A 144,179-nucleotide genomic window follows, 5' to 3' on the forward strand; every position below is an offset into this window, starting at 1 on the left:
GAAGTTTCTTTTGTTTCTGATATATTCTCTTACTTTTTTGTATCTTTTATTTTTTTAAGTCCCTAAGTTATCCAAAGAGTGACAAACTGGGTTTCCTTTATATACCTGCAGGCAGTATTTAAAATTATCCTTAAATTTCTACTCCATCTGCTAGTCAGCTGTGCCTGCTTCCTTCTTCTTTGGGCTTCAGAGTGTTCTCCCAGCTCCTCCTCAAAAGCTGCTCCCTGTTCCCACCCCCGTCTCCATTACCTCTTCAGTTCTTCCTATACACAACTTAAACCCCATGCAGGAGCAGTGATTGTGACTGAGGGCTCTCCATTTTCTTTCTTTCTTTCTTTTTACGTATTTTATTTTGCATTGGAGTATAACTGATTAACAGTGTTGTGATAGTTTCAGATGGACGGTAAAAGGATTCAGCCATACATTTATGTGTATCCATTCTCCCTCAAACTCTCCTCCCATCCAGGCTGCCACATAACATTGAACAGAATTCCCTGTGCTATACAGTAGGGCCTTGTTGGTTATCTATTTTAAATAGAGAAGTATGTACCTTTTCATTCCAAATTCCCCCCATTCTTTCCCCGTAGTAGCCATAAGTTCATTCTCTAAGTCCGAGTCTGTTTCTGTTTTGTAGATACAGAAGTTTAGTGTGCATCAATTCTTTTTAGATTCTACATATATCTCCTTCTCTGTCTTATTTCATTCAGCATGATAGTCTCTAGGTCCATCTATGTTGCTGCAGACGGCATTCTTTTTTTTTTTTTAACGGAGTAATATTCTATTACATTTTCATACATCCCTCTGTGTTTGGGAATGCATTATTTGTATCACTAATAGCCCCTGCATGCATGGAAAAGCATCTATGATAGTTATTCAAAACTTGTTAACTCAAAGATTTCAGATGTAAATTTCTCATTGTCAGTGATTCTAACAAGACTCAACATATTGCTTGCTAATCCTTTATCTTTTTCAATATCAAAATCATTGTAGAAACTCAAGTGGTACAAAAGTTGAGCATCCTTCAGCACAAGTTGACTGGTGACCAGAAGGAAACGCTATGATTATATTCATTCTCTCATATTGAGATGTGCATAGAATGTCCACCTGCTGAAATAAGATGAGCTAAAACACACACAGAGGAAATGACTCTCTTAGCACAGTGTAAAGTAAAGAAGTAAATAATACAGAATTTTTAAATAAAATATATGCTTGTTGAAATCAAAATAGATAAGACTATGGGAACAGTATTATGGCATAGGAAGAAATTCTGCTTCTGGTCAGACCCAAGCTGAGTCACGTTTATGGGACTTACCTGCTAAACAAAGAAATCTCATAGCATGTTCTCCTGCTGCTGGCACTCTCTTTCTCTCTCTCTCCACACATACATAATTTCTTTTTTTTTTTTCATTAAAAAATAGATGGCATGTCTTTTTACTTTCTTGCTAAAAAAGGGGAAGATCTTGATCCTTCAAATATGTAAGCTCACTCAGCTATTAATGAAATGATTTATCATAGCTTAATAGTAGCATTTTAAAAATGAGCCAGCCAAAAAATTTGGAGGAAATGTAATTAGTTTTATCCATTTTATTTTTAAAGCACATTTTAGAAAATTGCATAACTGACCTAAGTGTTAATTATTTCTCTGGTAAGAAAGCAAATGCAATGTTCTTATCTTTGAGTAAGAACACTGCCTCTTCATTCTGAGCAGATACAATTGAAATTAGTTGGGGTCAGGATTTAGTACAGAGTCCTATCTACCTGTCAGTCTTCCTGTGACCAAGGTCCTCACTGGCCGTGGGAGGATGTAAGCTGTGTTTCTCAGCTGCTAACGTTCAGGTGACATTCCTGACAGCCTCTGCTTAACGATGCCCCCACTGGTCAGATGCTAATGAGGTCTGTTGAAATTGAGAACGTGGAAAGCATGGTTCAGAGCTGAGCAGGTAGGCACAGGTTGCTCTAGGTTAAAGGTGAAGAGTAGACATTTAAGAAGCAGAAGAGAAACTCTGGTCAGAATCGGCTTTCCCAGAAGCCAGCAGCCCACAGTGATCCTTTATAAACTCCCTCTGGACCATCAGGGCATGGTGTTGGCCCGTTGCTCCAACTTCTTTACACAGCCCTTGATTCTTCTCCTTTGAAAAACAAACTGGTTACCAGAGTATACTCACTGTGATCTGAGCAGTGAATTACTTGCACACAGCAGGAGCTCAGAAAGCCCATCTAAAGGCAAAGGGCTGCCCTAGAGGGCTTTCACACTGGGCTCAATCTGCCCCATTATAATCACGACATGTTGATAAAAGTAATCTCAGTGTCAGGATCCTCTATGTCTGATGTCAGGAAGCAGGTGGGAGGCATCAGGGAATGGAAGGCACCCTGCTCTAAGCCCACAGGATGAAGCAGGGCCAGATCAGAAAAGCAGCATACCATCTGGACCTGACAAAACCTCACTCCCGGGAGGGCCCTGGCTGCCTGCCCCTTCAGCTTCACCACAGGTCCCTGCTATTTTTATGACGCTGTCATGAAAACATCAGAGTCATCTCAAAAAATCAAATGATAGTACCATACGTAACACAGGCATGCCCTGTGGAGTCACACTAATTCAGAGGTGGTTTCCACAGATGGTTCCAGAACACTCGATGCAAAACTCCTGAACCCAGATACAACAATCGGATATTACTTTGTCTAATCCACTGCCACATTTAAAGCTGGACAAGGAACGCATTAACATTTGAATCAATCTCAATGAGAGCAGAATAGAATAACCATGAAAACCCCTGCTTAATCTTTTTGTTTGTTTTTTTCATCAATAAATGACAGCTTTCATTATCTTGGAAAGTGGCAATGGAATTTATCACTGATCCACTATTTCCATGCATTGCAAGTATAAACTTGTACATAAAGACCTGAGAAAAATGCAAACCCATAAATAAATTTAGGAATAGATAGTGCAAAGCATTTACAGGCTGTTTAAAATGTGCTTCTATGAGATTTTTACTAAAGAACAGCTGCTGTTGTAAGTTGACTTGCTTTATGCTTTCTGTGTAATTTAAAAATTTCCTTTATAATTAAAAAAAAAAATTCCCATTTAATCTTAAAGAAATCTCCAGATGAAAAATCTAAGGCCCAGAAGGTGAAAAGAAAGTTATTGGCCAAATTTCCTCCATCAAAATTCAACCAGCAGCTTTTATATTTTGCCTGGTGGTGGTGGTTTAGTGGCTAAGTCATGTCTGACTCTTGCAACCCCATAGACTGTAGCCTGCCAAGAGGCTACAGAATCCTAAAGGAGGATTCTTTACCGACTGAGCTACTAGGGAAGCTATATTTGGCCTAGGACCTGGTATAAGGTCTCCCAGATGGCACTAGTGGTGAAGAATCTGCCTATCAATGCAAGAGACAGGGGTTCGATCCCTGGGTCAGGGAGATCCCCTGGAGGAGGGCGTGGTCAAAGCAGGTACAGAGATTGCCTAGATTTATGGAGACAAAATTTAAACCTTGCCTTTTCAAGGGAGAAACAGCAAAAAAAAATTTGCAGATATCTTTGATGAAGGAAGTGGAAGTAAGGGGAAGTGAAAGTCAGTCAGTCGTGTCCAACTCTTCGTGACCCCACAAACTATACAGTCCATGGAATTCTCTAGGACAGAATACTGGAGTGGGTAGCCGTTTCCCTTCTCCAGGGGATCTTCCTAACCCAGGGATTGAAACCAGGTCTCCCGCATTGCAGGCAGATTCTTTACTAGCTCAGCCACAAGGGAAGCCCAAGAGTACTGGAGTGGGTAGCCTATCCCTTCTCCAGCGGATCTTCCTGACCCAGGGAACCAACCAGGGTCTCCTGCATTGCAGCAGATTCTTTACCAACTGAGCTATCAGGGAAGCCTTTGTCTTTGATGTATGTACTGTAATGTTACTGGCAAAGTTTCAGATTCCAGTTCAGACAAAGCCCCAGCGACATGATATCTTTAGAAGTAAATCCTTTCATACCCATATTTCATTTAAATGTGTTTGAGTCTCACATTAATCCAGGGAAGCAAACATTACTTGTTGCTTCTAGTTAACAAAGGACAAAACAGGCTCAGAATGATTAAGCAATATATATATATTCACTTACTGGATTTCATCTACTTTGCCTTCTCACATCGACAGTGGTTAGTTCTCTCAAGTAGGCAGTCTATTTAAAGCATTTCTTATGCTTTGGGAAGTAAACAATGAAAAGAGTTGTCCGTCTCATAAAGTTAGCAACACACAAAAGGGAAATAAAAACTGGCTGTTGTTCACTAGCTAAGTCGTGTCTGACTCTTTGCGACCCCATAGACTGCAGCACACCAGGCTTCCCTGTCCTTCACTATCAATTTGTTCAAATTCATGTCCAATGAGTTGGTGATGCTATCCAACTATCTCATCCTCTGTCACCCCCTTCTCCTGTCCTCAACCTTTCCCGCCATCAAGGTCTTTTCCAGTAGGTCAGCTGTTCGCATCAGGTGGCCAAATTATTGGAGCTTCAGTTTCAGCATCAGTCCTTCCGATGAATATTCAGAGTTTATTTCCTTTAGGATTGACTGGTTTGATCTCCTTGCACTCTGAGGGACTCTCCAGAGTCTTCTCCAGCACCACAGTTTGAAAGCATCAATTCTCTGGCATTCAGCCTGCTTTATGATCCAACTCTCACATCTGTACATGACTACTGGAAAAACTATAACTTTGATTATATGGACATTTGTTGGCAAAGTGATATCTCTGCTTTTTAATATGCTGTATAGGTTTGTCACAGCTTTCCTTCCATAGACCAAACATCTTTTAATTTCATGGCTGCATTAAAAATGGCTGAGGTCCCAAGAACACCTGATCCAGAAGTACTTCTCTGTGGGTGGTGGATGGATCTGTGTCAGGAAGCCTGAGCTCTCTGTTCATAGCCACTAAAAGCTACAGTAACCCCGCTTTCAGAGCTGGGAAAGAAGATATGTGAATCAAACTGTTTCTTAGAAAGACTTTCACCTTATCCTCTTTGTTTTTAGCCTCATCTAAGTCCGTATCACAAATACATCATTCCAGGGCACTGATATGTTAATGGGGCTGCCTACAGAATTTCTGTGGGGTGTTTGTTATTTCCTATCCATCTGCTTACAGCTACCCAAATTAGTTCAGTGTTATCTTTTGTCCTATTTTTTGTTTTACTTATTTACAATTGAAAATCACAGAACAACTCTTTACTGTTTTAGTGAGGTTTCTTGAGAGACTGAAAGTTAATGCATGCATTAATCTTGCCATTTCTAACTAGACATCTATTCTCTGTGTTAATACCTATAGTGTTCTACATAGTTTAGAATTAATTTGCTTCTTGATCCTGAAGTGCTGGAAATACTCCTGAGAGTCCTTCTCCTAGAACAGGATCATACAGGGCAGTTTATGATGGCAGAGAATGACAGGTTACTTCTCAACCTAGCATTAGACTAGAGGGTTATTAACTGCAGCGGGATGAAGCTAACGACTTTGAACTGAGATCCATCAGGTACATGAGAGCAGGGAACCGTATCAATTCAGTGAAAGATCACGTACTATATGGTGATGTATCCAGCCCTTTTCTTCCAAATCAAATCACTAGGCCATGAGTATTATACAAAGTGAATAGGACCCTGGAAGATCCTTCTCTGTAGTACTGACCAGCCTGAGGGAAGAGACTCTAAAAATAAGGGCCCCGCCAAACTTATCCATACTCAAGACTCTAAAAAGAAAGTCACAATTTGATGGCTAGCTGCTCATCACTGGACAATCACAGAAGTCTCTCATTTGCAAGTCAGGCTAAAACAAACCAACAAAGGTAAAATCAACTTGAAGGAAACAGACTATTTACAAAACAAAAAAGAAGCTTCAAAAATCTACAGTTAATATTCTTTAAAAAGAAAGATATTGCAAACAAAAAGCAAAGCACGAACTGCATACTATGAAAATACAAAGTCTCAGGCAATATAACGTCATTGAACAGCTAAACAAAATTACTGGAAACTAGAATATAACAGAGAAATATTTTCATATTATAAGGAAATAAGTCCATGCCCATTTGATATATTAATTAAGTGTAAAGGTAGAACTACAAAATGTTCGCTATCATCTGAATGTTCATATCCTCTCAAAATTAATATTTTAAACACTATCGTCCTATGCCATGGGAGGTATGGCCTTTAGGAGGTTATTAGGTCATGAAGGTGGGGTCTCCCTGAAATGGATTTCTGCTCTTATAAAAGAGACCCCAGAGGGTTACCTTACCTCTTCATGTGAGGACATGGTGAGAAAATGGCCATCTATAAACCAGAAAGTGGGTTCTCACTAGACACTGAATATGCTGGCACCTTTATCTTGGACTTTGCAACCTCCAGAACAGTTAGAGATAAATTTCTGTTATTGACAACTGGCCCAATCTATGATATTCTGTTTATAGCATCCCAAACAGATTTGGTCAATGCTTAAATTATTTACACTCCCATGCACTCTCTTTTCTTACAAATTATTGAAATGGATTTCTCTAAAACAATAGTGCTCCGGGCTGGTGCACTGGGGTGACCTAGAGGGATGGGCTGGGGAAGGAGGTGGGGGGTGGTTCAGGATGGGGAACACATGTACACCCGTGGCAGATTCATGTCATTGTATGGCAAAACCAATACAATATTGTAAATTAATTAGCTTCCAATTAAAATAAATAAATCTATATTAAAAAGTAAATAAAAAACAAAAGTTCACCACAAAAAAATAGAGCAAATCGACATTAATATTTATTGAGTACTTACTATGCATTTTCCTAACCAATCTACATCTATTACACGTCTTTTATATAATTAATCTTTCTATAACAATCCAGCTTATGTGCACAATGATCAATCTCTAATTACATCTGAAGATAGCAAGGCCCAAAGAAGGACCTTGTAAGTAAAAGATAGTACAGTCAAGGTATCTCCCTTCTCTTTCCTTTCTTGAAATTATGTAGAATAAAAGAATGACAGGAATTAAAAACCAAATCAGCTGTATGTTCAAAGAAACAAGAAAGTCACAAACAACTTACCGTGAACCATACTTACCAAGACCCGTGACATCTAGACTGAGACAAGAGAATCCTAAGAATGCATGCACCCTCGGAGCTCAAGCAAGACACACAGATTTCCCTCAGTGTGTTTCAGAGTACCTAAAACAATAGTCATAATTATTATTGCTTCAGGTTTACTATTTCCAAACTAAAATCTTGAGTTTCCCTCAAAAGCAATTTCTCTGCTTCTGAAACTGTAGGCTGGAAATCTGGGAGTCATTTTGCCTGTTGGTTATGGAGATCTGAAAGTATCTAAGGTTTGTCAGCATCTCGTCTCAGCACAATATCATAGCTGAATGCTCTAAAAATTTGATTTACATTTTTACCTGTCACTCACGCCAGCAGTAGACATTCTATAGAGAAAGGAATGTATAGTACTTAATTCTTGAACCAGTTATTCCACAGCAGCCATTTCATTTAATTACTGTCATAAATGTTCCATAGCATTTCTCCATGATCTTGCTTACTTTTTAAGCAAATTTATCAAGACATTATTTATGTACCATGAAACTTACTCAATTTAAATGTATAATTCAATAATTATTCATAAATTTTCAGAATTGTGGTACCATAATCCAATTTTAGAATATTTACACTATTCCACAAAAAAATTTATATACATTAACAATTACTTTACATTCTTACCTCTAGGCCCAGATATTTATTATGCTAAATTCTGTATCTGTTGATTTTTCTCTTTCATAAATTTTTAAAAAATGGAATCATACAATTTGTGATGTTTTATGCTTGGCTTTTTTATCTTAGCATAATGATTTTGAAAGTCTTTCATGGTTTAACTTATATAAGTATTTTATTTTCTTTTATTGCCAAATATTAGTATTCCAGCATATAGATATACTACATTTGTTAATCCATTTAACAGTTTCTTTTTCCAGTTAATGACAATTATAAATACTGCCTCCATGATCAGACCTCCATATGCAGGTCATTCTGTAAGCTTATCCTTTCATTCCTCTTGTGAAGAGTCCTAGACATGGACTTAGTTTGTATGGTTAATTCATACTTAATCTTTTAAGAAACTGCCAAAGTATTTTCCATTTTACCTTCACACTAGCAATGTGCATAAAATTCCATTTTTATTATTTTACATTTGTCAACACTTGGTCTAATTTGTCTTCTGACTACAATCAGGCTAGAGGTTGTGAGTTATGCTTCATAGCGGTTTAATGCACTTTCCCGTAATGACTAATGAATATCCTTTCTTGTATTTTGCATTTTGAACATATTATTTACATAAATGTCTTTTCTGTTAATTGTTCCTTTTATTACTGTTATTGTGTTATAAGATTTCTTTATATATTCTGGATGCATGCACGCATGCTAAGGCGCTTCAGTCGAGTCCAACTCTGTGCGACCCCATGGACAGCAGCTCACCAGGCTCCTCTGTCCATGGGATTCTCTAGGCAAGACTGCTGCAGTTGGTTGCCATTTCCTTCTCCAAATATATTCTAGATACAGTTCTTTAACAGATATATGACTCATAAATGTTCCAGTCTGTGCATTGTCTTTTCATTTTGTTAGTGATGTCTTTGAAGCAGAAAATACTAATTTTGAAGAAATTTAATTAATATATTTTTAAATAAATTGTGCTTTTGGTGGTCTCATTTTGTGATAAAAAAATATTTCTTTTGTTTAAATAAGGAATATTTCTTAGCCCAAAATCACTAAGACTTACAGTTGAATTTTCTTCTAATAATTTCATAGTTTTAGCTCTTACATTTAGATTTTGATCCATTTTTAGTTAGTTTTTATACATGGTATGAGGAGGAGTCTAATTTTACTCTTTCTTATGTGAATTTATAGTTGTCCAAATACCGTTTGTTGAAAGTCCTCATTAAACTGTCTTGGCAACTTTGGAAAAACTCATTTGGTTATAGAGGTATGGGCCTATTTCTGAACTTTTATTTTTACTCCCATTGTTCTCTATGCCCATCCTTATGCCAATACCAGACTTCCCAGGTGGTGATGGTAAAGAACCCACCTGCCAATGTAGGAGATGCAGGCTTGTTCCCTGGGTTGGGAAGATCCCCTGGAGGAGTGCACGGCGACCTTTTCCAATATTCTTACCTGGAGAATCCCATGGACAGAAGAGTCTGGAAGGCTACAGTCCATAGGGTCCCAAAGAGTTGGACATGACTGAAGAGACTTAGCATGCACGCAGGCATGTCAATACCATACTTTTTTGATTACTGTAACTTTTGTAGTAACTTATGAAATTGAGAAGTGTGAGCTTCTTTGCTCTTTTGCAAGATTGTTTTAGCTAGGCTTGATCATTTGTATTTCCATTAATTAATATTTGCTGATTACGTACCAACAACTGTACATGATTTTGTTATTTTTGTCTTGAGACATATGATTTCCAGTCAAAATATTTTTTTGAAATTTCCTTCTATTCACTCACTTTTAAATTAAATTGTTCCATATATTTGTGATACAGCTGGATTCATTTGTCACAGTCTGATTTCAAGATCTTGGTATACCAAGATATACTGCTTGATTTTTAAATTAGCATGTATTAAAATTCCCTTTCTTAGTAAGTATAACCCTTTGTAGTCATCAATCTCTTTTCCTCCAAGCAGTGTCAATATATAATATTTTCATACCATAATTTTTCCTTTTCCCAAATATTATACGAATAGAACTGTACAATATATAGCCTTTTGTGGCAGGTTTGTTTAACTTAGCAAAATGCAGTTAAGGTTCATCCACATTGTTGTGTGAATCAATACCTGAATCTGTTTATTTATTTTAAATCACAGAAACCCCAGTTTGTTTTTTCATCAACTGTTGAAAAACATTTTTTTCCCCTCAATTTTTTTTAGCAATTACAAATAAAGCTGCTACAAAAATTCAAGTACAGAATTTTGTTCTAATTAAAGTTTTATTTTGCTTAAGTAAACATGTAGGATTTCATTTGCTGAATTATATGGTAAATATATATTTGATTTTCAAAAACAAAAAACCTTCCAAATTGTCTTCCAAAGTGGCTGTATCATATTATGCTTCCAAAAGCAATGAATGAGAGGTAATATTCGTCTGCATTCATGCCAGCATTTAGCATCATAGGTTTCTATTTTATTTTATCCTTTCTAATAAGTGTGTAGTAATATGTAAACTCCATTGGAGCAGCATCTTTTGTTGATAATTACTATCATCTCCCCATGATATTGGTGACTGTATCTTGGGCTTCCCTAATAAAAATTGATAGGTTAAAACAGATTTCTATGTATTTTAATTGATGTTTTTATTTTATCTGGTTTCTATTCCATCTCACATTTTTCAAATTCTCAAAATGTTGCTGCTAATTTTGAAAATATTTTTTCACATTGTTATTATGAGTCTATTCCTTGTCTTATATAATTCCTGCTTTTTCTGAGATTCAATCAAAAAGAAGGTAACTCATTTGCTCAATCTACCATCTTGTTGCTTTTCAATTAGTTTTTTTTTTTTTTTATTCTATTGCCAATGTCAATTATGTTTTATTTGGTAGCTTCATCTTCTTACCACTCTTTCCTAACTGAATGAAATCCACTAAATTAAAAGCATTAACACAATGATTAACTTATGTGTATATTCTCATCAAGATAGGGCTTCCCTCGTGGCTCAGGATGGTAGAGTCCTTCTGCAATGCAGGAGACTGGGATCCATGCCTGGGTCAGGAAGATCCCCTGGAGAAGGCAATGGCAACCCACTCCAGGATTCTTCAGTATTCTTGTCTAGATGATTCCATGGATAGAGGAGCCTGGTGGGCTACAGTCCATGGGGTTGCAGAGAGTTGGACATGATTGAGCAACTAACACACACACTACATCAAAATATTCCTTCAAAACTTTAAATTAGAAAATGTGAAGTGTTTTTAGGGTGAAACCAGCTTATCTGTGTTTTTTTAATTCCAGCTAAAGAAAAGGTTTTGGTTCCTGGGGGAACATGCAGATTCCATTGTGGCACTCCTCAATCCATTTTTTTTTTTTTTTTTTTTTGGCTAAAATCTGTGGAAATTATCTCCAGATTGTGGCATACAACTTTTAGTTTTCTTCCTGTGAGTATAACTGTGAAAGTCTTTTTAAATGTGCTTATATAGATCTATAGTGTGCTTTTATAGTATCCTGGGATGGATTCCTTTGACAAAGTTGACATGCCAACATCTTAATCCATAAATCCTCATACTTAGAAAGAAAAGCCAGAAAAGCACAGTGACACAGCACATTTAACATAAAATCAGTGTTTTTATTTCATAGTCTCTCTGATAGAACTGACAGTAGAAGATGGTACTCACAAAGGGCCTGGGGAATTCATGTTTTAAGCAGCCACAAGGCAAAACACCTCATGGCAAATGTAACTATACATCCTCCATGACAATGGCTAAAGCTTACAAGAATGGGAAACGACAAATATAAGTCAACTTAATCTTCTATTACTGAAATTTTTATGACATCAGTTAAAAGCCAAATTGATTTATTTGATTTCATGGTCTGCTGCCCATCCTCTGGCGTAATTCTTTGTTATACAACTGAGACATTGCAGGCAGAGAAACAAAAGGTTTTTTAAAAAGTTCCAGAGTGTATAAACCACGGAATAATTAAGAATTGACTATATCCTTTAGAAATGCCCAATTTGACTTAAAGGCTAAAGTGTGTGTGTGTGTGTGTGTGTGTATGTGAGCACTCACGCTCAGTTGTGTCTGCCGATTTGCAAACTCATGGACTGTATCCCATTAGACTACTCTGTCCATGGAATTTTCCAGACAAGAATATTGGAGTGGGTTGGCATCTCCTTCTCCAGGGGATCTTCCTGACCCAGGGATCAAACTCAAGTCTCTTGCTGTCTCCTGGATTGAAAGATGGATTCTTTACCACTTTGCAACCTGGGAAGCATTCCCTGTCACCGCCACCCCCACTCCCAGCAAAAATAGAGTGAACAGAAGATAGATGATTTTTTAAATAGTCTAAATTTTTTCTTGTTTCCCAGGAAGACAAAGCTGTACATATCTGACTCAGTTGTTTAGTAACACTCTTTTATTTCTCTTAACTCCAGTAGCCATTTGATTAGAACAAAAGAAACCTATTTCTTTTATTAAGATATAATTCATATGATATAAATTTTACCCATTTAATGTATATATTTCAGTGGTGTTAGTATATACACTATGTATCTATCACCACTAATTTCAGAACATTTCATAGCCTCCAGAAGACCCTCACACTTTCCACTATCTGGCAGCTAATCTGCTTTCTATTTCTGTGGATATGACTATTCTGGACCTTTCATATACATGGAATTATACAATATGTAATTTTTTTTGTCTTGGTTCTTTTACATAACATAATTTTTTGCAGATTCACTTATGTTATACCTAAGGTTCTGCATATAACAATACTTAACTCACTTTAACGGAAGAATAGTATTTCTTTATACAAATGTTTTTTTTATCCACTCATCAGTTGATGGATATTTGGATGGTCTCTACTTTTGGACTATTTTAATAATATTGCTATAATCATTCACATACAAAATTTTTGGTGAATGTATGTTTTCAATTTTCTCAGGCATATAATTAGTAGGATTTTTGGATCATATTGTAATTCTATGTTTAATTTTTTGAGGAACTGCCAAGCTGATTTCAACAGTGACTGCACCATTTTATAATTCAATCTTCAATGTATAAGGATCTCATTTGTATCAACATCTTCACCAATACTTATTAGTTTCTCTTTTTACATTATTATAACTATCCTAGTGGATGTGAAGTGATACCTCATTGTGGTTTTGACTTACATTTCCCTAATGGCTAATGATTTTGAGCATCTTTTCATGTGATTATTTTTACTTATTTACATATCTTCTTGGGAGAAAAATCTATTCAAATCCTTGTTCATATTTTAGGTGAGTCATTTGTTCTGTTGAGCTGTAATAGTTCTTTATATATTCTGAACCTTCATCAGAAATAAGATTCACCAATATTTCTGCCATTCTCTAGGTTGTGTTTTCAAATATATTTTTTAAATTGGCTATATTTTCCAAGAATTGTGATTTAAATGCAAATGTTTTTCTTCTTTTATGATTTTGGTTGCTTTTTGGCTTTCCATAAAATAATCAAGTTCTGATAAGAATTTTTAAAATTTTTGTTTTATAGCATGAAAGGAACATTTTTATTAAAATGTGGCATTTATTTTCTCTTTCTGAGTATAACAACTGCCTTCTTAAATGGCTTCTTTTTATCTACTATGACCACGCTCTATGAGGCTCTTCCAAAGTCACCAGTTCCCATGGGCTTAGTTCATCTCTAAAAATGTCACCTTGTGAGACATAGTCACCCTTCTTATCAACACCTCTATCTCCAGATTCTTCTCATTATTCATTTTTAGTGCTTTTCCCTGGGAATGCCCTGGACCTTGGATACCACTTTTAGTGGACTTTTACCATGGATTCCCATACTAGCTCTACCAATATCACTTCTTGTCATCTTCATTCTGGAAGTTCTCTCAAGTCCAGGAATAATGTATACAGTATGATATACAGCAGCCTTTTTATACTGTTCATGAAGTTCTCAAGGCAAGAATACTGACTGAACTGAACTGATGAGAGCAATGAATACATGATTTGGTTACCTTATGTAAGTATTTTTAACTGTTCAGTTCAGTTCAGTCACTCAGTCGTGTCCGACTCTGCAATCCCATGGACTGCAGCACAGCAGGGTTCCCTGTCCATCACCAACTCCCGCAGCTTACTCAAACTCATGTCCATAGAGTCGGTGACGCCATCCAACCATCTCATCCTCTGTCATCCCCTTCTCCTCCCGCCTTCAGTCTTTCCCAGCATCAGGGTCTTTTCCAATGAGTCAGCATTCGCATCAGCTGACCAAGGTATTGAAGTTTCAACTTCAACATCAGTCCTTCCAATGAATATTCAGGACTGATTTCCTTTAGGATGGACTGGTTGGATCTCCTTGCTGGTCAAGGGACACTCAAGGGTCTTCTCCAACACCACAGTTGAAAAGCATCAATTCTTCGGTGCTCAGCTTTCTTTATAGTTCAACTCTCACATCCATACATGACCACTGGAAAAACCATAGTTTTGACTAGATGGACGTGTTTTGGCTAAGTAATGTCTCTGCTTTTCAATATGCTGTCTAGGTTGGCCATAGCTTTTCTTCCAAGGAACAAGTGTCTTTTAATTTCATGGCTGCAGTCACCATCTGCAGAGATTTTGGAGCCCTCAAAATAAAGTTTTACTTGTTAACTTTTTATAAAGACAGACTAATGGAAATATTGTGTTATATTTTCTGCAAAGAGGAAGCTCAGTGTCCTCTGTAACATAGCAAATGATTTCAGTGTTCACATAATGACAGATTGCTGCAAAAATACACAGTCGAATAGTCCCTGTGTGATTTGCCCAGATTTCCCCAATGATAACAATCTTACATAACACTAGTATAATATCAGATTAGAAAAGTGACATTGGTACAGTCCACAGACCTCATGCAGACTTCACCAATGTGTGTGTTTGTGTGTGTGTATATTTATGTAACTACTACCATAATCAAGATACAGAACTACTTTATAATCACACACAAAAAATTACCATGTGTTTTCCCTAACTGGCATCATTAAACTGTTATCCACCTCTAAACTTTTATAATTAAGAAAATATTATGTAAATAGAATCTTACATATGTAATCTTTATAATCTTACTATTGGCTTGTCTTTTAGCACAATCCCCTTGAGATTCATCTGATTTGTTGAATGTATCAGTATTTGTTCATTTTTACTGACAAGTATTATTCTATGATATTATGTACCAGAATTTTTCATTCACCATCTAAAGGACATTATTTTCTTTTTTGTTTATTGTGCATAAAGTTGCTGTGAACATTTGTATAAAGTTTCCTTTGTGGACCCAAATTTTCCTTTTTATTTTTTTCAGAAAAATGCCCAGAAGTTTGATTCCTGTATCATATGGTAATTCTATGTTTAGTTTTCTCTTTTTTTTTTTTTCAAAAGAAACTATCAAAATGTTTTCAAGAATGGTATATTATGAATGGCCCAGTTGACATCTTGCCAACATTTAGCAGTGTCACTATTTTTTTATTTTACCCATTCTCATAGACATATATTGATTTGGGATATATTGTTTTTCATTTTCTAGGAATTAATATCATTAACTCTCTTTGCACATGTTTATTTGACATCCATTTATTCTCTTTGGCTAAAATCTGATCATGTCTTTTGTCAATTTTATATATTTTTTCTGTTGTGTTTTGAGGATTTTTTTGGTATATTCTACATATAAGTACTTTTTCAGATGTGTTTTAAAATTATAGACATTAAACTGCTTCAGTAGTATTGTCATTTACCTAGATAAGTATACTTTGCCACACATGAGTGTTAATTCTATAGCTATTTCTGTAAGAATGTAGCTGATGAAGTCTCTCATCTTCTATAATTTCGAATACTGCTCTAACAGAATATCAATATGGAATTAGTTATTTTACAAGAAGAACTCTTACAACATGCTCACAGCCTTTTTCCCCCTTCCTTTCACAATTTAGTATCTTGGGCCATTAATTATTTTTTTAATCCAGAAATATATCTATTAAAATTCCTTAGTTTACTTTCCAGATATTTGTTGCATAGGCAGACACTGCTGTATTTAGAATTTTCTATTTCAGTTTACTAAAAACTATAAAACCAAACTGTATCATGTACCAAACTGATTTCTTTTCATTTGCTTACTTTGGATTTTTATTTTTCTCCTCTTCTCCTATTTTCTTAAATTTAAATCTTAGATTCTTGGTTTTAGACAAGTTCTTTTCAATGTAAGAATTTATGTATATTTTCCTTTGATCATTGTTGTAGCTTTTAAAATAAAAAAAATTCTGTATTCATTTTGCTTTCTCAAACTGTTCCATCTTTAGCCATAGGGAGTTCTTTCAATTGACTCTTATGTCATGCTAGCATTCTTCCATTAATATGGATTTCTCTTTTTTAAGTACTTCCTTACTTTCTGACACAAGATTCTCTAAGCACATCTTGCATATTTTTTGCTCTAATTCTAGAACCTGCCACTTTCCCAAAGATCCCTGGTTTCTATTACTGGAAAACAGTATTATTAATAGAAACCAAGATCTGGACTCTAAATGTGTTCATTCACTGGGGTATTATTGTCTTCAGGCTACCTCAGCTGACAAAGCAAGTATGTATATGTGTGTATATTAGCCTGTGTATTTATACATATCTATGAATATTTCTGGAGAAGGAAATGGCAACCCATCCAGTATTCTTGCCTAGAGAATCTCATGGACAGAGGAGCTTGGTGGGCTGCTGTCCATAGGGTCGCACAGAGCCGAACATGACTGAAGTGACTTAGCATGCATGCATGCATGCATGGATGAATATTTCTATATCTGAACCTTTATATTAACTAAACACAAGATCTACAAATTTCCAACTCTGCTACCACATGGATTATTCTAGCTTCTTCTCCTTGCTTCTCTATGAGCTCCAGTTCAGCAGAGGCTCTTACCATCACTCAGGCACTTACATAATTGTCCCATTCCAGTATAATTGCATAGCATCAGCAAAATTGGGAACACATACCTGTGTAGAAAATAATTATATCAGCAGAGCTCAGTGCTTATATACAGTTACCTTGGCTTTAGTTTCACAGACTCTTTATTTCCAAAGCTGCTTAATTCAAAATCTTCCACTCCCTTCAATGAGGTTGATTCATATGTTTGTAATACATTTTTATTTTTTGATCACAGTCTGAATTCTCTACTGAGATTCCCAAATTCTCTAATGAAATCTAAATTTCCACAGAGTAAGGTTCATTCTTTGTTCCATAAAGTTCTATGGGTTTTTGACAATTGCATGATGCCAGGTAGCCACCATTAGTGTATCACACAAAATAGTTTCACCACCCTAAAAATTCCCTTATATTTCACCTATTCAATCCTCCCTCCACTCTTATGAACCCATGGCAACTAATGATTTTTCCCCTGTCTTTTTCAAAACATACATACTTGGAATTACATAGTATGTAGCCTTTTCACACTGGCTTCTTTCATTTGATATTTTAACATTTTAAATTGTGATAATTGTAAAAATAAGAATAGAAAACCATATGTTTTAGTGTAAGACAGGCCTTTCCTTGCATAAATAATAATTGTATTCCCAAATGCATTCATATCTCTGCTCTTTAAAATTGGGATTTGATTTCAGTTTCAGTTGTTGGCTGCTGAACATAAGCAGTACCTATTAATTTAACAGACTAGGACATGCTTCAAATGCTAATATTTAAATGTAAATAGTTTTTAAAAGTTTACTGGGAATATTGGATTGTCTGTTCTTTTCTTCAACTCTCTTTCTTAGTAACCTCAGGATACTCAAACTAGCATTCATGTGTCTTTGCCTTTTGCCAAATAATCTCAGTAAGTCAAAGGTAAAATTATTGAGAATATGCAAAGGTTTATTAAGGTACAGAGTTTAGGAAACATGGAACAAAAAGCAGATTTTGCCCTTGCTACTAGGTCAACATATTGGTCAAAGTTTCTGGGGAGACCCTCCCCACTTCGCTCTCTCAACAAACACACAGCCATCTGAATATTGGCATGGCCTCTTGAATGAAATCTTATACTAGTCTCACTGCTTCTACATTTCCTCATTTACAATCTCCTCTGAACATCACAGCCAGTACAAGTCTACTAAAATGTAACTTGACTCCCCTTGTTCCAAGACTTCTGTTGACCTCCTCAATCTTCTCATCATTGCTGGCAAAGTTTTACCTGGAATAGACACTACTTGTCTAACTCAGTGTCCCAATACTGAGTCCCTCTTTTGCCACAATGGAGCGATCTTGATCTTGCTATTGGTGGTTCATGCCAAGCTCTTTTCTGACTCCAGGCAGTTGCCAGTACTGCATCCTCTGTGCCAAGGTTCTTCCTGAGATCTCCTTGACTTCTGTCCATGCTTCAGGGCTCAGTCAGATGTGATGCCTCAGAGAGACTTTCCCAAATCTTCAAATACAGAAGTAATTGTTTTTTAACATTTTCTGTATATTGCATTATTTTTCCAAGTCGATTCTATTACCCTCTTCCATATCAGAATGTATGCTCCATGAGGGAAATGAGCTTTTCTATTTTGTTTTGGCTATGTCCCAACCCATTTAGAAGATAATGTTTTCAACAGATATTTGCTGAATACATGAATAAGTGAATGACTAATGTCATACAGCTAGTATTAGAATGGTTTCTTGGCAGCAGCCACTGTTTGTGCCCCCAACTGGGTGTTTTCCCATGACATTCGGGAAAGCAAAGTGCTTATTCCATATAATCCTCAAACCAGTCATATTTTTGGCCCTAGAATTAATCACTTTCCTGTAAAACTGCAGTGAGAATGTCCATTCTATTGCCTAGGAGCCTAAACTTTCCATAATAAAACAAAACCTTTGTTTGCTATACAGATCCTATTTTCACTGTGAAATTTAGGAAGCCAAGACATCTGTAGAGAGAAACTGGTCACTTGAAAATTTGCATTTTAGCATTTACTATCGACACCCAGGAAATATTTAATGGCCAAGTTGATGATGGTATCAACAAGAGAAAAACTCATAAACGTTCAAAATGACTTTGTTTTTAGCATGTATCGAACAGAACCACAGTATCTGCTTTACATTAAGTCCAAAAATATTATTTAAGAGTATATTTGAGTTGAGATTCTGTTTTTTAAGGGAAAACATTGTCTTCAATGTTTTTTTTTTTTTGCAATGGGATGGGGGAAAGGAAAACTGTTTAAATTGCACAGACATATTATAGAGCTCTGAAGAAAATAAATGATAAAATACCAAAGGTACAAAAGTTTATTAAACTTTTTTCCATAAACCATATACTATTAGAAGCCAGTTGGCATACTAATAGAGATAAGGACACAGGTGCTCTGACAAGATAGGTATTTGCCCCACAATTCTGCACACAATATTATCAAGGGATTTTCATAAAAAGAAAGAGAATTGCCTGGGCAATTAAAGACTCTGACTCATTTTATTAACAATATGTCCATAAGAGTGAAACATCCCTTCCCTGCAGCCAATGAAATCACAAATGTTATTTTTGAAGACTGGAAGTCCTGTGGGAAGAAGGCATTGTTGAGGATAAAATTTATGCCTGCCTCAAGCAATCACTATGCTTTCTAGTCATTCATAATTCAACTGGAAAACCATGGTAATGTTGGAAAGTCCACAGTTCTATTTTAATATGCAAGTGTAAACATAGGAAATATATTTTTGCTTTTATTAATAAGTGTAAAATTCTAAGTTTATCCAATATAAAAAACATATCTTCCATTTGCTGAGCTTCTACTACAAGCATCTGGCAAGTGCTTCCATTTTTTCCTATCAATCACTTAACCCTCACAGCCGTGCCAAGATGTTTAGTCGCTGTGTCTGACTCTTTTGAGACCCCATGGATTGAAGCCTGCCCAGCTCCTCTGTCCATGGAATTTGCCAAGCAAGAGTACTGGAATGGGTTGTTAATTCCTTATCCAGGGTACCTTCCTGACCCAGAGATCAATCCAGTGTCTTCTGTCTTGGCAGGCAGATTCTTTACCACTGAGCCACCAGGGAAATCTTACCATGCCATGATACAGGTATTATTATATCCATTTTACCAAAGACACTTAAAGAAACAACCAAATAACTGCTCCCACAGTCACATGGCTCAATCTTGCCTGATATCCCACAACTGATCAATACATAATATGGATTCAAGTTTAGACCAGTTGGACTCCAACACATTCGACCCAAACTCACTATAGCCAACACTTTGATTCTCCTTTATAGAGCTAAGGATACACTAAGATTGGATAAGAATTAGATTGCTTAAAAATTTAATGCATTTTACTATTATTTACTTTATTTTATTATTTTTATTTATTTATTTATTTTATTTATTTTACTTTACAATATTGTATTGGTTTTGCCATACATTGATTTGAATCCGCCATGGGTGTACATGTGTTCCTCATCCTGAACCCCCCTCCCATCTCCCTCCCCATCCCATCCCTCTGGGTCATCCCAGTGCACCAGCCCTGTGCACCATGTCTCATGCGTTGAACCTGGACTGGCGATCCATTTCACTTATGATAATTTACATGTTTCAATGCCATTCTCCCATATCATCCCACCCTTGCCCTCTCCCTCAGAGTCCAAAAGACTGTTCAATACATCTGTGTCTCTTTTGCTGTCTCGTATACAGGGTTATCATTACCCTCTTTCTAAATTCCATATATATCTGTTAGTATACTGTATTGGTGTTTTTCTTTCTGGTTTACTTCACTCTGTATAATAGGCTCCAGTTTCATCCACCTCATTAGAACTGATTCAAATGTATTCTTTTTAATGGCTGAGTAATATTCCACATTATTTACTTTGAATTATTTGCTCTATTTAAACTCATGCACACACACATGCATGTATGATTGGCATTACATATTCCACAGTCTGGGAAGTTCAGACTAGTCCATCATTAATTTGTTACATAATGGTGGTGAAATACTGTGTTTTGCATTAAAGATAAAAGACAAAAACAAAACACAGTTAATCAAACTGTAAGAAACATAATGAAAATAATTATTTTTCTATATTCTTTCTTAAAGAAATGTACATACAAATTACAAGAGCAGGATTTCCCTTGTGGTCCAGTGGTTGAGAATCCATCTGCCAGTGAGGAGGACATGGGTTTGATCTTTGGTCTGGGAGGATTCTACATGCTGCAGGGCAACTGAGCCAGCCTATGCAGTGACAACTATTGTAGTTTGCATGCTCTTAGAGCTCATGAGTCACAACTACTGAGCCTACATGCTCTAGAGCCTATACTCTGCAATAAGAGAAGCTTGTGAGGAGTTTGTGCACCACAACTAGAAAATGCCTCCAAGCAGCAAGGAAGACCCAGGACAGCTATAAATAATAAGAGTAGAAAAATATTGGTAGATAAAATATGATATGTATAGATTTCTTTTAATTTACATCTATTAATCACTTGACCATAATTTTACCCCTAAAGTATGGTAATGGGTGTTAAATTTTAATGGCATTTTTCTCTTATTAACTATTGTATTAGAAGCTGATCACTCTGTATTATGAAGGAGTCAGAAACTTCATTAAGTATTGGAATTTCACTCCTCTCCTCCTCTTATCCTGAGAATTTCAGTGACCCATGAGAACATCAGGTAATCTTTTCCCAGAAGGTATGGATAAGGTTAGGGTTAAAGTGAGGGGCATGTGTGCTGCCCCCCATCTGTCAGTTCTCCAGGACCGTGTGTTCAGGTTCCTGAGATAGTTACAATAGACTCACATTGATGAACACAGTCTGCTTCATTGGGAAAGGCCACTAGTCCATTCTCTGGCCTTTGGGCAAAGTAGGGGTTTGGGAAGGTTGGTGGAAAGCATTTACCTTACGACTTGGAATCAGGCAATCTGGGCAAAATTCCTGGTCCAGTTATGGAGTACCTGTGTGATCTTAGAAAGTTCCTCCGCTTCTCCTGGACTTAATGTGATAAAAAACATTCACTTTACAGAGTTCTCACAAAGAGAAATAACAATAAATTCAAGTAATTTCATGACTAGTACATTCATTTTTATAATCCAGTATGAACTCCAAGTATACAATTTCTAAATCTAACTTAAAATTCCTAATCCTATGATCAAAGTTCATTTCTTCTCCTCAGAGGCTCTGTAACATTTCTCATCATTGACCTCTGTTTGCATGCTGTCTGGAGACTTCTACTTTCTTATCTAATCCCAGTTGCTTGAGCCTTTTCTCAAGGGCTTTATTTTGATTAACTGCACATAATTAAAAAGTAAATTTGATGAACTGGAACCAAAGCATTTAGTTGGTTTCTTTTTAGCACTTCTGCACACTTAACTTAGTAAAATTCAAAAAGTAAAATGTATAATTTCTTATAATTAAAGGGAAGCTGAAAAATAGAGTAATTTTCTGGAAAAAGAGACATGCTCTTAATTCTTAAATTTCTTTGTGTGGGATATCTGAACTTACAGTGAAAGGAAAATCTTTTTGATGTGTAAATTATCTCAGGTTGTCAGGAGATTTACTGAGACAGTTGCAAAAAAAGATATTTTAGAATATATTTGTAATATAAAATCTTATATTTGTTTTACCAGTGGAGGGATTAGTATTTATTTTTAAAATATGCACTTAATTCTTAAACCTACATTTTAATGGAAACAAATATGTGTGTCTCCCTTTCCTTCCACCAATCAACCTCTTACAACCAATATTCTACTTTTTCGTCTATAAGAATTTGAATGATTTAGATATTTCATATAAGTAGAATCATACTGTCTTTATCATGTTGTGACTTACTTATTTCATTTAGCATAATGTCCTTCAAAATTCACCCATTTTGTAGCATTGACAAATTTTACCTATTTTCATGACTGAATAATATTCCTTTGTATGTATATATGATATTTGTTTATTCATCTGTTGAAGGACATTTGGTTGTTTCTGCTGCTGCTGCTAAGTTGTGTAAGTCGTGCCCGACTCTGTGCGACCCCATAGACGCAGCCCACCAGGCTCCTCCATCCCTGGGATTCTCCAGGCAAGAATACTGGAGTTGGTTGTTTCTACCTCTTGGTTATTGTGAATAATGCTACTATAAATATTTATGTGAAAATATCTCTTTGAGTTGCTTCTTTCAAATTTGTTGGAGTTTCTGGATCATATGTAATTTTATTTGCAGTCTTTTTTAGGAAACTCCATACTGTTTATCTTATTGCCTGCACCATTATACAATATTACCAACAGTGTACAAGGGTTCCAATTTCTCAACATTCTAATCAATAGTTGTTATGGTCTGTTATCTTTATAGTGGTCATTTTAACAGATATGCAATGATATTCCATTGTGGTTTTGATCTACATTTCCCTGATGAATAGTGATATTGACCATTTTTTCATATGCTTGTTGACCATTTGTGTATCTTTGAAGAAATGTCTGTTCATGTCCTTTGCCCATTTTAAAATTGCGCTATTTGTTGTTGCTGTAGCTCTTCTTTATGTCCTCTGAAAATGAACTCCTTATTAGATACATGATTTTCAAGTATTTCCCCTATTCCATAGGTTCTCCCCCACACCTTTTTTAACTCTGTTGGTTCTTCTATTATGATAAAGCCTTAAAGTTTGGTATCTCTCATTCGTCTATTTTTGGTATCGTTGCCTGTGTTTTTGGTATCTTATGAAATAAATAATCGCCAAATCCACTGTCATGAAGTTTTTCCCCTATGTTTTCTCCTAGCAGTTTTATAGTTTCAGATCCTCTGTTTAGGTCTTTAATCCATTTAAGTCAATTTTTGTGTGAGTCCAACTTCATTCCTTTGCAAGTGGATATCCAGTTTTTCCAAAAGTTTATTTTTAACTAGTCAAAAAGTCTTAAAAATATGTATGAAAGAAACTAAGGCTATGATGCATAGGAGGTAGAATACATCATAGCCTTAGTTCCTGTCAGTCAAAAGGTTGAGAACCGGAAGGAAACATGGAAATTTATGAGCTCAGAGAAGAGTGAGGATGACTTGGGATCCTAGAATTGGGATGAAGAAATTATAAAGAAATCAAGTACTCTGAGCAAGAGGAGAATTCCACCAAAGAATGCAGAGCCTGTTAAGAAAAGGCAGCAGATGGGTACTTCAATAAACACTCATTTTTTCCCTTTTTGCTTCATATATACCACAACCATAGAAATGTAATTCCTTTTGCAATAATCATCTTATCCACAAAACTGTCAATTTTGGAAAATCAAGGTCTATGTCTAAATTAATTATTAGCTTATTCCTATGACAATGCAAGAACTGGCACATAATTTATGCTCAAAATGTACTTGTTGAATAATGAATTGAGTGACTCCAATTCCAGCACAATTATGGACTAGATAATCTGAAGACCTCTTTCTGTAGGATACCTCACAATGCTGTATAAAATATAGAATAAAAATCCCCAAACATGGTGAAGAACAAAGAAAGGTTCTCTCTACACTCTGGAAGGGGGAGAGAAGAGTAATCATGTGAAATATGCCTAGGGTTTTTTCCATAACAATACACCTAGAGTTTTTTGCCTAATAAAAACCTACTCTCTATGACAAAAGACAACCAGAGGATTGCCCCCATCTAAGGGAAAGCCATGTGCCTGGCTCCAAACTCAACCAACTACCCTGTTTCACCTGGGAAATAGATTAAGAAATATTTATGATGATCACAGATCAGAGAAACAGGTCCACTAAAATGATAAAACTTAATCAGAAGATTATAGGGAAGAGAAAAGATAACAAGAGAGATATTGGCAAGGACAGTGAAGGAATTAGAAGGGCCAAACACCTACAGCTACAAGTGCCAATTACAGTTGAACTCCAAGTTAGAGTAACAAAACTTCACACTATAGGGCTATTTACCTCAGTTCATATTATCTAATATATGATGTCCAGGTATCAATTGAAAAAGATAAGGCATAGTAGGAGGCAAGTGAAAAAAAAAGTCTAAAGAGAAAAAGCAAGTAACAGAGAGATTCATATACAATAAAGGTGTTAAATTATTAGACAAGGAATTTGACATTGCTATGGCTAATAAGCTAATGACTAATGAAAAAACTAGACAACATGCAGGAAAAGATGGATAACACAAGCAGAGGGAAGAAGATATTTTAAAAATTAAAAGGAAATGCTACAAATAAAAATCACTGTAATAGAAATAAAGAATTCTTTTGATGGACTCATCAGCTTACTGGATGCAAAAAAAAAAAAAAAAAAAAAAATCAGTGGTCTTGAAGATAGCTCAATAGGGAATCCCCAAACTGAAATGAAGAAAGGGGAAAAAAGCATTTTTTAAAAAGAAAATTTCAAAGTTCCAAGAATTTTGGACAATTTAAAAAGACATAAAAAATATACATAAATTCAATGTCAGAATGAGAAGAAAGGGATAACAGAGCAGGAAAAACACTTGAAATAATAACTGCAGTGAGTTTTTTAAAAAGTAATGACAAACATCAAAATATTGCTCAAGAAAACAAACAAAAATGTAGCTCAAGATAAAAACACACTCAGAAAAAAATCAGAATAAATATCAAAAAAATATACACCTGTACATGTCATACTCAATCTCCAGAAAACAAAAGACAAAGAAAATCTTAAAAGAAACCTAGCACATAACCGAGAGAGGGACATGATATATGTTTCAGCAGACTTCCCATCAGAAGCCACACAAGCAAGGAGAGAATGAGTGTCAGAAAAAAATCCAACAATTTAGGCTGCTGTATCTAGAGAAATCATCTTTCAAAAATGAGGGAAAAATAAATACTTTTTCAGATAAAAAAGAGCTCAGGAATTCATTGTCAATAGACAATGGAGAAGGCAATGGCAGGCAACCCACTCCAGTATGCTTGCCTGGAGAATCCCATGGACAGAGGGAGCCTGGCAGGCTACAGTCCATGGGGTCGTAAGAGTCTGACATGACTCAGCAACTAAACCACCACCACCACCAAGGAATTATAGGCATGGGCCCAGAGAATCTGATACAGTCATTGCTATTGCTTTTTTATAAACTAACAAAATCCACAAACACATAAAGTTAGTAAGTGGAGGAACCAATATTTGAAGCCAGGCAGTCTGGCTCCAGAGCCTGTGTTCTATTTTGAAATAAGGATGTAGTCAAAACTTCATCAGGGCCTCTAACACAATTGACATGCCTCATTTTGAAACAGTTATAAGAAATTAAGAACATACTAATGACATCATTTTGAAATATTAGATGTCATTCTAAAATGATGAACTTTAATCTTTAAAGTTTAATTCACTCTTAAATATTGTCTGCAGGATTTTGATAGGTGAAAGCTTATATATTCTTGTTTTTCAACTCAAACATATCCTTTTTGCCCAACGAGGCAGTCCAGATGTTTACTCAACATTCATTCACTCCTCTATCTTATTTATTTATTTTTTAATGTTCAGAAACTTCTTCTGTTCACTTAACCTCATATGATCGTCTTTCTACTCCGGTAAATACATATCCATAGTGTTTCCAGTGGCTACACTTCCCGGTGGCACTAGTGGCAAAGAACCCACCTGCCAATGTAAGAGCCTCAGGTTTGATTTCTGGTTCGGGAAGAACCCCTGGAGGAGGGCATGGCCACCCACTCCAGTATTCTTGCTTGGGAGACCCCAAGCAAGGGAGCCTGGTGGTCTATAGTCCATAGGGTCGCTAAGAGTCGGACATGACCGAAGTGACTTAGCACATGCAGGCACAGAATCCACTGAGATAGTTTTCAAGTTTCTAGTTACATGATTCCTCTACGTGTTTGAAACAAACAATACAGGAAAGAATTTCTATGAAAAGTCATAAAAACGGATGTGACATTTACTTCACTTCTTATTATGCTCTTCTGCAGGCATTCTTACAAGCTGTTTCTGCAGCTTGAATGAGAGCTTCACAAAATGTTGATCCACAATCTCAAGTGTCTGGAGGCTCTGTCATCTGTTCTTCTCCCTGTATACCCTACAAGAAAGTTGCATAAATGAAAAAGTGTCTGTCTACTGAAGAGTTACGAAATCCAACTTTATTATATGGCAGACATAACTTGAAATTCCAGATTTAAAGGCAATGTTTTAAAGCTTAAATTAATAAAAACAATCCCCTTAGTGGGGTTCCCTTACCAAGCATAGAAAAATGAGTCCCTTTTTCTAAAATATATCATGGTCTGATTCATTACTTTTTGGATGGGATGAAAAAAGGGATAAGTAAAGGGAATATATAACTTCAGTGCAAGAAAAATTATCTCATACTGACTGAGGGGCTGGTATTGCACTCAGAAAGAACTGGAAGGCTCGGCAATGTTTAGGAGATAATATCCTTAGGTATCCCTTATGATTTCCATTGACATTGTGGTGCAGCACAAGACATACATATATTGAGGGCATGCATCAAAATAATGTGGAGACTAAAATATGATGAGCTATGGTCTCACTGGGAACCCTGGAATGTCCTGAGTCCTGCTCCCAATCAAGGACACTACTGGACCCTGTCCTTTTTCCACCCCATTTCCCATACTAAAGAACACTGTACAAAGGATAATAACAGTAAAGGGAAGTCAAATTAGGATCCACTATCTAGAATGTGAGCCCAACTCTAGTTTGGAGCTCTAGTAACCTGGTCTGAGGAGCAGATATTTTCTCTAAGTCTGTGCAACCTAAATAGTTTCATCAACCATGAGTCTCAGACCTCTCAATCATTAAAGAAGAAATGGCTGACTTCAATGGCCTTCTGTCATCAACATGGACATTTAACTTAGAGAAAAAAAGAACTTCTTGGCCCTCCAGCCTTGGCCTTAGTTGACAAGCCACTGCAAGGGAATCAGGCCCTGTCTAGTCTCCTGAGAGTCATGCTCCAAGGATGTTGACCCATGTCAGTGTTCCACTTGAAGTGAGTAGAAGAAGGGAGCAACAATGACTGAAATGCTCAATTATTTTTAATCCCTTGGCAAAAGTGGGGAAGAGATTAGGGGAAATGTAGAGAGAATTCCAACTGTCCCTGGAGGCAATGCCTAGAAAGGCATGCATCTTATTTTACAGTATTGTTTTTCTTTCTTTTTTAATGATTTGCTTTCCTGAATTCAGATTGGCATTGTGAGATAGGAACATTTCTATAGCTATATAAAGAAAATGACCGGCACTCTTGAGGCTTAACAATCACATTTAAAGATGACAACTTAAGAATTCAAAGGACACTCTATACCCAACAGACTTAACAGACATACACAAAACACTCCATACAATAGCAGAATACACATTCTTCTCAAGGGCACATAGAATATTTTCTAAGATAGATTGTTCATTAGGCCACAAAAAAGTCTTAGCAAATTTAAGGTGATTGAATTCATACCAAGTATTTTTTTTCTGATCAAATGGTGTAAACTAGAAATGAATAGTAAAAGGAAAACTGGAAAATTCATAAATACTTGGATATTAAATAATATCCTCTTGAATAATTAGTGAACCAAAAAGGAACTTAAAGGAAAAAAATTAAAAGTATCTTAAGAAAAAAAGGAAACATTTGCACAGCAGAGGAAATCATCAACAAAGCGAAAAGGCAGCTGACTGAATGGGAGAAACTATTTCCAAATTATATATGCAGTATAAGAGGTCAATATCCAACATATATTAACAGCTCATACAACTCAGCACAAAAAAATGAATAAAAAATGAGCAGAAGAACTTTAATAAAGGGGAAAGGCAGTTGGACAACAGGCAGATGAAAAGATGTTCAACATCACTAATCATCAAAGAAAGGCAAATAAAAATCACAATGACATCTCACACCTGTCAGAATGGCTAAAATCAAAAAGAGTACAAATAACAAATGATGGTGAGGATGTAGAGAAAATGGAAGCCTTGTACACCGTGGGTGGGAATGTAAATTGGTGCAGTCACTGAGGAAAACAGCAGAGTTTCCACGAAAAATTAAAAATAGCACTACCATATGACCCAGAAATTCTAGTCCTGGATATATATTCAATAAAAAGAAAACACTAATTTGAAAATATACATGCACCCCAATGTTCATAGCAGCATTATTTACAATTACCAAGATATGAAAACCACCTGAGTGTCCATCAAACAAAAAATGGATAAAAATGATGTGATACACACACACACATGCACAATGGAATACTGCTCAGACATAAAAAATAAAATCAGCAGATGGTATTATGCTAATTACCCTAATTCAAATCCCTTATGACTATACAGTGGAAGTGAGAAACAGACTTAAGGGACTAGATCTGATAGACAGAGTGCCGGATGAACTATGGATGGAAGTTTGTGACACTGTACAGGAGACAGGAATTAAAACCATCCCCAAGAAAAAGAACTGCAGAAAGGAAAAATGGTTGTCTGAGGAGGCTTTACAAATAACTACGAAAAAAAAGAAAAGGAAAGATATGCCCATTTGAATGCAGAGTTCCAAAGAATAGCAAGGACAGATAAGAAAGACTTCCTCAGTGATCAGTGCAAAGAAATAGAGGAAAACAATAAAATGGAAAGACTAGATTTCACTTCAAGAAAATTAGAGCTACCAAGGGAATATTTCATGCAAAGATGGGCTTGATAAAGGACAGAAATGATCTGGACCTAAAAGAAGCAGAAGATATTAAGAAGAGGTGGTAAGAATACACAGAAGAACTGTATAAAAAAGATGTTCACTACCCAGATAATCATGATGGTGAGATCACTCACACTCACCTAGAGCCAGACATCCTGAAATGTGAAGTCAAGTGGGCCTTAGGAAGCATCACTACGAACAAAGTTAGTGGAGATGATGGAATTCCAGTTCAGCTATTTCAAATCCTAAAAGATGATGCTGTGAAAGTGCTGAACTCAATATGTCAGCAAATTTGGAAAACTCAGCAGTAGCCACAGGACTGGAAAATGTCAGTTTTCAGTCCAATCTCAAAGAAAGGCAATACCAAAGAATGCTCAAACTGTTGTACAATTGCACTCATCTCACACACTAGTAAAGTAATGTTCAAAATTCTCCAAGCCAGTCTTCAGCAATACATGAACCATGAACTTCTAGATATTCAAGCTGGTTTTAGAAAAAAACAGAGGAGCCAGAGATCAAATTGCCAACATCTGCTGGATCATTGAAAAAGCAAGAGAGTTCCAGAAAAACATCTATTTCTGCTTTATTGACTATGCCAAAGCCTTTGGCTGTGTAGATCACAATAAACTGTGGAAAATTCTGAAAGAGATGGGCATACCAGACCACCTGACCTGCCTCTTGAGAAACCTATATGCAGGTCAGGAAGCAACAGTTAGAACTGGACATGAAACAACAGACTGGTTCCAAATAGGAAAAGGAGTACGTCAAGGCTGTATTTAAATTGTATCACCCTGCTTATTTAACTTATATGCAGAAAACATATGAGAAACACTGGGTTGGGGGAAGCACAAGCTGGAGTCAAGATTGCCAGTAGAATTATCAATAACCTCATATATACAGATGACACTACCCTTATAGCAGAAAGTGAAGAAAAACTAAAGAGCCTTTTGATGAAAGTGAAAGAAGAGAGTGAAAAAGTTGGCTCAAAGCTCGACATTCAGAAAACTAAGATCATGGCATTGGTCACATAACTCATGGCAAATAGATGGGGAAACAGTGGAAACAGTGGCTGACTTTATTTTGGGGGGCTCCCAAATCACTGCAGATGGTGATTGCAGCCATGAAATTAGCAGATCCTTACTCCTTGGGAGGAAAGTTATGACCAACTTAGACAGCATATTAAAAAGCAGAGACTTTGTCAACAAAGGTTTTCTAGTGAAGGCTATGGTTTTTCCAGGAGTCAGGTATGGATGTGAGTTGGAGTATAAAGAAAGCTGGAAAAAAAAAAAAAAAAGAAAGAAAGCTGAGTGCCAAAGAACTGATGATTTTGAACTGTGGTGTTGGAGAAGACTCTTGAGAGTCTTGAAGATCCAACCAGTCCATCCTAAAGATCATTCTTGGGTGTTCGTTGGAAGGACTGAAATTGAAGCTGAAACTCCAATATTTGGCCACCTGATGTGAAGAGCTGACTCATTTGAAATGACCCTCATTCTGGGAAAGATTGAGGGCAGGAGGAGAAGGGGAAGACAGAGGAAGAAATGGTTGTATGGCATCACCGACTCAATGGACATGAGTTTGGATAGACTCTGGCAGTTGGTGATGGACAGGGAGGCCTGGCGTGCTGCGGTTCATGGGGTCAGAAAGAGTCGCACACGACTGAGCGACTGAACTGAACTGAACTGCCTTTTCTAAATCTGTGCTGAACATCTGGAAGTTCACATTTCACGTACTGCTGAAGCCTGGCTTGGAGAATTTTGACCATTACTTTACTAGTGTGTGAGATGAGTTCAGTTGTTCAGTAGTTTGAACATTCTTTGGCATTGCCTTTCTTTGGTGTTGGAATGAAAACTGACCTTTTCCAGTCCTGTGGCCACTGCTGAGTTTTCCAGATTTGCTGGCATATTGAGTGCAGCACTTTCACAGCAGAATCTTTTAGGATTTGAAATAGCAACTAACTGACTAAATAAAGAAATATTTAAATTTAGACAAATAAGTAAATAAGAGGAAAATTTTAAGAATATATATTGATAAAATAGAAAGATTTTTAATATACAACTAACTTTACACCTAAAAGAACTAGAAAAAAAAAAACTTAGCCCAAATTTAGCAGAAATAGGAAAATGATAATGATTAGACCAGAAGTACATAAAAAATGAAATATAGAAAGATGAAAAGTAGGTCATTCAATATTACCATAACAAGAAAAAACCTGGTTGTTACGAATGACAAAATTACCACTTACATTGTTCTGTCCTCCAAAAACAAGTCGCTGTTCAATAAGTGGGGAAACTGGTTACCTTCAAGGCTTAGCAGAAGATTTATTGCAAATTGAGAGAGAAAGTAATAAACCTCTGCTCCTGGGAGAGAGGTAGAAAGCCATCCTAGGCCCCCAGCAATTTGATTACTGCTTACCCACAAAAGAATAGGATTACTGTCAAAGCTCACCACCTTTATCCCCCAAAGATGGAGAACCAGCTGAATGCATTCCAAACCAGGGTTATGGCAGTTCACCATAGGTGCAGTTGTGGAGAGAGATTCTCTCTCAGGATCAAGTACATAGGGAAGTCCTAGGCTTAAATTAGCAAACGTGCCCCACCCCAAAGCCAAGCTAACACTAGGTGATTGGGACCTTAGCAACAACATATCTAACTTAGTTTAAGTTGTGACCAAATTGATTCAATCTCTCCTCCCTCTAACACTGTAGAACAATTAAATATAAGAAAAATAACTCTTTAGTTAGTCTCATTTTAGTGACTTTTGGTATCTTCTTTCTTTGTTGAAACAAATATCATTTCCCACCACTCCCTTTAGGTTCCATTTGGATAATGTCTAGACATCTCAGAGAACTGCATCCCAGGCAGGTCCTTCACTGGCCCCCTGGCCTGGGAAACACTGTTCTCGACATAAAATGCACCTGGCACTGTTGTATACATCTTCATTATTAATACATGTGTTTTTAACATTCTTTACATACATCATAGACTGGTGATCAAATTCATTCCCTTAAACAATAAGAAAAATTAAGCGGGCTTAGCTAAAATTTAAATCTTTTTTCATTGAAAGACATTGCTGAGTATAAAAAAAAGCCACGGACTGAGCTAAAGTATTTCCAAAAACAGATGTCTAATAAAGGATTTATATCCAGAATGCATAAATAATTAACTCAAATTTAATAATACAAAAACAAACAATCCAACTATGAATGGTACAAAAGATCTGAAAACACACTTCATAAGAGTTATGGATGTCAAAAAATAACGAGAGATACTAAAATCAGAGGAATCTGGTGGAGAGGGAGGTGGGAGGGGGGATCGGGATGGGGAATACATGTAAATCCATGGCTGATTCATGTCAATGTATAACAAAAACCACTACAATATTGTAAAGTAATTAGCCTCCAACTAATAAAAATAAATGAAAAAAATAAAATAAAATTTAAAAAAATAAAAATAAAAAATAGTCACAACCTAAAAAATAAAGAAAATAAAATTAAAAAAAATAAAGATAAAATACTTTTGAGAACAACAATCCTGACTACCAAGTTCTGCACATTGACAGAGTAGGCAGAGCGACTGGAACCCTCATTTATTGACAGTGTGAGTGTAAAATGATACCGCCACTTTGTAAAACAGTTTGCCAAGTTCTTATAAGCACATACCATGTGACCTAAGTTTTAAAAAATACTTTTCTATCGCTTCTCAGCCTTTTGGCTAAGATCAAGTGTAGTACTTTTCTAAGTATTTTCCCAAGAGAAATGAAATCTGAGTTTACTTAAAATCTTTATGCAAATGTTTATTAGTGGCTGTCTTTATCTTGCCAAAAGCTGGAAGTGTTGGAAATGTCTTCTAACTGAAGAATAAACTGCTGTAAATTCATTCTAAGTAATGCTGTGCTGTGTCGTGCTCTGCTTATTCACTCAGGCATGTCCCCGTGGACTGTAGCCCACCAGGCTCCTCTGTCCATGGGGATTCACCAGGCAGAATACTGGAATGGGTTGCCATGCCTTCCTCCAGGGCATCTTCCCAACCCAGGGATTGAACCCAGGACACCCACATTGCAGGCAGATTCTTTACCATCTGAGCCACCAGGGAAGCCCAAGAATACTGGAGTGGGAAGCCTATCCTTCTCCAGGGGAACTTTCCGATCCAAGAATCGAACAAGGGTATTGTGCATTTTAGGCGGATTCTTTACCAGCTGAGCTACCGGGGAAGCCCTTCAAGTAACGCTACCCAGAATTAAAGAGAACAAACTACTGATACACACATCATAGATGAACCTCAAATTAATTATACCAAGGCTACATCCTATAGGATTTCATTTATATAGCATTCAAAAAAGGCAAAACTGTAGAATAGATTTCAGAGCAGTTGTTGGCAGGGAATGGATGCAGGAGAAGGGGTTGATTAAATGAGCAGAAGAAAAGTTTGCCTATTTGAATTCACCTGTCTATAACCTCTTTGCTTTCAACAAAATAAGATTTATTGTATTAAGCAACCATATAGAGCTATATTTCCCTGGCTCATGAAAGTAAGAACAAATTTCAATTTGAATACATCCACACTTTAGTAATGTTTTGTACAAATGGCCTTACTTGAATTAGGAAGGAAGCCTCAAATGTGTATTTGTTTTTTGCTAACTTCTATGAATATCTATGTAGAAGAAAAAGTAGGAGTGAAAGGAAAGGAGATAAGTGAGAAAATGAGAAATCCCATCCTTCATTTCATCTGCCAGATTAAGTTTAAAAAAATATACATCTTTATTCCTCATTTGCAACTGTTTTTGTTAGGCCAAATCACAGAATCTCTTTTAAATTATTTTTAAAGTAAAAAAGTAAATCTTTTTTATTTATACTTTATGGAAGTATTAAAATATTATACCAGAAATGTAAAGATAATCATCTTATTTTAGTATATCCCGTGATCCCATTTTGTAGCTTATCAAAGTTAGAACTTGTAGTCAAGGAGGCATTCCTAAACATATTTTCATATCCTTATCTCACCTCCCAATATACTCAGAAAGTATTCCTTCTCTTTCCTCAAAAAATGCTCACAGAAGGAAACTTCCAGATTTAAAATCGTGCATCTTAGACAATCCAAGGATGAGTTAGCAATCCCAGCAATTTCCAGGAATACATAGCAGTCTACTGAGGGGTCAACTCAAGTTCCTTCTCACTAATGACTTGGATCCTGGAAAGAAACAAAGTCCCCATGAAAGATGTTGGTGTTTGTTTACTTCAAGTATCCTTTTTTAATTAAACTTTTTATTTTTAATAAGCATAAATTTGCATGGATTTGAAAAAAATTATTACAAAGAAGTCCTGTGTATTGCTAGCCAGTTTACACGAATTAGTTCAATTCAGTCTCTCAGTCATGTCCGACTCATTGTGACCCCATGGATTGCAGCACGCCAGGCTTTCCTGTCCATCACCAGCTCCCAGAGCCTACTCATAGTCATGTCCATCACATTGGTGATGCCATCCAACCATCTCAACCTCTGTCATCCCTTTCTCCACCCACCTTCAATCTTTCCCAGCATCATGGTCTTTTCTATTGAGTCGTTTCTTCGTATCAGGTGGCCAAAGTATTGGAGTTTCAGCTTCATCATCAGTCCTTCCACTGAATATTCAGGACTGACTTCCTTTAGGATGGACTGGTTGGATCTCTTTGCAGTCCAAGGGACTATCAAAAGTCTTCTCCAACACCACAGTTCAAAAGCATCAATTCTTATGTGCTCAGTTTTCTTTATAGTCCAACTCTCACATCCATATATGACTACTGGAAAAACCATAGCTTTGACTAGTTGGACATTTGTTGGCAAAATAATGTCTCTGATTTTTAATATGCTGTCTAAGATGGTCACAGCTTTTCTTCCAAGGGGCAAGAATCTTTTAATTTCATGACTATAGTCACCATCTACAGTGATTTTGGAGCCCCCCAAAATAAAGTCTCTCATTGTTTCCATTGTTTCCCCATCTATTTGCCATGATGTGATGGGACCATATGCCATGATCTTAGTTTTCTGAATGTTGAGTTTTAAGCCAATGTTTCATTCTCCTTTTTCACTTTCATCAAGAGATTCTTCAGTTCTTCATTTTCTGCCGTAAGGGTGGTGTCATCTGCATATCTGACGTTATTGATATTTCTCCCAGCAATCTTGTTTCCAGCTTGTGCTTCTTCCAGCCCAGTGTTTCACATGAGGTACTCTGCATATAAGTTAAATAAGCAGGGTGACAATATACAGCCTTGACGTATTCCTTTCCCGAATTGAAACCAGTCTGTTGTTCCATGTCCAGTTCTAACTGTTGATTCTTGAGCTGCATACAGATTTCTCAGGAGGCTGATCAGCTGGTCAGATATTCCTATCTCTTTAGGAATTTTCCACAGTTTGTTGTGATCCACACAGTCAAAGGCTTTGGCATAGTCAATAGTGCAAAAGTAGATGTTTTTCTGGAACTCTCTTGTTTTTCCGATGATCCAATGAATGTTAGCAGTTTGATTTCTGATTCCTGTACCTTTTCTAAATCCATCTTGAACATCTGGAAGTTCATGGTTCATGTACTGTTGAAACCTGGCTTGGAGAATTTTGGGCACTACTTTACTAGTGTGTGAGATAAGTTGAATTATGCAGTAGTTTCAACATTCTTTGGCATTGCCTTTCTTTGGGGTTGGAATAAAAACTGACCTTTTCCAGTCCTGTGGCCACTGTTGAATTTTCCATATTTGCTGGTATATTGAGTGCAGCACTTTCACAGCATTGTCTTTCAGGATTTGAAATAGCTCAACTAGAATTCCTTCACCTCCACTAGCTTTATTTGTAGTGATGCTTCCTAAGGCCCACTTGACTTCGCATTCCAGAATGTCTGACTCTAGCTGAGTGATCACACCTTTGTGGTTATCTGGGTCATGAGATCTTTTGTGTATAGTTCTGTGTATTCTTGCCACCTCTCCTTAATATCTTCTGCTTCTATTATGTCCATACCATTTCTGTCCTTTATTATGCTCACCTTTGCATGAAAAGTTCCCTTGGTATCTCTAATTTTCTTGATGAGATCTCTAGTCTTTCCCATACTATTGTTTACACAAATAATATCTTGCAAAATTATAGCACAGTATCACAATCAAGATACTAACACTATAGTCAAGTTACAAAATATTTGCATCACCAGAAGGATCAAGCGTGCTATCCTTTTGTAGCAGTGCCTGCGTGTTAAGTTGCTTCAGTCGTGTCTGACTTATTTTGACCCTATGGACTGTTACCTGCCAGGTTCCTCCGTCCATGGGATTCTCCAGGCAAGAATACTAGAGTGGGTTGCCATGCCTTTCTCCAGGGTATCTTCCAATCCAAGAATCAAACCCCAGGCTCCTGCACTGTAGGCAGATTCTTTGTAGACTAAGTGACAAGGGAAGCCGCTGCTGCTGCTAAATCACTTTAGTCGTGTCCGATTTAGCGGCCCCATGGACTGCAGCCTACCAGGCTCTTCCGTCCATGGGATTTTCCAGGCAAGAGTACTGAAGTGGCGTGCCATTGCCTTCTCTGGGAAGGGAAACAACACCTGAGCTTATGTCTCCAGCAGTGGCAGGTGGGTTCTTTACAACTTGCACCACCCAGGAAACCCAAATCCTTTTTTAGCCAACCACAACCAAATCCTTGACCCTGGCAACCACTAATCTGTGCTAAACTTCTAAATATTCTCCTTCAAATTATTTTTTTATATTAGTAGACTCATACCTTATGTAATCTTATTGAAATGGCTTTTTCACTCACCATATTTCCTGAAGATTCTTTCAAATTGCTTTATTTATTGATAATCCATTAATTTTGAATTCTGAATAGTGTTCCCTTGCATACATCTATGACAGCTTGTTTAACCATTCATCCATTGAATGACATTTGGCCTGTTTCCAGTTTCTGAGCATTATGGATAAAACTACTATAAATATTTGTGTACAGATTTTTGTGTGAGTGTAGGTCTATTTTTCTAAGATAATGCCCAAGAGCACAATTGCAAGGTTATATGGTAATCACATGTTTAATTTTATAAGAAAATGTCAAGCTATTATCTGGAGTATGTATCCCCACCAGCAACATGAGTAACCCAGTTTCTTTGCATCTTTGCCAGAAACTGTCATTTTTATTATTTTTATTTTAGCCATTCTTATAGATGTATGGTGATATCTCACTGTAATTTGTTTGCATTTCCCTGATGGCTAGTAATATTGAACATCTTGTTATATGCTATTTGCCATCTGTGTATCCTCTTTGGAGGATGTACTCCTACCTCATTCTTCATTAAAAAAAAAAAAGGCTATTCCAGAACCTGTACTTTTCTTTATAAATTCTAGAGTAAGAGTATCTATGTCAGTAAAAGTCATTGCTGGGATTTCAATAGGATTGCATTAAAAGTTAGGTCAATTCGGAAAGAACTGACATGACATCTTTATTATACTGAGTCCTCAATCCATTAACAGAGCATGTTTCTCCATTTATTTAGATGCTTGATTTATTTCACTAGCATTTCCTCATAATCAGCATATGGGTGTGTTTTGTTATTTGTGTCCCTAAGTAGTTTTTTAATTTTGAGGTAATTGTAAACAGTGTTGTGCTTTCAATCTCAGTTTTCATGTGTTTATTGTTAATTTATAGTGTCAGCAAAAATTCAATTAACTATCAAGTTAAGAATTGAAAAAGGAATTTTATTTGAGCCAACATGAGGGTTACAACCCAGGAAGCAGATTCTCAAAAAGCTTCTGGAATTGTTTCAGCTGTTAGAAGCCAAAGGCACAGTCCTTTACATTTTTGACACAAAGGATCACACACCAAAATGACATACTGATATTTTACATAAAGTTTAAGGTTACATAGTCCAAGTAAGCATGTACAAAGAGATCAGCAGGTCACCATGACCCCCTAAAGAGTTGGAAATGAACACTGTATTTTAAAGAAGTTACTCTGCTAGTGTCAGAAGAAAGAAAAAGATTGATATTTACAGTCAAGCAGGCACTCCCACCTTTGAGGAGGTCTGATTAATGTGTAGCGAAGATGCATTCTGCACATTAGGGAGAAAGGGAGGGGGTCCGAACATATACACAGAGAACTTTATGTTTAGTTTTACACGGCTGGCCTTAAAATATAAATGTTCTTTCATCAATAGAATTAAAATGATTTTAGTGTGTTGATCTTGTATCCAGTGAGATTGCTTGTATTCACTTATTAATTCTAACAGGTTTTGTTTTCTTTTGTAGATTCCTTGGGATAATCATAATGGTGTGATCACTCACCTAGAGCCAGACATCCTGGAATGTGAAGTCAAGTGGGCCTTAGAAAGCATCACTATGAACAAAGCTAGTGGATGTGATGGAATTCCAGTTGAGCTATTTCAAATCCTGAAAGATGATGCTGTGAAAGTGCTGCACTCAGTATAGCCAGCAAATCTGGAAAACTCAGCAGTGGCCACAGGACTGCAAAAGGTCAGTTTTCATTCCAATCCCTAAGAAAGGCAATCCCAAAGAATGCTCAAACTACCACACAATTGCACTCATCTCACACGCTAGTAAAGTAATACTCAAAATTCTCTAAGACAGGCTTCAGCAATACGTGAACTGTGAACTTCCAGATGCTCAAGCTGGCTTTAGGAAAGGCAGAGGAATCAGAGATTAAATTGCCAACATCTGATGGATCATCAAAAAATCAAGAGAGTTCCAGAAAAACATCTATTTCTGTTTTATTGACTATGCCAAAGCCTTTGACTGTGTAGATCACAATAAACTGTGGAAAATTCTGAAAGAGATGGGAATACCAGACCACCTGACCTGCCTCTTGAGAAACCTATATGCAGGTCAGAAAGCAACAGTTAGAAATGGACATGGAACAACAGACTGGTTCCAAATAGGAAAAGGAGTACGTCAAGGTTGTATATTGTCACCCTGCTTATTTAGCTTACATGCAGAGTACATAATGAGAAACGCTGGGCTGGAAGAAGCACAAGCTGGAATTAAGATTGCTGGGAGAAATATCAATAACCTCAGATGTGCAGATGACACCACCCTTATGGCAGAAAGTGAAGAGGAACTAAAAAGCCTCTTGATGAAAGTGAAAGAGGAGAGTGAAAAAGTTTACTTAAAGCTCAACACTCAGAATACTAAGATCATGGCATCTGGACCCATCACTTAATCTGAAATAGATGGGGAGACAGTGGAAACAGTGTCAGGCTTCATTTTTTGGGGCTCTAAAATCACTGCAGATGGTGATTGCAGCCATGAAATTAAAAGATGCCTACTCCTTGGAAGGAAAGTTATGACCAACCTAGACAGCATATTTAAAAGCAGAGACATTACTTTGCCAACAAAGTTCCATCTGGTCAAGGCTATGGTTTTTCCAGTGGTCATGTATGGATATAGAGTTGAACTGTGAAGAAAACTGAGCTCCGAAAAATTGATGGTTTTGAACTGTGGTGTTGGAGAAGACTCTTGAAAGTCCCTTGGACTGCAAGGAGATCCAAGCAGTCCATCCTAAAGGAGATCAGTCCTGGGTGTTCATTGGAAGGACTGATGCTGAAGCTGAAACTCCAATACTTTGGCCACCTGATGCGAAGAGTTGACTCATTGGAAAGACCCTGATGCTGGGAGGGATTGGGGGCAGGAGGAGAAGGGGACAACAGAGGATGGGATGGCTGGATGGCATCACCGACTCAATGGACATGAGTTTGAGTAAACTCCAGGAGTTGCTGATGGACAGGGATGCCTGACATGCTGTAATTCATGGGGTTGCAGAGTCGGACACGACTGAGCGACTGAACTGAACTGAACTGAATCACTTCTTTTGTGTGCTTTCACACATGTAAATAAACTTTATTATTTCCCCGATTAATCAGTCCATTGACAGATGCAAGAATCAATTATCTGTTGGTGCACAACAATCCCATAACTCGCTTGGCTTAAAGCTACACATTGTTGTCACTGCTTATAGGGTTCTGGGCAGCAGGTCAGAGCCTCCATCTTCCACTTGGCTCACTGGAGTTAGCTGTGTGTTTGGTAAGTTGGGAAGATGGATGGTACTCCTGAATTGCCTGTACTTTCTCATGTGTCTAGAGGTCCCTTGTCTAAGCTGAAGCTGTCAACCATCTTTCTCTTTTCTTACCTTTAGCAAGCTATCCCAGGCTTATTCTAATGAGTTCTAAGAAAGATCCTAAATGTTTAAGGCCTCTTGAATTATATGCTAAGAACTGACATTCCATCAATTATATCACATTATATGGGCCAAAGAAATCTCAAGGCCAGCCCAGATTTAAGAATGTGAGAAATATATTCCAACTCTTGATGGCAGAATTACATATTCAGATTGAAAGGGGCATGGATATAGGAAAGGAATTGGAGCTATCTATGTAATCATTTTATACTAATATTTATAGCCTGAAGAGTGCATCAGGGATTGACAAGTGTTTCTTCAAAGATGGAGAAATAGTAAATATTTTGGACTTGTGAGTTACATACATTTTCTTTTGTCATTGCTTCTACTTCTCTGCTTTGTTCTTTGAATATTTTGATAATCATTATTAATAAATTTAATATTATTTAATAATTAATTTTTAATAATTGTAATTATTTTTATAAGTTGTGTCTTTTGTAAATATTTTCTCCAAATTGGTAGATTAGCTTCTCATTCTACTGACAATAAAGTGTCTCTTTGCAATGTGGGAGATCAAGGTTTGATCCCTGGGTTGGGAAGATCCCCTGGAGAAGGAAATGGCAACCCACTCCAGTACTCTTGCCTGGAAAATCCCATGGACAGAGGATCCTGGTAGGCTACAGTCCACGGGGTCACAAAGAGTTGGACCCCACTGAGCAACTTCACTTTCTACTGACTCTGTCTTTCACAGAGCAGAAATTTTAATTTTATTGAAGTCCAATTTATTAGTTTTTTCTTTTTTTTTCCCCCCATGGATCTTGCCTTTGACCTTTATCTAAAAAGTTGGCACCATATCCAAGGTCATCTAGATTTTCTTCTAGATTATCTTCCAGGAAATTTGTAGTTTTGCACTTTGCATGTAGCTTTATAATCTATTCTGAGTTAAATTTTGTGAAGGGTGTGACATTTGTGTCTATACAGACAAAGGATTAATCTCAAAAATATACATGTCATTTTTCTTTTTCTTGTTCCAGTAGCCTTTATTGAAAGGACTGTTTTTGCTCCATTGTATTGCTTTGTACTCCACTGACAAATATCAGTTACTATATTTACATCTAATTCTGCACTCTCTTTCCTGTTCCATTGATCTAGCTTTTAAATTATTTATCAGACACCAAGTTGTTTTAGCTATTGTAGCTTTATAGTAAGTCTTGAAATTGAGTTGTGTCAGCCTTCCAACTTCATTTTTCTCTTTCAATATTATGTTGCCTATTTTGGATCTTTTGCATCTCCATGTAAACTTCAGAATCAATTTGTTGATATCTATTTTGTCAGATACATAATTTGCAAATACTTTTCTTCCATTCACTAGTTGCTTTCTCATTGTGTTGATGATGTTGCTATGCAGAAGCTTCTAAGTTTGATGTCATGCCACTTGTTTCATTTTGCTTTTATTGCAAAAATAATTTTGCCATCAAATACAAAGAATCATTGCCAAGACATGTTAAGGGGTTACCACCTGTTTTCTTCTAGAGGTTTTATGATTTAGGTTAGGTCTTACATTCAAGTCTTTAATCCATTTTGGGTTGATTTTTATGCATGTGGGGAATACATGTAAATCCATGGCTAATTTATTTCAATGTATAACAAAAACTACTGTAATGATGTAAAGTAATTAGCCTCCAACTAATAAAAATAAATGGAAAAAAAAAAGATAGTAGTCCAATTTCATTCCTTTTCCTGTGACTGTCCAGTTTTTCCAATACTATTGTAGTGGTTTTTCCCCCATTGTATATTCTTGATTTCTTTGTCATAAATTAATTGATCATATATACATGACTTTAGACTTTCTGTTCTGTTCCATTGATCTGTTTATCTGTTTTTATGCAAATAACATTCTGTTTTAATTACTATAGCTTTGTAATATAGTTTGAATCCAGGGAGCATAATGCCTCCAACTTTTTTTTTTTCTTTTTAATTTTTTTTAGGTTCTTTTGTAATACCATACAAATTTTAGAACGGTATGTTTGTTCTATTTCTGTGAAAAATGCCATTGCAATTTTGATAGGGGTTGCATAAATCTATTGGAGAAGGAAATGGCAACCCACTCCACTACTCTTGCCTGAAAATTCTGTGGACAGAGGAGCCTTGTAGTTTACAGTCCGTGGAGCCGCAAAGAGTCGGACACTTTGATAGCTTTGCACAGAATGGACATTTTAGTAATGCTAGTTCTTCCAGTCCATGAACACAGAATATTTTTCCATTTGTTTTTTGTGCTTCTTCAACTTATTTTATCAATCTTATATATTTCAATATACATACATATCTCCTCCTTGGTTCAATTTATTCATAAACATTTTATTCTTTTGAATGGAATTATAAATTAGATTTCTTAAATTTATTTTTAATTGGAAGATAATTGCTTTACAATGATGTGTTGTTTTCTCCAGTACAACAACAAGATTCAGCTATAAGTATACACGTATTCCCTCCCTCTTGAGCCTCCCTCCCCTGTCCCCATCCCAGTCCTCTAGGTCACCACAAAACACTGGGTTGAAGTCCCTATAGAGCTGTTTCCCATTAACTATTTATTTTACTCAGGGTAGTGTATATATGTCAATGCTACTCTCTCAATTCACCCCACCCTCTCATTCCCCTACTATGTCCACAAGTCTGTTCTCTGCTTCTGTGTCTTTATTCCTGCCCTGCGGATGGATCCATCAATACTATTTTCATAGATTTTATATATATATATGCATTAGTATAAGATATTTGAGTTTGTTTCTGACTTCCTTCACTCTGTATAACAGGCTCTAGGTTCATCCACTTCACTGTTATTAACTCAGATCTGAGTAATACCCCATTGTATATATGTACCACAACTTCTTTACCCATTCATCTGGCAATGGACATCTGGATTGCTTCTATGTCCTGGTTACTGTAAACAATGCTGCTATGAACATTGGGGTACATGTATCTTTTTGGATTATGGCTTTCTCTGGATATATTCCCAGGAGTGAGATTGCTGGGTCATACAGTAGCTCTATTTTTGGTTTTTAAAGAAATCTCCATGCTATTCTCCATAGTTGCTATACCAATTTACATTTCCATAACACTGTAAGAGGGTTCCTATTTCTCTCCATCCTCTTCAGTATTTATTGTTTGTAGATTTGTTGATAATGGCCATTCTGACTGGTATGATAGTTCGATTTGCATTTTTTAAATATTGAACAATGTTGAGCATTTTTTCATAGATTTGTTGGCCATCTGTTTGACCTCTTGCATTCCTGTATCAATTCAGTTCAGTCACACAGTCTTGTCCGACTCTGCGACCCCATGAACTGCAGCATGCCAAGCCCCCCTGTTCATCACCAAATCCCGGAGTTTATTCAAACTCATGCCCATCGAGTTGGTGATGCCATCCAGCCATCTCATCGTCAGTCATCCCCTTCTCCTCCTGCCCCCAATCCCTCCCAGCATCAGGGTCTTTTCCAGTGAGTCAACTCTTCTCATGAGATGGCCAAAGTACTGGAGTATCAGCTTCAGCATCAGTCCTTCCAATGAACACCCAGGACTGATCTCCTTTAGGATGGACTGGTTGGATCTCCTTGCAGTCCAAGGGACTCTCAAGAGTCTTCTCCAACACCACAATTCAAAAGCATAAATTTTTTGGTGCTCAGCTTTCTTCACAGTTCAGCTCTATATCCATACATGACCACTGGAAAAACCATAGCCTTGACCAGACGCAACTTTGTTGACAAAGTAATGTCTCTGCTTTTTAATATGCTATCTAGGTTGGTCATAACTTTCCTTCCAAGGAGTAAGCGTCTTTTAATTTCATGGCTGCAATCACCATGTGCAGTGATTTTGGAGCCCCCAAAATGAAGCCTGACACTGTTTCCACTCTCTCCCCATCTATTTCAGATGAAGTGATGGGTCCAGATGCCATGATCTTAGTTTTCTGAATGTTAAGCTTTAAGCCAACTTTTTCACTCTCCTCTTTTACTTTCATCAACAGGCTTTTTAGCTCCTCTTCACTCTCTGCCATAAGGGTGGTGTCATCTACATATCTGAAGTTATTGATATTTCTCCTGGCAATCTTGATTCCAGCTTGTGCTTCTTTCAGTCCAGTGTTTCTCATGATGCTAAGTTAAATAAGTGGGGTGACAATATAGAGACTTGACATACTCCTTTTCCTATTTGGAACCAGTCTGTTGTTCCATGTCCAGTTCTAACTGTTGATTCCTGTCCTGCATATACGTTTCTCAAGAGGCAGGTCAGGTGGTCTGGTATTCCCATCTCATTCAGAATTTTCCACAGTTTATTGTGATCCACACAGTTGAAGGTTTTGGCATAGTCAATAAAGCAGAAATAGATGTTTTTCTGGAACTCTCGCTTTTTCGATGATCCAGCTGATATTGGCAATTTGATCTCTGGTTATACTAATAACTAATTAGGGAAATAATGCCATTCACTATTGCAACAAACAAATAAAATGTCTAGGAACAAACCTATTTAAGGAGACAAAAGACCTATATGCAGAAAACTATAAGACATGTATGAAAGAAATTAAAGACACAAACAGATGGAGAGATATACCGTGTTCTTGGTTTGGAAGAATCAACATTGTCAAACTAACTATACTACCCAAAGCAACCTTTGGATTCAATGCCATCCCCATCATATTACCAATGGCATTTTTCACAGAACTAGAACAAAAACTTCTACAATTTTCATGGAAACACTAGAGACCCTGAATAGCCAAATAAATCTTGAGAAATAAAGATGGAGCTGGAGGAATCAACTTTCCTCACTTCAGACTATACTGCAAAGCTACAGTAATCAAGATACTATGGTATGGCACAAATATAGAAATATAGACCAATGGAACAAGACAGAAAGCCCAGAGATAGACCAGCATACGTATGGGCATTTTATGTTTGACAAAGAAGGCAAGAATATATAATGGAGAAAAGACAGCTTCTTCAATAAGTGATGCTGGGAAAACTGGACAAACTAAATATAAAAGAATAAAAATTAGAATGCTTCCTAACATTATTAACAAAAATAAACTCAAAATGGATTAAAGACCCAAATATAAGGCCACACACCATAAAACTCTTAGAGGAAAACAGGTAGAATACTCTTTGACATAAATTGCAGGAAGATCCTCTTTGACCCACTTTCTAGTGCAATGGAAATGAAAACAAAAGTGAACAAATGGGACCTAATTAACCTTAAAAGCTTTTGTAAAGAAAATGCAGCTACAAGTAAGATGAAAAGGCAACCCTCAGAATGGGAGAAAATAATTACAGATGAAGCAAGTGACAAAGGATTAATCTCCAAAATATACAAGAAGCTCATGTAGCTCAATATCAGAGAAACAAACAACTCAACCAAAAAAATTGTGCAAAAGACTTAAATAGACATTTCTCCAAAGAAGACATACAAATAGCCAATAAATTATATTTTAAAAAATTTATCTTTCTGATAGTTCTGACAGCTCATTATTAGTATACTTGCTAATTACTCTTCAAAGATTCCCATGCTATGTTGTATAGGAATGGTGAGAATGGGCACTCTGATTTTAGAGGACAAGCTTTCAGATTTTCACCACTGAGTATCATGATAGCCCATATCATCATTGATTTTCACAAAAAAAAACTTTATAATGTTGAGGTATATTTCCTCTAAATCCACTTTGCTGGGGGTTTTTAACATAAAAATATCTTGAATTTTTCCATAATTTTTTTTGCAACTATTGGGATGATCCAGTGATTTTTATCCTTCATTTTGTTAATGTAATGTGTTACACTGAGTAATTTGCAGATATTGAGTCATCCTTCCATTCCTGGATTAAATCCCACTTGGTCATGATGTATAATCCTTTTAATGTAATGTTTAATTTAGTTTGTTAATATTTTGTTGAAGAATTTTTTTGTATCTATGTTCATCAGAGATTTTGGCCTCTAATTTTCTTTTCTTATAGCTGACTCATTTGAAAAGATCCAGATGCTGGGAAAGATTGAGGGCAGGAGGAGAAGGTGACGACAGAGGATGAGATGGTTGGATGACATCACCAACTCAATGGACATGAGTTTGGGTAGGCTCCAGGAGTTGGTGATTGACAAGGAGGCCTGGCATGCTGCAGTTCATGGGGTTGCAAAGAGTAGGACACGACTGAGAGATTGAACTGAACTGAACTGAACTAATGGCAATCTTGCCTGATTTTGGTGTCAGGGTAACGCTGACCTCATAAAATGATTTTGAAAGTGTTTCCTTATATTTTTTTGGAAAAGGGTGAGAAATATTGATATTAATTATATTTTAAATGTTTGGTGTAGAAACACTTTAAAATATTTTTTATTTTCTTTCTAGCAAAATTTTTTTCTCCAGAAAAAAAATCAGAAATATTAATTTATCATTTTGCTATGTTTATCTGCATGTGTACATTTGCACATCTACACACACCTTTACCAAGTTTCTACCCTCAATCTTACATCTTAATGTCTTCTTGACTGAGTGAAAGTCAAATATAGTTCTCATAAATTAGCATATGTGACAAGGAGATTGTAATTCCACTCTAATCAGTGGAAAGTGTAAAGAGAAAGTACATTTGAAAGAGAGATATTGAGCTTTATCTTTGAATTTCAAGTGATTCTAAGACATCTAGCACTTAATAAACATATACATATCTAAATCCAGAATATAGGTCTGTCTAAGAAGTTACAAATTTAGAGATAAAATAATAAGTAGTTATGAAAATTTAGAGGAAATGCAAACATTCAGGCATAAAAATATCCTAAATCTCAGAAATGTTTATATCAGTCACCTATAGCAAATTAAGGGTTAACAGTAAGGCATTAGAAATTTATTAGAAGTATTTTAACAAAAAGAATCTAGTAAGAAGACTTATATCTCAGCTAATGATTATTTTTTAGTATACTACAGATTGTAATCATGACAATAAGAGCAGAACACAAATAACAGGATAAATATTTGATAGGAAGGTATGACACTGTCAATATTTACAGACAGTAAAATATTCAGTGAAAAAATCCTTGAAGAAGCAACTGAAAAAGAATTAGTTACTGAGATGGTTAGAGATAAGATAACTTGTATACATTCCCTACTTTTCTATTACTGTTATAACTGTAGAAAACAAATTTGAAAATTTATCATGTGGCAACAGTTAGAACAATGAACTGGTTCAAAACTGGGAAAGGGATACAACTCTGTATATTGTTATCCTGTTTTTTAACTTATATGTAGAGTACATCACACAGAATGCCAGGCTCGATGAGTCACAAGCTAAAATCAAGTTTGCCAGGAGAAATATCAACAATCTCAGATATGCAGATGTTACCATTCTAATGGTAAAAAGTGGAGAGGAACTAAAGAGCCTCTTGATGAGAGTGAAAGAAGAGAATGAAAAGCTGGCTTAAAACTCAACATGAGAAAACTAAGGTCATGGCATTCAAGTCCCATCATCACTTCATGCAATAGATGGGGAAAAAGTGGAAGCAGTGACAGATTTTATTTTCTTGGCTCTAAAATCACTGTGGATGGTGACTGTAACCATGAAAATACTTGCTCCTTGGAAGAAAAACTGTGATAAACCTAGAAAGCATATTAAAAAGCAAAAACATCAGTTTGCTGACAAAAGTCTGTACAGTCAAAGTTATGATTTTTCTAGTAGTCGCATATGGATATGAGAGTTGGACCATAAAGAAGGCTGAGTGCAGAAGAATCGATGCCTTTGAATTGTCATGCTGGAGAAGATTCTTGAGAGTCAACTGGACTGCAAGGAGATCAAACGAGTCAGGCTTAAAGGAAATCAACCCTGAATATTTATTTGAAGGACAGATGCTGAAGCTGAAGTTTCAATACTTTGGCCACTTGATGTGAAGAGCTGACTCATTGGAAATGACGTTGATTCTGGGAAAGATTAAATGCAAAAGGAGAAGAGAATGACAGAAGATGAAATGGTTAGATAGCATCACTGACTCCGTGGACATGAAACTGAGCAAACTCAGGGAGATGGTGAAGGACAGGGAAGCTTGGCATGCTGAAGGCCATGGGGTTGCAAAGAGTCAGACATGACTTAGCAACTGAACAACAACTACTACTAGAATATCTTTTATAGATACTATACCCTATCATCTATCTATAAATACAAGAAAAGACCACTGATGAAGCAGAGAAGAGAAATAAATACTCTCACAATTATGTGTCAAGACATTTATTCCACTCAGAGCAATTAATAGAACTATTGAAGAATTTCAATTCTTCAAGTATAAAACAATTGAACAACACACTCAGCCAAAGGACCTAATTGACCTAATTTTTACTGCAGGAAACTAGAGCAAGAAAAGAAAAAGAAATTTAAAGCATATAAAAGGAAGGAAGTACCTGCAAACCTTGAGGATGTTGCAGGTTTGGTTCTAGGCCACTGCAATAAATCAAATATCAAAATAAAGCATGTCACACATATTTTTTTTGATTTCTCAGTACATATAAAAGTTATGTTTATATTATACAATCTCTATTAAGTTTGCAAAAGCATTAAGTTCAAAAAAACTGAGTCTAAACCTGAATCTAAATATGCTTATTTTATTGATAAAAGAAATGCTAACCATCATCTAAGCCTTCAAAGATTTGTAATCTCTATCTATAAATACAAGAAGTTACATACAGACACAGTGAACAAATGTTGTTGGAAAAATTACACCAATAGATTGACTTAATACAAGGTTGACACAAACCTTCAATTTGTAAAAAATACAATATTTGCAAAGTAAAATAAAGCAAAGCATCATTAAACAGAGCAAACTTATAATAAAGATAAAAGTAAAAATAGATGAAATTGAAAATAAGAACAATAGAGTAAGCTAATGAAACAAAAAGCCGGTTCTCTGAAAAAATCCAAAAAATCAGCAAACATCTAACAAGACTGACAAAGAAGATATAAATGACTGATATCAGAAATGAAACATGGGATATTAGTACCATTAGACCTCCAAAGGATGATGGAATACTACCCAAAACTCAACACACATTCTTCAACAACCACAATGAAATGGGTCAACTTCTCAAAAAGTACAGACTATCATAACACACAAAACATGAAAAAGATTACAGCTAAATCTATAAGACAATTAAATTAATAATTTAAAACCTCTCCAAAAAAAGATATTCTGCCCAAGTGGTTTCATTGATTATTCTACTAAAAGTAAAGAAGAATTAATATGATTTTTTATTCAATGCATTCCAGAAAACAAGAGAAGCGTGAACTCTTGCCAACTCATTTTACAATATCAGTATCACCATCAAACCAATAAAGGACAAGAAAAGTACAATAGAAAAGTGATAAACATCTCTCAAGAATTTGGAAGCAGAAACCCTCAACAAGTTGCTGAGTATAGCAATTTGTGTATTGTGTGTGTGTGTGTATATATACATATATATACACACATATATTATATATATATATATATATATATATACACACACACACACACACATACATACATTTATATACAAGTGATACTTGTTCCAGCTCTGGAAGTTGTTCAATCTCAAAGTTCAAAGTTGTTCAAAGTTGTTAAACCTCAAAGTTGTTCAAAAAAATGAATCAATGTATCTGCCAGATCAAAAAAAAGACAAAGTAATCCTACAGACTATAGAAGAACTATTATAAGATCATATCACCTGACACAGAAAAATTTTGACAAAATGCAATCTTTATTCATGATAAAAGCTCTCATCAGCTTAGCAAAGGTAGGATGATCTCAAAATGATAATGAGCATCTACAAAAATCCATACAGTAACATCATTCATAAGGTAAAAGATTGAAGCTTATCCCTAGGATCAGAAACAAAGAAATCATCTTCATTCCCACCTGTTTTATTAAATGTAGTACTAGAAATTATAGGAAGCACAATAAGGAAAGGAAGGAAGTAAAAGGAAAAGAAGAAACTAAACTTCCTCTCTTTGCGGGTGACATGTTTGTACAAAATCCCAGTTCAGTTCAGTTCAGTCGCTCAGTTGTGTCTGACTCTTTGCGACACCGTGAATCGCAGCACACCAGGCCTCCCTGTCCATCAGCAACTCCTAGAGTTTACTCAAACTCTTGTCCATCGAGTCAGTGATGCCATCAAACCATCTCATCCTCTGTCGTCCCCTTCTCCTCCTGCCCCCAATCCCTCCCAGCATCAGGGTCTTTTCCAATGAGTCAACTCTTCACATGAGGTGGCCAAAGTATTGAAGTTTCAGCTTCAGCATCAGTCCTTCCAATGAACACCCAGGACTGTTCTCCTTTAGGATGCAATGGTTGGATCTCCTTGCAGTCCAAGGGACTCTCAAGAGTCTTCTCCAACACCACAATTCAAAAGCATAAATTTTTCAGTGCTCAGCTTTCTTCACAGTTCAACTCTCACATCCATACATGACCACTGGAAAAACCATAGCCTTGACCAGATGGACCTTTGTTGGCAAAGTAATGTCTCTGCTTTTAAATATGCTGTCTAGGTTGGCCATAACTTTCCTTCCAAGGAGTAAGCGTCTTTTAATTTCATGGCTGCAATCACCACCAGCAATTGTGTTATTACCCATTAAAAAAAAAGTGTTGATGCCTTAACTCCCAGTTTCTCAGCATGTGATTTTTATTTGGAAACAAGGTTGTTACATATGTAATCAGTTAGGATATGGTTGTATTGGAGCAGAGTGGGCCTCAAATCCAATATAACTAGAGTTCTTATAAAAAGATGATCATAGGGAGACAAAGACATACAGGAGAAAGTAATATGGCAATCAAACAGAGGTTGGAATCATGGAGTGACAAGCCAAAGAACACCGAAAGTTACAGGCAAAGTACCAGAAGCTAGGAAGACACAAAGAAGTATTCCCTTACGTGTTTCAGAGAGAGCTTGGCTCTGATGTTGCCTGTATTTTAGACTTCCAGCCTCCAGAACTATTTTAAGCCACCAAGTTTGTGATATTTTGTTATGGAAAGTAAGACACAAAGGTAGATCTGTAAACTCTCTTGATGACTTGTATGCAAACTCTGATTGAGGACCAAGGGTCTTTGGGATACAATGTAAAATAGGGCTGGGCTCACAATAATAATAGCCAACATTGTTGAATATTTACTGTGTAGCTAGACTCTAAGGGAATTAGATGTATTAAGTCATTCCCTATGATAAATGTACTATTTTACCTCCATTTTAAGTGTGGAAGCACTTAGACTGAGAGCTTAAATACCTCTATCATAGTTACACAGCTAGTAAAAGGCAAAGCTGGGATTCAAACACAGTCTGTTAGATTCCTGAGTCTTGATACTAAAAAATCTGGATGGGGTTCTCAGATGCATTCTTCCAAAGTCCTATGCTCAGACCCACTCCTTATTTCACCACTATCTTTGTGAACCCCTTTCCCATCATCAGAACCTTCCTGATTTTAGTGTTCCTTCATTATTCAGCAGCTCTATTAATTTCCATCTTATTATAGTCTGGATAGGGTTTCATCTCCTAGGAGACAAGAAGTGATTCTGTGCAGTTTCACTAATTTTTTATACACTTTAGAGTTTTCTCATCTCACATTGTTGAATTCTGAGGTACTAGTACATAGCTGAAATTAGACATTTATCTTTAGAATGTCACAGCCCTTCTCATACCAACCCTTCTCCTATACTCTGCAAACTAGAAACTTTAGTAGAATAAAACATGAGTATTATTATTACTGCATTAATGTATGTAACACGATTCACCCCTGCAGAACATAATATTACACATAGTTACTAAAACTGCTTGCTCTCAGTTCCAGGATTTCATCACCCCAAAGAGTATGAAAGAATGTCATAGTTAATTAAACTTTAATTAAACTTCATTGTGAGATAATTTTAGACATACAGACCAACTGGAAAAATAGTGAAGAGTGGCTATGGTTCAGTAAGATTATTAGCAAATTCTCTCCTCCAAAACCACCATTTTGGTGCTCTGTAAATTGATAAAGTACTCAATATTGAGTCAGACTGGCAGCAATTAGTGGCATTTTGACCGGTGATGTTCTCATCACTAAAATTTAGATTATAGGGGTGTTGCTAGAGCAGAATTGTCCTGAAGGGTCACTAGCTTCTCTGCCATGGCAAAGAAAGATCACTTAGTTTGAAGCAGTGGGTAATGCCCATAGGCAATGGCATTGGATTGAAAGTAACTTTTTGGAGATGGATAAGTGGAGAAGACCCAACTATCAACCCTATGGGCCTGAATTAAAAGTTGTGGTTGGAAAAAACATATTCCTGGTTTGGGCTGCATGTTTATACAGTGGAGATCAAATAATTCAAGGTATTCACATATTTATGGCTGATCCTGGGGCTACACACAGGTGCACAGCGATTCCATGGGGCCATCAAGGAAAGTAAAACCCTAGCAGACTTGAAAATTGCCTACAGTATTGGTGAGAATGTAAATTGGTACAGACACTAGGAAGAAGAGTATAGAGATTCCTTAAAAAACTAGAGTTCCTTAAAAAAGTAGAGTTATTATATGATCCTTCAATCCCCTCCTGATGGTATATCCAAAAAAAAAACACTATAATTTGAAAAGATATATGTACCTCAACATTCACTGCAGTACTATTTACAATAGTGAGGACATGGAAGCAACCTAAATGGCCATTGACAGATGAATGGATAAAGAACATGTGGTATATATAAACAATGGAATATTATTAAGCCATTAAAAAGAATGATATAATGCCATTTGCAGTGACATGGATGTACCTAAAGATGATTATAGTAAGTGAAGTAAGGGTAAACTCTGGGAGTTGGTGATGGACAGGGAGGCTTGGCATGCTGTGGTTCATGGGGTCGCAAAGAGTCGGACACGACTGAGCGACTGAACTGAACTGAACTGAACTGAACTGAATCTATACAAGGACATATTTATGACATTTCTTAAGTGTGGAATCTGAAAAAACAAGTTGTACATAAACTTACTTACAAAACAGAAATAGACTCAGAGACATAGAAAACAAACTTGCAGTTACCAAAGAGGAAGTGGGTGGAAGAATAAATTAGGAGGATGGGGTTAATATATACACAGTACTATATTTAAAATAGATAATCAACAAGAACCTACAGTATAGCACAGGGAACCATACTCAATATTTTGTAAAAACCTATAAGGGAAAACAATCTGAAAAATCACTTTGTTGTATACCTGAAACTAACATGACATTGTAAATCAATATTCCAATTAAAAAAAGAAAATTCCTGAACTCTGAATGCTCTCCATTATCCATACTCACAAGGGCTGCACACCACAGGAAATGCAGATGATTTTGGTCCAGCCAAGTTATTAAACAATAAACAAACAGCATAGACAATAAATTTCAGGGAAAAAATTAATGAGAACTTGGGTTGCTACAAAATGATATCTAAAATGTCTTCTTTTCAACAAAAAATAATTGTAGGACAGGAAAAGAACTGAGATGTTTGATCAAGATAATGGGGTTGAGGGCAGTCACAAAATTGTTCTCTGAAGGGACCCAATTGTTGGATTTAGTCATCAAAGACTTCAAAGTAGCTATGTTAAATATATTCACAGATGGGAGAAAACTAGCTTAAAAGAATTGAAGTATGTTAACAATGAATTAATAAATAGAGATTCTCATAAGAGATACATATTAGAAACTAGAACCAGGGATCAAGACCTTCTCCAAGAAAAAGAAATGCAAAAAAGCAAAATGGCTGTCTGAGGAGGCCTTACAAATAGCTGTGAAAAAAGAGAAGCAAAAAGCAAAGAAAAAAAGGAAAGATATACCCGTTTGAATTCAGAGTTCCAAAGAATATCAAGGAGAGACAAGAAAGCATTCCTCAGAAATCAATGCAAAGAAATAGAGGAAAACTATAAAGAAAGCTGAGCACATATGAATTGATGCTTTTGAACTGTGATGTTGGAGAAGACTCTTGAGGTCCCTTGGACTGCAAGGAGATACAACCAGTCTATCCTAAAGGAGATCTGTCCTGGGAGTTCATTGGAAAAACTGATGTTGAAGCTGAAACTCCAATACTTTGGCCACCTGATGCAAAGAGCTGATTCATTTGAAAAGACCCTGATGCTGGGAAAGATTGAGGGCAGGATTAATATAAATTATTTAATATAAAGATCACAGATGAACAAAAGAGTGAAAAAATGAATAATGTTTCAGTGACCAAAGGAGACATCAATTAAACCAACTTAAGTGTAATAGGTGTCCCAGAGGAAGAGGAGAAAGGGGAAGAAAGGTATTGAAGAAATAAGTGTTACCAAGTACAAGTTCACTCTGCTTGCTGCCTGATAGGCCAATGAATATGAGAGATGAGGTGTTGAGGCTAGGAAAATGACTTTTTTGGGGGGAAAGCTGACTGACAGAAAAGACGGAAAACTAATGTCTCAAAATAACTATCTTGTTGGGGTCTGGATGTCAGGTTCTTTTATGGATCAGAGATGGAGGTAGATGAGGAAATAAAGTAAAAAAGCCATTAATCTTGCAAATATCTCCTAGAATGGCAAGCCTCAAGTAAAAGTGTGTATGTGTTAATTTCTTTCTTCCTGCCATCTACAGGTGGACAGGGTTATGAACAAAGGCACTTTAACTGTCAGGTAGAGGGGCACAGTTCTCTAAGGCAGGCTATTAAGTATGATTGTAATAACAAAACAGATAAAAATTAAGTGATATAGTCAAGCAGATCTAGCCTGGAAGAGTCAAAAGTGAGTCTTCATACAATGTCCGTTATGTAAGGACTGACCACTTCATAATTTTGATGAACGCATTTTTCCACATGTACAGGAAGCTCAGCAAACTTCAGTGAAAAAAAGCTGTATGCAAAAGTATACATATTGCATAGTTCTGTTTACATGAAATGCTTGTAAAAGGTATATTTGTAGACACATAAAGCAGATTAGCTTTTGCTTAGGACTGAGGATGGGAGAAGAGATTAACTGAAATGGGCATGGGAAAATTTTTAGGGTGATGGAAATACCTAAAACTGGATTGTAATGATGACTACACAACTCAAAGCAATGAAAATCTTTCAGTACACATCTACAATGAGTGAATTTGGGAATATGCTTGTATTTTGTTTATATTTTTATTTTCTGTGTATTATGATATATGTATCAATATCTTCAGTTCAGTCACTCAGTCATGTCCAACTCTTTGTGACCCCATGGACTGCAGCATGCCAGGCTTCCCTTTCCTTCACCAACTCCTGGAGCTTACTCAAACTCATGTCCGTCGAGTCAGTGATGAAGATCCTTTTGGCTGAGGAGAGACTGCCTCTCTCTGGGCTAGTGAATTGTTAGAGCAAAGAGCCCAGACTGGAGCATGTCTTTGATGTGCAAGCCATCCAATCCCAGCCAGACCTCCTCCATCTGACCTGAGCATCCCAGGAGGCAATATTCAGCTGCTTTAATTATCCCAGATCCAGGTACCCAGTAATCAGGGACCATATCTATAGCTTAGATCCCACCAAAGTTATTCAAATTGGTCTGTCCTAAGTTTTTTACATTGCCCTGTCTTGCTTTTCCCATGATAATTTCATTAAGACCATGGCCTGGGCTCTCCCCTAAATCCTGGTCCTCTGCAATCTGACTGATGCTGGTGCTTCCCCATGTGTCCCTCTGTGTCATGTCATGCTTCCTGTTTCCAGGATCTGTGAATATTACAAATGTTTTCTCGAGAATTGTATTTCATGGCTGCATCTGACTATCACACAACACAGAAAAGTAAACTAATTGTTTATAGTTTAAAATACATTAGCATAAAACTCATGTATTACAAAAAAGGAAAAAAAAGTTAGATTATAGCTTTCCAAGTCCTCTTACAGAGATTTTCTCATTTGAACACCAAAATAAATATGATATAATATTATGGAATGAACTCTAGACTTGGATTCATAAATCATGAACTGAAATACTTATTTGATCATTTACCATTTTTATAACATGGGCTAAAACTCACTTAACCTCTTTGAATCATTTTTCTTGTCTTTATGAAAATAAACAAGAATATGCATAAAGCATATGCCTGACCCAGTGCTCAATAATAACAGTCTTTGCTTTTACTTGTATTATGAAAGTTATCTTTCAAGGGTCTCTTTCATAGAATATGGGCTTCCCTGGTGACTCAGTGGTAAAGAATTAATCTGTCAATGCAGGAAACAGAAGAGATCCAGGTTCAGTCCCTAGGTCTGGAAGTTCCGCTGGAGAAAGAAATGGCAACCCACTCCAGTATTCTTGCCTGGGAAATCTCATGGACAGAGGAGCCTGATGGACTATAGTCCATGGGCCACAAAAGAATCAGACACGACTTAGTGACTGAACAACAATAAGCATAGAATATAAAAGTGGTAGTGGTCAGTAGACAACACCTCACCCTTTTTATGGTCTTCCCTGATAGCTCAGATGGTGAAGAATCCACCTGCAGTGCACAAGACCTGGGTTCGATCCCTGGGTTGGGAAGATCCCCTGGAGAAGGAAATGGCCACCCACTCCAGTATTCTTGCCTGGAAAATTTCATGGACACAGGAGCCTGGTGGGCTGCAGTCTATGGGGTCCCAAAGAGTCGGGCATGACTGAGCGACTAACACTTACTCACAGTTTTATGCTGTATCCTTCCTAAAGCATTATTTGGACAATTGAACTTCAGGTGACCAGGGTAGGTTAACTTGTCCCAAATTGATTTAGTCATCAGAACACAGACAAAGTTCCAACCAACATAGACAGCATGGATGTGCTCATGAACTTGGAGGCTCCAATGCAACTTCCTCTCTGGGGCTGAAAATCTGTTCCTCACTTTACTCCCAGTTACCTTTCTCAGTAACTGTCTCTTTCTGTCTCCGAATATTGTGTGCTAGGCATTTCATTTACATCAGATTTTAAAGGAAATCGAATATTGTCGAAGCCACCTGTGGTGACACTTCTACCTCTGCCCCTTTAATACCATTCCTTTCTCACTGGCTTTGATCTGTGATTGCTGAGTATGGCTGGTTCACCTGATAAGACTTCACTGCCCTGTATGTTCAAGATTTGATTATACTTGATAATGCACTATTTCTCTCAACCCCCTCCATTAGCCTCTTTACCTCAGTTGGCTCTCTCTCCCAATGCATGAGGTTCTGGCATAACAAACCTCTCTAAAGCACTGCCCACAGCTTTATTTTATTTAATTAATTTATTTTAATTGGAGGCTAATTACTTTACAATATTGTAGTGGTTTTTGCCATACATTGACATGAATCAGCATGGGTTTACATGTGTACCCCATCCTGAACCCCCCTCCCACCACCCTCCCCATCCCATCCCTCTGGGTCAACCCAGTGCACCAGCCCTGAGCACCCTGTCTCATGCATGGAACCCGGACTGGTGATCTGTTTCACATATGATAATATACATGATTCAATGCTATTCTCTCAGATCATCCCACCCTTGCCTTCTCCCACAGAGTCCAAAAGTCTGTTCTGTACATCTGCATCTCTTTTGCTGTATCAGGTATAGGGTTATCATTACCATCTTTCTAAATTCCATATGTATGTGTTAGTATACTGTATTGGTGTTTTTCTTTCTGGCTTACTTCACTCTGTATAATAGGCTCCAGTTTCATCCACCTTATTGGAACTGATTCAAATGTATTGTTTTTAATAGCTGAGTAATATTCCATTGTGTATACATACCACAGCTTTCTTTTCCATTCATCTGCTGATGGAAGTGTAGGTTTCTTCCATGTCCTGGCTATTATAAACAATGCTTTGATGAACATTGGGGTACATGTGTCTCTTTCAATTCTGGTTTCCTCAGTGTGTATGCCCAGCAGTGGGATTGCTGGGTCATATGGCAGTTCTATTTCCAGTTTTTTAAGGAATCTCCACACTGTTCTCCATAGTGGCTGTACTAGTCTGCATTCCCACCAGCAGTGTAAGAGGGTTCCCTTTTCTCCACACCCTCTCCAGCATTTATTGTTTGTAGATTTTTGGATAGCAGCCATCCTGACTGGTGTGAGATGGTACCTCATTGTGGTTTTGATTTGCATTTCTCTCATAATGAGTGATGTTGAAAATCTTTTCATGTGTTTGTTAGCCATCTGTATGTCTTCTTTGAAGAAATGTCTGTTTAGTTCTTTGGCCCATTTTTTTGATTGGGTCGTTTATTTTTCTGGAATTGAGCTGCAGTAGTTGCTTGAATATTTTTGAGATTAATTCTTTGTCAGTTGCTTTGTTTGCTATTATTTTCTCCCATTCCAAAGGCTGTCTTTCACCTTGCTTATAGTTTCCTTCTTTGTGCAAAAGCTTTTAAGTTTAATTAGGTCACATTTGTTTATTTTTTCTTTTGTTTCCATTACTCTGGGAGGTGGGTCATAGAGGATCCTGTTGTGATTTATGTCAGAGAGGGTTTTGCCTATGTTTTCCTCTAGGAGTTTTAAAGTTTCTGGTCTTACATCTAGATCTTTAATCCATTTTGAGTTTATTTTTGTGTATGGTGTTAGAAAGTGTTCTAGTTTCATTCTTTTACAAGTGGTTGGCCAGTTTTCCCAGCACCACTTGCTAAAGAGATGGTCTTTTTTCCATTGTATATTCTTGCCTCCTTTGTCAAAGATAAGGTGTCTATAGATGCATGGATTTATCTCTGGGCTTTCTATTCTGTTCCATTGATCTATATTTCTGTCTTTGTGCCAGTACCATACTGTCTTGATGACTGTAGCTTTGTAGTAGGGCCTGAAGTCAGGCAGGTTGATTCCTCCAGTTCAATTCTTCTTTCTCAAGATTGCTTTGACTATTCGAAGTTTTTTTTTTGTTTCTTGAGGTAAGCCTGTATTGCTATGAACCTTCCCCTTAGCACTGCTTTTACAGTGTTCCGTAGGTTTTGGGTTGTTGTGTTTTCATTTTCATTCATTTCTGTGCATATTTTTATTTCTTCTATGATTTTTTTTGTTATTCAGCAGCATATTGTTCAATCTCCATATGTTTGAATTCTTAATAGTTTTTTTTTTCCCCTGTAATTGACATCTAATCTTACCGCATTGTGGTCAGAAAAGATGATTGGAATGATTCCAATTTTTTTTTAATTTACCAAGGCTGGATTTATGGCCCAGGATGTGATCTATCTTGGAGAAGGTTACATGTGCCCTTGAGAAAAAGGTGAAATTCATTGTTTGGGGGTGAAATGTCCTATAGATATCGATTAGGTCTAACTGGTCTATAGTGTCACTTAAAGTTTGTGTTTCCTTGTTAATTTTCTGTTTAGTTGATCTATGCATAGGTGTGAGTGGGGTATTAAAGTCTCCCACTATTACTGTGTTACTGTTAACTTCCCCTTTCACACTCATTAGCATTTGCCTTACATATTGCGATGCTCCTATGTTGGGTGCATATTTTATTTATAATTGTTATATCTTCTTCTTTGATTGGTCCTTTGATCAATATGTAGTGTCCTTCTTTGTCTCTTTTCACAGCCTTTATTTTAAAGTCAATTTTATATGATATGAGTATTGCTGCTCCTGTTTTTGTTTTTGTTTTTTTTTTTTGGTCTCCATTTGTGTGAAATATCTTTCTCCAGCCCTTCACTTTCCATCTGTATGTGTCCCTTGTTTTGAGGTGGGTCTCTTGTAGAGAGCATATATAGGGGTATTGTTTTTGCATCCATTTAGCCAGTCTTTGTCTTTTGGATGGGGCCTTCATCCCATTTACATTTAAGGTAATTATTGATAATATGGTACCATTGCCATTTACTTTGTTGTTTTGGGTTCGAGTTTATACACCCTTTCTGTGTTTCTTGTCTAGAGAAGATCCTTTAGCCTTTGTTGAAGAGCTGGTTTGGGGGTGCTGAATTCTCTCAGCCTTTGCTTGTCTGTAAAGCTTTTGATTTGTCCTTCATATTTGAATGAGATCCTTGCTAGGTACAGTAATCTGGGTTGTAGGTTTTTGTCTTTCATTACTTTAAATATGTCCTGCCATCCCCTTCTGGCCTGAAGAGTTTCTATTGAAAGATCAGCTGTTATCTTTATGGGAATCCCCCTGTGTGTTATTTGCTGTTTTTCCTTTGCTGCTTTTAATGATTGTTTTTTGTGTTTGATCTTTGCTAATTTGATTAATATGTGTCTTGGGGTGTTTCACCTTGGGTTTATCCTGTTGGGGACTCTCTGGGTTTCTTGAACTTGTGTGACTATTTCTTTCCTCATTTTAGGGAAGTTTTCAAATATTATCTCCTTGAGTATTTTCTCATGGCCTTCCTTTCTGTCTTCTTCTTCTGGGACTCCTATGATTCGGATGTTGGGGTGTTTCACATTGTCCCAGAGGTCCCTGAGTTTGTCCTCATTTCTTTTAATTCTTTTTTTCTTCTCTGCTTCATTTATTTCTACCATTCTATCTTCTACCTCACTTATCCTATCTTCTGCCCCCGTTATTCTACTGTTGATTCCCTCCAGAGTGTTTTTGATCTCATTTATTGCATTATTCATTATTGATTGACTCTTTTTTATTTCTTCTAGGTCCTTGTTAAACATTTCTTGCATCTTCTCAATCCTTGTCTCCAGGCTATGTATCTGTAACTCCATTTAGTTTTCAAGATTTTGGATCATTTTTACTACCATTATTCTGAATTCTTTTTCAAGTAGACTCCCTATCTCCTCCTCTTTTGTTTGATTTGGTGGTCATTTATCATATTCCTTTACCTGCTGAGTTTTCTCTGCCTTCTCATCTTGCTTAGATTGCTGTGTTTGAAGTGGCCTTCCTGCATTCTGGCAGTTTGTAGTTCCTCTTTATTGTGGAGGTTCCTCCCTGAGGGTGGGGTTAGACGAGTGGCTTGTCAAGGTTTCCTGGTTAGGGAAGCTTGTGTCAGTGTTCTGGTGGGTGGAGCTGGATTTCTTCTCTCCGGGGTGCAATGAAGTAGTGAGTAGTGAGTTTTGAGATGTCTGTGGGTTTAGTGTGACTTTGGGCAGCCTGTATGTTGAAGCTCAGGGCCATGTTCCTGTGTTGCTGGAGAATTTGCATGGTATGTCTTGCTCTGGAGCTTGTTGGCTCTTGGGTGGTGCTTGGTTTCAGTGTAGGTACGGAGGCTTTTGTATGATCTCTTATCATTTAATGTTCCCTGTAGTCAGGGGTTCTCTGGTATTCTCAGGTTTTGGGCTTAAGCCTCCTGCCTCTGATTTTCAGTCTTATTCTTATAGTAGCCTCAAGACTTCTCTATACATATAGCACTGATGATTAAAACTTATAGGTTAATGGTGAAAAGATTCTCCGCAGAATCCAGAGGGACACCCAGAGAAGTTCACAGAGTTACATGGAGAAGAGAAGAGGGAGGAGGGAGATAGAGGTGACCAGGAGGAGAAGAGGGGAAATCAAAAGGGGAGCAAGCAATCTAGCCAGTAATCAATTCCCTATATACTCTCCACAGTCTGGAACACACAGAGAGGTTCACAGAGTTACATAGACAAGAGAAGAGGGAGGAAGGAGATAGAGGTGAGCAGGAGGAGAAAAGGGGGAATCAAAAGGAGAGAGATAGATCTAGGCAGTACGCTGTTCCCTAAGGATCTAGGCAGTACTCTGTTCCCTAAGTGTTCTCCAAAGCCTGGAACAAGACAGAGATTCACAGAGTTGGGTAGAGAAGAGAAGGGGGAGGGAGGAGATTGAGGTGACCTGGGAGAGCAAAAGGAGAGTCAAAAGGGGAAGAGGGTAATCAAGCCAGTAATCACACTCCTAAGTAAAAATGGGTACTGAAGACTGGATTCTTAAATGTACAAAGTTGATAACAAATACCATAAAGCAAAGATTAAAAATCTAGAGTAGAGGTTAGACTCTCAAAAGTACAATATTAAATAAAAAAACAAAATCACAAAAAGTATAAGAAATATATATGAAGTTTGCTTTAAAAATAGGGTCTTTTTTTTTTTTTTTTTGCAAGGTAATAGTAGGTGGTAAAAATGAAAATTAAAGGAGTAATAGAGGACTTAAAGAAAAGAAAAAAAAATTAAAAAGAGATAATAGTAAAATTACATTTAGGAGTTTCTCTGGAACTGTTGCAGGCAGTGCAGGGTCAGTTCAGTTTCAGATAGTTCCTTGTTCCAGCTTATACTTCTCAAGATCTATAGGCCCCTTCCAATGTAGTTGGTGTTAACTATAGGGATTTGAATCTGTTGGACCTGTCACTTCCAAAGTTTCGCTCTGTTTATTTGGCTTCTGTTTGCAGGTCTCTTCAGTGTCTAATTTCCGCCCTGACACACGGGGGCAAAGGTGGTCTCTTGTTTAGGCTCACTTCTTCAGTCCTGCTGTGGGGAGGGAGGGGCACTGCAGACAAACATCACTGGCACGTGTGGGGAGTGCTCACACAGTCTCAGCCACACTGGGTTTCCCCCGCTCACAGCGTGTGTGCTTTCCCCGTCTACACTGCTCAGGCTCCAGCTTGCTCTGCAGGGAGCGGACTCTAGGTTGCATCCACTTCCCAGGTCTAAGCTGCTCAGGTTCATGTTTTCAGGTACTCCACAAAGGTGCAGACTTGGTCGGGCCTGAGTTTTGTGCCCTTCCCCGATCTAAGCAGCCCAGGTGACCAGGTGCTTGCAAGCACGCTCTCCCTAGGTGGCGAGTGCATCTTCTCACGTCCCCGGTCCCAGCCGCTCTGATTCCTGGGTGCAGCGGGCATGCCCATATCTGGTGTGCTGTCTGTCTCTCCTGGGGAGCTGATTTCCGGCTGTGACCCTCCCGGCAGATGTCAACCGTCCAGAATCCCAGGAAGTCTTGGTTAGAAACTGGAAGCCTGTTCGTAGTTTGGTAGGGGATGCCGTCTCTGGGGCTGAGTTTGCCCCTTTCTGGCTCTGGCTGGCGCCCGCCTGCCCCCTGCCTCTGGTGGGGGATGGGACAGTCCACAGCCTGCTAGCTCGCCTCTGGTGTTCGCTCAATCCTTTGTCCTGTGAGCGGGCCTGATAGGGCCTTAGGTTAGGGCTTTTCGTGGGATAGTTCTCTCTCTCTTTTTTTCCCCTCTCTCTCTCTCTGACTATACCATAGTTTAGGTTGCTATCTCACATTAGCTCCCTCAGATTGCCCTCATGGCATTCAGGCCTGGTCCTTACCCTAAGCAATGCTGCCCACTCCTCCCCGTTCAGCTCCCGTTTGCTGGTGGTGGATAAGAGCGTCTGGGGTACTTCTCTGCTGGGAGTTTCCATTAGGCATGTACTCTGTGGATTTTATTTATTTATTTATCCTCCCAGTTATGTTTCTCTCCGAGATTCCAAAACTCCCCGCAGACCGGCAGGTGAGAGGGTTTCCTGGTGTTTGGAAACTTTTCCTCTTTTATGACTTCCTTCCTAGGATGGATCTCCATCCCTAACCCTTTTGTCTCTCTTTTTATTTTTTATATTTTGTCCTACCTCCCTTTGAAGACAATGGGCTGCTTTTCTGGGTCCCTGATGTCCTCTGCCAGCGTTCAGTTGTTTTGTGGAATTTGCTCAGCATTCAAACGTTCTTTCAATGAATTTGTGGGGGAGAAAGTGGTCTCCCTGTCCTATTCCTCTGCCATCTTAGGACCACTCTCTCTGCCCACAGCTTTAAAATGTTTTGTTCTCACCAATTAACCATAATGATCCCTCAGTTTTTTTTTAATTTATTTATTTTTAATTGAAGGATAATTGCTTTACAATATTGATTTCATTTCTGCCATACATCAACATGAATTAGCCATAGGTATACACATGTCCCCTCCCCCAAGCTGTGGTACATACAATGGGATACTTAATTCAGTCATAAAAGGAACACATGATTCAGTTTTAATGAGGTTCTAATGATGAATCTAGAATCTGTTACATAGAGAGAAGTAAGTCAGAAAGAGAAAAACAAATATAGTATATTAATGCATATATATGGAATCTAGTGAAAGAGGAGAGTGAAAAAGTTGGCTTAAAGCTCAACATTCAGAAAACTAAGATCATGGCATCTGGTCCCATCACTTCATGGCAAATAGATGGGGAAACAGTGGAAACAGTGTCAGACTGTATTTTGGGGGGGCTCCAAAATCACTGCAGATGGTGATTGCAGCCTTGAAATTAAAAGACGCTTACTCCTTGGAAGGAAAGTTATGACCAACCTAGATAGCATTTTAAAAAGCAGAGACATTACTTTGCCAACAAAGGTCTGTATAGTCAAGGCTATGGTTTTTCCAGTGGTCATGTATGGATGTGAGAGTTGGACTGTGAAGAAAGCTGGGCGCCAAAAATTGATGCTTTTGAACTGTGGTGTTGGAGAAAACTCTTGAGAGTCGCTTGGACTGCAAGGAAATCCAACCAGTCCATCCTAAAGGAGATCAGTCCTGGGTGTTCATTGAAAGGACTGATACTGAAGCTGAAACTCCAATAATTTGGCCATCTCATGTGAAGAGCTGACTCATTGGAAAAGACCTGAGGCTGGGACGGATTGGGGACAGGAGGAGAAGGGGACGACAGAGGTTGAGATGGCTGGATGGCATCACTGACTCGATGGACATGGGTTTGAGTAAACTCAGGGAGTTTGTGATTGACAGGGAGGCCTGGTGTGCTGCGATTCATGGGGTCGCAAAGAGTCAGACACGACTGAGCGACTGAACTGAACTGAACTGATGGAATCTAGAAAGATGATACTGATGAACCTATTTGCAGGGCAACAAAGGAGATGCAAATATAGAGAACAGACTTATGGACGTGGGGGGACAGGGAGGAAAGACCCCTCAGTTTTGCACTTAATAAAACTCAGTCCCAACTTGCTCCTTATTCTTTCTCTCCTTATTCACTCTCTAACTTGTATGGGTCATTCACTGTCTTGTGTATACACAAACACACACATACTTCTCATGTCCCAGCTTCCTTGACAGCTCCATTTTCCCTTAGTACAGCCTTTCCTGCCCTTTGAGAATGGATTTCTCTATAAAAGCATTTGCCTCATGAAAATCTCAGTCAGCAAAAGTCTGATGAATGAATTTCCCCCAAATTCATCAACGTCTCATCTATTTAGATGCAATGGAATCTGTATGCTTTTAGAGAGCAAGTGGTGTGTTGCCTTTTTATTAAGTCTTTATTGAATTTGTTACAATATTGCTTCTGGTTTTTTATATTTTGGCTTTTTGGTCACAAGGAATGTGGGATCTTATCTCCTTGACCAGGGATTGAACTTGCACCCTGTACATAAGAAGGTGAAGCTCTAACTACTGGACCTCCAGGGAAATCATGCAGTTGGTATGCTATGATCTGGCTTATTGTGTTGTTATTTAAGTGTTGAATCAAATGTTGTGTGAGAGAAGGTCCCCAGAGCACGGTCATCTTTTCTACTTCTGTGTATCACCCACTATTAAGAGTAGGAGGCCACTCATACCAGAGGCCATCAAATAAATAGGGGGAAAAACAATGTTTAATACTCTGAACCACCAGTTAATCTGTTTGAAACAAGCTTTTCATATTCTAAAGGAAAGCTTTTTCTGCATATTCCTGGATTCCTGCCTCATTGCAAAGTAGGGATTTCTACTGACCCAGAAGTAGAAGGGAGCCAGGACTTGTCATTCTCTCCATAGATCTTTACTTCTGGGTGGAGGCTGCTGTGCGGTCACTGGGTCACTGTCCCTGATTTTGATTTTTGATTGTTGAGTGTGACTGATTCACCTGGCTGGACCTCTCTGCCCTGCATATCCAATACAGATGGGAAATAGAAACGTTTTAAAAAATTATTGGATCTGAGATTAATTTTCTACTCCTCTTTATCAGCAGTGAAGGAGATATTTTAATCCTTGACATTCGCACATATTTTTAAACTTGTTAGAAACTGAAAGGAGGAAGGAACCCCACACATGTCATAGAATCTTTCAACACATCTTGATTGTAGTGAGACAAGCAGACATTGTCTCAAAAATACTCTCAATGATATTTGTCTTTACAACTTGTAATTCTGCATGATTCTTTCTCAGCATCAACTACCACCTGAAGAGCTATTTTTGAATCCATAGCTAGGAAGAGCAACTTTTTTACTGCTATATCCTAACTAATCACAAATTGTCATTGCTAATTGCACAGATGCAGCTTCTCACATGTACATCATTTAGTTCCGTAGGATGTCACATTCAAGATTAGCTTGCCTCTCTCGAGTTTATGGCAAAGCAGAAATAACACTGGCTATAGATCAAAGAAATGCCCTTTCAAATAATATCTCATTTAAAAATCTCTTCATCTCTGACATGCAAACTGTGGGTTTTTGCAAAGTCCCCACTGTATGTAGTCAAGTCTTAAAGTGAAAAAAGTGAAAGTGTTAGTTGCTCAGTTATGTCTAATTCTTTACAACCCCATGGACTGTAGCCCACCAGGCTCCTCTGTTGACGGAATTCTCCAAACAAGAGTATTGGAGTGGGTAGCCATTCTCTTCTCTATGGGATCTTCCTTACCCAGGGATCAAACCCAGGTCTCCTGCATCGCAGGCAGATTCTTTACCATCTGAGCCACCTGGGAAGCCCATAAAAACAATGCTTTGTATCTTTGACAGACCAGCTATTTCCTCTTCCAAGCAAGACTGTGACCTCTGACGTTGATGAATGTCTTCTGTACTGGTATTCTGAGTCCTTCTGATTACATCTGTTGAAGTAGTGCTTGCTTCAGGACACTGGAGGGACTGTAATTCTATACAAGTCTTTCTTGGGAAATGTATCTCTGGAATTGAATCCAAAATCTACTTATTGTCTGTGTGAACTTGAACAAATTATTTTACTTTTCTGTGCCTCAGTGGCTTCATCTGTAGAATGGGAACAATGGAAGAAAAATTCTATATTTTTTGTATTAAAAGCAAAATCCTGCAGATACTGCCTGCCTAACACACTGTACAGCTGTGTTAATCATAGTTGCACTGCCTGCTGCTATTGTTGCTTATTGTTGATATGAAATCCTCCTTCAGAAAGGGCATATCTTTTGATAGCTCTCTAGATAGGCACTCCTCAAATATTCATTGACTGCCTTCATTCATCACTTTGTTAACATAAGATTATTCCCAAAATCTTAATTATAGCAGTCATAACAATGACAACTAATCTATCAATTAAAAGCTATTTTAATCACAATTGCAATTGTGGAAACTCTCATTGTTCTTAGTTGTATTTTTTCATTGAATTATATTTGTTTTTCATAAGTCTTACTTGTTGCAACCATTCTTTATCATCACTTCACTGTGTTACAGAACTGTGTGACAGCAGAATCCACGATATCCAGAAATAAAAGCAGGAGAAGGGAAAGGACTGCCATGCTTTAATAAAGCCAGAAAAATAACAGTAATATTGAACCCAAAGAACCACCAGCCCAAATGAGCCCTGGGGCACAGGCTGGGAGGATTTGGGCCAGAAGGAGACGAGCGCCAGGCAGCTCACCGATCTTACTCAGACTTCTGTTCCAGGTTATCTTCAGCAGAGAGTGGGTCTAGGACCTGCGGACCAGGAGTGGCTAGTCAATGACCTGATGCTCCTTCCCACTCTCCACTCCCACCTGCAAAGTCTGTGTGATTCAATCCCTACAGTAACCTGCATCAATAAACCCCACTCACCTTAAAGGGCTATGGAGAGGGACTTTTCTGGTGGCCCAGTGGTTAGGAATCTGCCTTCCAATGCAAAAGACATGGGCTCAATCCCTGGTTGGGAAACTAAGATCACACATGCCCTGGAACAACTAAGCCTCTGCACTACAACCGGGGAAGCCTGCACATGGTAACTACTGAGGCTGCATGCTGCGAAGCCCAACGAGGAAGCCATCGCACCGCAACAAAAGCCCATGTGCTGCAACTAGAGAAGTTCTGCATGCCACAACCAGAGGGAAAGCCCGCACACCACAATGAAGACACAATGCAGACTTTTAAAAGGCTATGGTGAGTCTTAAATCATATAACATGCCTTAAAAACATCAGGATGACATCAGTGATTCTTCCCCTTCAGATCTTCAACTTCCAGGAGGGTAGTAAACTTAGATCCTGTAGCTGTGTGTACTGGAGAGCCAGCCAGTGCTCAATGGCCCACCGGGGAAGTTGTAATTTTGAGGAAAAAAATCACAAATATGAATTATTAATGAACTCCCAGAAAATCATCCCAGAGGGTTATTTCCTGCCTCTAAGGATGGGTTTTAAATGTCACTCTTCTTGAACTGTATAGGTTCTGATCAGTTTCAGTAAAGTCACCTTAAGTAAATCTGTAGCAGAATTCTTCTAAAGAGTGGTGAGGGTCCTTTTGAGAAATATAATAAAGCCCAAAACCACAGTGGTGATTTTAGACACATTATCTCTGTTTTTGCTGAGAATATTTCTGATATTTGTCTATTAAGACAAAGCTGTCCACATGCTTCTTTAAAATGTCTCTTTCTATCACCCTATTCATGTGTTTGTCATAAAATGATGTTGAATTTTGCCAAATGGTTTTCACATTTCTGTGAAACTCACATGGCATTTTTTTCTTTAATTCCCACATGGAATTGGTGGTAGTGGAAAATACAAGGAACAATGACACAGACATCCATAGCCCCAGTTCGCCCAAAGCAAGATCTGCCAACGTTGTGTTATATTGCTCCTGGGATTTTCTCTTAAAGATAGCACAATTACTGCTGGTAAATTTCCACTTAACCAATCCCCATCCCTGGTTTTCCACATAGAGAACCACTGTCCAATGGATCTCTCTCCCCTCTATAACACTGTGAAATTTAACTACATTGACTGTTTCGTATTTACATAAATCATATCATGTGTAGGGTTGTTAAGTCATTTGTTCTATCTTTGAGTTAATTTTGACAGCACATTTTGCTAAAATTCAATATTTCCCCTGGATTTGAAGTTTTTGTCCAATAAGTATACAAAAATCTCTTTGCTTGAAAATTCTGTTATCCCATAAATAATAGCCTTTATTATTTCTGAAATGTGTTTCTGTTCATTTCTAAATGGCTTATCAAAGGTTTCCTCTTTGTATTATTTCAAGCAAATAAAATCTGCATTTTTATTTTTTTAATTTAATTTTTTTAGAGTAGGAATTCAGGTCTATTCCTGGTTGACTTTTTTTTTTTTAATTTTTATTGAAGTATAGTTGCTTTACAATGCTGTGCTAGTTTCTATGGCACAGCAAAGTGAATCAATTATACATACCTGCATTTTAAAACAAGATTACCCTCGTTTTCTCTCCCATTTCATTATTTTGGCCTCTATCTATATTAAGTGTTAATTCTGCTTCTTTCTTTTCATGTGCTCTGTTTGATTTCCTCTTACTGGCTTTGTCCACTGTTAGAAGGCACATTTCAGTCCAAATGTCCCTACAGTCAGAGGCCCTCCATGCAGGTAGGGACTGCTGGGCTGTGAATACCTATAACCCCATGGTCCTCTAGCATTAAAAAGGTCAGTGAGCGAAAATCTGAGTCCTATGGGCTACTCATGCCCAGAAAAATATAGATGAGAAATTTTAAATAGTAAGTGGATACACTAAAGAGCAGCTCGCATATCCCTGAAGGAAAGCTTAATGGAATAAAAAATAGAACTGTGAACACTGCCCAAGAGGAATGGAACCAGGGTCTCCTGCATTGCAGGCAGATTCTTTACCAGCTGAGCTACCAGGGAAGCCCAAACTTCATCACAGAGGTAACAAAGTATAAATAAAGAGAAGTTTGAAGGCATCTAGGATAGAATTAAAAAAGTGTGACAGCTCTAACTGAGAAAAAAGCAATACTTGAAGCAATAACATCTGAGAATGTTACAACGCTCATGAAAGAGGTGAATCCTCCAGTTTGAAAATTCTATATCATTTATCTGGATTTTAGTGGTAAAAGTGATTTTCTTTTTTTTGCTAGTATCTATGTTAGAACATTCAAGTTTGCAATTAAAAAAAAATTCTCTATGAGACCATAAAATTAAAAAGTAGAACAGGTTTTCATTGTTCCTGAAAATAAACTTTTATGTTCATCCTCTTGGAGATCAACAGTTGCGCAGGTGAAGAGAAACCTAGATGGAACTTACATCTTACCACCTGGTGTCTTATTCTCAGTGCCTGATTTAGAGCAGCAGCAGGTTCCCTTGCTGAAAGCTTTATGTGTATTTTAGGGAGATATTTATAATTATCCAGTGTTAGGGCAACAGCAGCTCCATTCTGCATCATAAAAGTGTAGTGGGGCCAAGGTTTTATCAGGCTTCACTATTTTTGGCAGATTTCAATTTAGAACACTGAGAAACAATTTTTATCCACTTGTAATTAAATTTATCTCCTAATTAACAGATATTTGTCAGTGAAAACTATAGAACTTTTTAAAGATATAGCTTTTATACATTAGTCACTTTTAGAATTATTTGTATTTCCCCTTGTGACAATGCCTCGACTCCTTTCAAAATTATATTGAACCTTATTCTTTCTCAAAATAAGAGTTTCCTACTAAATATCTAAAAATGAAATTACAAACATGAATGAGCAAAGACAGATAGGGAGAATAGGTTGAGCTGAGTATTATGAGGCAGAATTTTCTGATCTGTGTATCGTGTTACCAAGATTACTAAAGTGAACTCTTTTAGCCAGTGACTCCTAGACCCTGCCAGCCATCCTAATGTTCTCTGTCCACACTTCATATCATCTGAATCAGAACCTCTAAGTGGTGGGAATGAGTTATGTTTATTTTCAATAAGGTCCTGATGATTGTCAAGGTTGGCAGTGGTTCTGAACCTTGGCTCTCCACTGCAAAGCATTGAAAAGCATCAAGGTTTGTTGAGCAGCTTCAGCTGCATGCAACAAATTCCAGTAAATTCTCTTTTCATTTTTATTCTGTTAGAAATATTTTCTAATTTTCCTTGATATGGCTTCTTAGATACATCCATCATTTAAAAGTGGGTATTTAATTCCAAAACAAGGGTTTTTTTTTTCCTATGTGTCTTTGATATTAATCTCTCATTTGATATTAATCTCCCAGCTAAATGCTTTCTTCTCTGCAATCACTCTGTGTATTGTCAGTCTTCTAACTTTACTGAGACTTTCAATGGCTGAGTCAAAGATCTCTCTTGGTAAATGTCACATTGTACTTGAAAATATGTGGGTTATTTTCAAATATCTTTTGATATTGATTTCTAACATAATTCCACAGTGATGAGAGAACAGACTCTGTATGATTTCAATGCCTTTAGATCATGAAATTTTTGCACCCTGTTTTATATCCCTAGATATGTTTCAGTGTCTCCTAGTTTATAGTCTATGGGAAACTGAATAGAATCCTACGGTTATGTGAAAATTGCATGAATTTTAATTATGTTGAATTGGTTCATGGTGCTTCTCAGGCCTACTATATCCTTCTACTTTTCTATATATTCATTTATTAATTTTTGAGAGTTTGATATTGAAACGCCAACTAAAATTCTGAATTTATCTACTTAAAAAATAATTGTAACATATATATATATAATGAAACTATATGAAACTTTGTTGTGTATTTTCCAAGTTTTCTGTAAGTGTGTTATCATATTTTTAGGACCTTTTAATATAAGGTCAAAAATAACAAAAGAAAGAAAAAAATAAACAAAAACATCAATGTTTGAACTACATGCCAAATCAATTAAAACAAAACTCTAGGGACTGGAAACCAGGCATCAAATGTTACTTTTTCAGGTGATTCCAGTCTCATAAGAGATGGAGAACCATTACGTAGAGTAGAGCTATTGGATCAAAAACACTTACAACTTCCAAATATTGCTTGAGTGGCTATGAGAAGACTCATTTATATCCAAAAGTAGGACAAATACATTTCCAGAGCTAAAATATTTAAATTACATTTAAAAAAATCATGTTTAAATCTTTTTAGTCTATCTAACAATCCCACCAATGAGATGTTTCACCATTTCTTGTAAGGTTTATACACTCATCTATTAAAAAGCTACCACTTATCTTCTTTTAGGTGTACATTTATAACCCTGTGGCTAACAGCCATGTTCCTCCTAGGAGCAACGAAATAAAGTAAATTTTTCCAAGTCAATAATCATGCTTCAGCCGAAAAATTACTAAAATAATGAATAACTATCTAAGCATTTGCAGAATCTCTTTAAGTGAAGTTTTAAAAGAGATTCAGAGAAAAACACAAATATCCACAATTTGCTACCTTGTTCATGTTAAAGTGTAACTGTCAAAGGTAAAAACGCAATTGACATAATTAATGCAAAAACTAGTAAGATTATAAAGCAGATTGGAGTAGCATTTGAAAAGAAGTCTCATCATAGGCAATTTATTAACAGAATGTTAGTCTATGGTGGTAAGTCATATATAAAACTGTCAAACATCCTTCTGGTTCTATAAAACTGTCTAATATACTGCTAGTTCATAAGCCATATCCTTGGGCATTAGCTTCTCTGCCAGACTATCTACAAGTTAGCTGTGACTTCATCAAGATAGCTGTTATTTCATCAAGTAGATGTGACTTCAAATCTGGGAGCACTAGCTAGCTGTGAGTAAAGCCTGTTTCCCTAGGTAATCCGGCTGAGCTGTTTAAAACTGCCCCCAAGGGACATTGAGGAATAAGGGGCTCACATTTGTCTTATGTTCAAATTTTAAATAATTATTCTCATACCGCCATACTTATCAGTCTCAATTTAATTTTAATCTCCTTAAGTTACTTTAAGTGGAAACAATATACAAAGTTAAAATAAAGATGCAGGCTGTCTTAGCACTTATGGTACTATAAAACCCATGACACACGTTATAGATGGATGACCACATTCCCTGACTTGACCTTAAACTTCTCCACTTGGCTCAAGGCAGCTTCCACTTACCAATTGTTCAACTTGGTACAAACCTCCTTTCCAGTGAGTTTTAAAGTGTGCTTTACGTCCTGTGGGAGTTCACATTCTCTGGTGCTATGTGGAGCTAAAGATTATCCACTCAGCTTTCATCCTGTTGCCAACTCCATTTGAGAAAGCTTGTATCTATAAATGCTGAAGTCAGGAAGGTCAGACTCAGGCTTCTCTCTCCCCTCCTTTGTGAGTTAATGTGTGCTCAGTCATGTCTGACTTTGAGGCCCCATGGACTATACGTACCCTGCCAGGTTCCTCTGTCAATGGAATTTTCCAGGCAAGAATACTGGAGAGGATTGCCATTTCCTACTCAGGATCTTCACAACCCAGGGACTGAACCTGCGTCACCCATGTCTCTTGCATTAGCAGGCAGATTCTTTACTACTGAACCACCTGGGAAGCCTGTTTCTGAGAGCTACCTCCAGCTTTATGTGGCTCAAATGACCAAAGAAGTCAAAGAGAGCGTGCAAGTGACTAAGAGGATTGGCTTGTAGCAAATCTTCAAATCTACACTATCACATTTTTCTGTGTCATCCCTGGGTCAGGAAGATTCTCTGGAGGAGGAAACGGCAACCCACTCCAGTATTCTTGCCTGGGAAATCCTATGGGCAGAGGAGCCTGAAGTGCTACAGTCTAAGGGGTCGCAAAGAGGCAGACATGACATAGCAACTCACAGGGGGCAGTCTTTCTAATGGGTAAGCTGAGTCCCAAACAATTAAGTTCATTAGTAACATTTTAGAGTAACTGATTAACATGCTTCTTTATTAAGTAATATTTGCATATATATTCCTTATGAATTAAGCATAATGTAATTTCCTTTCCACTGACACTTCGCCTTCCTCCAGCCCTGGTATTCCCTCCCTTTGCTTACTCCAGTAATTCCTTCCACTTCTATCCCCTTCAGGTCAACCTTCCAGATCAGCCCCTATCTGGAACCTACTCCACTTCCCAGCGCCCCCTTCTGGCCATCCCCTTCCTTGCCCATTCTCCTATGCCTTCCCTAGCTTTGCCTGCAGGCAGAAGATCCACGCAGATCTCTCATACAGACTGGATTTACTCAGATATCCGATTGCTTAAGTCACTAAAGAGCACCTCAGAATCATTACTACTATAGGAAACTGTAAGTTTACACATTTCTCTATTAACAAAAAGTAACATACTCTTATTACATATAAGAGTTCTTATTACATATAAGGGTTCAGTGTTGACTAACAGCAAGAAATGATCACAGATATGTAATAACACTATTGTAAAGTCCATTAACCTAAAATCTCTGTGTTCTGTGTTAGTTGCTCAGTTGTGTCCAACTCTGCAACCCCATGGACTGTAACCTGCCAGGCTCCTCCATCCACAGGATTTTCCAGGCCAGAATACTGGAGTGGGTAGCCATTCCCTTCTCCAGAGGACCTTCCTAACCCACGGATCAAACCCAAGTCTCTCTCACTGTGTGCAGATTTTTTACTATCCTAGCCACCAGAGCTTTTAACCTAAAATAGGCTGTAGTAAAGATAATCATATTATCAGTGATTAAGAATTGGCCTAAGATTTCTAGGAAAGAAACCAGCATAAATGCCCATTTGCAAATATTTTTAAATGAGTTTTGAAGAAGACAACTTCCTTTAGTTTAACTAGGAAATGACTATAATCTCATATTGACAACTTTCAAAGTACATTGCACCTGCTATAATAAACAGTTTGGAACAAATTGGAGGAAACTGTTTGGAGCTCATTAAATCCTCATAATGCCAAGCATGATTTGGCATCACAGGAATAAGCTTACTGAATCTCTGAAGGCACTCCCGTCCACCTTCAGTGGGAGCACAGATGCCATATGTGAGCAGGGAGCAGGCCCTGACAGAGGACACCCCTTAACTCAGGCTGACAATGAGGGTGCTCAGGGCAGAGACCACACAAGGAGTATTTAAGTCTGCTATGCCTCCCTGAATTAAAAAAAAATATAAGATTGATTCCAAGCCAAAATTCCAGAGGCTGATCAAAGGCAGCCATGTGGAACAAAATACTCACTGACCCAGTAAGTAAAAGTTTTGTGAACTGTAAGCAATTGCTCTAAACCAAATTTACCAATTCAACCTGCTCAAATGGAAATGAGGAACAAAAAGTAACCCACATCCAAATGCAAATAAATTTATCAACAGTTGCTCAGACTCACTGGTGTTCATAGAAAAAAGCAAACTAAAAGAGCAGAAAACATTCTTCACTCATCCTTATTGGCAAAAAATAAAATAATTAATAAGCTCTGATAAAAGCAAGGATCAGACACAAGCACTCTCTTCAAAAACTATTGGTCACTCTATGCATGGTGGAAGCCTCATGGGAAAGCAGTCTTACTCTGTGCATCAAATTTTAAAATGGGGTTGCCTGTTAATTGAGCAGTTCAATTTCCAGAGTCAGCCTGAAAAATAATTGCATACACATGTTTAGAGCTGTATACCTGGATATTTTTTGCATAGATCGAAAAGGAAGGTCTTATAGAGTAGGCACTACCTCTTATCTTCTGTCATCTGCCAGGTGGGCTCCAAAATCACTGCAGATGGTGACTGCAGCCATGAAATTAAAAGACGCTTGCTCCTTGGAAAAAAAGCTATGACCAACCTAGACAGCATACTAAAAGCAGAGACATTACTTTGGCAGCAAAGGTCCATCAAGTCAAAGCTATGGTTTTTCCAGTAGTCATGTATGGATGTGAGAGTTGTACTATAAAGAAAGCTGAGCCCTGAAGAACTGATGCTTTTGAACTGTGGTGTTGGAGAAGACTCTTGAGAGTCCCTTGGACTGCAAGGAGATCCAACCAGTCCATCCTAAAGGAATTCAGTCCTGAATATTCATTAGAAAGACTGATGCTGAAGCTGAAACTCCAATACTTTGGCCACCTGATGTGAAGAACTGACTCATTTGAAAAGACCTTGATGCTGGGAAAGACTTAAGGTAGGAGGAAAAGGGACAACAGAGGATGAGATGGTTGGATAGCATCACTAACTCAATGGACATGACTTTGAGCAGGCTTCAGGAGTTGGTGAAGGACAGGGAAGCCTGGCATGCTGCAGTCCATGGGGTTGCAGAGTCAGACATGACTGAGCAAATGAACTGAACTGACTTCTTATCTTAGGTGATTGAAAGAAAAAGATAGATCACTCTGTATTGAACTGAATATCTTGCTAAGACATACTGTAAAGTAAAATTAGTAAGAACAATTTATCTGTTAGAGTAAAACACACTTATGGATGTATGTGTGCACATGTATAAAAATGGAAGGGAGGCATGCAAGACAAATTCAGGACTATGAAAGCCTCCAGGGAATAAGAGTGAAAGTTGAAGGGGGAATTTCTACTTTTCTCTCTCTTTTTTTTTTTTTAAATAAGATTTGAATGCTTTCACAAATTTTATATATATATATGTATGTGTGTGTGTGTGTGTGTGTAAGAAGAAACAAAGTGGGGAAAGTGTCAGGACTTCTTTTCCTGCAAACTTGATAATACAATTAAATGAAAATGAGTGTTAATCAGAATAAAACAGAGACAACATAGATATGCAAATAAGTTCAATAAGAATTTTAAGGGAACTAAAGTTCAGAAACTATTAAACTAATTCAAACAGAATGCTTTGTAGAAAGTTGTAAGAGCAAACATGTTCCTTGCACCTATAATGTACAGAGACTATTTATGAGTTTTATAAATATGAATTTATAGAAACCATATGAGATAGGTGTCATTGTCTCCATTTTATAGATGAGAAAAATGAGGCCAAAAGAGTTTACATAATTTCTGTTATGACTCAGATTTTAAGTCACAGAGATCAAACTTGAATCTTGTAAATATGGCTTCAGAGTCTATGATCTTAAGTTCTGCTGTGCAGCACTTCCCACACTTAATAAAATAGAAATAGAAGAACACATCTGATTTTAAAACATGATTTTTAAATGATATCAGAACAAACCAACAGATAGTACTATCCTTAATTATAAAACATCAAATGTTTTTCCACTGCCACCAGTTACAACAAAAATTCCCCAACCATATGTCAATTAAATCTAGCAAGATAATAAAATAAGATGGAATAATATTAGAAAGAAGATAATAAAGTGGTCATTATTTGCAAATGACAGAATGAAATAACTGCAAGAATGCTCAAGGCAAATAACTGAGACCATTGTAAACCAGCAGTTGGTTTATAACATGACAAAATTGATACACAAAATTCAGTTTTATTTGTATCACCAGCACAGTTAGAATATAAAATAATATTCATTAAAAAAAAGAGTAAAACTAAAGAAAATATCTAGAAATAAATTTAACTATGTACCAAAACTATCAGCCATGTGAATACATGAATAAATGGTGATATAAATGCATAAACTACATGAAAAATTAATAAACATTAGTTTTCTTTTGATAGGAAGATTGACTATTCCAATGATGTCAATATTCCCTAAATTAGTCTAAAATGACAATCTAATCCCAAAGCCCCAAATAGATATTTTTGTCTCTTGGATAATATGCATTCTAAAGTTCATCCAAACAAAGAAGCATTAGAGTGGATGCAGAGGGCAGGATGAGGCTGGGGGGAAAAGAAAATCTTAAAAATGGAGAGTAATGAGAGAAGATTTTTTCCCCTACCAGTTAGTAAAATATAATATGAATCTAATGTGGTATTAGTGTAAGAATTTTCTGTCAAAATAATGAAACAGAATTAAAAACCAAAGAGAATAACAAAAGAAAAAGACAGACACAGACCCAGTTAAACACGACGATGAAAGTAATTCAAATACATTGGAAAAGATAACTCCATAAGTGAGTTTTAGACAACAGTCTAGCCATTACACTGGATTTTTAAATTTATTCTAACATCAACATAAATTCCAGATAAATCAGGATGTAAATGTTAAAAGAAAACCAAACATACAATAAGGAAACATGCATGCATGACTTTATTGTTTAAACAGAAATGATTTTAAGTAGCATACGATAAAGCTGATAAATTTTACACATAAAGATTTTCACGGATAGCAAATGTATAAATGGGAAATGTCATATATGGTTGAAAGAAAATTATAAATGGGAAAAACTAAGTATACCACACATAAGAATTGAACGATTAATTTCTTTCACACAAAAGTAGCTCTTCAAAATAAATGAATGGAGTTTCTGCTCCTGGCCCTAATGGACACAGAAAGACTGGATTCCTCATGAATTAAACAGCAAAAGAAATCTAAATAGAATATCTGAAATGATGATTCTCAGATATTGAAAAATTGCATAGGCAGCATTGCTTAAGAGGAGAGAAACAAATGAGGTGAGGATCGCAAGTGTCCCAGAACCCTGCCAAGGGTGTTTATAGGATGCAGAGCAAAGAGGGAGGAGAAACTCAGACCAGGGGTTCACTAAGCTGAGAAGACAAGAGCTCAAAGTTCAGGCAGGCCAGGTGGCTAGAATTGCAGATCACAACACTGGAGAGTAAAGAGCTTCAGAGTCAACTCCAAATATCTGCATGTCTTTGAACACTGACCTGGGCATGAAAGTCAGGGAATTAGCACATGTGGGGAAAAAACACCACAGAGAAACAGACAAAACTATCTCCAGTGCTCACAGGAGGTTGGGAAGAGTTCCAGTTCCCATAGCTTATGTGGTAAGGTCCCTAAGAAGCAGGGCAGAAATAGAGGAAAACAAAAGAAATAGAGGAAAGCAATGGGATGAGAAAGACTAGAGATCTCATCAAGGAAATCAGAGACACCAAAGGAACATTTCATGTAAAGATGGACACAATAAAGTATAGAAATGGTTTGGACCAAATAGAAGCAGAAGATATTAAGAAGAGGTGGCAAGAATACTCAGCAGAACTTTACAAAAAAGGTCTTAATGACCCTGATATCCATAATGGTGTGATCACTCACCTAGAGCCAAATAACCTGGAGTATGAAGTCAATTGGGTCATAGGAAGCATTACTACCAACAAAGCTAGTGGAGGTGATGGAATTCCAGCTGAGCTATTTCAAATCCTAAAAGATGATGCTGTGAAAGTGCTGTACTCATTATGCCAGCAAATTTGGAAAACTCAGCAGTGGCCACAGGACTGGAAAATGTCAGTTTTCATTCCAATCCTCAAAAAAGGCACTGCAAAAGAATATTCAAAATAGCACATAGTTGCACTCATTTTACATGCTAGCTAGGTAATGCTCAAAATATTTCAAGCTAGGCTTCAACAGTACATGAACCAAGAATTTCTAGATGTACAAGCTGGATTTTGAAAAGGCAGAAGAACCACAGATCAAACTGCCAACATCTGCTGCATCATAGAAAAAGCAAGGGGAATTCCAAAACAAAACAAAGCATCTACTTTTGCTAAATCCTTTCACTGTGTGAATAACAACAAACTGGAAAGTTCTTCAAGGGATGGGATTACCAGACCATCTTACCTGTCTCCTGAGAAACCTGTATGTATGTCAAGAAGCTACAGTTAGAACCAAACATGGAACAATGGACTGGTCATGACTTACATTATCACCTTGCTTATTTAACTTATATTAGAGTACATCATGTGAAGTGCTGGATGAAGCTCAAGCTGTAATCAAGTTTGCTGGGAGAAATATCAATAACCTCAGATATACAGATGACACCACCCTTATGGCAGAAAGTGAAGAGGAATTAAAGAGCCTCTTGATGAAGGTGAAAGAGGAGAGTGAAAAAGCTGGCTTAAAACTCAACATTCAAAAAAGATCATGGCATTTGGTCCCATCACTTCATGGCAAATAGATGGGGAAACAGTGACAGATTTTATTTTATTGGGCTCCAAAAGTGGTGACTGCAGCCGTAAAATTAAAAGACGCTTGCTCCTTGAAAGAAAAGCTATGACAAACCTAGACAGTGTATTAAAAAGCAGAGACATCACTTTGCTGACAAAGGTCCATCTAGCCAGAGCTATGGTCTTTGTAGTCACCTGGGGATGTTAGAATTGGACCATAAAGAAGGTTGAGTACTGGAGAATTAATGTTTTTAAACTGTGGTACTGGAGAAGACTCTTAAGAGTCCCTTGAACAGCCAGGAGATCAAAGGAAATCAACACTTTATAGCCATTGGAAGGACACTTGCTGAAGCTGAAGCTCCAATACTTTGGCCACCTGATGCAAAGAGCCTACACTTTGGAAAAGACCCTGGTGCTGGGAAAGATTGAAGGCAGGAGGAGAAGGGGGAAAACTTCTGGAGATGCAAAAATACAATATCTGAAATGAAGAAATCTACCAGATGAAATAGGGCATTGTAGACAAAAAGAGTAGTGAACTTGAAGACAACAGGAATTAAAATTATCCAAAATGAGACACAAAGATGAAATTAAAAGACCAGAAAGAGATAAGAGAGCTGTGGGACAAGAACAGGCAACAAAGCCTGTGAGTGCACAAGTGTACCAAAAACAGGAGAGAGTGAATATTTAATAAAATTAAGGCCAATTATTTTTCAAAATTTGAATAAAACTATAAACCCAGAGTTTCAAGTTGATCAAAAGCACTCAAACAGAAGATGCAAGAAGAAATTTACATCAGGGCATATCATAATAAAATTGGTGAAAATTGATGGAAAAGGGAAAACATTACAAGTAGCCAGAGAAAAAGGACATATTATGTAAAGAGAGGAAAATAATCACAGATTAAAAAGTTAAAATGTCTCATAAGAAAAAAAATATACATCTTTCGATGCTGTTCTCTTGAAACATCCCACCCTCGCCTTCTCCCAGAGTCCACAAATCTGTTCTATACATCTGAGTCTCTTTTTCTGTTTTGCATATAGGGTTATCGTTACCATCTTTCTAAATTCCATATATATGTGTTAGTATACTGTAATGGTCTTTATCTTTCTGGCTTACTTCGCTCTGTATAATGGGTTCCAGTTTCATCCATCTCATTAGAACTGATTCAAATGAATTCTTTTTAATGGCTGAGTAATATTCCATGGTGTATATGTATCACAGCTTCCTCATCCATTCGTCTGCTGATGGGCATCTAGGTTGCTTCCATGTCCTAGCTATTATAAACAGTGCTGCAATGAACATTGGGGTGCACGTGTCTCTTTCAGATCTGGTAAGCCACAGAGTGGCAGGATTTACACCCAGTCCTGATCAGAAGCCTCGTTTATTAATTGTACAGTGCTGATACCTCACTGGGTATTTGATAGCTTCTTAAACAGTGGACTTTTGTCACTGCTAATGTTAAACAGATTATATGATATACAGAGATCAGCTGCTATATTTCTATGAACGTATCCTTTTATTTTAGGAAATGCCTGCTCTCTGAACCATTTAATTTTTTCCACAAAATGATACTTGTTACTGATTCATGTAGCATATTCATCCATTTTAATTGTTGTTGCTGTGGTTATCTGCTTCCTTAGAGATGTTGCAACTCATCTTAGTTTTTGGACTAGGGTACTATTCTTAGTGAATTGTTAAGTAGCTGAAAAGCCTTTCTTTTTTAATCATTGAAAACAAAACAGAATGCTTCTTGGCCCAGTATCATTCAATTAACTCAAGTGGGATAGATTTGGGAACCCCTCCCACTGTTTCTTTAGCACCCAGATTTATGCTGTAAGAAAGGAAATGATTAAGTTTGCTTTTATGTTCTCTCTCGTATACAAGAAGAAAATTCTAAGAGGCATTTTGGTTCCTAAAGTTTTCGGCACCAGGAACCAGTTTCACGGAAGACGTTTTTTCCATGACCCTGGAGGGGATGTTTTCAAAATGATTCAAGCACTTTTCATTTATTGTGCACTTTATTTTTTTTTCTTTTTAATTTAATTTTTATTGAAGGATAATAGCTTTACAGAATTTTGTTGTTTTCTGTCAAACTTCAACATGAATCAGCCATAAGTATAGATATATTCCCTCCCTTTTGAACCCCGCTCCCCTTCCTAGCCCTCTAGGTTGATACAGAGTCCCTGTTGAGTTTCCTGAGTGATACAGCAAATTCCTGTTGGCTCTCTATTTTACATATGGTAATGTAGGTTTCCATGTTACTCTTTCCATACATCTCACCCTCTCTTCCCCTCTCCCCATGTCCATAAGTCAATTCTCTGTCTATTTCTCCATTGTTGCCCTGTAAATGAATTCTTCAGTATCATTTTTCTAGATTCTGTATGCGTGTGTTAGAATATGATATTTAATGTTCCCATTCTGATTCACTTCACTCTGTATAATAGATTCTAAGTTAATCCATCTCATCAGAACTGACTTAAATGCTTTCCTTTTTATGGATGAGTAACACACAAGAGAAGACTCTACACATGGACATCACCAGATGGTCAAGACCAAAATCAGATTGATTATATTCTTTGCAGCCAAAGATGGAGAAGCTCTATACAGTCAGCAAAAACAGGACTGGGAGCTGACTCTGGCTCAGATCGTGAACTCCTTATTGCCAAATTCAGAATTAAATTGAAGAAATTAGGGAAAATGACTAGACCATTCAGGTATGATGTAAATCAAATCCCTGATGACTATACAGTGGAAGGGACAAATAGATTTAAGCGACTAGATCTGATAGACAGAGTGCCTGATGAACTATGGATGGAGGTTCATGACATTGTACAGGAGACAAGGATCAAGACCATTCCCATAGAAAAGAAATGCAAAAAGGCAAAATGGTTGTCTGAGGAGGCCTTACAAACAGCTGTGAAAAGAAGAGAAGCAAAAAGCAAAGGAGAAAAGGAAAGATATTCCCATTTGAATGCAGAGTTCCAAAGAATAGCCAGGAGAGATAAGAAAGCCTTCCTCAGGGATCAGTGCAAAGAAATAGAGGAAAACAACTGAATGGGAAAGATTAGAGATCTCTTCAAGAAAATTAGAGATACCAAGGGAGCATTCCATGCAAAGATGGGTTCAATAAAGGAATGTTATGGACCTAACAGAAGCAGAAGATATTAAGAAGAGGTGGCAAGAATACACAGAAGAACTGTACAAAAAAGATCATTATGACCCAGATAATCACAATGGTGTGATCACTCACCTAGAGAAAGACATCCTGGAATGTGAAGTCGAGTGGGCCTTAAAAAGCATTACTATGAACAAAGCTAGTGGATGTGATGGAATTCCAGTTGAGGTATTTCAAATCCTGAAAGATGATGCTGTGAAGGTGCTGCACTCAATATGCCAGCAAATTTGGAAAACTCAGGAGTGGCCACAGGACTGCAAAAGGTCCGTTTTCACTCCAATCCCAAAGAAAGGCAATGTCAAAGAATGCTCAAACTACCTGCACAATTGCATTCATCTCACACACTAGTAAAGCAATGCTCAAAATTCTCCAAGCTAGTCTTCAGTAATACATGAACCTTGAACTTCCAGATGTCCAAGCTGGTTTTAGAAAAGGCAGAGAAATCAGAGATCAAATTGCCAACATCGACTGGATCATCGAAAAAGCAACAGAGTTCCAGAAAAACATCTATTTCTACTTTATTGACTATGCCAATGCCTTTGAATATGTGGATCAAAATAAACTGTGGAAAATTCTGAAAGAGATGGGCATACCAGACCACCTGACCTGCCTCTTGAGAAACATATATGCAGGTCAGCAAGGAACAGTTAGAACTTGACATGGAACAACAGACTGGTTCCAATTCAGGAAAGGAGTATGTCAAGGCTGTATATTGTCACCCTGCTTATTTAACTTATATGCAGAGTACATCATGAGAAATGCTGGGCTAGAGGAAGCACAAGCTGGAATCAAGATTGCCTGAAGAAATATCAATAACCTCAGATATGCAGATGACACCACCCTTATGGCAGAAATTGAAGAGGAATTAAAAAGCCTCTAGATGAAAGTGAAAGAAGAGAGTGAAAAAGTTGGCTTAAAGCTCAACATTCAGAAAACTAGCATCATGGCATCTGGTCCCATCACTTCATGGCAAATAGATGGGGAAGCAGTGGAAACAGTGTCAGACTTTATTTTTGGAGGCTCCAAATTCACTTCAGATGGTGATTGCAGCCATGAAATTAAAAGACACTTACTCCTTGAAAGGAAAGTTATGACCAACCTACATAGCATATTAAAAAGCAGAGACATTACTTTGCCAAAAAAGGTCCGTCTAGTCAAGGCTATGGTTTTTCCAATGGTTATGTATGGATGTGAGAGTTGGACTGTGAAGAAACATGAGTGCTGAAAAATTGATGCTTTTGAACTGTGGTGTTGGAAAAGACTCTTGAGAGTCCCTTGGACTACAAGGAGATCCAACCAGTCCATCCTAAAGGAGATCAGTCCTGGGTATTCACTGGAAGGACTGATGCTGAAACTGAAACTCCAGTAGTTTGGCCACCTCATGCAACAAGCTGACTCACTGGAATAGACCCTCACGCTGGGAGGAATTCGGGGCAGGAGGAGAACGGGATGACAGAGGTTGAGATGGCTGGATGGCATCACCAACTTGATGGATGTGAGTTTGAGTAATCTCCGGGAGTTTGTGATGGACAGGGAGGCCTGGCATGCTGCGATTCATGGGATTGCAAAGAGTTGGACATGACTGAGTGACTGAACTGAACTGAATATTCCATTGTGTATATGTATCACTACTTCTTTATCCATCCATTTGTCGATGGACATCTAGGTTGCTTCCATTTTCTAGCTATTGTAAACAGTGCTGCAGTGAACAAAGGGATACATGTATCTTTTTCAATTTTGGTTTCCTCAGGGTGTATTTCTAGGAGTGGGATAGGTGGGTCATATGGTGGTTTTATTCCTAATTTTTTAAGGAATCTCCATACCATCTTCCATAGTGGCTGTATCAATTTACATTCTCTCCAACAGTGCAAGAACGTTCCCTTTTCTCCACACCCTCTCCAGCATTTATTGTTTGTAGACTTTTTTTTTCATTTATTTTTATTAGTTGGAGGCTAATTACTTTACAATATTGTGTTTGTAGACTTTTTGATGATGGCTATTCTGATGGGTGGAGAAGGCAATGGCACCCCACTCCAGTACTCTTGCCTGGAAAATCCCATGGACAGAGGAGCCTGGTAGACTGCAGTCCATGGGGTCACGAAGAGTCGGACATGACTGAGCAACTTCACTTTCACTTTTCACTTTCATGCATTGAAGAAGGAAATGGCAACCCACTCCAGTGTTCTTGCCTGGAGAATTCCAGGGACGGGGGAGCCTGGTGGGCTGCTGTCTATGAGGTCGCACCGAGTCGGACACAACGGAAGCGACTTAGCAGCAGCAGCAGCGGTAGCACTCTGACGGATGTGAGGTTTTATCTCATTGTGGTTTTGATTTGTATTTCTCTAATATGGTGTTGGAGGAGACTCTTGAGAGTCCCTTAACTGCAAGGAAGTCCAACCAGTCCATCCTAAAGGAGAGCAGTCCTGGGTGTTCACTGGAAGGACTGATGCTGAAGTTGAAACTCCAGTACATTGGCCACCTCATGCGAAGAGTTGACTCATTGGAAAAGACCCTCACTCTGGGAGGGATAGGGGGCAGGAAGAGAAGGGGACGACAGAGGTTGAGATGGCTGGATGGCATCACCGACTCGATGGACATGGGTTTGAGTAAACTCAGGGAGTTTGTGATTGACAGGGAGGCCTGGTGTGCTGCGATTCATGGGGTCGCAAAGAGTCAGACAGGACTGAGCGACTGAACTGAATAATGAGTGATGTTGAGCATCTTTTAAGTGTTCATTAGCCATCTGTATGTCTTCTTTGGAGAAATTTCTGATTAGGTCTTTTTCCCACTTTTTGATTTAGTTGTTGTTTTTTTTTTTTTTTCTGGCTTTGAGTTGTATGAGCTGCTTGTAAATTTTGGAAATTAATCCTTTGTCAGTTACTTCATCTGTTATTATTTCCTCCCCCTCTGAGGGTTTTCTTTTCATCTTGCTTATAGTTTCCTTTGTTGTGGAAAAGCTTTTAAGTTTAATCAGGTCCCACTTGCTTATTTTGTTTTTATTTCCATCACTCTAGGTGGTGGGTCATAGAGGATCTTGCTTTGATTTATGACATCAAGTATTCTGCTTATGTTTTCCTCTAAGAGTTTTATAGTTTCTGGTCATACATTTAGGTCTTTAATCCATTTTGAGTTCATCTTTGTGTGAGGTGTTAGGAAGTGCTGTGACTTCATTCTTTTACCTGTAGCTGTCCAGTTTTCCCAGCACCATTTATTGAAGAGGCTGTCTTTGCCCCATTATATATTCTTGCCTCCTTTGTAAAAAATAAGTTACCCATAGATGCATGGGTTTATTTATGGGCTTTCTATGTTGTTCCATTGGTCTATATTTCTGTTTTTGTGCCAGTACCATACTGTCTTGATGACCAGCTTTGTAGGATAATCTGAAGTCAGGAAGGTTGATTCCTCCAGCTCCATTCTTCTTTCTCAAGACTGCCTTGGCTATTCGGGGTCATTTGTGTTTCCATATGAATTGTGAAATTTTTTCCTAGGTTTTGAGTTGTGTTTTCATTGTCATATATTTCTAGAAATTTTTTGATTTACCTTTTGATTTCTTCAGTAACCTGTTTGCTATTTAGAAACCTGTTGCTTAATCTCCATGTGTTTGTGTTTCTTACAATTCTTTTTTTTTTTTCTTGTAATTGATATCTAGTCTAACAGCATTGTGGCTGGAGAAGATGTTTGGTATGATTTGAATTTTCTTAAAATTACTGAGGTTTGATTTGTGACCCAAGATGTGGTCTATGCTGGAGAATGTATCATGTGCACTTGAGAAGAAGGTGTATTCTTCTGCATTTGGATAGAATGTCCAGAAGATATCAATGAGATCCAATTCACCTAATGTGTCCTTTAAGAATTGTGTTTTCTTAATAATTTTCTGTTTTGATGATCTGCCCATTGGTGTGAGTGGGGTGTTAAAGTCTCCTAGTATTATTGTGTTACTGTCAATTTCTCCTTTAATGTCTGTTAGTTTTGTCTTCTCTATTGAGGTGCTCCTATGTTGGGTGCATAGATATTTACAATTATTATGTCTTCCTCTTGGATTGATCCCTTGATTATTACATAGTGTCCTTCCTTGTCTCTTGTAATCCTCTTGATTTTAAGGCCTATTTTGTCTGATATGAGCATTAATCCTCCAGCTTTCTTTTCCTTCCTATTTGCATGGAATATATTTTCCCATCTCACTTTCAGTCTATATGTGTCTTGAGGTCTGAAGTGGATTTCTTGTAAACAGCATATATATATGGGTCTTGTTTTGTATCCATCCAGCCAGTCTGTGTCTTTTGGTTGGAGCATTTAATCCATTTACATTTTAAGTGGTTATTGACATATATTTTCCTCTTGCCATTTTCTTAATTGTTTGGGGTTGATTTTGTAGGTCTATTTTCTTCTCTTTTATTTCTTGACTATATAAGTCCCTTTAACATTTGTGGTAAAGCTGGTCTGATGGTACTGAATTCTCTTAACTTTTGCTTGTCTGAAAATCTTTTTATTTCTCCATCAATTTTGATTGAGATCCTTGCCAATGAAAGGGTAATGAGCTGGAAGTTTTGGCGTCTCCAAACAGAGGAAATAGCCTGCAAGTGTCAGACATTTTTTCTCTCTCCCTTATGCAGTAGGAAGACACAAGCTACAAATGTCAGTTGTTTTTTTTTTTAATCTCTATAGAAACTTAAAAGTAGGTTTCTCTTAAAATTCTGTGTAGCCATTACAACACCTAGTTCCACCTGAAATTAACTTTTCTCAAACCTGGAGCTAACAAATGCATTTTTCTTATGAAAATGTTTTTCTTAAGCTATGTGAATGAAAGTATGTGTTTGCTTTGGAATTTTCCTTTCTTCAAAATGGTTCCACCTAAGACTAACTTTTTCTTTTCTCAAACTTTGAGCTGATAATAGCTCAACAAACCAGTATTCATATCAATTGTTATAAGGCTGGGGGATGACACACCTTGTGACATCCCATCTCAAAAATGCATATAGTGGGAGAGGGGGCTGGTGAAACTCCCTCAGCCTTGAGGTGTCTCTCTTATCTGACTAATAGCTCTCTAGCAGACACAAAACATCCAGCTAAAGACTAGCAGGGAAGCACCCTTTTTGCTCCCTTCTGATGTCTATGTCAGAAACTTTGTCTATCTCTTTTATACTTTAATAAAATTTAATTGCACAAAAGCTCTCAGGAATCAAACCTCATCATCATTGGTCCAGGACTGGATTCCTCTTCTCCAGAGGCCAAGAATCCTGGCATCTATCATGGCTCAGTAACAACATTTCATCCAGTACAGCAATCTTGGTTTTATGTTTTTCCCTTTCAGTACTTTAAATATATATGCTGCCATTCCCTTCTGACCTGCAGAGTTTCTGCTGAAAGATCAGCTGTTAAGCCTATGGGGTTTCCCTTGTATGTTACCTGTTGCTTCTCTCTTGCTGCTTTTAATGTTCTTTCTTTGTATTTAGTCTTTGTTAATTCCATTAGTATGCAGCTTGTTTCTCTTTGGGTTTATCCTGTATGGGGCTGTTTGTGCCTCTTAGACTTGATTAACTATTTCCTTTTCCATGTTGGGGAAATTGTCATCTATAATCTCTTCAACAATTTTCTCATACCCTTTCTTTTTCTCTTCTTCTTCTGGAACTCCTATTATTTGAATGTTGGTGCATTTGATATTGTCCCAGAGGTCTCTGAGACTATCCTCAGTTCTTTTTTTTACTTTATTCTGCTCTTCAGAAGTTATTTCCACCATTTTATCTTCCAGCTCATTGATTCGTTCTTCTCCTTCAGATATTTTGCTCAATTCCTTCCAGAGTGATTTTAATTTCAGTAATTGTGTTGTTTGCCTCTGTGTGTTTATTCTTTAATTCTTCTAGGTCTTTGTTAACTGATTCTTGCATTTTCTCCATTTTGTTTTCAAGATTTTTGACCATCTTTGTTATCATTATTCTGAATTCTTTTTCAGGTAGTTTGCCTATTTCCTGTCCATTTATTTGGATTTCTGTGTTTCTAGTTTGTTCCTTCATTTGTGTAGTATTTCTCTGCATTTTCATTATTTTTTTTAACTTCTTGTGTTTGAGGTCTCCTTTTCCCAGACTTTCTTTCTTCCTTTCTTCCTTTTGGTTTCTGCCCTCCTAAGGTTGGTCCAGTGGATTGTGTAAGCTTGTTGTATAGGGTGAGATTTGTGCTGAGACTTTGTTGGTTTGTTTGTTTATTCTTCCTCTGATGGGCAAGGCTGAGTGAGGTGGTAATCCTGTCTCCTGATGATTGGGTTTGTATTTTTGTTTTGTTTGTTGTCTAGATGAGGCATCCTGCACAGGGTGCTGCTGGTGGTTTGATGATGTCCAGTCTTGTATTTAAATGGTTTCCTTTGTGTGCGTTCTCACTATTTGATACCCCTAGGGTTAGTTCTCTGGTAGTCTAGGGTCTTGGAGTCAGTGCTTCCACTCTTGATCTCTGGTCAGGAACAAAGTGGTTTGTTATGGCATTAGGTGAGAGTAAAACAAATATCCAAAAACAAGAAACCAAAGATGAACCACAGACAAATGGCAGTTACAAAATCAGGCAAATAATAATTAAAATATTGAAATATACCCATATACAGATACACCCATGAGTAAAGTCAAAATAGTGCAACAAAAATAAAGTACAATAGATTGACCTGGCAAACAACGGAAATAAAAAATTATATTCACCAGTTAAGAATAAACTAACTAAAGCACAAACTGGAAAACAAAACTAAAGCAAGGTATCAAGTGGAGAATAAAGCAATGAAAACAAAACTAACAAATATGTTGAGAGGAAAGGAAAGAAATAGAAAGAAAGAATAGATATGCAAAGTTAAATACAGGTAGATTAAGATTTATATACATTAAGATTAACTGCAAGGGGAAAAGAATAGTAGGAAAGGCAAACAAAGGAATACATGTAGAAAAAATATAACTTTAAAATTTTAAAATCAAAGTTATAAAAAAGAGGGGAAGAAAAGTGGAAGAAGAAAGAAAAAAGAAAATGTGCACAGAACTGCAAAAGCTCAACCTAGTGGCAGAGGTTTATAACAGCAATAAAAAGTGTGATTGAATATACACATATACACATAGACCTATAAGAAAAATCAAAACAGTCCAACAAAAATAAAGTACAATAAATTGACCCAGCAAACAAAAGAAACCAAAAATTATGTCTACCAGAACAAAACAAATTAAAGCACAAACTGGAAAACAAAACTAAAGCAAGGTGCCAAGTGGGGGAATAAAGCAATGAAAACAAAACTAACAAGTATGTTGAAAGGAAAGGAGAGAAAGAAAAGAAAGAATAGATATGTAAAGTTAAAAAGAGGTAGATAAAGAAGATTTATATACATTAAAGATTAACTGCAAAGGGGAAAGAACAGCAGGAACAGCACACAAACAAATAAATGTAGAAAAAATAATAAGTTAAAAAATATTTTAAATTAAAATTGAAATAGAGAAAAGAAGAAAAAAATAAAAAAGAAAAGGAAAACTGCCCAGAACTACAATAGCCCAATGTAGAGGCAGAGGTTTATAACAACAATAAAAAATGTGACTGAGAAAAAGAAGAAGAATAAAATGCTCAAAAGCTTAATTAGATTTCATAGTGCCAATAAAATCGACAACTACAACAGAGTGGGGGAAAAAAGGAAAAGAAAAAAGAAAAAAAATCCAAAAGAATCTACAGAACAAGTCAAAACATAAGAATAATAAATATTTTTCTTGAGTCACTGCTGTCCAAGCCGTTTACCTTGCTGGGAGTCACAGCCCACCTCAATCATTAGGATGCCCTCCAACACTGTGCTGGTCTCTGGACCTGCTGTGCGGGCAGCTCAGATTCTATGTGTTCTTGCCTCCAGTGTTCAAAGCTATCAGAACTATAGTGTGTTTTCTTTTGTGGGAGCTTCAATGACCTTTCATGTATTCCATAGACACAGAATCTGCCTAGTTGAACGTGTGGATTTAATCAGCAGCTTGTACAACTGGTAGGAAGGTTTTTGGTCTTCTTCCTTAGCCACACTGCCCCTGGGTTTCAATTGTGGTTTTATTTCCACCTCTGCATGTGGGTCGTCCACTGGGGTTTGCTCCTGAGGCTGCCCTGGAGGACCTGAGTTTGCCCCTGTGAAGGCCAAGGGGTGGAGGCAGTGCAGATGCTTGGGTTGCAGGGGTTCTGGCAGCACCAGGTACTCAGGGAATTTGGTGGCTAAGATGGCAGGAAATATAGTGCTCTAGAAGGGTATGGCAACCAGTATTGGCCAATAAACTCCAGTATTCTTGCCTGGAGAACCCCTCTCCCTGACAGAGAAGCCTGGTAGGCCACAGTCTACAGGGCTGCAAAGAGTCAGACACGACCGAAGTGACCCTGTGCACATAGACGCAATAAATTTTTTTTGCTCTGCCCCAGCGAGAGTTGAGCATGAAGGTGGCACAGCTGCTTGGCTTGCAAGGATCCGGGTAGCACCAAGTGTGCAGGGACATGGACTGCCTCCACAGCAGAAGTTATGGTCCTATCAGAGTCTTTTGTTTTTTTCGAGACTCTAGTAGCTGGCAATTAGAAGGCCTCTTTGGCCAGTCTTTCTCTGTAGCTCTGAACGTTCAGGCACTTAGAGGGCTTCCTTTCCTGGGGTCCTCCTCTGTTGTTCCATGCATCAGGCACATAGACGGGACCCCCCTGATTGGGGTCCTACTCCGTAGATCAACGCTTCAGGCACTTAAAGGGGCACCCAGGGTGGGGTCCTACTCTGTAGTTCAGTCCGTCTGGTGTTTGCTGGGACAACCTATTGTTCAGCTGAAATACTGGTGTGGGGTGGGGGGAGATAGACTATGGTGATGGCTCCACCCCCTAAGCATGACTCAGCAGTATTGCCCTGCTTCCATGGCTGCCCAGCTTTCCTCCACAGACATTTCCCACCACAATCTCCTCCACCACATCCTCTCAATCCATCTCTCCACAGTCAACAGCAGCACTTGCCCTGGATTGCTCCCCAATCCCTAACTCCAGCTCCCAGCTGCTGTGTCTTCCAGGGGATCCACATCCCTGTCCAGGATATGTATGGCTGCGGCAAGAATTGTTTGATTCTCATTCCATTTAGGCTGCCACAGATCAGCTGTTTCACTCTCAGCCTTAAATGTTTCTCCTCTGACTCAGACAGTTGCCCCAATGTGGGGATCAGACCCCTGCTTCAGTTCCCCCACCTGCCAAGGGCAGGTCTAGTCCTACTAACACCCCCGTTTTTTCCCCTAGTTCCTTCATCCTACTGAGTTTTGTGTGGTTCTATATATTCTTTTCCTCTGGTCAGGTACTCCTATCTGCTCTCAGCTGCTGTTCTGCCTGCACTTCTGCCTGCACTTCTGTATCTGAAGGGGTATTCCTGATGTATGCAGAGGGAGATGCACTCCACGTCCACCTACTCCTCCACCATCTTTTTCTCTCCATTGTGCACTTTATTACCATTATCATTATTCCAGCTCCGCCACAGATAATCCTGGAGGTTGAGTACCCTTGGCCTAACCAATGTTTTTTTTGCTAATCATTCTTGACACTTCTTCAAAATCAGGTCATTCAAATTCTGTTTTTTAGTGGAAATTCTATGCCGGGTTTTGTAAAGCAAAAGCTTCAGATAGATTTTCCACTAGTACAAGTAAAATGTGTTAACTATGAGACTTCGATAGTTAGCATTTGGAGGAATGTGATACAAGAAGAAAATTATGGTTTTTTTCCTCAAAAATATTACAGGATAATATGCAATAATTTTTAACTTGTATGAATGGAAAATCAGAGGAATAAGTGAGTCCTGACAAATAACCTATGTTTAAAGTAATCTATATTTAAAAATATTTCAAGGAACTGGAATTTACTTAAGGCTGTATGGACAGATGGTGTCATTAAATTAAGTCTTTAGCATTTGTTTGAATATGGTTACTGAATGCGTCATTAAAAAAAAAAAAGTAGATAAGTACTTACACAGAAAGCATTTGTCAGTTTGTAAAGTGTATATAATGTGTGTCTGTGTGTGTGTGTGTGTGGTGTGTGTGTATAGAGTAATTATCTTGTGCTATTTTTTTTTACAGAAAATATTTAAGTTCACAATCATGTGAATGCCTTATTGATCTTATCCCACTGGAAATTTGAACAAGAACCCAAGAGACTTTGAAAAATGATTTTATTTAAGTGGTGTGATATCACCTAATTATGCTAGGAATTTGAACAAAATAAGGCAAAGAGAGAAAATAATGTTTGAAATCATGATGCCTTACTTTTGTATGTCTTCTATAATCTCAAGTTATAAGAGGAAATGAGGATAATGAAATAGTGTACCTTTACTTAGACAATTAGCTATCTCAAAAAACATTGACTTTCATCAAAATTTTGTTCTTTTAAAAGTTATTTTTAATTTTAGTCATTTTGCAGAAGTCAAATAGGGCTATAATAGAGTTACTCGCAGTAGAGCAACTCTCTCACTAAGAAAACTAGAGAATTTGCATGAAAATATACAAAACTTCTGTTGTGAGGCAGCCAGGACCTAAGGAGTCAGATCCAGAGAGATGGGCATCTTGCCCAGAGTGAGCCTACTGCATGCAATTTGCTTTTCTCTTTCAAGCATTTTCCAAGTCTTCACATTAAGCCAGAAGCTGAAAAGCCTAACAGAGAGAGACTATCAGGAGTTAGAGCAGCTGGCAGAGATATGCAGTCAGATGAGGGCAAAGGGCAACAATGCTTGAGAGTCAGTTAGCCAAAGCCACCTGGAAATAACGGCCATGGTCCCAAAGATAGGCAACACAGACATTTCCCCACTGAAGGTGCTGGGTGGGTTGCACAGACCAAGAGGGCATAAAGACAAACAGAAAGAATCTAAAAAGCTAGAATAAGGGAAGTAAATGTAGAGGAGATGAAGAAAATTAGATATGGCTTCATGGGAAACACTATGCTCTTGGTTTTTTGTTTTTTCTGAATCATAAATATTATTTTCAGTTTATGTTTTTGGCTTTACATTTTATATATGACTTTTTCTAGAAGAAATTTTTGAGTACTACATAATCAAGTTTATTTTCTTTTACATTGTAGTTTTTAGGTTTAATTTATACAATGTGTCCAATCACAGATTAAAACAAAGTCTCCACAGTTCCTTATATTAGTTATAATGAATGAAATCAGTCTTTGCGCCTTTCTCCAAAGTAGTTAAGCAATTACATCAGCAGCATTTGTCAAAAAATTCATTTTCTTACCCATCCATGATTTGTAATGATACTTTTATCATATACTAAATTTCTGTATACATTTTTGTATTTAGTATTTCTGAATTTTAAATTAGATTAATCTTTCAGATAATTTAGGTGTCTATACCATGTGTTTCTTTTAATATTTTTTAAAATTTTTAAATAGATTAAAATTTGCAAACATTTACAGAGATAATACAGAATTCCCTCTACCATTCACTAACTTCTCCCAATGATATGTTCATAATCATAGCACATTGTTAAAATAAGTAAGTTGATATTGGTGGAATACTATTAACTTGACTGCAGAGATTATTCACATTTTGACATTTGTTGGGAAGGAGAGTGTGTAGCTCTATGAAATTTTATATGACATGCATAGATCACCAAAATGGGGATACTGTTCTATCCTATCAACAGAAGAAAGTGATCTTCATGTTACAACTTAATAGTCACACCTACTCCCAGTCCTAACACTGGGCAACCACTGATCTGGTCTCAATCACTGTAAGTGTGACCTCTAGAATATTGTGTACATGAACCACACATTATTCAACATGTTCTTTTGTAATTAAACTTTTGAGATAATTATAGATTCACATGGGTTTGTGAGAGAGAAATAATAGAGACTCCAGGCATTTTTTACCCAATATCCCTCAATATTAGCATCTTACAAAATCAAAGTACAACATCTCCAAATAGGATATTGATAATGATTCAAAGCATTGATCTTATTCAGATTTCCTCAGTTTTACCTGTATTTATCTGTATATATGTACTTCTGTGTTTGTTTCTATGCAATTTTGTAACATGCGAAGATTTGTGTATTCATAACCACAGTCAAGATACAGTACAGTTTCATCAACACAGAGATTTCTTGTGTTGCCTTTTCATAATAATACTTACCTTCCCTATACCTGTGCCAGCTCCTTCTCTAAAACCTTGGAAACCACTACTCTATTCTTCATTTATAAAATTTCAAAAATATCATATAAATTATGTAAATGAAATCATAAAGTATGTAACTTCTTGGGATTGTTTTTTCATTCAGTATAATTCCCTAAAGATTCATCCAAGTTGTTACAGATGTAACAGTGTATTCTTTATCATTTCTGAGTAGAATTCCAAAGGATGGATATATTATAATTTGAAGAACATCTGGGTTGTTTCTAGTTTGGGACTAATACGAATAAAGCTTGTATGAACATTTGTGTATAGGTTTTTCTGTGAACATAAGTTTTCATTGCTCTGATATAAATGCCAATGTATGTAATTCTTAGGCCATATGATAACTGAGTGTTCAATTTTGCTAATATAAGAAATTGCCAACATGTTTTCAGAGTGGTTACGCCATTTTACCTTCCCATCAACAATTTATTGATTTTTCTGCATTCTTACCAGCATTAGATGTTGTTGCTTTTTATTCTCATAGGTATGCACTGATAACTTGATGTGGTTTTAATTTGTTTTTCCCTGACAGGTAATAATGTTGTACATCTCTTCACATGCTTATTTACCATGTGTATATCATTTTGTTGTTAGACTATTTTCTATTAAGATTGTTTTTACTGTTGAATTTTGAGAGGGCTATATGCATTCTTTCTATATATGCTGGTTCTTTGTCATATTTGTAGATTCTGAATATTTTCTTTCCATTTATGAATTTTCTTTCTATTAACATGAGCTATCTCAGAACAAATGTTTTTAAGTTGAAAGAAATACATTTATCATTTTTCTTTTTGTCACTCATGCATATGTGTTCACATTTAAAAATTCTTTGCTAGCCTTATATTCCAGAAAAAATATCCTTATGCCTTTTTTGTAAACTTCTACAGTTTGACATTTTACATTTGAGTTTGTGATCTATCTTGATTTGATATTTGTATAGTATAAAATGTTTAAGCCTAAGCTCTTTTTTTACCATGAATATTTAGTTTTGATTCCAATATCATTTGCTAAAAAAGGTTACCCTTCTTCTGTTGCATTGTTTTTGAACCTGTGTCAATAATTAGTTGGGGGCACTCACTTTCCATCTAGATAAGACTCTATAAACTCCTTTTTCTTTCTTCTCCCCACTAGTTACAACTATGAGCTCTGGAAATAATGCAAGAGGCAACTACATGTGAACTCTGAGTGATGGAAAAAGGAAAGAGAACTGCTTTGGGGTACCAAGAAAAGGCAACACAGCAGTAGAGTTCTTGCATCTCTCCACCCAACAGAAGAAGTTTGCTTAATCTTAGTGGGTGTTTTTTACCAAAAGAAGGCAGTTTCTACAGGCTATTTCTCCCCAAGATGGAATGGGAGTCCTGAATACAACAGGAGGTGCACCCAACATCCCTGGCAAGGTGAATGACAGTGACCCCTGCTAGTGTAAAGCAACCAGGGGTAGTGTTTTTCTTTACTTCCAGTCCTAAGACTCCCTCCACCTCTGAGAGGTACAAAGGTGTCCAGAGGCACAGCTGGAAGTGCTCAGTGCATGAAGAGGCTTTGTCTAGATAGACCAAATACTTTACCCTAACATCCAGGGACAGAGTAGTCAAGGGCCACTGCCCAGAGTTATCCTACCAGAATAAGGAGCCCAAGACCTAACATCCATTCTTGATGCATCTTGAGTAGAGAGGATCCAACCACAACAATTTCCTTGTTAGGGGATCTCTTCATCTTTGTAGACTTGAAGATCTCCTTTCACACTAAAAGACACCAGGTGGTCTGGCTGGGGGAAATCCCATCTAATCCCTCATGCTTGATCAGCAGAGCTAAGAGGATGCCCTGTGACACCAAGCAATCCAAGGGGACTAAAATAGGACCACAGAGGTTCTGAAAACTCAATGAATTTTTGAATCATAACCCACAAAGTAGGCAATGAATTTCATGCTTAACTTTAAAAAGGTTAACTATCTGTTAAAGTAAAACCTCATTAGAGTTTTACCTTAGAGTTTTACTTAGAGAATACTCAAAATCTTCCAGCATCACATATAAAATTTCCAGGATATAATATAAAAAAATATCACCCATCATATCAAGAACCAGAAAAAAATCTCAATTTGAATGTGAAAAGATAATCAACTGATGTTAACTCTGAGATCAATCAGATATTGGAACTATCTGACAGAGATTTTTAAGTAGTTATCACAAAAGTGCTCAAATAATCAATTATAAATATTCTATAATAAATAGAAAAACTCAGCAATGAAATAGAAGTGATAAAACAAATAATTACTTCTTGAATTACTCATTAGTGGAGTAAAAACCTCAAAACTCTGCTGCTCCATAAGTATGAGAATATTGGCAAAAAATAGTTAAAATCAGTTTGTTCGATCTGTAGAATTTAACAATATGCTTTCAGCAATCTGAGATGTATTTATTCAAGAAATGGTGGAATTGCTGTAAGAACAGTGAGCTTTATTGTTCTTTGTTTCATTCTAATTTCATCCTCCCTAGCTTTGTAGCCTTGAATGACAACAGTTTTGTAATCATGAAAATAGGAAGCCTAGTAGCCAGTAGAAGGAGTGAATTTGGTTTGGTTTTTCCCAAAAGCCTGTCCTCAGGAAATTCTCACCACTTGACCCATCAGGCATATACCTAGAAATTCCCACTCAGAGGGCTTACCTTCATCTGATCTGACCTGGAGCCTACTCTGGTAGAATTGCCTTTTGCCCCAGTGCAGTTTGTCAAAACAGTCAGTGACAACTCCTTGATATCACAACTGCTAGTGGCATTGTTTCTGTTGCTACTGCTGCTAAGTCATTTCAGTCGTGTCTGACTCTGTGCGACCCCATAGATAGCAGCCCACCAGGTGCCTCCATCCATGGGATTTTCCAGGCAAGAGTACCAGAGTGGGTTGCCATTGCCTTCTCTGAGTGACATTGCTAGCCACAGGTAAAACAAGCAGCTGAATAAAAAACCTATAAGAAAAACCTGGGAATGGATGTTTTGAAAAGTTCCAACATACACCTGGGAATCTAGAAGGCCACATGCACGTATAGTACTGTGTGCCTGCCCAAGAAAGATATGAGATGGTCCTGAGATTTCACCTTGAATGACCTTGTTTCTCTACACAAGTGGAAAATAAAAACTAAGTAAAGTTGTAACTGAAGGTATATTGGAGGCAGGCATACCCCAATACATACACACACAGCACCTCTCAGTAAAGTCCAAGAAACTTATTGTTGCAAGGTATTTAAGAAAATCAGTCCAATTATCAGTGTATCACTAAAGTAAATAAATAGAGATTTCAGCTGCCACACAAAACAAATGCAAGCTTTACAGTGTTTGTTCAGAAAAGTCACTAAACAAACAGCAGTGACAAGGAACACTGGGTAGGGAAGAGATCTTATTTTCAGAGTTGTCATGTTATATTATTTAGTATGTCCAATTTTTAACACACATTTTGAGCCATGCAAAGTATGACATATTCAGAAGCAAATTTCAGTAAGAAAAACTGTCCTTCAGGAAGCCCAGATATTGAACATACCAAAAACTTTGTCAGCTGTTTTATTTTCAAAGAATGGTGATGTCTAAAGAACTAAAGAAAAGTATGATAACAATCTTACATACAGAATATCAACAAAGGGAAATTAAACAAAAACCAGGTATTCTATTGAGGCTCAATAGTAGATATCAGCTGATAGAAGAAAGAATAATCAAACTTAAAGACAAGGGAAATATGATTATCCAGCCTAGAAACAAAAAGAATAAAGAATAAAGAAAAATGAAGGAAATCTAAGGGACTGATGGAGAACTTGCAAGCAGGCAAACATATACGTATATATAACAGGGATCTCAAAATGAGAGGAGAGAGAAAAAAGGGGGCAGAAGGATTATCTGAAAAAATAATGACTGCAAACTTTGCAAATTAAATGAGAAATGTCAATTGGCACATCCAAGACACTCAATGAACTCTAAATATGAGAAAATCAAAGAGACTCATACCAAAACAAATCACATTCAAACATTGAAAGACAAAAGAATCTTGAAGGCAGCAAGAGAGAAGTGGCTCATTACACAGAAGGAGCCTCAATAAAGGTAAAAGCTAATTATATGTTAGAAACTAAGGAAGTCAGAAAGCAATGGATGCATATGCAAAGCACTTAAAGAAAAAAGTCAACCAAAAATTCTTCATCCATAAAAATTATCTTTCAAAAGCAAATGAGGGGGCTTCCTTTGGTGACTCAGTGGTAAAGAATCTGCCTGCCAATGCAGGATATGGTTCAGTCCCTTCCAGGAAGATCCCACATGCTGCCAAGCAACTAAGCCTATGTGTCTTAACAACTGAGCCTGTGTTCTAGAGTCTGGGAAGTGCAACTACTGAGGCCATTTGCCACAACTACTGGAGCCCCAGCACCTAGAGCCCATGTTCTGCAACAAGAGAAGCCACTGCAATGAGAAGCCTGTGCGCCACAGCTGAAGAGTAGTCCCAACTCACCGCAATTAGGGAAAAAGCCCATGAAGTAACAAAGAGCTAGCACAGCCAAAAATGAACAGATTTTAAAAATTAAAAAGCAAATGAAAAATTAAGACATTCTCAGATACAGGAGTTCTAAGGGAGTTACTCACTAAATAAACTGTTTTACAAGAAAATATCAAAGGAAGTCCTTCAAGCTCAAAAGAAAGGGCAGCACCCAGTAATTCAAATCCACATGAAAAACTAAAGAACACTGTAATAGATAGGCAAATACAAAAGAGAAAATAGAACTATTCTGTTTGTAACTTTTTTCTCTCCTACATGATTTAAAAAACAGTTGAATAAAGCAGTACAATAAAACTGTGTTGGTAAACTTGTGATGCATAAAGAGCTAATCTGTATGATGATAATAGTTGAAAAAAAAAACAATAGAATGAAGTGATTTGCTAAAAAGTACCTATTTAGCACAAAAGAAGGCAGTAGTAGAGTAATAAAAGAACAAAAACCAGTCATAAAACATGAAGAAAATAAGTAACAAAACAGCAAATGTAAAACATAACTTAAAGCTAATTGCAGTAATTTTAAAACATATTGATTTTATAAAGTATGCTTAAGCTATATTTTTCCTACAAAGAAATATGGATTTAAGCTCAAAATAAAATAAAGTAGGAGAAAATATAAATATTAGCCATAAAAATGTTAGAGTGACTATGCATATCAGAAAAACTAGATTTTAAAACAAAAAATGTTTTTGAGATAAGTAAAACATAATGGTAAGGTTTTTATAATGATAAAAGGATAAATTTATTGGAAAGATGTATCAATTATAAACACATATGAATCTAAAAATAGAGCCTTAATCTATATGAAGCAAAAATTAACAAAATCAAAGAAAGAAATATTTGAGTAATAATAATTGGAGACTTCAGTACTACATTTTTAAATAATAAGTACAATGATTAAACAGAACTATAAAGAAATAAAAGATTTGATCAATACTACACACCAATTAGATCTAACAAACATTTTTAGAACTCCTCCTAACAACAGAAGAATAGAAATTCTCCCTAAGTGCACCTGGAATATTCTCCAGGATAGACCATATATTAGATCATGATATAAGTATTAATAAATTTCAAAGATTGAAATGATACAAAGTATTTTCTCAGATCATAATGGAATGAAGCAAGAAATCAAAATGGAAAAGTGAAAATTTCAAAAATACGTGAAAATTAACAACCTGTTCCTAAATAGCCAATAAACCAAGAGGAAATAAAAATGAAAACTAAAAAATTCTTTGATATAAATGAAAAAGAAAATATAGCATGCTATAATCTGAAATGCAGCTAAAACAGTACATCAAAGAAAACTTACAGATGAAAATAGCTCTATTTTAAAAAGAAGAAATCTCTCAAGCCAATAACTTGGACTTTCACCTCAAGATAAGTAAAAAGTTGATGGATAACTAAACTCTATCAAACAAAAAGAAGAAATACTAAAAATTAGAGCAGAAATAAATAACAAAAGAGACTAGAAACCAATACAGAAAATACACAAAACTAAAAATTGCTTAATATCAACAAAACTGACAATATCTTAGATATGTTGACCTTGCAAAAAGAGTTTAATTGATTTGCAAGACAATTCAATAGAGAAAGAACAATTTCTTCCAGAAATAGTCCTGGGAAAACTGGATATCTCCATGCAAAAGAATGAAGTTAGAGCCTTACCTTACAGCATGTTCATAAATTAACTCATAGGAGAAAAAAAAAGACCTAAAGAGCTGAAAAAATAAAAGTCTTGGAAGAGAACATACAGACAAATCTTCATGACTTTGGGTTTAGCAATAGTTTTTTAAATATGACACTAAAATCACAGGTGACAAAAGAAGAATTAGAAAATTTTGGCTTCATTAAAATTAATTTTTTTGGCATATCAAACATTACTATCAAAAGAGTGGAAAGACAAACCACAAGAGTGGGGGACGATATGTGCAAATCACTTATCAGAGTATGCAAAATCTCTTATAATTCAATATAGAAAAACAGTTCAGCTAAAAGTCACACAAAGATCTTGAACAGAAATTTCCTCAAAGAAGACAGACAAATAGTCAATAAGCACACACAATGTAATTAATCATTAAGGAAATAAAAATCAAAACCACCATGCGATGCCACTTCCCAACTTCAAAGATAGCTATGATGCTTTAAATGATAAAATAAAATTGCAAGCATTGTAAGGATTTAAAGAAATTAAAACCCTTATACATTGCTGACCTGAATGTAAAATGGTGCTACTAATGTGGAGAAATTTGGCAGTTCCTCAAAATCTAAACATAGAGTTACAATATGACCCAGTAATTTCATTCCTAGTTATACACAAAAGATCTGAAAACAGCAATCAGATAGATACATATATACCAGCATATTCACAAAAGTCAAAAGGTAGAAACAACTGAAGTAGCCATCAAGTGGATATATATATATATATGTGTGTGTATATATATATATATATATATAATATATATATAAATATATATATCAAGTGGATAAACACTGTTATATATGTACAGTGGAATATTATTCAGCTTTAAAAAGAAATGCAGTTCTATTGAGTGCTACAATAGGAACAAACCTTGAAAACATTGTGCTAAGTAAAATAAGCCAGACATAGAAGGACAAATATTTAGTGATTCCACTTGTATGAAGAATAGGCAAATTCACAGAGACATAAATTAAATTAAAACTTATCAGGACCTAGGGGGAGAGAGGAAAGCAGTTATTGCTTAATATTGGCAGAGTTTCTGTTTAGAGTGATGAAAAAGTTTTGGAAGTTGAAGATGGTGATAGTTTCATAACATTGTGGATTATACTTAATGCCAATGAAATGTGCATTTAAAAATGGTTTAAATGGAAAATTTCTTGCTTATGTATTTTATAATAAAAAGATTCAGGTAGTGTGGTTGTTCCCCCTTTATTCTTTTACAAAAAAATGATCTCTCTCATTTAATATTAATTTTAGAATTAGATTGTTTATCTACAAATAATTTTTCTGGGATTTTGATAAGAGTTTCATTAAATCTATGGATTAATTTGAAAAGAATTGATATATTCACTATGAAGATGAATACAGTATGTCCATTTATTTAGCTTGTCTTTGATTTACTTCATTACTATTTTGTAGTTTTTATGCTACAGAATCTGTGCCAGTTTTGCTAGATCTGCACTTTAGTTATTTCTTTTTAAATTTTTAAAAGATGTCATGTTTTTAATTTTTGTTCCCAATTTCCTATTGTTAGTATACTAAGAGATGATTGATATTTGTGTACTTACTTTGTATTTTGCAACCGGGAGGTGGGGGGAGGGGGGGGCAGGGTGTTTGTTTTTGCTGTTCTTTATTTTTTAGGGAGTTTTTGGTTGAGACCTTGGAACTGTCTATGTAGATAATCATGTCATCTATAAATAAAAACAGTTCCTTTTCAATCAATATACTTTTCATTTTATTTCTTTGCCTTATATCCCAAGCCAGAACAACCAGAACAAAGTAGAATAATAGATAGTGATGAGAGCAGACACTTGGGAGTTCACCTGGAGCTAAGGAGTTCACCTGGTGTCAAAATAGAGGATCAAAGTGAAAAGTGAAAGTGAAGGTCGCTACGTCGTGTCCGACTCTGTGACCCCATGGACTATACAGTCCATGGAATTTTCCAGGCCAGAATACTGGAGTGGGTAGCCTATCTCTTCTTCAGTAGACGATTAAACCAATGTCAAAAGTGAAACTAGCAGTCATGCCTTTAATAAGTCAAGTCTTATTTTGATAGTGTAAGTGAAAGGCTAAATGAGAAAAATCCTCCATTGTTCCCATGGAATGGCCTGCCGGTCTAAGTCAGATGGATCAGCACAGACCACAGACATGGCAATCATCTCTCTGCTGAAAAAGGGACCCCAACAAAAGCTTTGGAAGTTATAAACCCTGGAATGGGTCTAGGGAGAGAGGGAAGTACAAGAAGCAGAAAGACTGAGTTCTGAGTCAGGGTGGAGAAAAATGTCTTCTGGCTTCTCCTGTGTCCTCTTAATGAAATCTGAGGAAGGTTGCCAAGGAAGGCCTCCAAGTGAAGTCTCTGTCAGGGATGTAGACATGTAAAGAAGTAGGAGAAGGGGCCCTGAGGCCTTGACTGCAGCTCACTGCAGAGACTTCCATGCATGGGCTGTGCATCAGGTCTGAGATGTGTGTTGGGAAAGGTTGGGTGATACAGGTTTTGTCATGTCTATGATCAGGCCTGATAAATCACACAGGATTGCAACCTATAGCTGAACTTTTTAACTCTGCTCTGTTTTCTTGGGACTTGAGTTAAAACAAGCTATTTTATTATGGACCTGAGTAGGTTAGACTTTGATGGACTGTGCCAAGAACCAGGTAATTGATTTGAGACAACAGGGACCAAGGCTTTGATCAAAATCACTCCACGTAGGATGATCAGACCTCCCTGGAGTCTCAATGTGGGACATGAGTCTTAACAGATACTATGTCAGGAAAAGATGTCTCCTAGACTGTCTGGGTCTACCATACAGAGTTAGGAAGATTTTTTGAAAAAGTTTTGTTAGAGTTGATTTGCAATGTTGTATTAGCCTCATATGTAAAACAAAGTGAATCAGTTGTGCATATACATATGTACACCTTTTTTAAATTCTTTTACCATATAGGCCACTACAGAGTACTGAGTAGAGTTTCCTGTGCTACAGAATAGGTCCTTATTAGTTATCTGTTTTATATACAGTAGTTTGTATATGTCAATCCCAATTAAAAATGTTTTGTTTTGAACCTTTTCTCTAGGTCCAAGGCATTAGTCCAGGTCTAGCTTAAGCTGGTCAGGAGGTTGGAACTGAAATGACTATCCCCTCAGGGCTGATATGACATCATGGCCATCACATACTCTCACAAAGAGTCGACCCTAGAGGTCACATGAAGACCCTCTTTTTGGAAATAGAGTTTTAATATCAGGGCAGTCCAGGTAGAACAAATATTAAGTAGTCACATTTACAGAGTTTTTAATGTACCTTTTTATCATGGGAACTCTTGTCCTGGGTTTCTTGGTCTAGTTTGGATAGTTTAGACTCTAGTTTTAGAGGCACGTCCGAAGCAGTCAGTTTGAACCTGTGCCATTAGTATGATATCAGTTTATCCACCTCATGAGTGTAGGTGGCATTTGGAGGTGTTTCATGTGGCACATGCTAGGGCAGGTTCATCCTCGGCTGTCTCAGTCAGTGTTGTCAAGTTGACCATAGGTTCAGCAATCAGCCTGAATCGAAAGGACTCAGAGCAGCAGGGGGAGTTTAGTTTGGTTGGGTTTGGTTTTTAAAGAGTAATAAAGGTAATTCAGGCTCCCCTGGTGGCTCAGACTATAGAGAATCTGCCTACAATGTAGGAGACCCAGGTTTAATCCCTGGATTAGGAAGATCCCTTGGAGAAATGAATGGCTACCCACTCCAGTATTCTTGCCTGGAGAAATTCAAGGACAGAGTAGCCTGGTGGGCTTGGGACTTCCTTGGTGGCTTAGTTGGTAAAGAATCCACCTGCAACGCAGGAGGCTGTCTCCTGCATTGCAATAGTCATGGATGAGATCTCTGGGTCACGAAGGTCCGCTGGAGAAGTAAATGGAAACCCACTCTGTATTCTTGCCTGGAAAAATCCCATGGACATAGGAGCCTAGTGGGCTACCCGCCATGGTGGGACACGACCTAGTGACTAAACCACCACCACCCAAAAGCTTTCAGGAGTAGTTGTGAAGAAACAAAGATCATGAAATTCTTTGCTCCTGCTCCACATCTAGTGTCAAGGTTTTGTGTTTGAGTTGTTATTATCAGCATGTCTTATAGCAATGAAAACTTTTTATTAAAGTAGTTTTTAAATTAATTTTTAATTTTTATTTGGTAATTTTGTTTGGAAAGGTTGTGTGTAAGACAGACAAAAGTGATTTCACAGAAAAACATTTTTATGTAACAGAAAAACACATCGTGCTGAAGATTTAGCACACTATCTTGAATTTTTAAAAGATTTTAAATGAGTTTCCATAACCTCTCATTCTTTGCTGTTTAAAAGCCATTTAGCACCCTATATTTGAGCCTTCAGAAGAAGATGGGAGGGAAAGGAAGACCCTTGCAGGGTCCTCACATTGAGAGCAAGATGTCAGAGACTCTAAACAAAGGGCATAGAATAAAATGGGAGAATGGAAGGGAGGGGCAGTCTGATGGAGTGTGTGACACAAACAAAAATGTTTGGGAGGGAATTGTTGAGTACCCATTCCGGTCACCTGAGATGTGCGGTCTGGCTTGGGGTTGTTTCGTCTCCTTTCATCAGTCACTGAAGACAACCTTTACTTGTGTATGAAAACATTCAGGCCCCAGCATCTTACAGGTGACATGGAGCATGGAAAGTTTACACGTCTCATGACTGGACGGTTATCAGATGCCATGTGTTCAGAAAACTTGAATAGGAAACATGCATGGTCTTGTAAGGTCTGAAATTATGTCAGAGCTCCTTTTGTGGACAGCTGGGAGAGCGTTGCCTACTGTGCTGAGTGACCCTTCCCACACTCAATTTTAGACAGCTCTCTCAAGTTGGAAGGGGGGCACCCATTGCAGTCAGATGGAAGTTAACCTGGAGTTAACTTCATGTTAACCAGGTTAACTATCAGTGAACCAGGCTCATGTGTAGGAGGGGAGGTCTCTACACTCTGGCCCCCAGAGAGTCAGTAGAGGAAGCAGCCTGTGGGCAAGGTTCCAGGGAGGCAGAGGGGCACAGAAGTTCTTTTCATGGAATTGCAAGAACCTGGATAGGCGAGGTCTTGCCTGTTGCTGTAAGTACTATTTTCAGTTTATAGTGGAAAATTCCTGAGCCGTATTCACACAGCAATTTGAGACTCATTCAGAACTACAACACGATTGGGGTTTTTTGTTTGTTTGTTTGTTAAATTTATTTTTTTATTGAAAGATAATTGCCTTACAGAATTTTGTTGTTTTCTGTCAAACTTCAACATGAATCAACCATAGGTATACATATATCCCTTCCGTTTTGAACCTCCCTCCCATTTCCTGCCCCATCCCACCCCTCTGGATTGATACAGAGGCCCTGTTTGAGTTTCCTGAGTCATACAGTAAATTCCCATTGGCTATCTATTTCACTTATGGTAATATAAATTTCCATGTTACTCTTTCCATACATCTCACCCTCTCCTCCCCTCTCCCCATGCCCATAAATCTATTTTCTATGTATGTTTCTCCATTACTGCACTGTAAATAAATTCTTCGCTAACATTTTTATAGATTCCATACACATACATTAGAATATGATATTTATCTTTCTCTTTCTGACTCACTTCACTCTGTACAATGGGAACTAGGTTCATCCACCTCTTCAGAACTGAATGTATTCCTTTTTATGGCTGAGTAATATTCCTTTGTGTATATGTACCACTACTTCTTTATCCATTCATCTGTTGATTGACATCTAGGTTGCTTTCATGTTCTAGCTGTTGTAAATAGTGCTGCAATGAGCAATGGGATACATGTGTCTTCAATTTTTGTTTCCTCAAGGTATATGGCTAGGGGTGGGATTGCTGGATCATATGGTGGCTTTATTCCTATTTTTTTAAGGAATCTCCATACCATCTTCCATAGTGGCTATATCAATTTACATTCCCTCCAACAGTGCAAGAGTGTTCCCTTTTATCCACACCCTCTCCAGGACTTATTGTTTATAGACTTTTTGATGATGGCCACTCTGACCAGTGTGAGGTGATATCTCATTGTGGTTTTGATTTGCATTTCTCTAATAATGAGCGATGTTGAGCATCTTTACTTGTGTTTGTTAGCCATCTGTATGTCTTCTTTGGAGAAATGTCTGATTAGGTCTTTTTCCCACTTTTTGATTGAGTTGTTTATTTTTCTGGCATTGAGTTGTATGAGCTGCTTATATATTTTGGAAATTAATCTTTTGTCAGTTGTTTAATTTGCTATTATTTTTTCCCCTTCTGAGGGTTGTCTTTTCACCTTGCTTATAGTTTCCTTTGTTGTGGAAAAGCATTTAAGTTTAATCAGGTCCCACTTGTTTACTTTTGTTTTTATTTCCATTATTCTAGGAAATGGGTCATAGAGGATCTTGCTTTGATTTATGTCATTGAGTGTTCAGGTTATGTTTTCCTTAAGGGTTTTATAGTTTTTGGCCTTACATTTAGGTCTTTAATCCATTTTGAGTTTATCTTTGTATATGGTGTTAGGAAGTGCTGTGATTTCATTCTTTACACATAGCTGTCCAGTTATCACAGCACCATTTATTGAAGGAGCTGTCTTTGCCTCATTGTATAGTCTTGCCTCTTTTGTCAAAAATAAGGTACCCATAGGTGCATAGGTTTATTTCTGGACTTTCTAGCTTGTTCCATTGGTCTATATTTCTGTTTTTGTGCCAGTACCATACTGTCTTGATGACTGTAGCTTTGTAGTATCATTTGAAGTCAGAAAGGTTGATTCCTCCAGCTCCATTTTTCTTCCTTAAGACTGCTTTGGCTATTCAGGGCCTTATGTGTTTCCATTCGAATTGTGAAATTTTTGTTCTAGTTCTGTGAAAAAATGCCATTGGTAATTTGATAGGGATCACATAGATTGCATTTGGTAGTATAGTCATTTTCACAATATTGATTCTTCCTACCCAGGAACATGGGATATCTCTCAATCTGTTTATGTTGCCTTTGATTTCTTTAATTAGTGTCTTATTATTTTCTGTGTACAGTTTCCATTCTTTTGTCTCCTTAGATATGTTTATTTCTAGATATTTAATTCTTTTTGTTGCAGTGGTGAATGGGATTGATTCCTTAATTTCTGTTTCTGATTTTTCATTGTTAATATATAGAAATGCCTGGAGAAGGAAATGGCAACACAGAACTCTTGCCTGGACAATTCCATGGAAGCAGGAGCCTGATAGGCTACAGTCCATGGGACTGCAGAGTCAGACATGACTGAGTGGCTTCACTTTGTACTTTGTATTATAGAAATGCAAGTGATTTCTGTATATTGATTTTATATCCTGCAACTTTGCTAAATTCACTGATTAGCTCTAGTGATTTTCTGATGCTATCTTGATGGTTTTCTGTGTACAGTATCATGTCATCTACAGTGAGAGCTTTATTTCTTCTTTTCCGATCTGAATTCTTTTTATTTCTTTCTCTTCTCTGATTGCTATAGCCTGGACTTCCAGAACTATGTTTAATAGTAGTGAAAGTGGACACCCTTGTCTTGTTCCTGGTATTAGGGGGAACGCTTTCAGCTTTTCACTATTGAGAATAATGCTTACTGTAGGCTTATTATTTATGGCCTTTACTATGTTGAGGTAGGTTACTTCTTTGCCCATTTTTTGAAGAGTTTTAATCATAAATGGGTGCTGAATTTTGTCAAAGGCTTTTTATGCATCTATTGAGATTGTCATATGGTTTTTAGCTTTCAATTTGTTAATATGGTGTATCACATTGATTGATTTGCATATATTGAAGAATTCTTGCATTCCTGGAATAAGCCCAACTTGACCATGGTGTATGAGCTTTTTGATATGTTGCTGAATTCTGTTTGCTAAACTTTTATTAAGGGATTTTGCATCTATGTTCATCAGTGATATTGGCCTGTAGTTTTCTTTTTTTGGGTTTTCTTTGTCTGGTTTTGGTATCAGGTTGATGGTGGCCTTGTAGATTCTACAAGTTTGGAAGTGCTCCTTCCTCTGCAAGTTTTTGAAAGAGTTTTAGAAGCATAGGCATTAGCTCTTCTCTAAATGTTTGATAGAATTCTCCTGTGAAGCCATCTGGTCCTGGACTTTTGTTTTCTGGGAGATTTTGATCACAGCTTCAATTTCAGTGCTTGTAACTGGGTTGCTCATAATTTCTATTTCTTCTTGGTTCAGTCTTGGAAGATTGAACTTTTCTAAGAATCTGTCCATTTCTTCCAGGTTATCCATTTATAGTTGTTCATAATAGGCTCTTTTAACCCTTTGTATTTCTTCATTGTTTGTTGTAACCTCTCCTTTTTCATTTCTATTTGGATGATTTGATTCTTCTCTCTCTCCCTCTTTTTTTTTTTTTTTTGAATAGTCTGGCTAAAGGCTTGTCACATTTGTTTATCTTCTCAAAGAACCAGCTTTTAGTTTTATTAATCTTTACTATTATTTCTTTCATTTCTTTTTCATTTGTTTCTGCTCAGATCTTCATTATTTCTTTCCTTCTACTAATTTTTTGGGGTTTTTATTCTTTTTTCCCCAGTCATTTTAGGTGTAAAGTGTAAAGTTAGGTTGTCTATTCAATGTTTTTTACTTTCTTGAGGTAGGATTGTGTTGCTGTAAACTTCCCTCTTAGAACTGCTTTTGCTGCATTCCATAAGTTTTCAGTTGTCGTATTTTCATTTTTATTTGTTTCAAGAAATGTTTTTATTTCCCTTTTGATTTCTTCAGTAACCTGTTGATTATTTAGAAATGTGTTGTTTAATCTCCATGTGTTTGTGTTTCTTACAGTTTTTTTTCTTTTAATTGATATCTTGTCTCACAAGCATTGTGGTTGGAGAAAATGTTTGGTATGATTTCAATTTTCTTAAAATTACTGAGGTTTGATTTGTGATCCAAGATGTGGTCTATGCTGGAGAATGTTCCTTGCGCACTTCAGAAGAAGGTGTATTCTTCTGCATTTGGATGGAATGTCCTGAAGATATCAATGAGAAACATCTCATCTAATGTATCATTTAAGACTTGTGTTTCCTCATTAATTTTCTGTTTTGATGATCTGTCCATTGATGTGAGTGGGTTGTTAAAGTCTCCTACTATTAATGTGTTACTGTCAATTTCTCTTTTTATATATATTAGTGTTTGTCTTATATACTGAGGTGCTCCTATGCTTGGTGCATAGATATTAACAGTTGTTTTGTTTTCCTAATGGATTGTTCCCTTGATCATTATGTAGTGTCCTTCCTTATCTCTTGTAATCTTCTTTATTTTAAGGTCTATTTTGTCTGATATGAGAGTTGCTACTCCAGCTTTCTTTTGCTTCCCATTTGCATGAAATATATTTTTCCATCCTCTCAGTCTATATGTGTCTTGAGATCTGAAGTGGGTTTCTTGTAAACAGCATATATATGGGTCTTGTTTTTGTATCCATTCAGCAATTCTGTGTCTTTTGTTTGGAGCATTTAATCCATTTACATTTAAGTAGTTATTGATATATATGTTCCTCTCGCCATTTTCTTAATTGTCTGGGGTTGATTTTGTAGATCTTTTCTCTTCTCTTTTATTTCTTGACTATATAAGTCCCTTTACCATTTGTTGTAAACCTGGTTTGGTATTGAATTCTCATATGTTTTGCTTGTCTGAAAAGCTTTTTATTTCTCCATCAATGCTGAAGGAGATCCTTGCCAGGTCCAGTAATCTTGGTTGTAGATTTCCCCCTTTCAATATTTTAAATATATCCTGCCATTTGCTTCTGGCCTGCAGAGTTTCTGCTGAAAGGTCAGCTGTTAAGCCTATGGGGTTTCCCTTGTATGTTACTTGTTGCTTCTCCCTTGCTGCTTTTAATGTTCTTTTTTTGTGTTTAGTCTTTGTTAGTTTCATTAGTATGTGTCTTGGCTTGTTTCTCTTTAGGTTTATCCTGTATGGGAGTCTCTGTGCCTGTTGGACTTTATTGACTATTTCATTTTCTATGTTGGGGAAATTGTCAACTATAATCTTTTCAAAAATTTTCTCATACACTTTCTTTTTCTCTTCTTCTTCTGGGACCCCTGTTATTAGAATGTTTGTGCATTTGATATTGTCCCAGAGGTCTCTGAGACTATCCTCAGTTCTTTTCATTCTTTTTACTTTATTCTGCTCTTTAGAAGTTATTTCCACAATTTTATCTTCCAACTCACTGATTCATTCTTCTGCTTAAGATATTCTGTTCTTAATTGCTTCCAGAGTGTTTTTTATTTCAGTAATTGTGTTGTTTGCCTCTGTGTGTTTATTCTTTAATTCTTCTAGGTCTTTACTAATTGATTCTTGCATTTTCTCCATTTTGTTTTCAAGATTTTTGACCATCTTTGCTATCATTATTCTGAATTCTTTTTCAGGTAGTTTGCCTATTTCCTCTTCATTTATTTGGATTTCTGTGTTTCTAGTTTGTTCCTTCATTTGTGTAGTAGTTCTATGCATTTTCTTTCTTTTTTTTTTTTTAACTTATTGTGTTTAAGGTCTCTTTTTCCCAGACTTTCTTTCTTCCTTTCTTCCTTTTGGTTTCTGCCCTCCTAAGGTTGGTCCAGTGGTTTGTGTAAGCTTGTATAGGGTGAGATTTGTGCTGAGATTTTGTTGGTTTGTTGTTTGTTCTTCCTCTGATGGGCAAGGTTGAGTGATGTGGTAATCCTGTCTCCTGATGATTGGGTTTGTATTTTTGTTTTGTTTGTTGTTTACATAAAGTGTCCTGCACAGGGTGTTACTGGTGTTTGGTTGATGCTGGGTCTTGTATTCAAGTGGTTTCCTCTGTGTGAGTTTTCATTATTTGACACTCCCTAGGGTTAGTTTCAGAGGAGGCAATGGCACCCCACTCCATTACTCTTGCCTGGAAAATCCCTTGGATGGAGGAGACTGGTAGGCTGCAGTCCATGGGGTCGCTAAGGGTCGGACATGACCAAGCGGCTTCACTTTCACTTTTCACTTGCATGCATTGGAGAAGGAAATGGCAACCCACTCCAGTGTTCTTGCCTGGAGAATCCCAGGGACGGGGGAGCCTGGTGGGCTGCCGTCTATAGGGTCGCACAGAGTCCGACACGACTGAAGTGACTTAGCAGCAGCAGCAGCAGGGTTAATTCTCTGGTAGTCTAGGGTCTTGGAGTCACTGCTCCCACTCCAAATGCTCAGGGCTTGATCTCTGTTCAGGAATGAAGATTCCATAAGTGGTTTGTTATGGCATTAAGTGAGATTAAAATAAATATCCCCAAACAAGAAACCAAAAATGAACCCCAGACAAATGGCAGTTAAAAAATCAAATAATAATTTAAATAATGGAATATACACATATATAGATACACCCATGAGTAAAGTCAAAACAATCCAACAAAAATAAAGTACAATTGATTGACCCAACAAACAAAGGAAATAAAAAATTACATTTACCAGTTAAAAACAAAACTAACTAAAGCAGAAACTGGAAAACAAAACCAAAGCCAGGTTCCGAGTCAGGAAGAAAGCAATGAAAACGTTAAAAAAAAAAAAATTAAAGACACACACACACACACACACACACACACACACAAAGAAAAAAACCAGGAGAAGAAAAAAAAGGAAACAAAAAAGGAAAACTCCACAGAACTGCAAAAGCCCAACATAGAGGCAGAGGTTTACAACAAAAAAAACTGTGACTGAGCATACACATATACATATACACCCATGAGCAAAATTGAACAAAAATTAACAAAAATAAAGTATAATAGATTGACCTGGTGAACAAAGGAAATAAAAAATTATATATACCAGAACAAAACTAACTAAAATGCAAAATGGAAAACAAAACTAAAGCAAGGTGCCAATTGGGAAATGAAGCAATGAAAACAAAACTAACAAATATGTTGAGAGGAAAGGAAAGAAATAATAGATATGCAAAGTAGTTAGAGTTAGATAAAGAAGATTTATATACTTTAAAGATTGGAACAGAACAGTAGGAAAAGCACACAAATAAATGTAGAAACAATAGTAATAGGTTTAAGAAATTAAAAATAGAGAAAAGAAAAAAATAAAAAGGAAAGCTGCACAGAACTGCAAAAGCCCAATGTAAAGAAAGAGGTTTCTAACAACAATAAAAAAGGTGACTGAGGGAAAAAAAAAAATGGAAAACTTAGATTTCATAGTGCCAATAAAAATCGACAACTACAAGAAAAGGGGAATAAAAGGAAAAGAAAAAGATGAAAAATCCAAAAGAATCTACAGAACAAGTCAAAACATAAGAATAATAAATGTTTTCCTTGAGTCACTGCTGTCAGAGTCCTTTGCCTCCCTGGGAGACACAGTCCACCTCAATCACTAGGATGCCCTCCAACACTGTGCTGATCTCTGACCTGCTGTGGGGGCAGCTCAGATTCTAATCTGGTCCTACTCCTATGTGTTCTTGCCTCCAATGTCCACAGCTATCAAAACTAGTACATTTTCTTTTGTAGGAGCTCTCAATGACCTTTTATATATTCCATAGACACAGCGTCTGCCTAGTTGAACATTTGGATTTAATCTGCAGCTTATACAACTGGTGGGAAGGTTTTGGGTCTTCTTTAGTCACACTGTCCCTGGATTTCAATTGTGGTTTTATTTTCACCTCTGCATGTGGGTCGTCCACTGGGGTTTGCTCCTGAGGCTGCCCTGGAGGACTTGGGTTTGCCCCTGGGAGGGCCAGATGTGGAGGTGGTGCAGCTGCTTGGGTTGCAGGGGTTCTGGCAGCACCAGGTACTCATGGTATTTGGTCGCTAGGGCATCTGGAAATACAGTGCTCTAGAAGGGTATGACAACCAGTATTGGGCAAAAAACTCCAGTATTCTTGCCTGGAGAACCCGTCTCCCTGACAGAGAAGCCTGGTAGGCCACAGTCTACAGGGTTGCAAAGAGTTGAACACGACTGAAGCAACCCTGCATGCATAGATGCAAGATTTTTCTTTTGCCTGTGGCGGATCTGCCCCAGACAGAGTTGAGCATGAAGGTGGCACAGCTGCTTGGCTTGCGAGGATCCAGGTAGCACCAAGCGTGCAGGGACACAAACTGCCTCCACTGCAGGAGTTAATGCCCTATCAGAGTCTGTTTTTCGAGCCTCTTGTCGCTGGCAATTAGAAGGCCTCTTTGGCCAGTCTTTCTCCATAGTTCTGTCCATTGGGGTCCTTCTCTGTTGTTTGGTGCATTGGGCACATAGAAGGGCCCCCTTGGCTGAGTCCTACTCTGCAGATCAGCATTTCAGGACTTAAAGGAGCCCTCTGGTGGGGTCCGACTCTGTAGTTCCATGCATCAGGCGTTTGATGGGCCATCCTTTCTATTCAGCTGCGGATGAGGGCATGTGAGGAGAAAGAGGTTATGGTGATGGCGCCACCAGCTACACGTGACTCAGCAGTATCGCCTTGCTTCCAATGGCTGCCTAGCTTTCCTCCACAGGCATTTCCCACCATAATACCCTCCATCACATCCCCTCAATCCATCTCTCCACAGTCAACAGCAACCCTTGCCCTGGGATTGCTCCACAATCCCTAAACTCCAGCTCTCAGTTGCTGCGCCTTCCAGGGGACCTGCACCCTTGTCCAGGGTCTGTATGGCTGTGGCAAGGGCTGTCTGATTCTCATTCCATTTAGGCTGCCACAGATCACTGTTTCACTCTCAGCCTTTAATGTTTCTCCTCTGACTCAGACGGTTGCCCCATTGGGGGATCTGACCCCTGCTTCAGTTCCCCCACCCGCCAAGGGCAGGTCCAATCCTGCTAACACTCCTGTTTTTCCCCCACTTCCTTCATCTTACTGAGTTTTGTGTGGTTCTGTATATTCTTTTCCTCTGGTCTGGTACTCCTGTCTGCTCTCAGCTGCTGTTCTGCATGCACTACTGTGTCTGAAGATGTATTCCTGATGTATCTGTGGAGAGAGACCTACTCCACATCCACCTACTCCTTTGCCATCTTGTTCTTGCCTAGACTGGAGTTTTGATTTTAAAATTATTTCACAGCCATGGTCTTATGCTCAGCATTTGCTAAAGCCCACTAATAGGCCAATAACTGTTTCTCAAAGGCAGTGATTTTTTTTTTTTTAGCTGACTGCAGGAATATGAATAAAATTTCAGTGTGTGCCTCTGGCCTGGAGTGGTGTTTTTGCCATAAGCTCAGCTGACTTAGTGGTAAAGAATCTGCCTGCTAAGCAGGAGATGCAGGTTTGATCCCTGGGTTGGGGAGATCCCCTGGAGAAGGAAAATGTAACCCATTCCAGTATTCTTACCTAGAAAATTCCACGGACATTGGAGCTTGGCGGGCTACAGTTCATGGGGTTGTGAAAGAGTTGTAACAACGTAGAGACTAAACAACAACTAAAAGGTAGCCCAAGTGGTAAAATAGGTCAGTGGGTCCTGAGGAAGTGTGGCCTGGGTGGCCCACTGAAGTGTTTCCAGAGCATCGTTTTGACTGGGACTTCATTCAAAGATAGTAGCTTATCTGAGACACTGGTGTCACTCATGTCTGAGCTTTATTTTGATTTGTTGGGGCAGAGAGGGCCAAATGCTTGGCAGCCACCTGTCCTGAAATAATATACTGTTTTCCTTTCAGATTATGCCCAGGAATTTTGTTTGGGTGTTTGATTCTTATATATTGCCTATGCTAAAGTATTAACATATAAAGTTCTATTTCCCTGTGGTCCTTTTCCATCTCATATTCAAAGAAGGGTTGTTCTTTCTGCGCCTGTGTTTTTAGATGTGGAGTAGAAAGCAGTGTGGAAAGAAAGACCAGGCATATCAGATGAAAGTGAAAGTGAAGCCGCTCAGTTGTGTCTGACTCTTTGCGACCCCATGGACTGTAGCCTACCAGGATCCTCAGTCCATGGGATTTTCCAGGCAATAATACTGGAGTGGGTTGCCATTTCCTTCTCCAGGGGATCTTCCCGACCAGGGATCGAACCTGGTTCTCCTGCATTGTAGGCAGACGCTTTACCGTCTGAGCTACTTAACAAAGTCAAGGCATATCAGATAGTTCAGTTCAGTATTGTTACAACAGGTGAGTTCTTGATCCACTCTACTGTGCAGAAGATCTAAGCACACTTTACATCCCTGATGTTCTGAGCACTTAGCAGTTTATCCTTTATGGGTGAGTTGCAGGTTTCAGCCCCAGGAAATTGCTATATACTTGTGAGTGATAATACCAGCTGACCAGTGTCAGCAACAGCAGAGCTGAGTGTCACCAATTCTATCTCTTCCATTCTGCTCACACCAGTCTTCCTTAATTGTACGTTTGTGTAATTACTCATTTGTCAGGGGACATTCAACTTTAAGGGATCCAATATGATTTCTTCCTTTGTGTGCCATTTCTCAAGGACTCTCTGTTCCTTATCAGTTCCTGGAAAACAGGAACGAGCAGAACTGCACGCAGTTCTCAGGACTGAGATCATGGGAAAGAGCACCTGCTTGGATTCCCTTCAGTGACTCCCTTCAGTGACTCTCTTCAGTGACCTTTTACTTAAAGGACTATCCATTTTTTGGTAACTGGTGGAATTTCAGTCTTTTTAATGGCTGAGTAATCATTTTATTGAAGATGTAGAAGCATGCATTTCTGCAAATAAAGTACCCTTATTTCACTCGAGATTTGGGTCCCCTGTGTCCTTCTTCTCGTCGACTCCAGTCCCCAGGTCCTGGTCTACAAAGACCATGACACTCATTCAGTCCATCTTCCTTGGTGTTTTGAAGTTCAAGGCTAAGAGATATTTTAGAGCCTACATTTTCAATGAAGGAATCAAGGTTTGAGTTGCTCAGATCTGCACAACCATTATTCCTGACATATGGAAATGGATCTACTAAGAGTGTAAACCTTAAATTTGGTTCAAATTTCAGAAATTGCAGATATTCCTTATTGTTTATATTTGTGATTTCATTGTAATTGTTTCTTACTTTATTGGACTTTTTTGTTTGTTTGTTTGCTTGGTTTGCTTGTTTTAAATTGAAGTGTTTACTTATTAAATTTTAACAACTTTATTGAGGTATAATTGGTATATGAAAAATTGCACATATTTAATGTATATAGTTGGATAGATTAAACATATGCATGTACCCATTCAACTATCACCACAAACATATTCATCACCTCTGAAGTTTCCTCTCATCTCCCTTTTTGACTTTTTAAATTTTTGTAGCAAGAACAGTTAACTTGAGATCGATTTTCTTAACATTTTCCAAGTACAATAGGGTACTGGAAACTTATAGGCATTATGTTATATAGCAGATGTCAAGAAATTATTCATGTTGCATAACTGAAACTCTTCTGAATATGTAGATTTTGCCCTCTCTTTAATGCTTTTGGGTTGTGAATTTTTGCTTTCCAGAAGTAGGATGGATGAGTTATTTCCACTGCCCATCTTAAATAAATGTATAAAACATCATATGTTTTTAATCTTAGAAATGCAATAATTACCTCAAAAGAAATATTGTTGAAGAATTTATCATTTTTCTTCATCCTTTGTTAATATTACCCTGGTAAAGAGAGATGTAAATAAATTTTTTTTTTTAAATGCTTAAATTACTCTTTGGAAATTTAGAAATGTCAGTGTTTTTAGTATCAAAATTGTGGTAACATTTATCAAATAATTAAGGGTAGGTCTAGCATTGTTTCTTAATACAATTCTTGAGTTAACAAAATAGCTATTAATTTTGAACTCAAGTATATTTCCTTGTGAATTGTTTTACAGAATTAAACATTAGATGTGCTTGTTATGGCAACTTCAAGTGAATAATGTGAGTTACTTCATCTTCTTTGTGTATTACTCACAACAGCTCTAGGCTGTAGTTATTTGTATTCACATTCTACAGATAGGGAAGCTGAAGTTCCAAGAATTTAAGTCACATGGCCAACTTCATATAAATAGTAGATTGAAACCATCATCCCTGCTCTGGGATATTTTTATGGCCTCCCAACTTATCTCTATACCCTCAGTCTATTCTTAATCAAACATCTGAGTTACTTCTGGAAAGTAAACCAAAACCACAGTGAGATATCACCTCACACCTATTAGAATGGCTATCATCAAAAAGTCAAAAGATAACAAGTACTGGAAAATGTGGAGAAATGGAAACTTATATATGTTTTTAGTGGGAATGTAAAATGGTGGTGCCATCATGGAAAACAGTATAGAAGTTTCTCAAAAACTTAAAAATAGAACCACAAGGTCCAGCAATCTAATTTTGGGTATATAAAGCTAAAGGAAATGATTGTCTTGAGAGATCTATAGTCTCATGTTCATTGTAGCATTAGTCACAATAACTAACATATGGAAGCAAGAGTCCATTGATGGATGAAAGGATAAATAATCTATGGTTATATACTTTTATTTTTGTTCTTCAGTTGTTACATCATGTCTGACTCTATGAGACTCCATGAACTGCAGCACACCAGACTTCTCTGTCCTCCACTGTTTCCCAGAATTTGTTCAAATTCATGTGCATCGAGTTGGCGATGCTCTCTAACCATCTCATATCCTCTGCAGCCCCCTCCTCCTTTTGCCTTCAATCTTTCCCATCTTGTGGTCTTTTCCAGTGAGCATACACTGGAAATACAACAGAATGTTATTCAACCTTTAAAAAAGAAGAAAATCTTGCTATTTGTCATAGCATGGATAAATATAGAGGACGCTCAATTCAGTTCAGTTCAGTCTCTCAGTCGTGTCTGACTCTTGGCTATGTGAAATAAGACAGGCACAAAAAGGCAAATACTGCATCATTCTATTTATACATGAACTCAAATAATGTCAAACTTGTAGCAATGGAAAGCAAACTGGTGATTACTAGGGCCTAGGGTAAATGAGTGAAATGAGGATATGTTAGTTAAAAGGTACAAACATTCATCTATATAAGATGAATAAGTCCTGGAACTCTAATATACTTCACAGTGATTAGTAATAATGAATTAATATAATGATGTTTACTAAAAGAGTTGATCCCATACACAAAAAATTGTAACTATGTATGTTGATGGATGTGCTAATTAACTTGATTGTGGGAATGATTTTATAATGTCTCTATATATCAAAATATCACTTTGCATATCTTAAATATATACAGTTTTTGGTAACCATGCTGCAGTATAGCTGTGGAAAAAACCAAACAATTAGCAGGTAAAAATTTGTTATGTCACTATTGGGAATAGTGACAATTCTCCATGTTTCTTTTATTTCTGCAAAATTTGGATCTTCTGAGCAAAGGACACATTTGAAGGATAAACAGTATTCTATAGGTTCCTCCAAAGATGTTTTGTAACCTACCATCTCGGAGACATCCTATGGTAATTGAAATAAATTCCTACTACCCTCTTCCCAAAGATATCTGCTTCCTTTTCATGGTTATCAACAATCTCTCACTTCAAAAAGGAGAAAAAGAAAAAAACAGGATATATAGCATACTTATGAAAGCTCATTATTATCTATGCTTCAGATGGACCCTACTGCCCATTTGGGTTACAAAGGGCCCTCATCCCCTTGCCTTGCTGAGCTTTGGTCACGGGACCATCATGAGATGCTTCTTCCATAGCTATTGATTTTGTTGTAAGTAATAATGGTCTGAGTCTCAACCAGCACTGTGGCAGGATGACTTGTTAATTTGTAAGTAGAGTAAAAGCTCAGATCCTTCACAGTTTCTAACAGTCAGTTTCCTGTTTAAACCCAGCCATGATCTTCCCATCTCAAACAAAGAACCTCATCATGACTTGACAAGGCTCCATGTAACTCAGTCCCCATTAGCTGCATAGTTTCTCTTCTGCTTGCTCACTCTACTGTAGCAGCTCTGGTTTCTTTGCTGATTTTAAACACACCAGGCAGCATCTCACAAGTGTTTGCACTTGCTGTTCCTTCTGTCTGAAAAGCTGTTTGCCCATATATCTGCGCGTCCCATTCTCACAACGGCTCAAGTAATTGTTCAAGCTTCATAATTTCAATAAGGCCCTTCTCTGACCAACTTTTTACAGTTGCAAACTCTCTCAGTATTCCTCACCTCTGTTATCTGCTTTATTTCTCTACATCTCACCTATTCCCTGTTTTATTTATTTATCTCATTTATTGTCTGCTTCCTGTTTTCAGAATGGGAACTTGATGAAAACAGGTATTTCTGTCTTCTATACAAACTGCTGGCTGTAGCTACTATACCTAAAATAATACCTGGCCAACAGCAAAATATTACAGAGAATTTTTTAAAGTATACAGAACTCAATGCTGTACATTTTGTACAAAACCAACAATTTGAAAAAATTGAAATCAATTCAAAGACACACTTGCTCTGGGCAGATCCTTTAACCATTTTCTAGGAGCTTCCTTTCCCAGATAGTTAGGTGACATACTGAGTTCCAGAATATTTGATTCTAAGGTATTTCACTACAAGACAAGCTAATCATTTAGCCTCAGTGAATGGCTTAAAATTTGTTTTACTCATATTTTGGGGTCAAGCATGTCCAGAAACCCTTTCCTTTACAAAATATGTGATATGAGCCACTTGGATATGATTCTTTCAATTGTCCAAAGGAGCAATTTACTAGGATTAAAGCCTGACAGTTATGAACAAGTCATGAGTTGGTAGGTTCCAGTTGGTTCCATTGATTTCTCAAAAAGGTAAAGATGGTGAAAAAATGCCAAATAAAGTGAAATTAGTGTGTTTTTCACTCTTTCTATAAGAGGCTTGGGCCTTAACCTACCTAATCCTAGCTTTCTCACAAAATGAAGAGGGTAACATCTGTCTCTCAGGATAGACAAGAAATTTAGAGTTAAAGGTAGGAATTGACATATATACACTCATTTCAGTTGCTCAGTTGTGTCCAACTCTTTGTGACCCCATGGACTGCAGCACGCCAGCCTTCCCTATCCATTACCAACTCCCGGAACTTGCTCAAACTCATGTCCTTCAATTCTGTGATGCCATCCAAACATCTCATCCTCTGTCTTCCCCGTCTCCTCCTGCCTTCAGTCTTTCCCAGCATCAGGATCTTTTCCAATGAGTCATTTCTTCACATCTAGTAGCCAAAGTATTGTGGCTTCAACTTCAGCATCAGTCTTTCCAATGAATATTCAGGACTGATTTCCTTCAGGATGGACTGATTTGATCTCCTTGCAGTCCAAGGGACTATCAAGAGTCTTCTCCAACACCACAGTTCAAAACCATCAGTTCTTCAGTGCTTAACTTTTTTATGGTCCAACTCTTACATCCAAACATGACTACTGGAAAAACCATAGCTTTGACTAGACAGACCTTTGTTGGCAAGGTAATGTCTTTGCTTTTTATTTATTTATTTATGTCTTTGCTTTTTCATATACTGTCTAGGTTGGTCATGGCTTTTCTTCCAAGGAGCAAGTGTCTTGTCTTTTAATTTCATGGCTGCAGTCACATCTGCAGTGATCTTGGAGCCCAAGAAAATAGTCTGTCACTGTTTCCATTGTTTTCCCATCTATTTTCCATGAAGTGATGGGACCAGATGCTATGATCTTAGTTTTTTGAAAGTTGAGTTTTAACAACAATTTCAACAAAACTCAAGAACAAAACTCGACATATATATGCACTACTATGATTAAATAGATAACTAATGAAAACCTACTATATAGCAAGGGGTAAAAAAAAGAAGGTACAATCTGTTTGTGGGGCCTATATTAAGTTAACCTTAAAAAGGCATTCTAGTATATGTTGTGTGTGTGTGTTAATTGTTCAGTTGTGTCTGACTCTTTACAACCCCATGGACTATAGCCTGCTAGGGTCCTCTGTCCATGGAATTTTCCAGGCAAGAATATTGGACTGGGCAGCCATTCCCTTCTCCAGGGAATCTTCTGAATCAAGGATCAAACCCAGGTCTCCTGCTTTGCAGTTAGATTTTTAACCATCTGAGCCACTAAGGAAGCCCCAATACATATTACCTGCAGACACATACTGTTTGGTTCTATTTATATGAGGTACGTAGGATAGTCAAATTTCATAGAGTCAGAAGATGCACTGGAAGATGCCCGAGGTGGTTGAATGGTAGAAGAGGGAAGGGAAGTTAGTGTTTAATGGGAACAGAATTTCAGTTTAGGAAGCTTAAAAATCCAGGATGATGGTGAGAGTTGTACAACAGTGTGACTACATACTAAGTGTCATGAACTGTAATGGTTAAAATAGTATATATTTTATTATGTGACTTTTACCACAACAACAACCAAAAAAAAATTGTAAATAATAAAAGTTCTACAATGTTATACAGACCCAAGGATTCAGTATGGCAGAAAGAGAGAGAGAGAAAAGATGGTTGATAAAATACAGATGTCAATTTTTCATCCACACTGAGACACATTTTTCCATTCAGGCTGAGATACATTTTCCAAACCTCAGACAAAACCTGGATGTTTTCTATAATCTGTGTGATAGGAGGTGATTAGTGGTAAAACTAGGCACATTCTAGGAAACACTTTTCATCACGACTGAGGGAATAATAAAGCCTACTCCTATGACTAACATTCTGTAGTCAGAAGCACCTACCTGACTTGTGAAAACTTGTAATTCCCTGAATCTGAAATTTAATATGAATTCAAATTGGTGAGGCTCTCCTATGTGGTTTTGAAAGTTCAACCTTCTGCTATTTAGGAGCAGTATAGCCAAGGGATCATTGTATCTGAGTATGACTGACTCTGTGTGTGTGTGTGTGTGTGTGTGTGTGTGTGTGTGTGTGATTGTGAGTGTGTAAGCATGGTCATGTGTGAATGTGAGTGTAGGTGGATGTGATTGTGTGTGTACACATATCAGCATGTGTGTGAGGAAGATGATGTGTGTGTGAGTGTGTGTGTGAGTGTGTGTGTGAGTGTGTGTGTGTGTCCTCAACTCTCTGCCTCCTCTTTTCCCTCTGTCCTTTACCAGACATAGCAGAGGGAAGCAAAACCACTGCATGTATCCTCAGAGAAGAGAGTCTTTTTTCACAGATGAAAATATTTATTCTCTTACAAGTAAAACATAGTCTGTAAAATTATAAAATCAATGTGTGCTAAAAATGTTAAAAAGAATTATCCTTTCAACTTTGTGACACAAAAAACTGCCTAACACAACAGCTACAGCAGCCTCAGTACTTCATCCAACCCTCCAACTCTCATGACTTCAGATTTTCATCTCTAATCCTCTTCTCTTCTGAAAGAAATCAGAACTTGTTAATGAGTGTTTTACTCTAGAGTACATGGCAGTGAAAAGTTATGTTGTTTCCAGGAAAGATGGAGCTCTTACCCTTTAAGGCTGTTTGTCACTGTAAAAGCTGACACAACCAAATTTTGACAATTTGAGTGAGCATCAAAATAATAATAATAATAAATGATAAGTTAAATTGATGAGATCATAAACTCATAATGATACAAAAAAAGAAACAGTGTTATAATATGGAAACAGAGAAAGGCAAATCAAAAATACAATGAGTTATCACCTCACATGGGTCAGAATGGCCATTATCAAGAATTCTACAAGCAATAAATGCTAGAGAGTGTGTGGAGAAAAAGGAACCCTCATGTACTCTTGGTGGGGATATTAACTGGTACAGCCACTACGAAGAACAATATGGAAGTTTCTTTAAAAACTAACAACAGAGTTGCCATACAATCTAGGATCCCACTCCTGGGCATATATCTTTAGAAAACTATAATTTGAAAAGATGCGTGCACCTTAGTAATCTCCACAACACTATTTGCAATAGTCAAGACATTGAAGCAACTAAGCAGTCAACAGATGAATGGATAAAGAAGATGTGATATACATCTACACAGATATTACTCAGCCATGAAAAGAATGAAATAATGCCATTTGCAGCTTACCAGGTGATTCAGTTGTAAAGAATCTGCCTGCCAACAAAGCAGGAGACACGGGTTTGACCCCTTGGTCAGCAAGATCCCCTGGAGAAGGAAGTGGCAACAAACTCCAGAATGCTTGCCTGGAAAATTCCACGGACAGAGGAGCCTGGCAAGCTACAGTCCATGGGGTCACAAAGAGTTGGACACAACTTAGCAACTAAACAACTGCAAACAATGCCATTTGCAGCAATACAGATGGACCTAAAAATCATCATGGACTTCCCAGGTGGTGCTAATGATAAAGAACTTATCTGCCAACGCAGGAGGCATAGGAGACCTGGGTTCAATCCTTGGATTGGGAAGATCCCCTGGAGGAGGGCATGGCAGCCCAGTACAGTATTCTTGCATGGAAAATCCCATGGGCTGAGGAGCCTGGTGGGCTACAGTCCTTAGGGTCACTAAGCATTGGGCACGACTGAAGCAACTGAGCATGTGCATGTTCAGAGCTTATCATACTAAGTGAAGTAAGCTGAACAGAGACAGACAAATATCACATGATATCTCTTATACATGGACTCTAAAAACAGTGATGCAAATGAATTTATTTACAAATAGAAATAGACCTACAAACATAGAAAGCAAACTTATGGTTACCAACAGAGAAAGAGGAGGATAAATTAGGAATTTGGGATTAGCATATATACATTAGTATATATGACCTAGGTAACCAACAAGAACCTATTGCATAGCACAGGAAACTATACTCAGTATTTTTCAGTAACTTATGAGGGAAATGAATCCAAAAAAGAATATATGTATATGTATACACTTCTCCATATATTTATACATTTTGTCCATGTTCATGCTCAGTTGTGCCAACTCTTTGTGACCCTTTGGACTTTAGACCACCAGACTCCTCTGTCTATGGGATTCTTCAGGCAAGAATACTGGAGTGGGTTGCCATTTCCTCCTCCAAGGGGATCTTTCTGACCCAGGGAATGAACCCATGTCTTCTGTGTCTCCTGCATTGGCAGGCAAATTCTTTACCACTGAGCCACCTGGGAAGACACTTATCTAATACTCAACATAATATTTACCTACATAGATTTAACACATAAATACTTAGTCAGTGGGAAGAGAATTCAGTCTTTAGCTTGTTTTGATTTGATAATTAGAAAGCAACTACATGTTTACAGATGAAATATGACCACAGAGTTAGTTCAAAAGAATAGAGAGGAAGAAAATGGGGCCACAGTTAAGAGGAAATAAGATTGGCCAGGAGTTGATCATTGTTGACATTCAGTGGTGACTCTAGGTGGGTTCATCATACTGTTCTGTCTACTGGGTTTGAAATTTTCCATAAGAAAAAGATTTCTTAAAATATAAGCAATAAATATAAAATAAGCAACAAGGACCTACTGTATAGAACAGGGAAATATATTCAATATTCTGTAGTAATCTATAATAGAAGAGAAGGTAAATAAAGAAAATATATATTTTATATATTTGTATAATTTAATCACTTTGTTGCACAGCAGAAACCAACACATTGTAAATTGAAAATACTTCAATAATTTTTTTAAAAAATTAAGCAACTACAAAAACTACGCAATTACATTTTCTTTTGAATTGCAATTCAAATACTAATCACAAAGAAAACTAAGAAAAGAAAAAGAGTATCAAGAAGCTTTTGTGTCTCTACTATAAAACACAAAAGTCTGGACAAGCCACAGGTTAATCCAATATAAATGGTTTTCGCAAAATAAAATAGCAGTAACAAGGACAAACCTGGAGAAATCCACAGTGGTGGTATCTGTAAAGAAAGCACAATCAAACATATTGTCACTTTGTTACATGACTGGGGTAGAGATGTACTACTAGCATCACCACTGAAGAAGAGTTCAGTTCAGTTTAGTTGCTCAGTCGTGTCCGACTCTTTGCGACCCCATGAATAGCAGCACGCCAGGCATCCTTGTCCATCACCAACTCCCAGGGTTTACTCAACTCATGTCCATCGAGTCGGTGATGCCATCCAACCATCTCATCCTCAGTCGTCCCCTTCTCTTCCTGTCCCCAATCCCTCCCAGCATCAGGGTCTTTTCCAATGAGTCAACTCTTCACATGAGGTGGCCAAAGTGTTGGAGTTTCAGCTTCAGCATCAGTCCTTCCAATGAACACCCAGGACTGATCTCCTTTAGGATGGACTGGTTGGATCTCCTTGAAGTTCAAGGGACTCTCAAGGGTCTTCTCCAATACCACATTTCAAAAGCATCAATTTTTTCAGCGCTCAGCTTTCTTCACAGTTCAACTCTCACATCCATACATGACCACTGGAAAAACCATAGCCTTGACTAGACGGACCTTTTTTGGCAATGTAATGTCTCTGCTTTTTAATATGCTGTCTAGGTGGGTTATAACTTTCCTTCCAAGGAGTAAGCGTCTTTTAATTTCTGGCTGCAGTCACCATCTGCAGTGATTGTGGAGCCCAGAAAAATAAAGTCTGACGCTGTTTCCACTATTTCCCCATCTATTTCCCATGAAGTGATGGGACCAGATGCTACGATCTTAGTTTTCTGAATGTTAAGCTTTAAGCCAACTTTTTCACTCTCCTCTTTCACTTTCATCAAGAGGCTCTTTAGTTCTTCTTCGCTTTCTGCCATAAGGGTGGTGTCATCTGCACATCTGAGGTTATTGATATTTCTTCAGGCAATCTTGATTCCAGCTTGTGCTTCCTCTAGCCCAGCATTTCTCATGATGTACTCTGCATATCAGTTAAATGAGCAGGGTGACAATATACAGCCTTGACATACTCCTTTTCCTATTTGGAACCAGTCTGTTGTTCCAATGTGCAGTTCTAACTGTTGCTTCCTGACCTGCATATAGGTTTCTCAAGAGGCAGGTCAGATGGTCTGGTATTCCCATCTCTTTCAGAATTTTCCACAGTTTATTGTGATCCATACATCAAAGGCTTTGGCATAGCAAATAAAGCAGAAATAGATGTTTTTCTGGGACTCTCTTGCTTTTTCAATGATCCAGCAGATGTCGGCAATTTGATCTCTTGTTCTTCTGCCTTTTCTAAAACCAGCTCAAACATCTTGAAGTTCATGGTTCATGTATTGCTGAAGACTGGCTTGGAGAATTTTGAGCATTACTTTACTAGCATGTGAGATGAGTGCAATTGTGCGGTAGTTTGAGCATTCTTTGGGATTGCCTTTCTTTGGGATTGGAATGAAAACTGACCTTTTCCAGTCCTGTGGCCACTAATGAGTTTTCCAAATTTGCTGGCATATTGAGTGAAGCACTTTCACAGCATCATCTTTCAGGATTTGAAATAGCTCAACTGGAATTCCATCACCTCCACTAGCTTTGATCATAGTGATGCTTTCTAAGGCCCACTTGGCTTCACATTCCAGGATGTCTGGCTCTAGGTGAGTGATCACACCATCGTGATTATCTGGGTCATGAAGATCTTTTTTGTACAGTTCTTCTGTGTATTCTTGTCAGCTCTTCTTAATATCTTCTGCTTCTGTTAGGTCCATACCATTTCTGTCCTTTATTGAACTCATCTTTGCATGGAATTTTCCCTTGATATCTCTAATTTTCTTGAAGAGATCTTTAGTCACGTCCAAGGTAAGAGAAACTCAAGTAAGATGGTAGGTGTTCCAAGAGGGCGTCAAAGGGCAGACACACTGAAACCATAATCATGGAAAACTAGCCAATCTGATCACAGGACCACAGTCGTGTCTAACTCAGTGAAACTAAGCCATGCCATGTGGGGCCATCCAAGACGGTCTGGTCATGGTGGAGAAGTCTGACAGAGTGTGGTCCACTGGAGAAGATAATGGCAAACCACTTCAGTATTCTTGCCTTAGAACCCCATGATCAGTATGAAAAGGCAAGATGATATGACACTGAAAGAGGAACTCCCCAGGTCGGTAGGTGCCCAATATGCTACTGCAGATCAGTGGAGAAATAACTCCAGAAAGAATGAAGGGATGGAGACAAAGCATAAACAACAGCCAATTGTGGATGTGACTGGTGATAGAAGCAAGGTCCAATGCTGTAAAGAGCAATATTGCATAGGAACCTGGAATGTTAGGTCCATGAATCAAGGCAAATTGGAAGTGGTCAAACAGGAGATGACAAGAGTGAACATCGACATTCTAGGAATCAGCAAACTAAGATGGACTGAAATGGGTGAATTTAACTCAGATGACCATTATATCTACTACTGTGGGCAGGAATCCCTTAGAAGAAATGGAGTAGCCATCATAGTCAGCAAAAGAGTTTGAACAGTAGTACTCAGATGCAATCTCAAAAATGACAGGATGATCTCTGTTATCATGGTAATCCAAGTCTATGCCCCGACCAGTAATGCTGAAAAAGCTGAAGTTAAACGGCTCTATGAAGACCTACAAGACCTTCTAGAACTAACACCCAAAAAGATGTCCTTTTCATTATAGGGGACTGAAATGCAAAAGTAGGAAGTCAAGAAATACCTGGAGTAACAGGCAAATTTGGCTTTGGAGTACAGAATGAAGCATGGCAAAGGCTAATAGAGTTCTGCCAAGAGAACGCACTGGTCATAGCAAACAGCCTCTTCCAACAACACAAGAGAAGACTCTACACATGGACATCACCAGATGGTCAACACTGAAATCAGATTGATTACATTCTTTACAGCCAAAGATGAAGAAGCTCTATACAGTCATCAAAAACAAGACCAGGAGCTGACTGTGGCTCAGATCATGAACTCTTAATTGCCAAATTCAGACTTAAATTGAAGAAAGTAGGGAAACCACTAGATCATTCAGGTATGACCTAAATCAAATCCCTTATCACTATACAATGGAAGTGAGAAATAGATTTAAGGGACTAGATCTTATAGGCAGAGTGCCTGAAGAACTATGGACGGAGGTTCATGACGTTGTACATGAGACAGGGATTAAGACCATCCCCATGGAAAAGAAATGCAAAAAGGCAAAATGGTTGTTTGAGGAGGCCTTATAAATAGCTGTGAAAAGGAGAAGTGAAAAGCAAAGGAGAAAAGGAAAGATATTTCCATTTGAATGCAGAGTTCCAAAGAATAGCAAGGAGAGATAAGAAAGCCTTCCTCAGCAATCAATGCAAAGAAATAGAGGAAAACAACAGAATGGGAAAGACTGAAGGAGATAATAGTTCCAAATTGTTTGAGTGTTAAAGTCCAATGTCCTGGTAAAGGTCTTTATCATACACCAATTTATCTGTATTGTACTCAACCAGGCGGCCATCCACAGAGAACCATTCTGTGCTGATGGCCCCGCCTCTAACTGTGGGTGGGAATTACTTTACCCACTCAATACTGTCTTGACTGAGTTCTTTCATTCTTTCTTCTACTTTGCTCAGAAGACTCAACTTCTTTGCCTTGCATATCACCATCATAACTCTTAAGGTCCAGGAACACCAATCCATGCAGGTAAATTCTCAAATAGGCAAAGTTGCCTTTTGTGTTTAGGCAGGTCGCTAAATAGCCATGGTCCTGCTAGATGTGCCCTGACTCCGTCAACACTGTACTGCTGGGAAATGGACTGGAGGCATTTCAGGCTGGTCTCACTATCAGCTTTGGCACTGGGCGTGAACTCGAGGGTGCTGTGCAATGCTGCTTTTTCAGTCTGGCTTTAGATAGTATATACATGCTTATAATATGTATACATGTATGTGTACTTGCATTTATAAAAACTGTGTACATCTCCATATGGCTAAAATGTATTATACATGTAGCAGACTTATGGACTCATCTGGAGGTTAGAAGGAAGGTTGTACAGTAGGAGAAAGTCTTTTAATCTAGTTGTATTGTGTGAGTCACTTGGTCGTGTCTGTCTATTTGTGACCCCATGGTTTATCCATGGAATTCTCCAGGCAAGAATACTGGAGTGGGTTGCCATTCTCTTCTCCAGGGTATCATCCTGACCTAGGGATCGAACCTAGGTCTCCTGCATTGCAGGCAGATTCTTTACCTTCTGAGCTACCATCATATCACTGTTGTATTAGAGTTCATTTAAATCACTATCCAGTCAGTCATACTCACCTAACTTTGCAGAAGTCTCACACCTGGGCAGCCAGTGATGGCTGAAGCACTTACTCTGAAGTATTTTTTTGAAATAATATTTGAAAGCAGATGGGAAACATATTTGACTTTGCCATGGGATGATATTCGCAAATAAAACTGTTCTTTGATCTGTACTCAGTTCAGGGACCAGACCTTCAATCTGCTGTTGGTTGACCAGCAGAGTCTTGAATTTTCCACTAACTACTTTTCTTTTGTTAGTATGCTCTTTTTGAATAATGGTGAAAATTAATTCACAGTTTAGCCAAACATTCTTTCTTTATATATGGGAACATGTGGGGCAATTTATCTAAGTAATAGCAGCTCTCTTGGAGGCCTGCAATTCATTATTTGAATAAAAAAAAAAACATACAACCCCTAAATGATACTTTATAGCACTAGTGTGGATGCAAATTTCTCTAAAATCAGAAACCAAAAAGTCCTAAGAAACAGCTGAAGAAAGAGTCTCCCTGTGTTCTCACAAGGGATTTGTGTCCTGACCAGAATCCTCTGTTCTCTGTTTTAATCTCCTAATAGGAAAGAATATGTCAGGGGCTGCTTTCTGACCTTATCCAGGTGGAACATTTGGGCTGAATATCCTTTCACAGTCTTTCACTCTTCATTTTCCAAAAGTTCTCTACAAAATATGGGTCCTATGAAAATGTAAGACTTTTAAAAGTCAAATATATGTGTGTGTGTGTATATATATATATATATAAAGGAAAAAAAGATAGGGATCAAACCCAGTAGAACTCAAAAGCCCTAATTCTTGTCAGTTTTCCACTGCTTTCTAGGCAATGGATTACCATAAATCATCTGAAGAATAAATTGTTGTATAGGTTGTTCTACTTACCTAAAAGTTTAGCAAATAGTTCCTAAATAGTCAATGCAGTTAAGTGCACAGACTTTAGAATCAGGATGCCTGTATTCTAATCTTGCTCAGACATTTATTTGCTGTGTCATTTAGGGTAAATCAATTAACCTGTCTGTGCCCCAGTCTTCGTAAAAAACAAACAAAATGGCATCTATCGCACAGATTTTAATCAAGATCACATAAGTTCATACATGTGTCCATTTCTAATGGGATATTTTTACAACAGTAAGTTTTAATTTCATTCACAGTTGATGGGATTGAATAGTGGTTTGAGGCCCAGGCAAGTGTAGAAACCCCAAATTGAGAGTAGCATCCATCAGCAGAACTGTGGATTTTTTTATAGGGCTCGACTGCTATAAGACAACAGATGACAACACTGGTATCAAGTAGGATTTGTAGAACTGATGGCTGAGGGTATTAAGTGTTCTGGCGAGAGATGAGTTCCGTGCCTTCAACTAAGGCATGCACGCTAGAGAGGAAATGTGTTGCCCAAGGCCTTCAAACAAAAGGGTTGAGAGAATAAGTGACCTTAGGATTGGAAGACTGAGAGTTCTAAGAGATATTGTGCTTGAAGCAGAGTAGTTCAGGAGGGAAATGGTTCAATGCGATGGTCCAAGATTCCTAGGGAACAGGAGTTAACTTCAAAATAAAGGTGAAGATTTATTTTTTGATCAATGAATTATAATTCAAATGGAGACTGCATTCAAGATCAGTTTTTTAAGTTAACCAAATAGCTGTTTATTTTGTTTTATTTTAGGGAATAGGAAAAATATTCAGCATTTAAGTAATCTTTCTTTTGACCCAAAGAAGTATAATCATTTTTGATTATAGGTACACACAGGTACATATAGGTAGCAGATATGCAGATATGACTGCATAATAATGCAGATATGACTACAGCATGCATTTTCAAGAGGGGCAATATTACTACTAAAGTACTGAAAGCTTGATTTTTTGAAGGAGAAATTATTAGATATTACAATGATTTGTGGCTCTTTGAAGCCAGGCTTGCAAAGTAAAATCTTATTCCTTAATATTTCATTTTTATCATTGGGTTTTCTTGGATAACACACAGCAATGCTGACACTGACTTAATGGCATTGATTCAAAACATATGCAAAGTCAGGGTACAAGACTGTGGCAAATAGATGCCTGTGAGTGGGAGACTTTCCATTAGCTGTTCCATATGAGACACACGGTGCAAGAGTCAGCCTGTGCCCTCTGTCTCCTCTGTGGACCGTGTTTGATCTCAGCAATCTTATATGCCACTTTGGCTTTGAGGGCATTGAGAATCCAATAAAAATGTTTAGATCTTATAATTTTATTCTAAAACTATTATTTTAATCCACAATTACTTATGTCAAGTGGTGAAAATAAAAACCAATTGGTAATGTCTGAAAGAGAATTCAGTTATCCTCTCATATCAAATGAGAAGTTCATTTGATTTTTAAGAAATTAATTTAATTTTAAAATTATTTTACTCTTGCTGAGAAAATAAAGTTTTGAATGATTTTTAAAATGTGTACAATACTATTTCATGTATTTATATGTAACTAATACACATTGCAATTTATATGTTACATTAAAACTTGTTCAGATAATCAAGTTAAGCAAAATGTTACAGCTTCTCAACAAGGATTTACTGTATAATGGGGAACTATAATCAATATCTTTTAATAACCTATAATGGAAAATAATCTGAAAAAAATATATGTATATATATAACTAAATCACTTAACTGTGTACCTGAAACTAACACAATATTGTAAATCAACTATACTTCAATTAAAAATAAATAAAATTTTAAGATATAGATTTTAATTTTTATTTTAAATTTGAACTTAAAATTTGTGCTTAGTTATTTTTAAGATTCAGGTAATAAAATGAGTAAAATTCATGCTTAGTATTTTTGTGTAAAGCACAAAGGTATACAACACATAAGCAGATGTATATCAATTGTATTAAAATTTCTTGAAGGTTATGAATAGGCAAAAAGTAGCTAAACAGGCTTTTGACCTATGCTTCTGGAAGGAGGTGGAAGAAGTTGTTAATAATAACGGGAAAACATTAAAAAAATGCCCCACTAGAGAAAGATACTCAAACACCAGAGGTGTTTCCCCACCACCCATCCCAAGGTTCCAGGAGCCTGATGGCCATTTGTCTGGTGGTGCCTCCTGCAAAAACAGAACAAGACAAGAAGAGGAAAAGATCAGGCTGACAGTCTGAGACTTGGTTTCAGCCACTTGCCAGTCTCCACCCCAACTCCAGCCAGCAACATCTTTCTCCTCAACAGGCAAGACCCTGGTTCCACTGCTCTGAGGTTTGCTCTATGGCGGGTGCTCACTTCTTGGAGGTTGCGGTTTATGCTAATATTTCAATTGACCTGATATCTATTTTCTCTTCCCTGTATATGTATAGTAAGGTAATACTAAGGTAGTAATTCAGTAAGGTAATGTGATACCAGCATTAAGCAAAGTTCAGACACTCAGTAACAGAATTTGAGACATTTGAGAAATCCTCCCTAAATTAAAAAGTTGGTGAACTTATCCAATCTGCCTCTCTTTCCCTGAGATGTCATGAATACACTGAAATTGGCTTGGATTCTCTTGGTCCATGATTTTTTAAATTTTTATAAATATGAATGTACATATAGTGCATCAAGTAATGTGTTGCTAGAGGCAGAATTTTCTGAATGAAGAGTCAGTGATATTTGTTCCCACAATCTGGACAAAATTAAGCTTCTGGGCTGGGTTCTTGATATAGGCTTGATTTCTCTGACCCAGTTTTGATGACCTGCTTGTAAAAGCTCTCTTCTGTGTTCTAGTAGTTTGGTCATCAAGAAATCTAGGAATTCTAGTCATTTCTATCTTGAAATTGAAAACTCAGTTTTTCAAAAAAGGCTTCACTTTAAGATTTAAATTTTCCCCAGAAACTGAGTGGTTTGACATGGGGAGCTGCCCTAAACATTCTTCTCTGCAAGTTGTCTCTGTAATATTTGGATTAACAAGATAGGCAATTGGTGGAGCAGAGCAGGACACATATTAAAGGCAGCATCATCCCTCAATTTATACCCATGTGATTTAGACACACACAAATACATGCACACATGCACAGAACTTCACAGATGCAGAAGGACACATGTGTTTTGTCCTAAAGGCAGAGTATCACCTGTGATCAAAACCATCTCACAGAAAGAGCCTGTTGTTGTAAAAACATTGTTTGTGAACACTATATCCACTGTGGAACTACAAAAGTTAATATCCAATTTCTCTTACTGCCAATTCCCAAATTGTGTATCCTTTAGCAAAAGAAAACTCAGGGGACATTTTTCTCCCCCTGAGATTCCTGTTTGCACCTTAGCTTGTGTCTGATAATTGCTTGCTTTCTTGAGATGACATATATCAGTACACAGCCCCTCAGCATTCCCTTTGACATAAAATATCAGAAATTGGTGCCTGTGACTCATGTCTGGCAAGTCTGAGATTGTTTTCCCTCATATTTAGGGCCCTCATATTTTGTCCACGGGGACTTGGGAGCGGCCCTACTGTGCTGAGAGGGTCTCCAAGGAAAGAGTCAATTGTGACATATCCCCAAGACCACTTAGGGTTTTGCTGGCATTCGCTGATGGATACGCCTCATAGTCAGCTTCTAGTTGTATAAGAATGTGCCACTTTTCACCTAAAGGATTTGTAGAAACATCTAGAAGCACTCTTTACCTTCTATATATATGCAGGCTAATGTCCACATTCTTAATTTTCTCTGCATATCAAGCTGTCCCTCCCATCAGGAAGTCTTTCAAGCCAAACACAAGCATTTACTGTTCCTTGAATGTCTCATATGCTTTAAGCTGTATTAGTTATCTATTGCTGCATAACAAAGTACTCCTGGAAATGAATAGCTTAAAACAATAGCCATTGGGTTTGCTTTCAATTCTGTGGATCTGAAGCCTGAACAGAGCATGAAGGAGGTAGTTCTCTGCTTCATATGGCACCAGCTGAGGCAGTCGGCTGTGCTGCAGACGGGTGGGCACTGCTCTACCAGGATCCCAGAGCTGGTTCCTTGGTGCTGTCCGTTGGCGTCCTGATTCTCTTGAATGTGGCCTCTTCACGTGTTCTGCTTGGACTTTCTCATAGCACGATGGTCGCAGGAAGTAGGATTTCTTACATGGTGACTGACTTCAGCCAGAATGCAAAAGCAGTAGCTTCAGCGTGCTAAGTAGTAGATATAGGCTTGGAACTGGCACAGTCTAGTGATTAAAGCAGGTCCCTGGAAAAGATCAGATTCTAGAGGAAGTGGGAATACCAGGAGATATGGTACATCAAATGTCCCCAAAGCTTCATTGGATTCCTTCTCCCTGGAATGGCTATGCCAGTTTCTCTGAAAGCTTATACTCTACCCAAATATCAAAAATGGCCTCACACAGTCCTTGCAGAACTCAAATTCTATGAAAGAGGTTGGTACTGTGGATCAGTAACTTCTCTCAAAGGAGCAGGTGTTTAAAAGGCAATACTACTTCCAAATTTAAAAATTATTTGAAAGGCCAATGTGTTATAAACCAAGTGTATATAATTCTCCTTCTCCTTGGTATATTATTATATACCTATACACTCTTAAAAATTCACAATGTACTGATGAAAAATCATAAACATATAAGAATAGTAGGAAAAGAAGTAAAGACATCATTATAATTTGGAAAATAATAACTGTAGAACCAAATATAAAAGGATTCATCTTCACAAAACTAGATTTTAAACTTAGTTCTAATATTTGATATCTCAATACTAAAAGCAATTAAATCATTAATGATAATCATTCCATTATTATTGCTGGTTTCCATACAAAGGTAGTAACTAATCAATTTGTGCTATACAGGGTTACTATGGATATTACTCATGGGTATTACTTATTTGCAGATTTCTAACATAAATTTGTGTCATGACAAGATAATTTCTGAAAACTGCTTCTGTCCATTGAAGGTTTTTTAAATGAAAATGGAAGAGGAAAAAAATTCATTCTTCCCCTGGAGATCTAAGCCTATTAACAGGAAAAGCACCAAGCTTGTTATTTTGCTTCATGTGCACTAATGTCTGCTTTAGTGTGGTCCTTCTGATCTGCCTAAAATGAAGCATTCTGATGCATATATAAGGTCCTTTGGGATTTAAGAAAAACTCACAGTGGGAAAGAACATTGAAAGATCAAGGCTGGTGTCAAGTAACTGAAAGAAATTCAAATTTTTTTACATATCAATTTTGCCTTGGGGACATTTTGTGTGGCATAATTCTTCCTTTAGAGGGACTATATTCCATCCTTAGCATGTTTCCCTGCTTCCAGGATGGTTAGCATCCTCCTAGTGTATGATGCTTTTCCTTCTCCAGTCATTGTGGAAGCCAGAAATCTCACCATGTACTCTCTGGGCAGGAATAACACTTTGGGATTGAGAACCATTGAGAGACACTGTGGATGATGCTCCTTAAAATGAAGACAAAAAAACAATGTAGCTTCTGGTTACCTGTTTATTACTATCTTGGTCAAGAAACACCTAGTGTCCTGCTCTCCACTCTCCAAAATATAAACCACCATAGTGCTAGGGAGCACAGCAACTTGAAGATTTTGGCTAAGTTTGTGCTTGCCTCCTAGAAGTGAATAAAGCCATGAAGAATAACAGCCTTAACAGTTTCTTGGGGTTGCTGCAAGACCATTACTCTCATCCCAGGAGTGTATGAGTCCCCGTGGGGATGGCTGGGTGGAGGACAATGGTTCTGGGTCTCTCCACACACTCAGTTGCTCTCCTGTGAATGCGAGGTACACAGGGGAGTGAGTCTACTTCTAACCTGATACAAAGTCCACTTGGCCTACTAGTAGACATGTAGAACTAAGGACTGTCTTTTCTCAACAAGGTCTGACACTGACATACCACCATCTAGGGAAACGCCTACCAGAAAATAGAACATTATGAGCATGTTATATGCTGGAAAAAGATGGAGACCGAAGTTGGGTGAGGTTAATTATTTAACACAATGAAAACTCAAATCACAACATTTTGCTTGTTTAAAGTTTAACTTCTTTGTATTATTTTCTTTTCTTTAAGTTTTTATTTATTTGATCATATCAGGTCTTAGTTGAGGCATGTAGGAATCTCTCATGCCGCTTACAGGCTCTTCATTGTGGTGTGTTGGTTTCTCTCTCTAGTTGTGGCCCATGGTCTCTAGAGCTTTTAGGCTAATAGTTTCCTTGAGACGTGTGGGATTTTATTTCCCTCATCAGGGATCAAACCTGTGTACCCTCTCTTGAAAGGCAGATTCTTAACCAGTGGACCATCAAGGAGTTCCCCTATTATTTTTTTTTTTTCAGCCCTGACCTCCTGCTTCACTTTTGCATTCAATAGTTATTCATGTTCACATTTTTTAAAAGAAAATGGTGGAAGTTATCCTTTATTTCATTCATGTAAGATTTATCCCATCCTACCATGTCAGAAGTAGACAATTAACCCAAGGTTTCCTGTTTGCTAGGAAATCACTGGTAGCATGTTCTAAAGTGAAAAGAGCCGTCCAAGCCAAGCAAGATTGGGTGCTTCTATTAAGCCTAAGACCCGCCCTCAAAAGAGGCATTTATTTTCCAGGCTAATTTTAATCTTCATAACGATACTATGATAAAGATATTTTTCATCATTTTATTTTTCTTTATACTTAATTTTATTTTATTTTTTTCATCTATTTTTGTTAGTTGGAGGCTAATTACTTTACAGTATTGTAGTGGTTTTTGTCATACATTGACATGAATCAGCTATGGATTTGCATGTATCCCCCATCCCTATCCCCCCTCCCACTAAAGGGTGTGGATAACACCCAACTTAAGGCAGGGTATTTGAACCCAATCAGGCTGAATTCAAAGCCTGTGTCTTTAATCTGCACATTCTGCTGTCCTCTTCTCTATTGGATAATTCTCCCCATCATCTAAGGGCTTGCCTGATGTCTCAGTGGTAAAGAATCTGCCCGTAATGCAATAGATGCAGGATACTAATTTTCAATCCCTGGGTCAGGAAGATCCCCTGGAGGAGGGCATGGCAATCCACTCCAGTATTCTTGCCTGGAGAATCACATGGACAGTGGAGCCTGGCCAGCTACAGTCCATAGGGTTGCAAGGAATCAGACATGAGTAAACCAACTTAGCACACACGTACCGTCATCTAAACTGGTCTTGATAAGGTATTCAGTATGGGAGGAAATAGACACAAACATCAGACAGAAGAGACTATACAAAACAAAACTTTATAGTCCTGAACTTGAATTGAAAGTATTAGTATGAATTCAAGGTACATTTTATCTCATAAAGAAAAATCTTAGCTTTATTCACAGAAATGTTCTAAAATCCATTCCCTGGACGGTTGTCTTGAAATAGCATTGCCAACCCAAAGGACTAGGGCCTTATGGAGACATGGCTAATTCCAAGACTAGGGCAGGAAACGTACAAGTTAAACCTGAAACATCTTTTCATATCAGAATGCAAGAATATTGTCAAAGATTACTAGGGTCATGTCAAGAGGACTAGGAACCAACTCACAAAGACTCCCACTGGCCAAAGAAAAGAGGACTTGAACTTCAAAATGGATAGACATTGCATAACTGTTGTGACTGTTTATAGTTTTATCAGTTAGATCTATATCCCAAGACACTACAGTTCAGTTTATTTCTTAGATCTCCTAATATTCTAAGTCTTTTTTTAAAACACAATTTTTCTTATTCTTACAATTTATCCATTGAAAAACTCAGGTCACTTGATCTGTAGTCTCTCACAGCCTGGATTTCATTGATTCAAACTCAAAATCCAGGTCAGAGTGTCTCTTTATCCTGTATATTTCTTGGAAATTGGAAATTATATCGGAGGTTCAATTAAACTTGGATTCGATTCTTTTGAGTAAGACTACCATGTTGTCAGTGATGCCTTTTCATTTCATCACGATGTATATGAACATCATTAAGGTATGTTTCCTCTCATTTATTCTTTACTTAACCAGCAGTACAGCTCATTAGGAAAGATAAATGCTAATTCTATTTCCCAATTTCCAACCTAGCAAATTGATTCTTCACCATCCTCAGGGAATCATCAATTTTATTTCATAATATGATTATGAATTCATGGATTTAAATATATTTGAATATGTAATGTGCTGTAATTATATCTAGAAATAGTTAAAGCAATTTGTGAGTTCATATTGGTATTTCCAATTTAAATTCAGGACTACTGGATTTCACTTTACCTTCATTACAGTATGTCTGAATTTCCTCTCTTCCACAGTGAAAGTCTGGCATGCAAAAACACAGGAAGTAATAGAATTAGAATATCTCATAATTGCTAATTTGTTACTTCATATTACATGTACAGTAAACTCAGAATAACAATGTTGTCTATTGCTATTGATTATAATTACTAATTACTGGAAACAGTTGATTTTTTAAAATATATACTTCCTTTCTCAATCATTTTTAAAATGGTCATATCAGGTCTACATTGTCAGATGACATATCTATTATATATCTAAATACTCACTTTTAAGCCTCATTTATTCTTCTGTAGGTAATTAAACATTTAATGTTCACCACTATTAATTGCTCTCTGAATAGTTTGTTTTTCTGGGGCTCTTTCTCTAGTAGAGTCCTCAGAAATATACTCCCTGGGTTCTTGTAGATTAATTATACTCTTTTCCCCCTTAGTATCTTTAATATGCTAGTTTGTGTTTCTTCTGGCATTGTTGTCAACAAGTCTGATGATAGCCTAATTTACTTTTCTTACAAATCATAGACTGTTTTTAACTAGATGCTTTTTAGATTCAGTCATTTTACTAGAAATATCTTTATATTGATCATTCTGTATCGATATTTGTAGATACACAGTGTTTCAAAATATAGATTAAAATCATTTTATTTAAACCTAAGGAAAAATTTATTAAATTATAGTTTTAACTATTTGTTTCTCTCACTTTGGTTTCTCCTTTAAGGATTCCTATTATTTCTGTGTTAGATCTCATTTGTCTACATTCAACAATGTCACTTTTCAAATTTTTTTTTTTTACATCTTTAGTCATTACTTTTTTCTTTCTTTTTTTCCCTTAGTACTCTGTGGCTAAATGTGAGTCTTTATTTCTATTTAGTAATGATGGATGCCACCCTCTCTCAGAATTGTTCTCAAGCTTACCTTCTGTACTTTGCAGGCAGTACCTGCATCTACTGGGTCCTTCTCTCTGCAAAGCTGGCAGATATTCTACTGCTTCCCTCTGCTTTCTTCTGCACGAACACAGGAACATCTAGGTATTGTAGCTGTTTATGGTTTGAGGACCTTCAGAACAAACACCTGGTTATGTACTTTCATTGTAAGTGTTGTTCATAGATTGTAGTTTTCCTATCAAGTTTTACTATCCAATTTTTCTGCCTCTCCTTACTTGGCAGTTTGGGAAGATTAAAAAACTAAACTAATTTCCAGTTCGGCCCATATTACCACAGAATCTCTTAGATTTCTGGCTTCTTTTCATTGAAAATGCTCTTTTAAGGCAAATATCTGGGCCTAGAGATGTTCTTTGCTACTGAATTGGCCATGGATTTTACTTTTACCATGCATAGAGTTAGTCCTTTACCAGGCATGGAGCTAAGAAATTACATAATAAATTAAAGTTGAGCATGATCAACTCTAAATCCAACAAATGATTAATAAGAAATAGTATACATACCACACAAAACAATCAGCAAAATGCACATTATGAGAAATTCTACAGGACAATGATTCAAGCCTTTGTCTTTTAATACCATGCTTTTAAATTACTTAGTGGGACAGTTTACTATAAAACACAAAAAGCAAACAAAAAATAAAGAGAGATTAGCATGGGAGAAATCTATAAATTAAAATTAAAGGACACCAATCATGATGTATTCATCCTATGTTTATCCTGATTCAAACAGACATTTGCAACACGATATTCCTGAGATAATCAGAAATTTGAAAATTCAAAAGCATCATTTAGTAGTGAGGATTAAAATATTTATGATGATGAAGTTTAAAGGACTAAAACTCATGGGTGACAAATGGTTTCTTTAGAGGGGAAAAATAGTGACTTTCATATATAGTGATTGATTATCATGTGCCAGGCATTATACTAAGCAATGTACATGTATTGCCACATTTAATCCCCAAGACTCTGGGGTAGGGTTACATCAACCCATGTTACATATAAGAAGAAACTGATTTTCCAAGTTTCTAACTAACTTGCCCAAGCTCACAAAGATTAATATATGATGAAGTGGAGATTTAAGCTCAAGTGTGTTTCTTTAAGGCTCTACCAATGATCCTCTTTTACAAATTTGTAAAGAGGATGGAGAAAAAAGTGAAATTAACAAAAGCCAGTAACATACACGTCTCAAGTAAGTGTTGCTCATAAATTGATCTTATCATCTGCACTGTAAACAGCTATCTGAGAGTTCAGGAACCTGGATCCTTGACTTGCCACAAAGTCCCTTCACCCAATTTCCAAGAACAGTGTCCCATCACCTTTTCCTTAATGTGTGTTTTCTGGAAACTGTAAATTAAATTGTTCTATGTTCTCTTAGAAAAGAGTTGAGTCAGTGCCCTGTTAGCCTAGTGGAAAGGCATCCTGGAAATTTGAAACCTGAATGGATTGATGCCAGGACAAAAAATTGTTGTTCATGGATTTTGTCAAACGAACCCTAAGAAGATAACCAAGTTGTTGGCAACTGCCACTCAGACCCCTGGAATTGCCCTGTGACCTGTTCATGATCAGAGCTTGGATTTCCAGATTATGGTTCATTCTATAAGGTATGATGTACACCCTTTGTACATTATGTTATACTTCTGTATCCATTTTGCAATTATTAGCCAGAGACAACATCTGTAGTCTATTAAAGGAAACAAATTTCAATGACATTTGTTATAGAGTGGCAAGGAAGATTTCATTCAAAGTGATGGGCATGTCACAATGGGTGCAAAGACCACTGCAATAGGGTCTTACAATGAGGGAGACGGGTTGGAATCAACTCCAAATACAATAAGAAGAAGTGGGGATTTATAACCAAGGAGCATGGAGGGAGTTGGTGAATAGAAAAGTACTAACAGCATCAGATGTAAGTGGGGTCCTGGCTAATCTGACCTAAGAGGATTCTTGCTGTGGACAGGCCAGGGTGAGTGAACATCACCTGGAACATGGTGAGCAATGAGGAACCTCATTAGATATTGAGAGTGATCAGATATGAAGGATGGGAGGATTCTAGTTAAACTGATGATTCTTACTAAAATTGGATGATGCACATATTTCAAAAGTTATGCTTAGCTGAAAAAGAGTTCAGGGATGCTGAGTAGTTTGGTCAATGAGAGACCCTCATTGTCTACTAACAGAATAAATTGGCAAAGAATCACCTTGTCAAAACTTCAGTCAGGTTCCTCTGCATCCCCTAGGCCTTGACCTTGTCATCCATCCTTGCCTGGCCTTCATTGCCAGTTGTGGCCAAAATCTTGCCAAGTCAGTTTATGGAGAATCTTTTACCCAGACACAAGTCTGATCATCACTGACATTTGATCAAATTCCTCATTCCCACATTTGATCTCTAAGCTATCGACCTTCCTTCCAGAAAAATTCTCTTAGGTTTGCTTAACCAAAGCCCCCAACTCCTACTGTTTCTGTTAGTAATGTTTCATCTAATGATCACTCCCCATCCTGGGCTATACTAAGGTCTCTTTTCCAATTTTGCAATAGTCCCTGAATGAAATCTGTTTTTACCACTCTAACTACTGCCTGGCTCTAGTTTTTCTTTAACAAAATACAGTGATTTTGTTGGTTATTTCAAAATGAAGACATAGGATATTGTATATGGTTTTCTCCTCTCTTTTATTTAAGTGGTGCTTCACTTCCCTGCTTCATGTGCAGGGGACATATCTTCCACATCCTTCCTTATCCCCATTACTCTTCTGCCTTCCCTGTTAGAAGATAAGTAGCTCTGTCACTCAACAGTCACCTTATGATTTAACATTTTCTTTCTTGTATATATTTATCAAAGGATAAGAGATTAAGCTAAGGTATTTTATAGAATCCAGTAATCTTTTGCAAGATCAAAGCTGCAGGCTGTACACCCTTGGTGCCCCAAAAGCTCTGGGCTATTGCAACATCAAATAGGCTTTGGGTTATTTTAAACAGACTCCTTCCTGGGTCTTAACTTTTTGGTTTTGTTTCTAATGGAAGGGCAATTTAACAGCTGACTGATTTAGAAAGAGAATAAAATAATGCTACAAAATATCTGATAACATCCACCAGAAAGCAACCCTAATGCTGAAGCTAAGGGGAGAACCTCTGGAAAGGGAGAGATTAAAGTGAACTGACTTCCAAAAAGAGTGGCTCTTACAAAATGGTGAGGCAGGCATGATTCTCAGTTTCTAACTCATACAAGCAAGACATTGCCTCTTCTTTTTATCAATTACATCAGGTTCCATGTAACTGATGAAAAAATTCTACCTCCATAGCAATTGAGGTCCATTCTTACTACCTTTCAATGGGGCTTAGAATCCTGATGGCTTCCTCAGTCCCTGCAAATGAGGAAAGAGCATCTAAACTCCAACATATCTTAGTTGCCTCTGGCATCAGCATTATGAAAGCTTTTCAGTGACAATTAAACACCAGAACTCTTTTTTGTGGGCCATTGTGGGGAGAGAGCAAATTAGCCTATATGGCGCGTTTAGGCTCTCTGGCTCCATGTTTTGTAAATAACGACTATGTGACAGCTAAGGTCATTTATAGCACTGTGCATGCAGGTCACGAGGTACTCGCTTGCTCACCACTACTTTGTGTGGTATGGATATGTGAGCTCCACCCAAAAAGCAGTGGGAATTATTGCTGCATCATGGCTGGGTCTATTGGTCAGCCAGTAGCGGAGAGAATATAGCATCCCTGCTGTTACAGCTGCTCTGTCAACCAGGAGAGAGGCTGTGT

The 144,179-nt window shown here is 37.4% G+C and overlaps 1 pseudogene; it reads left to right on the top strand.

The window, feature by feature from the left end:
* The first annotated feature begins 32,929 nt into the window (after positions 1–32,929).
* LOC139032492 (U2 spliceosomal RNA) lies at positions 32,930–33,033 on the top strand (annotated as a pseudogene).
* The last annotated feature ends 111,146 nt before the right edge of the window (positions 33,034–144,179 follow it).

Source organism: Odocoileus virginianus, chromosome 31 (assembly GCF_023699985.2).
Source record: "Odocoileus virginianus isolate 20LAN1187 ecotype Illinois chromosome 31, Ovbor_1.2, whole genome shotgun sequence".
In the NCBI taxonomy this organism is placed as follows: domain Eukaryota; kingdom Metazoa; phylum Chordata; class Mammalia; order Artiodactyla; family Cervidae; genus Odocoileus; species Odocoileus virginianus.